Consider the following 104,278-nt stretch of genomic DNA (forward strand, 5'->3'; position numbering starts at 1 on the left):
AAGAACCCTTCTGAGTAAAATGTCAGTAGATTTTCTAGTGGTGACTGTAAAGGTGTTATCCTGTGGGTTTTGGGGACACGTACCTTTTATTCCCATAAAGTCTTCCACAGTCAGTCCCAAATCCAAATCTTGTGTTTCGGTCTTTACTTTGGCATCAACAGTCCAAAGCAGCACAGTTCTCATTAAAGCTCATCAATGATTTGGAAACTTTGCTTCTCTTTGTTTCCCATTAGAGTTATGAAACAAAAGATGATGGGAAATTGCTGAAATTTGTCAGAATACTTTGTTCTTTTGCAAAATAATACAGACATATTTGTTTAAATGTTCATGAAAACTTCCTGGCAGGTATTCCCAAATGCTAATTGAAACTTCATGTGCCCCAAAAGTGGTTTTTAGGAAAAAGGGTCGTTTACAATCTGTTAAAAATGTTGTGAGAAAATTACCAGAACTTTAAAGAAGGTTGCCAAAGGGGAAAACCACATTAGCTTTGATGTTTTGAATGTACAACATTGCTGTATGTTTGTGTGGCCAAAGTAGAATTTTTACCCTATATCTTGAGTTTTTCAAAGTACCTGAAGATAGGCAAAGGCTAAAAAAAAAAAAAAGAACAACCAGGCAAGAGCACATTTCTCTTACAGTTCTTCAAACTGTAACTTTCCTGTACCTGGGTGAAAAATCAGTTGTCAAAGGTGGCTTTAAGGAAGAGAACATTACAATAAAGCTGTAGCATTAGTGGGTTGCCAAGCACCCTAGTCTGAAAGAGGAAAGTAAACCCCGAAGCACACAAGATCCCAAATCTCCTGAAGGAGCATTCCACAACATTGTACTTCACCTTATTACCACAAAACAGCTAATAAAATCCTGTGCTTTAATAAGGCTGGCTGTAAAAAGACTCTTCCACTGTTCAAACAGTAGAGAGCCAGACTTTGCTGGTCTTTGAACAGCAAGTTAAACAGCTGCCCAGGTCAGATTCTTTTCTGGTCAAGCATGGAAAAGCAGTGATTTAGTAGGAGTGCAAAGATGTGGCTCACTTTTAGATAAAAAAAAAAAAAAAAGCAATTTAATCCTACAAATTAAAATCCTTCTTGCATTAACATCTTAGTTACTTGCATGAGTAACTAAGTAACTCTGGCCCTTCTGGAAAGTGTCAGGGAACATTTCTTGTTCTCCATGCAAAAGCTTTTGCTCATCCTGAAGCTGGTTCTCTCCAAAATACTCTGGTCATGCAATATTTATAGACCAGGAATTTTGGGGGAAATTGATGTACTTTTGGCTTTTCCATGTATCCTCTAGCAGTGCCTGGGAAGCAGCTCCCTCAGCACTGCAGGAAGAGCAGGCAAAGGAGCCTGAGAGGGTGTGCTGGAACTCCTTCCTGAGCTGTGGTGCCAGCCTGGGTGAGCTGGGCCAGGGAGCAGAGCTGGCCTGGGAGCCCATCCGCCTTCCCCCGCTGCCTGAGGGAAGCAGGGCAGGCACGAGGCTGCAGGGGGCCCAGGTGGATATGAGGTGTGGGAAAAGGTGGTGGTTGACTACTTGCAGCAAAGCTGAGTGTTTTTCAGGTCTCCTCCTCTCACCACAGCAAGGCAGGTGAGTCCTGTTAATCCTCTGCTTTTCCCTGCGGCTCGGCCTCGTGGAAGGCTGTGCCAGCCTCAGGTTATTGCCCTCGGCTCGGAGGGTCGGTCACACTGTGGCTGCTGCAGGTCAGTCCCTTACATGGGAGCTGCACTGTCCTGCTGTGCCCTGCTGTCCTCCTTGAGAGCAAGCCCCTCTTCCTTGCTCTGGATGAGTGAGGAGGAGGAGGGAGTCCCACAAGAAGAGACCAAACTAATTTCTTGGGAAGGAGGTAGGAGCAGCCCTGTCTCCTCTCTACGCAACGCTGGAGTCGCTTTCAATTCCGCCATGAGACAGCTCCGAGGGCCAGGCTGACCTGCAGCTACTCCCACCTCAGCAGTCTCTAGCCAGGCTCAAGGACAGCAGATGCGGTCTGTGAGGCAGGGAAAAAACCCCAGACCCCAAATCTGCTCATTGCCACAAGCCATCCTACAGCATCATCTCACAGCATGTGGGTCAGCTCAGTTCTCTGTCCTGGCTGGGAGCTACAGGGTCCACCAGGACCAGGTAAGTTCCTCGAGCTTTCTTTCTCCAGAGCAGGCGGGAGCACAGATCACTGAGCTGCTGGCGTGCCTGGGAATCGATCCCTCCGACAGCATGCCAATCTCGGTGGGGTACCTAGGCATGCTTTCAGAGGCTGGTGGGGAGGGAATTATTCAGACCACCCATCTTAGCTGGCTAAATTACCCTGGTAGTCTCTTCTAACTCCTTTTCCAGTCACGGATGAAAGGGAGGACAATTCAGAGTAAGGCTAATTTGGGTGCACTGAATGACCCTCTGCAGGAGCTTTGCTTTCCCTCCCTCGACTGCACAGGGAACCTGGGGAGACCAGCTGGTTACATTTAACTGCTAAATTGGTTGCCAAAAGATGGGTGGTGAGAATTCCTTGCAGTTTTCCCCTTTGCTGTGGACCACACTCTTCCCACCGCAGGATGCTCACTTGCTCTCTCCTGCAGATTTGGAGACGGCTCAGTGCAGTGGGATACAGGCCCCCAGGAGCCACCCCAAGACAAAAGCTGCATCACACCCCTTGGCAGGTACTGTATAACGCTGTGTGCAGGATTTCGTGGACTTCCTGCTTAAACAGGTTCTTTAAAGCAGCTTTGCTTATGGGAGCCTGTTTAACATCTTGCCTTGGTATAAGCCAAGTTTTACATATGTTCTGAAATTTGAAAAACAAAGTGAAATCTCCAGCAAAAATTGTAACTAGAGAGGGACAGATAAGAGAAAGAGACTTTTAAGTTCGCTCTGAATGTTACAAATGGAGAGGAAGGTAAGGCCATTCAAAATAAACCCTGCTGAGATTGCCCCTTCCTCTTTGCCTGATAAACCCATTAGAAATTAAAAGAAAAGCAGCCAAGATCATCAGGCTTCAGGATATCCATTAGCCCTCTTTTACATTTTAGAGCTTGTAACAGATGCAGACTGTGGGCTTTAGTCCCTTGTCTAATCAAAAAGCCCAGTTCTTATTCTAGAAGCTTAAAATACAAGTTTCTTCTGTATAAAAGCCAACAAGTGTAAGAATTCAAACCTGAAGCTAAACTACCAGGATTCTCAGGCTTCAGGATTATTTTATGCTCAAGAAGTGATCTTGCCTGGTAAATCACAGCGCTGTGGCACATCACACTTCCAAAGGCATTCGAAAAAACCAGTAGTTTATTAGTGTTTTTTCCCTTTTTGAGAAGACACTAGTGACTGTCTGGATTCCCTCCTGTTTTCTCAGTCCCCAAATGTTCATAACACCCTGTTGGGGAGGAATAATTCCCATCCAAGTTGTAAAACACACTTATAAGTAGATGGGAAAAGCATGAACAGAGCTGTAAAGAAAACAAAACCGCCAGGAACAAGATCTTATTTTGCATGCTTCTCACTGTTGTATTTTTGCCCCAATTAGCATATTTTAAAGACAAGCCTTTTTTAAAAAAAAATTCTGCTATCTGCCTGAACTGTTCTCAAGCTTTGAACTTTTTCATCCTTTCTATTGATTATGGCCAAGTGACCCATATTTAAAAAGCATTTACAATAAAATTATAGCACTTTCTTTTGTGCTGCCGGCTTTCCCAGTGAAAAGCTAAAATGTTTTAAAATTGCCACTTTTTGACAGAGGTAATGGCTGTAATATATTTAGTCTCTTCCCCCTTGTTGTGCTTAAAATGGCTATGCTAATAAAGGGCACAGCTGTCGATACTTTATGGCCTGCTGGGGGAAAGAGGGGGAACGAAGGCAAAAAACAGATTGACTGTGTGTCAACAAATGCAGCTGGGAAAGAAAAAAAGAAGCCCCTTGAAGGCCCCTGCAACTTAAAGTCCAAGATAAATGATGTCCCTATGCTTAAAAAAAAAAAAATGGAGGTTGGAATTCAATAAAGGGGAACTGAAAAGGAAACTGCTTAAAACTGAAAGCCTTTTCTCTGCCTCTAGACAGCTTACAAGAGAAATGAGCAAAACTGACCACAGAAAGAGGGTGAGCGGCCAAGAAAGAAAACAAAAGCCTATCCTGGAAAATATATTGCATCAAGGAATTATCTGAAGTGCACTGCGGCCGGCGGGCGGAGCGCGTACAGTTTAATGGAGATGCAGCAGCTTTTACTCGCCGCCGCCTTTGGGGAGCGGGCAGCTTTGTGCCCAGGGAGGGAACAGGGCAGCTGGAATTATTCATATCAAAGCAGTAAGAGTGGGACACAAGGGCAGTGGGGTGATGGTGGCTGTCCCTCCCTGGGGAGCCGGGCTGGGCTGTCCCCATGGCTCCTGCCCTGCCACTGAGACTGACGGCTTGGGGCTGCTCCCGAGGCACGGAGAGAGCAACAGCAGGGCTGGGAGGGGTGCAGGGATGGGCAGCTGGAATTAATGCAGTGAGGAAATGGCAATATTGGGTGCAAACCTGCAAGAATCAGGCAGTATTCATTCCCCAGGTCATAAGGCAGCTGGTTTGCATGGAGGCAAGCTCCTAACAAAATAACAAGTGGCAGGGAGCCATTTGTTCATTGTCATTTCTTGGACAATTATGGAAGATGAGGGCAGATTTTCCCAGCCTAAGGCAAAACGCCTCTGTAAGTGTGGCTTGTGTTTCCCAGAGGTATCCTGAGAGTATGGGCTGGCTGCACCAGTGCCACCAGAGCTGCTGTATCGACCTGCTGAGAACCAGGGCCCAGGCACTCCCACTGCCTGTTCTGGGCCTGGAAAGAGGCTTCCTGGAAAATAAACCCTTGGCAGCAGGCAGGGCCAGGAGAGCTGGTGAGCTTGCAAATAGCCTCTGCCTCTGCAGTGGGAGGGGATGCGGTCTGGGGTGGGATGTCCTGCTCTGAGGAGCTGTCTGCTCTTCTCTTTTACTTTCCCACTTCTGTCATTCTTTACTCCCACCACTTTTTTATTTATTTTTCATTCAAAGCCTTTTTTTCCTGATGTGTTGTTGCCATTCAAGAACATCTGGAAAAGGTAGTCAAATGGAAAAAAGAGTTCTCTGTTTTCTCAGTTTCTCAGTTTTTGTGTGTGTGTATGTATTCCCTTTAACCTCTGCAAATTCCGTAAAAATGGGAGGAAGGAAAAAATAAGTAACTGACGACAAGGTAAAATCAAGAAATTGAAAAAAATCCTGAAATGAAATGAAACAGTCATGTCAAATTTTTACTAAAGCAGCAGGACATTAAAATGGCATAGTGAGTTCTCATTTCCTTCTGTAATTGTTTGAAAGAGTTTTAAAAGGCCATAATTTTTACTATCCTTGCTAGATTTCACTTGGTAAAGCTCTTGCACCATTAGAGGTCAATACCTCCCAGTGATTTTGTGTTTGTGGGATGAACAGTTTGGCTTTGCTTTTCTCCAGAGAGGAATGGAATTTGGTATGGCTGATGTGCAAGAGGAAAAACTGGAAGGTAGCTGTGCCCAAGGACAGAAGAGTTAAGAGATTCCCCTACCCACAACTGGGACTTAGGGAAGCAAACCTCCTTGCCTGTGACAGTGACTCACTCTGTGGGTCCCACTGCTGCTTTGCAGTTGACAGCTGGGAAAAAACTGAGAAAAAGAGAAGAAAAATACCTGAACTCTGAGTGTGTGATACAACTGATGTGTCCACTGGTGTGGTTTGGGGTGGTTCCACAGGCAAAGGTTCCCCTGCAGCTGGTCTGAAGGTGGGAACACATGAGCCCTGCTGGACAAAGAGGTCATGTTATGCGAAGAAGTAATGCTAAAGTTGGTGTGGCACATGTAGCACGGCTGTAAAGTAACTCAGCAGTACCTGACCTGGAGCTGCTGTTGGAGAACATTCTCCAAAGGAAAACTTCCAACAGGTTTCTGGAAGACCCGTGGCCCTGGGGGACTCGATGTCCCACATAACCATGATTGGGAAACAGCCTGAAGGGGCTGGAGATATCCCAGAGCTGGTGTGTGCTGGTCAAAGCCAACGAGTTACACAGAGGCTGCATAGTCCCTGCACAGGGCGTGTGTGAAAGTGCCACTGGCCACAGGGAGCTGATCCCTGTGTACAGTGCTGCAGAGACCATGGCTGTGACCAGCTCCCTGCCCACAACCCACGGACCTGCAGAGGCCTGGAAAACCCAGGGCAGTGATTTACGATGGTGCTGCTCAGCACGCCCAGGGGAAGGCTGAGAGGAGGCTGTGTGAGAGCAGATGGTTTTGGCAACTTTTCCTTTGCAGACCAGCACAATTTTCCAGGGCAGATACAAGCCCGGGATAGTGGCTGTTGAGCTCACAGAGTTGCTTTGTTTAATTATCAATTGCAGTCTGTTTGATAGGGGCCTGGATACCCCAAGAGCCACCAAGAGCCAGAGGCTGACAATCACCAAGTATCTCTGTAGGAACAAGGTATGTAAAACTTTCATTTATCTAATGGAGCTGAAAAATACTCAAAATAGTATTTCATTGCATAATTGGGCATTGAAGTGACAGACTCTGAGCTTTGGTGAGCTTTGCTGTCATCTGAAGCTCTTTGGTTGGTCAACTTGCTTTGGTTGGTCAACCTGTGCAGCCCTGCCTGCTGGTGCCATGGGTGTTCCATGTGCTGTGAGGGGTCTGGAGACCCTCAAAATGTCTGTGTTTTGGAGCAGTTACTTCTAATGCACATTTTCATGTTAAAACCTTTCAGGTACCGTGTCTCCCATAGTCTTTCTAAACAAAAAAATCTCAGCCAGCAGTAGGTGAAACTTTACCTTTTGTTTTTAATATATATTTATAAATTCAGGCACCTTTGGATGTTGTCCTCATTTCTGGGTCTGTCAGTTTTAGGGGTGAAGGTTGTCAATACATTGTGTCTCAGCCAGGGCCTGACCTTTGGGGCTGGTGTTCTCTTATTTCCAACCCACGTGGTGTGTGGGTGCCTCTGCTTCCCTCCAGGCTCTGCTGCTCTCTGCTGGTCTCCTTCCACTGCACTTGGGTTTCTCAGAGGAGTCAAGTCACCTAAAATTTAAATAGAGGAGGCAGGGACAGGGGAGGAAAGGGTTCAAATGTGCCCTTTGCCTTTATAAAATGGGAAAAAGTGTTTGGGGTCAAGCTGGTACCTTCTTATATCAGGACCTGGGCACGGATTTGTAGGAAATGGGTTTTGCTGGGTCTTGTGTGCAGGAACAGAGGGTCTTTTTCAACAGTTTCTTCAGTAATTGTTTCATCCTTCTAACAACACCAGCACTGTGTGGAGGCACTTGTGTGCTTCCATGCTTTCCCTGTGTGCCTTCTGGTGGTTTTAAACCTGCTGGCCCGCTTGAAATGCGTCTGTCAGCACAGTGAGGGTGTCAGAGATACATCAATGCCACGTTTAATGGAAGTCTGTGCCCTAGAAGAAAAGAGAGGTGCAAAATAGGCCCTCTCTAAGGGAAGGGCTCCAGTGCATGCTTGCAGTTTGCTGCAGAATTTCCCATGCAAATACCCCAGCTCAGCCAGTCCCTGGGTCCCCATCAGACAAACATCTGCAGGAGGCCAGATGTTAACCCTTCCAACACACCACAGCAGTTTTTCTCTACTTCCTCCCTGCTCCTTCTCTTCTCCCTCTCCCTTCTCTCCCACAGAGACAGCCTCTGGCTTTACCTTGCCAGATGATGCTTAGAGGTGAGTTTAGGGATGCTCAGAGGACATCTGGGGGATGTGCTAGAGCTCAGGGCTGCACCTAAGGCAGGCATCTCCTGGCTTTTTTGCTCTAGAAAGCAGGTCAGCCCACCTGGGAGACCTGTTTTGGGAGGCATCACTCATCCTCCAGGGCTTCCCATCTCTACACTGACTCCAGAACAACCTGCAGCAGATCACAAACCTGTTTTTCAATCAAATCCTAGAGTTTAGTTTTAATACTGCCTCTAACTCTGGTAGTTAGATCCCGAGACCTGCTCCCAGCAGATGTTTCCCAGGTGAACGAGGAGGGGCTGATCTGCCCCACTGCAACCCCTGAGCTGCCTGGTGAGGTGTGAGATGCTGCAGCCAAGGAGCCCAGAGTGACTGTGCCACCCTTGCCCACACTGTGACCATGGCCACCCCGTGTTTCCAGCTGGGAAAGGAGCTCCCACACACAGCAACCTGAGAAACACACACACACACATGTGGGTGCCCGGGTGTATTTTTAGCTCTCCTGCCAACCCGTCAGAGTGAGTTATGAGATGGCTGAGAGGGATTTGGTCCAGATTTGTGTCTCTGCCACCAAGCCAGGCTGTGGACCAGCATCAGGCAGGCTTTTCCACCCTCAGCTTGCCCTTAGATGGGGACAAAGCAGCTGCAGGAGCAATTTGTGGTGTGAGTAACTGCAGCATGCAGCTCTGAAATACCTTCTGCTTGCAGACCCTTGTACTGCCCCAAAGGAATCTGAGCAGATTGTCAAGGGAGGATGTTACAGTGCAGGATCCCAGAGCTGTGAAAGGATTTAATCCAAACATTTGAAGGAGTCAGCCAGTTGGATCCTGACAGGAGGGACATTGGTGCAAAGCCCTTGCTGGGTCTCTGACGCCCAGAAATCTTCCTAACAATCCGTGTCATGAATGCTTTGGTGAGGAACCATATAAAAATTCCATAAGTATGTTATGCAATAAGATGTTTGGGGTCACAGGGGAGACCTTGCAAATCTAGCCACGAGGCATTTGCATGCAAAAAATAACAACATCTTTTTTAAAAAATTGTAGCTTCTTTCAGCTGCAACCTAAACTTTGCGCTAAGTTAAATCTCCCCAGCCCTGGTCTGATCCCTGTAGCCCCTCCAGGGTTTTCAATGCATCCAACAATGAAAGTGAAATCCAATCCCATCCAATTAGGGGAAAATGAATGGCTCATCTACAATAAATGGGCTCTGAATAACAATAAGCCAACAAGAGAGCAATGAACTGGAGACAGAGTACAATCTTCCTGAATGTTAATCGACAACTAACTCCACAAGCTTCTTAGAGGTGGAAAGAATTGGAGGAAAATAGATTAGGGAAGCTTTAGAGCACATTGCCTTTTAACTGCTTAGGCCTCACATTTTTACCTAAATACAAGAATGTTTCTAATGCTGCCTTTTGCAGGGTGAAGGGTGTGTGTGTGTGATGGGGGTGTTTGTTCTCAGAGTTAAATGTTTTCAATTTATTTATAATTTCACATGGTAAGTCCTACTGTATGGCCTCTAGTATTATTTCATTGTTTCATTTATCCAGAAGGCCGTTTTTAAAATTGCAAAGTAAAATGGCAAAAGCCTTGGAAAATGCTTTCTGTAGATCTGAGGAATGGGGCTGAATGAATCCAGGAGTTAGCCTGAGACTGAAGAGAAGCTGGAGAGGTGAAAGAGAAAGGATAAGGAAAACTCTGCAGTTCAGTGGTTAAGTGCTGTCTGTACTCACAGCTCCCCCAGTGCTGCTCGTTGGTCCCCCCTAGACACCTTTTCACCCTGTCAAGGCCTGAAACTCCTGCAGAGCAGCTCAGCTGCTGCTTTCCACTGCCCTCAGCCCCACAGGTAATTCTTGTAAAGACAGGGAAGATGCAAGGTGTCCTGACCTATCACTAAGAAGCTCCCACAGCCATGCAGTCTCCATACCCAAGGCAACAAGGTCTCACCCAGCTGAGCTGGGCTGCCCATCCTTTCTATTCAGCCTATTAATTCCCTAATAACCTCCAGACAGGCAGAGAGCTTATTCAGCTGGCCCAGCACAGCCATCCCCTCCTGCCTGCCCTCATCCTCAGGAGCCAACTCAAAGGCCATGGAAGCCAGGTGAGAGCAGGCTCACCTCACTGCAGGCTGGGCTCCCACCTTGGCTGTGGGGGTGGAGGGTTGACCCTTTGGAAAGCAAAGTTCCCCAGTGCTGGTGCTGCCACAAAAGATGGCATGGAGAGGTCCAAGCAGAAAACAGAATGGAGTAACTTTTAAGGTAAATGACACTTTAGGTTGTATCTTTATAATTGATTCCATTAGCAGGGTTTTCATGTGTTGCATTCTTTATCACAGAGGTCTTCCCAGAAGCAGCTCCTAATTTGCTGTCTCGTGGCCTAAAAAGCTGGCAAACAGGTCAGTAGGAAACCAAAGTCTGTCCTTTCTCTGCAAGATGGGAATGAAGAGAGGAGCCATATCTACCTTTCCCTCTCCTGATCTGCTGTACAAGAAAAGGGTCAGTTCTTGTATTCTTTCAGAGGAGCAAGAATTTGATAGGCATATAGATAAGCTATTAAGTAATATACATGCAGAGCTAAAGGGGATTTGGAAGGGAGAAATATTAATTTGTAAATTAAATAACAATTTTGTCTCAGCGGCATTAAAATACATTTCCAAAGACCATTGTTTGCTTGAACAAAGAAAGGAAAGGAACTGTTAGAAGCAGTTTACACAGCTCAGATATGAGGGCTTGTGTGTCTAAATAAGACCAGTGTTGGCGCTCAGCATGCAGCACAGAGAACACTTTTGCTGCAGTGTGCTGGGCATGCTCTGGCCAGCACTTGGGAATAGCATCACACCCTGCCAAAACTTAGCATGGAGAGCAAGAGATAGAGAGCATAGAGAGCCAAGGGGAATTTCAAATTTCACAAATGCATTTTCACTATAAACTGACTTTAACTGTGGGACAGGACAAGGCAGTGGCCAATAGAAACCTCTGGGTATGGCCTTTTGGGGACAAAATACTGTTCCTTTCCCTTTCAGCATCCTCAAATCACCATCATCCTTCCCCCATCTTGCCTCACACCCTCAGCAGTAAACACAGAGCTTTTGCTGGAGTCTCCCATCTTGTTTTGTTTCTCAGCTTTGGCTGCCAGTAACTGCAAAAGTGATTCTTTGGTTAGTTGGGGATTTTCAATGCAAGAAGGTTCTTCTGCAAGTCCTGGGAAAAGTTAGGAGTGCTTTTCTCCCCAGATAAAAGGCAGTATAACATTTAGCCCAGGCCCAGGCACCTTAGGAAGCACTAAAAATCTTAGCACTCTAGCCTTATTGTGCAAAACTGCATGGCTTTATGCTCATTGTATGACAAAAAGGGAATGGCACCAACAGGTTAAATTGTTGGTCTATAAAACCAGGTTCTGGTAACTCAGTTTACCCCAAAGAGCAGCATCTGTTCCTCAAGGTTGTGCCTGTGGAGACAGGGGTACTGCTTACGTAACAAGTGCTTCTCATTGTGGGGAGTCATACTGAAGGTATGAGGTAGGGTAAGGACATATCTGATGACAAAAACAATATTCTGTGAGAGTTTCAGAGCAGTCATTACCATTTAGAAGAGCAATATCCTGTGTAAACAAATTCCCTTTTCATAGGTGCTCATCACATTTTCATTTTTTGGCAGAACCAGTTCCACTTGCTCCTGTGACTATAATACCTCCAAAGCACTGTGGTCCAAGGGCTGATGTCCATTTTCTTTTGGCACTGGACCTCCTCTCCCATGAGGACCTGCACCAGGAGCTCCTAGGAGGCTCCTGCCCCTGCTTCACACAGTGGGCAGCTGAGATGCCAAAAGGATGGATACCTTCTCTCAGCCAGGAGTGCTTCCCCACTGTAGACTCCAACATCAGCCCTGGGGTAAGGTCGGCTGTGGTTTGGAGGCTTAGGGCTGTCCCCATATCCCCGTCTCCCTGTGACCTCTGAGTGGCAGCCTGGCCTGCAGCAAGCTGGCTGTGACATTGGCAAAGAAGCACTTTGAAGTCACTAGCAGCACAAAGGTTAGCCTTGCTGGGCAACAGAGAGGGCTCTCTGCTGAGATCTGTGCTCGTGGGATGGATGTTCCCTGTCATATTTTGTATTCCCAGCCTGCTGAAGCGGCTGATGCCCAGAGCAGAGAGCAAGGCCAGTGCTGCCCTGGCACTCTCACAGGGCTGCTCCCCCTGGAACAAAGCACTGTTTGAGACCAGCTTGGGCAGCCCATGGCTCCCTATGGGGATCTCTTCCATTGCAGAGAAGTATCTGGCAAATTTTTGTCTTTTCTATCCTGACATTTGTGGCTGTTCCCACGTCAGGAGGGGTAAGTCAGGGACAGAACAAGTCGGCTCCTGCAGCTCCCAGCACAGCGCTAAGACCAGACACCTTTCCCTTGACAAGCTTTATGGATGTTGCATAATTTGTAGGTTGATAATTAATAGCTAACTCCACCTATGGGAATCTGCTTTTGCTTTCCTCTCTGTTGTAAATTGTCTGGGAAACCAAGATGGGTGAAACAGCATTTTAAAGAGGATAAAAATTGTGCCCAGGTAGTTCTTGGAGGAAATGGATGTCCAGATGATTTTTCTATATACTGACGTGAACGTTTTACTGACCCCAGGAATATCAGTAGTCTGAAAGGGAATGCTTACTGAGAAGCATATTGTTTATTAATACTTTGAAAGAAAAGGATCTGTTTTAGAAGAACACTGGTCTGGGTGAAGGCTTCCTGTGCTGAACTGCGTTGTACACGTGGGAACAAAAGTGGCCTTATGAGGATGGGAGATACTGCTCTACCATGGGAGCAGTTGTACCTAGTCATGTACCTAGTCATGGCACCTATGCCCAGGAGAGGGCGAGGTTTAACACTTCTCACTTCAGTAATCCCTCTGAAAAAACAGAAGCAGATTTCTGATTTACAACTGGAGCCAAGGCTCAGGCCAGAGGTGGCCCTTAGGGCTGAGGCGTACAACAGTTATTGCAGTACCCATCTCCTTTTTTAAATTCAGGCACTCATCATCTCCCACATTTATCTTACAAACCCATGTTGTTTAGATTCAGATTTATTCCTGATATTGTCTTTCAAAGTCTGTTGGCAAACCTTTCTGCTCCCAGCTCGCTTTTATTTGAGTGACTGACTCTATTGACAGTGGCAGACACTTTGTTCCATTGGATCTTGTAGGGGAGCTCAGCATCTATATCCAGTGTGTCCATGCCCCTCCCAAAATTCAGGAACTACCATAACACTGTAACACTCCTGCAGCACCACCATCAGCAGGAAGCTCAAACTCAGACCCAGCTTTCCTAACATGCAGCTCTCTGCTGCGTCTTTATTAGCTGTAGCACTGCAGGAGGGAACATCTCAGATCTTCATGTGCACCTTTTTTCTGCTCAGCTCACCTGAAAAGAGAGGTTTTAGAATATCTTTGTCCTGGGACAGCCAGGATTTAGTCTGCAAGCTCCTGCTGCCCCCTCCACTTTCTGAGGTGTTACAGGCCTGCCACATCCTTAGAGGCTGCCAGAGCATAGCACAGTTCATTTGAATTTGAATAAAGTACTGAACTTTATTTTGAGCCCTAAAATTCAAATCAGAATGCAATGAGCGCACGCCTGGAGGATGTGCATTTTAAAAAGAGCTGCTGAGGTCTTTTTTAGAGCTGTCCATGTTTCCCATCTCTCTGGTTTTATCATCTGGAGAGCAAACACTGAAAAAAAGGAAAAGCCTCTGCATTAAAACATTTCCCAAAACACAGACCTCACTGAAAGGTTTTTTGCTGTCATTTTTCCATGACAGGGAAAAAGTGACCCCTTAGATAATATATCTTTGTTTCTTTTTCATCAGAATAAAATTTTGGCTAACTCAGAGAGGCTACCCTACATATCTTAAGGAAAAAAAAGAAAAACAAAAAAAGGGAAAAAACCCCTTAAACCAGTAAAGTTTAATCCCAATTAAGATTTTGACAATTTGGGCAGAGCTATGTTTTTTTGGAAACACAGTCAAAACTGAAAATTATCTCAAAGTTTGCTACAGGAAAATGGCCGTCACATTTAGTGGGTGCAGCAAAAAACCCTCAGTAGTTTATAAGAGAGAGAGAAAAATAACCACCCTGTCCCTGGAGTTATCCAGGGCTCAAATTGGCAAGACTCAGCAGGTAATCTTTTTTTCAGCAGAGGTTTGCAGAGAAACTATCAAGCCAATCCAAGAATAATAAAAACATTAATTATAGGCTTTGTCTCCCTGCAGAACACATGGACTTTAATGCCTCTTGTAGGGATTTATGACACGTGAGAATGTGGTGTATTTTCTACTGCTCCTTCTCGCTCTTTTACTCATGAAATTCTGGAGTTTTCCAAACATGATGCTCTCAAAGACTAAATCCTTAGCTGGTAGAAAATGGGATCATGCAGCTAATTCCCTCTGCAGCTATCCTGATTTGCACTGGCTGCAGATCAGTCCTGTTACATTACCTAGGCACAGACTGGAGCTGCTTTAATTCTTTATTCTTGCTTGATTTCAATTTCAAAAATAAAACTGTCTTGCAAAGTACACGTTTACAAGTGAGTCAAAACCCATTACATGGAAACTATTTAATTGTAAGCAGGTTAGATCAGCTTTCCTATGATAACATCTTCTGATATTGGTGACTCTTTCTTGTTCAGGCTTATAACTTTGCTTGCAAAATCTCCTTGTATTCCTTTGAACTCCCCTGGGAGATTAAAGAAAAAAAAACCCCAGTTAACACTCCCTCATTTCATTTTTAAAGGTCATGCTTAGAGCTGGCAGTTGTTATAGGAGCTGTCCTCTGTAAAGAAAAGTCTTAACTAGCCAGGCACAGACTTAACCTCAACGTGGAAAAACTAACATTGTCACTAGGATATGGAGAAACCATGGTGAAGAACTAGCAACAGCCAGACCACGGCAGAATGAGCAGTCGGCATCTGCTCGGTGGGCCTTTATCATGCAGTGTTGTATGTACGATTCAAAACGCACAGGACGATTGTTGAAATGATGTAGACAAATTGACTCAAATTAGTTTAGCATGGGCCATGCAAAGTTTAAGCTTGTTGAGCCCAGACACATAGCAACAGCTCCGCAAGGCCCCGCGCTCGCGGCACAGGCACACAACGGGCACTGCAGCCCACGTCCGTGGCGTTTGCTTTTGTGCCTGCCTGCCTCTTTTCTTTCCATTTTGCCTGGCTCTAGACACTCTTGGCAGAAGCAAACCCTGCTGAAGACTACGCTAGCACTGATAATTTTATAGAAGTACTTGTGAGCTTTAATGTCATTTTATACTTCCTTAATCTTTTGACTGTTACTTAATGACAAACAAATCCCCAAAGAACTGGGGAGGTGGGGGGAAGATTAAAAGGATTTTGAGATTGTATTCTTTGCTTTCAGTCAAACTGTCCCAAATCCTACCAACACAATTCTCCAGTGCCCTATGACACTCCTCCCCAGACCACCAGGAGTGAGTTTCTTATTGTATTTACAGTAATCTAATTACAACAGTTCTTCAATTCACAGCCAGCTTTGGTATACAGACTTTAGCAAGAACTCTCCTCTAGTGCAGATTGCAAACTTTAATCTTTTAAACTAACACAGAACACCCCCCTTCCCCCCAAAAAATTTCTGAAATGCCTGTGTAAGCTACAAAGATGTATTCCCCCTTCCACACCCGCCAACACTTGCTCATCTTTTTGTTAAGTTTCCTTTGTGCCAATTTACTGCCTAAGGTAGTAAGAGAGTTCCTGAGAGGTAATATTCTGCAAGGTTATAAAATGATGGTAAAAACGAGTTGCCTGCCAGAAAATTTCTTCTAAAAAAGATATTTCTCTAAATATGTGTAGTTACCTTAGGGGTTTTTTTCAACTTCTCTCTGTTCTTTGTAGTCAAAGAAGCAGCTATGTAGAAAAAATATAGGCTGAACATTTTACTTAAAAATTAAATAGTTTCTACTTAAAGTTGTCATTACTCAAAGCCACTTGATGCAAATCTTAAAGCTGATTAACTTTATATAGATGGAACAGATGACAAAAGTAGATGGAGTTTGTACATAATAAAAATGTCAAGAAAACGAAGACAGAGAAGATTGTTTTACATGAAGGAAAATACATACAAAAGTACATCCACAATCAGTTAGCAAATCTGGACATTCTTAGTGTGCCATTGCAGCCATCTAGCTCTGGACACAAGTATTGCACTGTTCACTTTCCATCCCAGGTTTTCCACTCAGAGCTTTCACTGTGACGTCGGGTTTACAAAGACACATCTTCAGCAAGTTCTTCAGCTTTTCTCTTCTTCCAGTCTGGCATTTGACTTTGTGAGTTGTGCTCAGTCTAATCTGGAACTCGTTAATGAAATCTTCACTCCCAAAAAGATTAGGAATAATTTAGGTCTCCCTCATTACTGTGTTCTTCTGAAGATACACAGAGAGCAGAAATAACATATGCTCGTATTACATTTGCGAGTGTTTCAAATACTCAGTTTGTCCTTTGGAATCTGGTTGGTTGGTTTCTGTGAGACCCATCAATCATTTTGCTTTCTAGTACGTTATCAGCAGTCCTTGTCACGTCAAAATTGTTTTAATATTTAATTCCTCTTGTTGAGATTCATTGCTATGCAAGTGGAAATGAGCTGGCCAGTCAAACCTCAGCTATTTCCTACTGTTTTCTGTGAATCCTGAAAAACTAGGAACACAATAGTATCTTTTCTGGTCTCACATTCTCTCTTGAAGAACTACTTCTAAAGCACCTTTGTGCTGTTTTCATCCCAAGAACAATGTCCATGGCGATGCTTGATAAATGATGCAATTATTTAGCTTGTAAAATCTCTGTGTTTCTAGATGATCTCTATACTCTGCTTAATCCAAAGAACTGAGAATAATGAAATAGCTTTGAAAAGTTCATAAGAAAGAGCAGCTGCATGAAAACTTCCCAACTTCCATCAAAGTGTCTTGCAAATGACAGATTGTATGTAGTAGTTAATTTCTGTGAGATCTAACTTCAGTTTTAATCTCCGAGATAATAGATCTAATCTTCACAGTCCAGTAACTTATCAGGTTGGGCAATGTACAGGAAATACTCCGACCCTTATAAAAACAAAGTTCTTTACCAGTTTGGGAGATATTCTCATGTGAGGGACTCGGGCTCCTCCAATGAAAGGAAAATGCTGCGTTGCTGCAATGGGAAGTGTGGAGCAGGGATCCCGAAGTGTATGGATGCCATCTGCTGGCACTAAAGAATATGACCCTCTATCCACCTCGAAGATGGATGTGGAGGGTCAGATCTCATTTTTCACATTGGCGTGAGCCACTCACGTTATTCCATGTCTCAACTCGCGTCATTAGAAGAAGAATTAAATTGAGATTATATAAGCCCTCCTTTAATGGGTATCTCTGTGCTTCAGCATTAGGTTTGTTTAATGTTTCATGTCATCAGGGCTTAGTTACTGAGAAATAAAAGGTATCTCTGCTTGCAGTTTTGCTGAATATCATGTTTAGATGTACTAATCCTCACATAAGTTTATATCCATTAGACCACTGTCTTACATGCAATGCTGCATGGAAAGGGTTCTGCCAGGAAAGCCAGGTTTAGCCCAAGGTATTTCATTGCTCTGGGTTTGTGCCCTTTATTGCAGCAGTGCAAGGCACAACCTTTCCAAATTTGACACAGACCTCCAAACTCACAGGACCTGAAAAATACCAAACATCAAATGGGTTTAGCTGGCCCTTGCGTGCCCTCTGGCTCCTGAGCTGTTAAGATTTACAGGCAACTCATTCTCTCTCTCCACAGCATTACTCCAGACACTGTAAGATGTCAGCGTGGATGGAACAGTTGGCACGGGAACCTTCCCAAAGAGGAAGGTGTGTGACCAGGGTGTGTAATTTAATCTGTATAGAAATGAGACTGATTTGGGTGGTTTTGCCTAGAAATGCTAGGGTGAATTTAGAGAGTGTGGTTGTAGTTTATAATCAGAATTATCATATTGTCATTTCATAATCAAAAATAGTCAGAATATTCCTTTCCACATGTTTGATAATTGTCTTGGGACTATGCACAAGAAAGGGCACCACTTCCATCATACTCCCTGTTATGCACAGTGGATATGATACACTATATTTTTTCCAAGGATGATCCATTCTTGTGAGGCTTTCCCCATTTCACAGTTCTTCTTAGAAAGATGTTTTCTCTTTTTCTTTTTTACTCTAGGCACTTCATGTTGTTAGAAATGACCCAGAGCCAAGCAAGCTGAGAAGCCTGTCATTATTTAGTGCCTGAACTCTAAAACAGGGTCAGAGCCAACAGCGTAGCTAATGATGGGAAGAGGTTAATGAGGGATCAACGAAGGGATATGACTAATGAAGGGAAAAGGATTGCAGAACTGCAAAGTCACTGAGTGCACTGCATGGCAGATAAAAACTCTGTAAGTCCTTATAACCCCAAACCCACAGCCATGTTTTGTCCCTCCTACTCCTCGTCCTTGTAGCAAGGCAAGAATTTCCAAATCACCCATGTCAGGACCTGGCAAAGCTGCGGCTCCCACTGCTGGAGATCAGACTGACCACACACCACCTCTGCCACTCAGCCTCTCCCTGCTCCACAGGGAGCTCTACAGAGAGTTGTACTGGGAAGTCCCCTAAGCAAGGACGTCAATCCCATAAATTCTTTCCCCCCCAAAAAAGGTGTTCTGTGTCCTCTACAGACTGTTAACTGCATTACAGGAGTGAGTCAGTGCTTTAAAATGTAAGTAAGGAATTATGCCACCATCATCATCGCTGTTACTATTTTTATCCTTTTCTTGAAGAGAGAAGAGAATTAAAGGAATTATAGGGTTTGATTTGAAAACTTGGGAGAAGGAAGAAAACTGTTCTCCACATAGAGGAGAAGGGTTCTAAACCATTGTGCAGAATTTAGATCTAGCTGTGTATGGGGTTGTATTTGACAAAGTTCAGAGGCTTGAGTCCAGGGTCTATGAAATCCTTTTTTTCCTTTACTTTTCAATGTTCCTTTCATCCTCTCAATATGCCAACTGTCAGTATGGAGTGGTCAGGCAGAGATCAGGCACAGCATTAGAAAGCTCTGTCATCAAGTATTCACTCCTTAGCAGTGTCAATAGGGTCTTACTTTTTATTTGAAGTAGGTGACTTGTAGTTCAAAATAACCATGAAGGTACTTCTTGTGAGTGTTCCTATAACTATTTTACAATTCTCTGTTTCGTATTTGTCTTTTCATTTCCAGGAATAAACACAGCAACAGCAAAAAGAGTCTCTGGTACGTCACTATGGCAATATGCACAACTTGAGAGCCAGTGGCAAGCTGTTGGCTCTCCTGATTAGGAGCTGGCAGTGATCAGACCAATTACTGGACCTTAAGACATCGGGGAATGGTTTACAGTTATGCTGCCACCTCTGAAAGGTACCAAGAGGACCTGAAAGCTTTTGCTCATCTATAACCCAATAATTAAATAGCTGTAACAAAGTCTGGAGGTCCCTCCTGAATTTCCAAATGCTTGTGTGTTTCATCAGTCCACTGGGAAGAACAAGGAAGCAGAGCAGGGAGCTGAATGTCTAATTAAACTGGTGGAAAGCATCCACCAGCTCTGCAGAGACCTCTTGGGAGAGAAAAGCAAGGGAAGAGGTGCTCGGTGCCTTTACATGCCTGGGTTTTATCTTTGCTTTGTTTGTAACCTCAAAAACATGGAAGGACTTCTTGCTGCGTAGATCTGTAAATCCAATCATGTTAATGTTTTATTTCATAACAAAAACGGAGGCATGGTAGAGATAAACCTTAGGAGTGACTTCATGCTAAGCACAGCGTGTTATTTTAAATGTCAACCTCTTGGGGAAGGTTCCCATGCCAACAATTTTCTTTGGAGGTTATGCTGTGAAAGTGGGTGAACACACACCCAACTCATAACTCACTCAACCTTCCACCTGCGTAAAACAGAGCAAAAAAGCTTATGAAATCACACCAGCAACTAGAGCACACAGCTGGGAAACAGCAAGAAGGATATTTTACTTAAAATTGAGAAAAAAGCCAAAATGTCACAAGAGTTGCTGCACTTCTATGCAGCACACCACACCTAGGAGATTAAACAGCAGTATTGTCATTTGTACCTATTTATTCAAGGCAGGGATCTGACCTTTTCAGGCTCATTTGTTTCAGCAAACTTTGCTCATGCTACTCATGGCTGCTCATATTCATAAGGCTTGCAAGATTAGAACACCAAATAATTGCTGATAATATGAAGACAGTGTGATAGAAGGAACAATAGTGTTTCTTATTATGTGATTATCTTTCTTTTTGTTTTAAGGCTCTGAGAAACCAATTATTTTGATCATTTTCCTGTCAAAGGTAAATTTTTTAATTGGCCACTGTGTTTCTACAGATAGGAAACTTTGCTGTGATCTTTGCAAATCTCAGTGAATACATTAAATCAGATATGATAGTTCTACTAAATAATATTATTGTAATTGTTTTGTTCTGGGTTTGCCAATGTCCACCCAATCATTTTCTCAGTCGTATGGAAGAAATGCCACCCTGCAGGTTGAGCAACAGATCCAGCCTGCTTCAGGGGATGGGTGGCTTCAGTCTTGTCCCTTGACCCCAAAATGACACCGTGGCCTGACCTATAAAATGAGGACAATTAAATCTATTCACTTTTGTAAACACTAGTGCAACCCATGGTTGAATAGCACTATGTAAATTTAAAATCTTAATTAAACTGAGGCAGAGTGCCAAGTAATCACAAAGCACACACTACTTGAAACCAGCTCATTAACAGCTCTGCTGCTGGAACCAGTTTCTTAATGGCTCAGTAATGAGCTGACTACAATCTGCAAAACCATGTTTCTTGATAATTTTTTTTAAGCATGTAATTATATTGTGATAATGTCTTGAACTTGTGTGTGCACAGGTAACAAAAAAGATACCTCCAAACACTTAACAGCCCAAGATCTAAAAAATCTGTTATTTTTTATTCATGATTTGTACAACTCTGTAACAAAAAGGAAGAAGGATACTCTGGCTTTTTTGTTGGCACTGCTGTGGTACTTCAGTAGAACATTTGATCTGTTACTGCCTGGCCCCTCAGCCAAAAATATTGTGCAAGCAACTCACTTCTCCAAGTTTCTTCCCTTGCATGCTACAGTCACCCAGGACTAGCAGACAGTCAGTTTCCTTTTCTATGAGACGAGATGCATGTGCAGGTGAGGCATCACGCTTAACCAAGCATGTCCCTTCATATGCAATGAAGACATTATATATGTTTGAGTGGGGTATGCTGTTCTTTCATCCCTGCCTGGTTTTGTCAGTAGTAAATCAGCCAGCAGCCTCACTACCAACAAACGTTGGATATTAACCTCCCTGCCTCCCTCCCTCCTTCCTTCCAGCACACTATTAATCTAGGTTATCTACGCAGGGAACACATTTTAAGCCCCAAGGTAGATTTATATTTGGAATTTGCAAAAGTACAGTCCTTGCCTAATCCCTCTCCATTACACCACAGGCATGGATCTGTGATGGGGAGGTATTCATGGCATTACAAGTCAGGAGATGGCATCCTCTAAAGTCCATCTCTGGCCTTGGCTGCTCCACTTCAGAATTTTTAGAAATGGATCAAATGTAACAGCACATCTCAACAAGCTTTCCTGTTGCCTTCCCTGTTCAGGTCTGCTGTTGAGCACCCAGTTCAGCTGGAGTTTGTTGTCAGTCATACGCCTGTAGACTTCACCAGACACCTACCAGACACAAACCTCACAGCTCTGACTTTTCACAACAGCTACCTACAACAGGAAAATGGAACTGCAAGGCCTAGGAATTCAGGAGACAGTAGTCACATTTTAAATTAAGTTCTGCACTGAGAGAGAAGGACTTCTTTTAGGGCTCTTTCCTCGGTCTACATTGAACCCAACACAGTAAAACTCCAACTCTGGCTGTAGTTCCCCACAGCTACTGCAGCAGAAGCAACCACAATCCTCACAATAGAATACAAAATGTATATATTTTGACCTTACTTCAATTATGTTCTGCATCTATAATCATAGTGCATTCACAGATGAAATGTAAAAGCCTATAATCTAAATGAAGGAACCACTCCTCCACAGGGAAAGAGAGAATGTTGTCTTTTTTCCATTTTAAAATTGTTAAGAAGGTAATTACATGTTATTTCCAGTGAAAGCATGTTATTTATCTCTCAGAAAGATTCAGTAATACTTAAGAAGTCTTTTCTGAATATACCAACAGCAGACCATCTTTGAGCCTATTTATAAAGGAAACGTTCAATGAATGAAAGATTAAATGAGACTAAAAATAGTCATGATGACAACACCTCTGCTACCAAAACCTCTCCCTCAGCTTCAGCGTTAGTTTAGCAAAGTAACAGGGACACTGCTCATTTTTCTGTTGTCTGCAGAGATGTCAGCCTGAAGTTATTTCAGTCATTACACCTGTCAGTGAGACTCTTCTCCTGAGTAAAGCTGTGGCTTTACAAGGAAGTTGGCTCTTTCTGTTGGCTCAGCAAAACACTTAACCGACCGAGGTCCTGTGCTATCCTAAGTCTTTCAGTGTTTGAAAAGAAGAGATGTTAATCTCTGTGAGGCCTTTCATTTTCAGTGACTAGGAGGCAAAACATTCTTCAATGCCTTGTGCTGTAAAGTTTATGAGTGATTACCTCTATTACAGCAAAAATACTCGAGCAGCAACTCTTTCTGCTGCCATGAGAAGCTTCAGGCCTTGCATTTGAAGCATATATAGAAAGCATGTAGAGAAAGCACTGTGTACAGCTGGGCCTTAGAACAAGGGATGAATAGCAGCAGTAAGAAAATATCCTTATCTCAAAGACCAAAAAGATGTCAACAGTCGCAGGTGTCGTCTATTAGAACCAGGCAGGTAAACACTAAATAGTAAACACATTCTGCAAACACTGAGTGTCTGCAGAGTTGCAGCCTTCCAGATGGAATTCAAGATCCCAGAGTAGAACTCCCGTGTGTCTGTGCAGTATTACTTCCAAAGAACATGACTAATTCATGCACTCTATGTGTCTCCCATATCCTGACAGAATCCATGGCGTGCTCCCTACCAGACACCACCCTCAGTGTTTCACTTGGATTCTCCCACATCGATGCTTTCACTCATTCAGATCCAAACAAGAGAATATGGATGTTATTCGTTCAGCAGGTCAGGAACGCCAAGTCCCTGTTATCAGCAAGCTCCTCTGAGCCCATGCAGCATTGCTCTGATAGATTACATTGACACACAAATAAAGGAGGAAGCAGAGGTGGTATTTTGTCTACATAACTTTTCTAAACTTGTGAAGCATTCAATAAAGCATTTAGTATTCCTGTGCTTCTGAGAGCAGTTCTGTTTCTAAACTCAAAGTACCTGCGCCTTTCATCTCTCCCCCGGCCATCCAGCATTTCCTTATCTAACAAACTTGAAAGTCACTGTTCATCCCCAGGGATCCCTAGGGATGTACATGGAGAAGTCCCAAAGAAGGGGGTGAGCATCATAAAACCTGTCTTTCCCCAGCTATCCTCATTGGTGCAGTTACCTATCAAGCCATGCCCTTAAACCATGACTACCACGAATTTATTCTCTACAGGTGCCATGTGAGAAGCTCAGCTCACTCAAATAGCTGGGATAAAGGACGCAATGTAAATATTGCTTAACATAAACGCAGATCCTTGGGATTAGCGTCGTGGCTCCACAAGACGCCGCTGGCACTGGACTGGGTGCAGCTCCTTGTCGGAGTGTGCTGCTCTGTGCTGCAGGGAGTTTCTGCAGCCTCCCCGTTGTGCCAACAGCACGGGCAGGGTGCCCCCCAAGGAACCATGTCTTCTCCAGGACCTCTCGGCCGAGATGCTCCCCAGCCCAACTGAGCGCCACAAGCCCCTCTCCTGCACCCCGAAGCATCCCGGTCAGCTACGGCAACGCCGGCACCCCTCCCCTCCTCTCCTCAACCCTGCCACTACCCGGCATCTTCCTCCACCTCGGTGCCCGGCCCCGCAGGACCCGCGTCGTGCCTGCGAGACGAAGGTGGCCCCGGGCCCGCAGCGTCCACGGGGGTCGGGCCGGGCCTGCGCAGGCCCCCGGGGGCGCGTCCGCTCGGAGGGAGCGGGCACGGGCGGCGGCGGCGCAGGAGGCGGGGGCCGGCGGGTCCCGGCACCCCCGGGGCGGGGAGGGGGCGGGAGCGGCGGCGCCCCCCGGCCGCGGAGGGGCCGCGCCGGGCGCTGGGGCGGGGTCTGCGGGCGCCGGCAGGGCGGGCAGCGGCGGGCGCCACGTCGGCAGCGGGGACGGGCGGAGGAGTAAAGTCTGAGCGGAGCCCGGGCGGGCCGAGTGAGCGGCGAGCGCCGTGCGGTGAGTGAGGGAGCGAGGGAGGGATGAGCGGCCGCTGCTCCCCGGCCCCGCTGCCAGCCGGGCAGCCCCCCGAGCGTCCTCCCCGCCTCCCCTCCCTGCCTCCCCGCGGAGAAAGGGGAACTTCGAGGGGAGGAGGCGGGAGAGCGCCCGGCGCGCCCGGGTGGAGCCTGCGGAGCCGCCGCCACCTGCCCCCGGCGCGGGCACAGCCCGGCCGCCTTTGTGCTTCCTGCCGCGGCTCCGCGGGGAGGGAGGGCCGGGCCGGGAGTAGCGGCTCCGCCGCGGCCTTGGCTGCCACGTCAGTGCCGCCGCCCTGCGCAGAGATGCCGGCGGTGCCCGCGCCGGCCCGGCGGGGAACACGAGCGGGGGTCGCTGCCGGGCCGCCTCCGCAGCTCCGCCGGGCACGCAGGTAGCTGCGACGGGAGGACGGGGAGGGGACTGCGGGGCTTGGGCCGCCCTCGGGCGGTGTGGAGCGGCTCCTCGGGTGCGGGGCCGCGGGCGGGGTGGGCTGCTCTGCCCTGCCACTACCACCCTCCCTGGGCCGGGCGCCCATGGAGGAGCGGACCCCGCCCACCTGGGAGGGAGGGAGGGCAGCGGAGGGAGCCGTGGTCGCCTCGGCCTGGCTCCTGGATGGTCTTGTTCTGCCTCGTGAATTTCTCTGACCTAGGAGAAGCTTTGTTTCGGGTTTTCTTCTTTTTAAACTTTGAAGTGTTCGGATGTTTGCTGTAGTAACATGCTCTTTGTTTCATCCATGTCTTTCGAGTCCAGCTTGACGGAGTAGCATACAAAGAGGGTTTTTTTTGTGAACTGTTTGGGACCAGCTTAGCTTTCCACATTCACCTGGCCCAGGCGTTTATGTGGTGTGGCCTGGGAACAGAGGCAAGTTATTTTAGCCATATGGCTGGTTCTGGTCATTGTGTGAACCTCACAGACAGCCTCTGTGGATGCAATTAAATGCTTTCTTCTGCTCATAATTGGGCTGAAAATGAGAGCTCCGAATCAGGATGTCACTCCATAAGGAAGATAAATACCAAGCATATGTAGCTTGTTTCAGTGTGTCCACTGTGTTGCTTCAGGCAGCATGCCCCTGTATAACTGGAAGGGTACGTACAAGGTTGCTTAATATAGCATGTAAATACTGGTTTGTATGCACATCAGTTTTAAGACTGCTTAGTAAATGTTATCCAGCATATCATGTAAAGCTCTCTTAAACTGTTAAACTGTGGCTAAATATGCAGAAAAGTTAGTGTTGCCTCCTCTGCGTAGAAATGGACAGCACTGCAAAAGCACAAACTGAAAAGTGGTCCTTGTCCAGCAAGTGACCAGGTCTAAATGTCAGGTAGGAGCCAACAAACAGGTGGTGGATGCTAGGAAAAAGATTCTTTATTTTGTTAGCAGAGGTGGCAGGGAAGTTCAGAAGCTGCTTTATCGCTGGCTGTTAGGCACAGTCAGGTTTTGTCTTTGAGGGCCTTCTGGAAAAGGAGGTCTGAGACTGATCTGGAGCTCAGGCATTAAGAAAGTGTAAGAAGAAATGGGGAAGGCTCTTCTGAAAACTGAGCTAGCATGAAGCGGAGGATGACAGAACTGGTAAAATGGAGTTTTCATGGTCTTTCTGAAGCTGTACTGGAATTTACCATGTGCTTCTTAGGAACCAGTTTTGGAGAACTAGAAAAGGGGAATTCCGTTTCATGCCACCTTTGATTTTGTATCTTGTAAATCATTGCATCAAAGAAAACTTGATTGCCAACATCAGGTGTTCCCTAGAGCCTTTTCTGGACCCTATCTATGTTTTAGTTGACAGTGATGGAGAAATAGTGGATTCTCCATCCATGGTAGATATGATATAGTAATGTCCTGGGCAGAGTTAAGGGCTTTTTTTGCAGGAGATATTATACCTCTCTTTTGCTTTTAATCATGGTGTGTGTGTTTGGTTTCTAATACTGATATGTTGCATTACCTTCCCAGCTGTGTTCAGTATCCTGCATGCTGTGAGCTTGTTATGTACATTACTTATGGCAACTTCTTTTGGAGGAAGTTGTCTGCCTGCTGTAGGCTTGGAAGTAAGTCATGGTTCACACCTGGAAGCTTCTGATCAACTTCTTGGGGTCTTTACTTGAATGCAGTCTTTTTTTCATTTGAAGTGGGCATACTTGCTTCCAATCCACTCTTGCTTTGTATATAAATCAGAATTTTGAAACTTGGGTTTTAAACAGAAGGCTTGTTGAAATACTCGCTCTGCTCTTGGTTTTTAGCTACATGCTTTCTACGTGCCTGGATTTGTTTTTTTACTTTAGTGCTGTTAGCACTGACTCTTCTTGCAGAAGCTCAGTCAACTCTCTTCCCTGCAGTAACAAACTGAAGCACACATTTCCATGTTGGCTGCGCTCTGAGGGTTGTGTCTAAGAGCATTGAGCACACTTACCTGTGACATGTTACAAGCCCTAATCCAAGGAGTAAGGCAGTGAAGCTGATAGTGAGGGGTCGCTTGTGCAGCTGAAGCAGTACCCTGAAGAGCAGCCATGGATGGGATTACCTTTTTTGGCTTCATGTTTATTTCCTTGTTTAATTTGGAGAGCACAGCACTGTTGCTCTTCCAAAAATTTATTTCTTTAACTATCATACCTACAAATATTTTTTTTCCGTGTATGTGTAATACATCAGGTTCATTCAGAAATCTGCTGTAGCTGCTGAAAGAGGGGAATGCATGTGGCAAGGGTTGTTTGTTTTCCATCAGCTCTGTAGCCAGGCTTTCTAACTGCATAGCTGGTAGCCAGAAGGAAGATAAATTCTTTTGTGGTGGAACAAGGCAGGGAGATGGGTTTGTTTGCAGCTCTATCAGGTGAGTAGTTCCAGCACTGGCGGCTGCTGTCTGGAGCAGCATTAAGCTGCCGGCTGAAATTGGCCCCATCCTTGGGTCGTTTCATTGCTACCCACAAATATCTGAGTAGTGGCATTGAAACAAGCCAGTTTTCACTGGCTGCTGCTTGGGCCAGGTTTACTGTGCTGAGACAGAAGGGCTTTTTGTCTGTAAAGTCAGAAAGACACCGAGAACATCCGCTAAAACTCGGGAAGTTACACGTCTGCAATGGTTAGAGCCCACTTCTCAATGGAAGGCTAAAACTTTACACAAATTACTGTCCAAGAACTGCAGGCTCATTAAGAAGCATTTGTGTCTTAACATGGATTATTGTGCTTCATAGCAATCCTCATGGCAGCACACAGAGCAAGTAAAATTATCTCCGTTGCCAAGAAGGAATTGGTGCTTTGGTGACATAAATCTCTAAAAATGTGGTATCTTAAGGCCATACCAAGTGTGCTTCCTCCATACTGTGGGGATTTGTATTCCTGATTCCCACTGTACACCCATGGCAGGTGTGTGACAGTTGCTGTTCCATAAAATGTCATTAACCTTCTGCCTTTCTCATAGGTGTACGCAGAATACTTTTGTGGAAACAACTAACTAGAAATCTTCACAAAGGAATATATTTGGTGAGTAAGTTTTATTTTAATCAGCTTTGATGTGAATGTATGTATAGCTCTGCCATTACCTCTAGAGCTTCTTGGTGCTTTCATTCAGGGTCTTATAACACTGTTAATGTTACAAATAGCTCTTGAATTAAAAACCCTCTTCTAAACAATTTCTTTTTTATTTTTTTACAACAGGGTAAAACAGTTCAGCTTTCTATGTCTTTTGTATTCTGTAAATATGGAAGTGTGTTTTCTTTCAAATCAGTTGAGTGACTTCCATTTTTATTTTTTAAATCTTTTTCATGTGAAGGCTATAATTTATTTTAGTGTGTTGTTAAGAAAGATGAGAAGTTATCCCATATCTCTTGAATGAATAGCATCTTCATGAGCATACAGGGGGAAAAAACTCCAAGAGGTAGTTTACATTTATCCCTGTTTGAAATCTCTTTTAAGAGCTGGGTTTGCTTCCACTACTTGACATGAGAAAACACAGATGAAGAAGGAAACTGGAGTGTGCCAGTGATATGATAGGTTTCTGCTTCATGAATGTCCCTATGAGTTTTGCTGGGCCTCATGGAGATCCTGCCTCATTCCATGGCATCATTTAATGAAGATGTTAAATGAAGCTGGAGGCTTTTCTGCAGTGACACAAGTGTCAGTGAATTTGGCATCACAGGATGAAAATGCCGAAGAAAGATCTCTTTGCTTGCTTTATTCTTCCCTTTTTCTTTGGCCAGTCTGACTGTACTTTGAAGAAGATTCTGAAAAACATATCAGAAGAGTTCCAAAGTTGAAGTTTCTGATAAATCTTTGCCTTGTTGCATACACCTGCAGTACTGGTAATCATTGTGACTAATGATTCAGTGCACAGTGGGGACTTTGAATCTGCAACTTCCAAGCTTCCAGAGTTCCTTAACCTATATCATGTCTGAATGACTTAACTCTGTGCAAAAGTCTTACACTTGCATCTCCATGTCACTGCTTTCGATTTTAGCTGAGTTGTAATCTCTGTTGGGTCTCATGAATTTTGCTTTCTTCTTCTTTGTGGGGATGCATCTTCAGGAGAAATCTTGAACAGGATCATCCCTCAGGATACACTGCAGTCTCATGACCAGAGGATTCTGATGCAAAGCAGGGCATACAGGCCTAGATCTTAATAGTCAAAGGAGGCATTGAGTGCTTTCACCTTCATGGTATTATGTAAAATGTGGTGAGTGGCTTCTGTTTTTCTGTCTCCAGTTTTTGAAGATAAAAGTTATATTCCCGCCCTCTTGCTCTGAAGACTGGATGAAGTAATCTGCCACCAAGCAATTATTCCAGGCCTTTGACCTCCAGTCAATAGAAATACTCATCTTAAATCTCTGGAGGGGAGCCAGGTTTAAAACATGCTCCTGTGCATATCCTGTTCACCAGATATACTGCACCTTGTTTAGCACACAGAATTTTTGGATCACTTTTCAGAGTCTTTCAAGTCTCCTGAAGTGTTAAATTGGATACAAGTATGCTTAATGCAGACTGGAACGTAGATATTTGAAAATTTTCTGTAGAAGTCCTTTGTTGTATCTTGGTCTTGATTCTGTGATTCCCTGGAGAGCTTCTACAGAAAAACAAAAGGACCTGAATTGTGCTTTGTGAGGTCTTATGTGCCAAGCTGTGTTTTGGGTCAGGCTGTGAGCCTTTTCTGACAGTGATGTGATTCGGTTTTCACTTGCGCTGATATCATAGAACAGTGAGTAAAACCTAGCACAGGCTGGTTGGGCACATCTCTTGCAGCATCATAGAATCATCAAGGTTGGAAGAGATTTTCAAGATCATCCAGTCCAGCCACCCACCTAGCATCCCTGGAGTGCTTCTAGGATCTGTAGAACCACCCATCATACAGTAGTTTTCAACTTTCTGGTCTGCAAGCCCCTGAAGGCTCCCTTCTGTGTAGAACAAATTCAGTCCTACCAACAGTGACTTACTTGCCTTAGCTGCTGTTCTCAGGCATGTGTAGTTCTCTGTTGAATTCTGGGGTCTGATAGCAGCTGGTTGCCAGTGCCTGCGCTGCACAAGATAAGATAGACCACTGGGGTCTTTGTAGTTGTGAGTGAGTGAAATATTTCTGTTGCAATGGTGTTAAACCATTGCATGTGAATTATATGTATTGTGTAGTATTCCCGTCTGACTTTTAAGGAGAAGCTTGGGGTCAAGAATTATGTAACTTCGAAGTTCTACGGAAGGTAATGGGAAAGAATGCCTAATCTGAACCACTCTTTGTATATAGTGCTGTGATTTGACATGTGCTGCTATTTTTATACTAATATACTTTTTAAGTAGACTAGAAACTCTGCTGTGAAATTCCCCTGCCAATACATTGCTTTGCTCATTTAGCTTTGCAGGAACTGAAACCAAATCTGACAGTCTAAGCTAGACTGTGGAGACTTATGAAAGCTTCCCTTACCTGTCTTGTCTGCCAGTCTTACTCTAACTCTTTCTATTGGACAAGTCTTATCTTAATTAACTACTGATATTATGTCGTGTACAACAGATTCTAGGGGCTTCATCTGGGCTGTATCTGCTGTTAGGGTTGCTGTATCCGGTACCTTCTTAACAGCAGAAAATACTAAACCTTGTGTGAAGTCTTGTGACTCTTTCTAGTGTTATGCCTATGTCCAAAACTGGTAACTTATTCCAACTCCCCTCTAAACTTGTTGGTAATCCCTGACAGTGTTTTCTCTGTCCTCTTAAGATTAGATAACTTCTCTGAATCTCTTATATGGAATTGTTGACAGAAACATTTTGGAAGCTCAAACAAGCAATTTTATCTGGTGTTCTTTTAGGAGTTACATGCTGTCTAGATACAAATAAATTGGTGGAGGTAGTTCTTTATAAAAAAATAATTTACCTCTGTCTTTACTCATTTGTCTCCATTGAGTCTGCTTTAGAACTGTTTTGATCACTTTTTTATTCCTTTGTTTGAATTAAGACTTGCTAGGCTCTGACTTTTATTTTACTCTCTTTAGGACTTTCCCTAAGGAAGTGGTTAAACTCCTTCCACATTCCTAGTAGAGTAATCATCTTCATGACTGAAATGGCCACATGTTAATTAGGAACATAGTTGCTTCATCTTGATACAGATGTTTTGATTGAATAATGTCAGGCCTGTCAGTTTCTTCTGTCTGCTCTTTCTTACAGTGCTTTATATTATTTCAAGTTGGAAAAAAGCAACAAACCTACATGGGACTTCACGCAGTGAGGATGATAACCTTTTATTTCTTCCAGCTTGCATTAGATGAATGCAAAGATGTCACGTAGTATCTGAATCAGGTCCTTTTCCAGAACCTGATTGCCTTCAGTTGCTTCCTGTGATTGGTCAGGTTCTTTTTTTAAATTTTTTTCCCCCTTATTTGTGATTAAATAAAATAACAAGGAGTTCTATAATTGATACTTTTAAAAATTGTCTTTTAGCCCTCATGTGTTTTAGTCTCCCAGTTTGCTGTGTTGCTACTCTACAACTTGCTGACAAGTGGAACCAGAGGGGCGGACACTGATCTCTCTGGTGACCAGTGATAGGGAGTGGCATAAAGCTGTGTCAGGGGAAGTTTAGGGTGGATATTAGGAAGAGGCAGCCCCACAGGGTGGTTGGGCACTGGAAGAGGCTCTCCAGGGAAGTGGTCACAGCACCAGCCTGACAGACCTCAAAAAGTATTTGGACAACACTCACAGGTGCATGGTGTAATTCTTGGGGCTGTCCTGTGCAGGGCTAGGAGTTGTACTTCAGTGATCCTTGTGGTTTCCTCTCAACTTGGGATATCATATGATACTTTCCTGTTTCTTAGCTATCATGTTCACATGTCTGGCTTTTGAGTGGTACTTGTTCAGCATTTCCATCAAATTGGCCATCCTGGTAGTAGGTATTTTTGCTTGCTTTCCTGTTCAGCTTCTTGTGTAAAGGTACTGTGTTTTCTGAGCCCTAAACTGATACCCTTAGTGCTGATTGGGAGGACTCTTTAATGTTCAATTTAGGCTTGCTTCTCATCCAAAGATCTATGATTTAGCATGTGGGTGCCAGTTTTTACTGTGATGTTTTAACTTCATAATAATACTGTGAGGGTTTTAGCTCTTGTTTTCCAGATGAGTCTTCCCACCTGCTTCTGCCTCCGCATTCCTTCTTCAGATCCCAACCACTGCTTTCTCACCCAGAGGAGGTACAGAGAGATCTGAGCACAGCAAGAGAAGTAGGAATTATTTTTGTGGTGCTTGTTGACTCCTGGAAGAAATTAAATTATTTAAAGACTTGTGCAGAGGGAAGAGAACTAAGAGGTCAATGGCAGAAAGAGAGAAGGATGCTGATTGGTGTAATGTGACTTGTTTTTCCTTTTTCTGACCTTGGTTCCTGCTCAGGAGGGAAAGCAAGATTAGCAGGAAGATTCAGGGGAGGAGGCAGGACTTAATATCAAGGCATGCTTTGGTGGGGGAGGAAAGCAGGAAGGAAACCTGGACTGGTTATTACTTTCTTCCCCTCCAGAGGAAAAATTCTGTAAGCAGAGCTGCTGATTTGAGCTTTCTCCTATGCTTCCCCTGTCAGGCACTGCTGCTCTAGAACTGCTCTAGTAAACTGCTTCTGGTGTAAAAAAATCTTTTCTGAAACCTTTTCATTGGAAAGTTTGTGTAGAGTTAAAACAGCCTAGTTCTGCTGCTGTCACTGCACCATTTATGCAGTTCTGTGACAAGATAAATTGTGTGTTTCTGTTGCTGTTCTTCCATCTTGTTTTCATGGCATTTGTTCAAATTACACTACAAGGACTTTTAAACAGCTTTCCAGGTATCAGCAGATCTCACAAGCATGCTGCTGTTGTTTCTCTAGTGGCCACCACCTCTAGGATCACTAGGCTTTACTTTTTCAGTACTTAAACATAAGCTGTTGTATAGCAGTTGCTGTTTTGTTTTCCTGATTGTTGTCTTCCTGATTGGTTTTTTTTTTTGAGATGCACTTGGTGGTGTGGCAGCTCTCACCAAGACTGCTGATGTGGTGGAGAGCACCTTTTTCAAGTACTGAGTCTGGTTTAAGAATGCAAAAGCACAGTCTGATAATAAAAATAGGAGCAGTTTGACAGGACCTGCTAGCTTATCTAATAATGAAAAAGAAGTTCTCTTTGTGGGACTTAAGCTACTTGAATTTTGGATTAATGGATTACATTTATGCTTTGCCGGAAAATATGTATAGCACATGTGAATTTCTTTTTTTAGGCAATAATGAATCAAATGGACAAAAGTCAACAGGAAGTCCCATCATACCTTCATGATGAACCACCAGAAGGTATGTATTAGTTTTCATGATATGAAGTAAATTATTCAGAAGTTCAGTTCTCTCTTAAAGAAATGCATCTGCAAGCTGAACACTTTAACTTTCTTTTATGTAACAGTAAACAAACCATCCCTGGGATGAGATAGGCCTGGATTATTGTTCACTTCTGCATTATCCTGATTACAAAAAGGCCACTGAATATAACTGAGTAAACAACTGTACCTATAAATTATAGAGAAGATGGGCAGTTACTGAAGGACCTAATTTGCAGATTAGTTTCCAGAGATATGAATTGGTCTAATGGGTATTTATTTATTCTATTCATTATGTGAGATGGAAAGAGCCCAGCTTCATTTTTGGACACGTTGCTGTGTTCATAATGCATGTGACTTTTATACAAGATGTGTTTAAAAATATATAGAACTTCATTACTGCTTCTGGAGACTGTTTTCCATCATACAATTAACCGTGGTTCTAACTGTTCACAATCTCACAGTTTCATAAAAACAAGCACGCACTTGACTTCATTAACGAAGTGACGTCATGGTCCCCTGAACCAACTGAATATTAAGCTGATTATTAGATCTGCAGAGGAAATGCAGTTGCAAATGAGCAGAGTTTCTTCCAAGCTGTGGACTGGCAGGATTGAGCAGAGTCCTGTTTGCATAATGTGACTGGAAGCATACTAGATCAAAAACCGTTCTTGGCACATAGGTTGTCTGTGTTCTGTCTGCTTTAAAACCCAAATGTGTTGGATGTAGAGGTCGGTGAGTCATGATTCCTCTTGGTTCATTGCTCTTCAGTTTATAATGGCCCTTTAAAGTTCTGTTTGTTGGTCTGCCTTTTTTTCACCATCTTTTATATGTTGTATAACCAAACAATTTACTTCATTTGAACGACAGAATTATCCATTAACTGTAGCAGAAAGGGTTGAAGTGGAATAACTCACTCTATTCTTGACAACTATTAGGCAGGAAACACTAGCAGAAGAAGATGAGAGGAAAGGGAGAAGTAGATTTTCATGGCACAGTGCTTCTTCAGCTCTGTTATACTTGAACTTGTTATAGTAGCATGGTGTGAGGACAGAAACTCTTGCTCTTTTGGTGTTAAGATCCCAGAAGCATTTCTGCTAGCAAATGCCAGACTGGAAACTATACCTTAATGTGTTACCTTCAAGTCTAATTTTTAAGGCTGTGTTTTGTTTGCTTAGTTCTTAGGGGTTTTTTTGCCTTAAAGATTTAATTGTGTTCTATACATGGTAAACATCATGTGTAGAAAGTCAACAGTGGTCTGAAAACTAGAACAATTTTTTTATTAAGGCAGTGAAACAAGTGGGTATTTTTTATCTTCCTAGAATATTCACTAGGTTTTCCAGATTCAGAGCATAACAGCAGAATTTGATCATCACTGGTTATTCCAAAGTTTTATTTCAAATTTGTGAGCAGCTAAGACATATTTTCTTCTGCACAGTTTTCTTTCAGTATGACAATAACCAGTTTGAATATGAAGTCTAAATTAGATGGAGAAAATTGGTGTAGTTGGAGGGAGTAGAATGAAGCACAGCTCATCTTAATGTAAACTCCATCCTTGAAGAGGCTTTTTCCTTTTGGTTCTGGTTCACATGTACTCTTCAAGCCTTATGAGTTTAGTTAAAATACTGGAATACCATTGAAAAACAACCTCCTTTTGAATGTTGGGCAAGGCCTTATACGTGATACTTACACCATCATAGAAAGATGGCCAAAATGTGGATGGAAGGATACCAGTTCAATGCTGGCAAGATCATCTCTCAGACTAGGCTGCCAAAATACTCCTTAGAGGAAAGGCTCAATTCCAAAACCAATTTGCAGTTTTTCCTAAAGATAGAAACAGTTGTAGTTTGTTCAAATCACACTCAACAAGCTTGGCGCCCAAAGGCTTTAAAGAATGTGTGGAAGAAGCTTTTGTGCTCCTGCTTTTTATGAGTAGTGCTATTGTAATGCTGTATTTTCTGCCTTGCAAGTGGCACCAACCTTTGCAACCTAAGTTCATTCAAATTCTTGTTCGTTCTTGGATTCCTTTCAGCGGGAAGCTGGCTGCAAGATAGCCTGGTAGAGCCAACTCCTGGATAGGGAAGTTGTGTCATTTTCTCAGTGCTCCATAAATCACAGAGTATTCTCAGAGTAAATATTCTGAGTTTCAAAGCACCCACAAGGATCATTGAGCCCAACTCTTTAGTGGAGGGCCCATGTGGGGATCAGCCCACAACCTTGGTGTTATCAGCACCATGTCTAAATGACTGAGACAGTCTCCATAGATTTAGGCATGGTCTGGTACTCTCTGGAAACATACTCTTTAGAAAAAAGGAGACCAGGGATGTGTATCCTAGAACAGAAATCAACTGGCAATAAAACTTTGCAGCTCTGGGCATTTGCTAGACCTCATGGACAATGCAAACAGGACAGAAATGGAATGTGTCAGCCATTACCAGAAGTTAGTTACACGCTGTCACATTCTGTATTTACACTTGTGAAATAGAGTAGATGATGTCAAAGGACTGGCTACCTGAACTAATGTAAAGAAAAACACATAAAGATTACTTTTGTTTGTATCTCTTACTATTTTTAAAGTTAGTTATGATGGATCATTTCTTCCTTACCTCAGTTCTGATTAATTGAAATCAGCTCTTAAAATTCTGTGGTGTGAAACTTTATGCCTATTTCACCCTGATTGTAGTGAACCAGTTAAGTGGAAGTGAAACAGTTTCTGACCAAATTTGTTACAAGTTCTATTAGTCTGGTCACAAGAATCCTCTAGTGAATAATCCGTAGACATTGGATTTTATAGCAGAATCTGCACGCTTCCTTCCGAGTGTGATGCTTTAAAGACCTTCTGTAAGTAAATAGAAATTCTGCTCTCTGTGTGCTTGTGTTGGCAATGCATGTTTGCTGGAGATTTCCATGTTGAAAGCTGCTGGCCTAGAATGAACCAGGAAGGGTATTACATGGCTTAAAGTACAAGGCTGTCATTTATGTTTTCAGTTTCCATTACCCTTTCAATTATCTATATCAATTTCTTAAATAGGAGACTAGTGTAAGCTGGAAGGACTTTCGGTATTTTCTGCTCCTTTGGGCTTCACTATTCTGTATCCTTGTTTTCCTTTTTGTCAGCTTCGTAGGAAATTCTCTCATCTAGGTGGCACCTTTTGTTTTGGAATTATTCCAGGCATGCCCATAGGAACTCTGACCTCTAGAGTTTTTTAATGAATTCTGAGTCCTGGGTCAGTCCTGGCATTATCACAAACACATTGGCAGTGCATGGGAAGTTGGTCACCCTGGTTTTCATCCAGTAGTAGACGAGTGCTGGGATGTGACTCTCGGAATCTGTGCCCTGGATGCAAGTTGTCAGCAGTGAGAGTGCTGGGGACAGACCTGTTCTGCTGCTTCTCCTAAGGCGTGTTGCAGTGGAAAGTCAATGTGTTGGCAGGGCTGAACAGAGGTCTCTGGTATATCCAGAGCTGATTTTTCTTTCCTACTGCCTCCTAGACTCATTGTCCTCCTCCAAGCATGTTACTTCTGCTCCTGACTCCCTCACCTCTTTATTTCATGTTTGTTTCTTCCCTAGCTCTGCCCACTATGGTTCCACTTGCTCTTTTCTTGGTTTCCTTGTTGTTTGTTATTTGGGACTAGGTGGTGTATGAGCATCCAAGAAAAGCAGCCTGCAAGGTAAGTATAGGCTGTGCAATAGCTGTTGGGCTAGAAAAGGAAATACTTATGAGTAACACTTTTTTTGAAAATGCTTAAATCCTAGTGCTGAAATTGATTTGCTTGTTGTTTGTTCCCTTAGGGTCACTCAAAGACCACCCGCAGCAGCAGGCTGGCATGCTTTCTCGTGTGACTGGTGGCCTCTTCAGTGTCACAAAGGGAGCTGTTGGTGCCACAATTGGGGGTGTTGCTTGGATTGGAGGGAAGAGCTTGGAAATTACCAAAACAGCGGTCACATCTGTGCCTTCTGTGGGAGTGGGTCTAGTCAAAGGAAGTGTTTCTGCTGTAGCTGGAGGCGTTACGGCTGTAGGATCTGCTGTTGCAAGTAAAGTGCCTTTAACAGGAAAGAAAAAGGACAAGTCTGACTAAAACCAAAACTGAGACATACTCGATTCTCCAGAATGTTGCGTCAGTGGCATTAAAATCTGCTAGGATTGGGACCATGAGAAGCCATGTGTCTTAGACACTATCTTCTAACAAGTTGTGCAAGTAACTTGATGTCATCTGAAAAGGACAGAAGAAGCTTGGCTAGCACAGCGTATGAGGATTTATTAGAGCCTAGATTGAAGCTTTGTATCTGGTGAAATGTTACATTTGATAACCATAGAAGTGAGTGTATCTGAAGGAGTAATACATATTTGAATATTCATTTACTGTAAGTCTTCTGCAGTTTTGGACTAAAATGTGAATGTAGAGGCTCAGTAGTCTCTGCGATGCCATCGATACAATGAGATGCCAGTTACTGTTCTCAGTGGTTTCCACATCCTCTTTTTAAGGATCCTTCAGCTGTGTAAAAGCATTGTTGGATGTACCCAGTCTTGGTTATGAACCTGTATTTGCAGGCAGCCTGTAAACTATCCCTGACTGCATTCTGCCAGTGAAGACTGGAGCAAAGAGACTGGAGGTGTGCAGAAATTGGAAATGAAAATGGGAGATAGAAGTGAAAACATTTAACAACATGGTAGAAAGGATCATAAAGAGTAAACTAACTTAATGCCTTATTAGAAAAAAATCTTCTTTTACCAGGTGAAGCTGTCTAAAGAACTTCCTGTTGTTTCAGTGCAGTTTACAAAATGAGCTTTAGGCTCTTTATAAATCCTGCTATCTGAAACTTTGTCAATTTTTACTGAAAACATGATCGCTCCATCTCAGGTGTATTTAATAATATGCATCTATCTCCTGCAAGTGAGAACTTGCTTCTAATAAACTTCTTATAGACACTAGAAAAAATGACAGCCTGTGGAAACTGGGCTGATGTTTGTGGTCGTCTAGCACAACTGTCTAACTTGCTAGAAATTCCTTTGTGTAGCTGGAAACCACTGAAGAACTAGCAAAGCTGTTCTCTCAACTCCATGATGCACCAGGTTAGCTTTTTGCTCTTTTAAGCAAATGCAAGGAATTTTTCACTACATCTCTTACACTTTTCATTTTGATTTTTGAGTAGAATGCAATACTTTTATTTAAAGCAAACCAAAAATGGTAGATGAGGCCTTAAAAAAAAAAAAAAAAATTCAAGTAATTTGTATACTGACAGATTCCAAATGTTGACATCTCAAATGGGAGCATGTGTACATCCTCTGCAGTGTGTGAGGCAAAATGCACTTGAAATGGCACAGCGTGAGATTGCCTTAAAATCGAAACGATTTGTGATCTTTTATTTGTGTACTGACTTTGCAAATAAGTAACCTCTTTGGAAGCCCATGGAAGGCATCTGTTCATGTTGTATATGCAGTATTTTCTAAAATCTTGTGTTTCTATGGAGAACTTGTATGCTTACTTTTTCAGTGGCTGTGGTTGTACTAGAAGGATATATGGGGGGGACTTCTTAAAAAGGCAAAAAAATCGAAACATATCACTTGTCAAACCTAGTCCTCTGTTCATGGGTGTTGAAAGTACACCATGTCTGAATTAGGGTACTGTCGTCACCCAGTCTGTCTGAGCCATTGGTACTTCAACTGCACTCTGTAACAACTTTATTTTATATCAGTGATTGTATATGTTGGAAGCATGATACTTGTAAGCATGGGAACTTGGGGTGGTGGGGAGAGAAAAAACCCAAGAAATGGTGTCTGCTCCTTCTATTAGATGCACCAGCTGCTTGGTTCTGATCTGCTGCAAGGGTGTAATGAGGTAAGTTTATGCAACAAATGGAAGCCTTTAACTTTTTTTTATAGTCAAAAGCAAATTGCATAGAATATAGTATGGTTTAGAGGTACCAGTTAGCTCTAGAAACGAGCTAGCCTGGGTATCAGAAGCAATCTAGTTGCAGCATATAATTTAGTATGGTCTGCTCCACTGCAATTTCCAATGTAGCCATGTCCCCCAAGTGCTGCCACTGAACTCTTTAAGAGTCACCTGTTTGGAGCACAGTGATAATTTGTGACACTCAACCAAACCCTTTCTAATAGTTTTTCTGAAAACCCATTTTTTTATTATATTTTTTAATTTTTAAACTATGAAACTTGCAGCAAAACACGTGTGGTCTGAGATAAGCAATGTTAGGTATGTAAAGAGTTGCCAACACTTCATTTTGTTTTGTTCTTAACATATCCTGTAGCTATTATTTTGAGTCTTGTAACTGAAACTTTTACATGGCATATGGTTTTAGTTGTCAAAGAGCTTTGTCCTATATCCTGTGTGTTTTCCATTCACTTATAAAACTTGCTTCATCTTAAAAACTTGTTCCATTTCTGTCCTGGCACCTGTGAAACATTAAATTGTTGCTGTTTCAGACATTTGAAAGCTGTCTAACTTTCATACTTAGTTATACTTAGCTGTCTAACTAAGCATACTTAGTTACACATCCTCCCACAGTACCATGCTCCAGAGTGTCTTTTATTTGTATCTACTTAGCACCAACCAGCTCTTAACAAAAGGTGTAACTTCAGTGTGTAAGCTGTGCACAGACACAGCACAAAATCCTTTGCACTAATCTTCTTTTCCCCTGATCAATGATGCTTGGGAATACCCACTTTTAAGATCATAGTGAGCTGAATGGAATATGGAACTGAAATTTTCAGGGGGAGTAGTGAGGTTGTTCTTACATCTTGGGATTGTTTTTGTGGTAGCTTTATGTCACTTTCCTTTTCCCAGTCCCCGTTTCAAAAGGGGAAATATTTATGAAGGCAACTTGTATGCCTGACTGCTTGCTATGTAATGAAAGGCTTACTCACAGGCTGGTCCACAGTCACTGTGAGTAACAAGAGATGAGGATTTCAGCAATACAGTGTTTTGGTGACTGGGAGCTTTCCTGAGGTTTTATTGTAAATGAATCCTGTGAAGAAGACAGAAACAGGTCCCAGGCATAGAGTTATGAATGAAGGATTGACTGAATTTTTATCTGGTAGTAGAGAAAAAGCATTTCTGCTCAAGCTTTTATTTTGAAAGGGGAAGAGAAATTGAAACATTCAGAATGCAAAATGAGTTTGTGATAATTCAGGCTGTGACTCAGTTAAGGAAGTACATCCTTGTCCTGTTCTGTTGCCACTGGAGATAATGTGATGGGAATAAGCTGTTCCAAGAACTTTGTAAAAACAGGTAACTGTAGAAATGCTAGAACTAAATATTCAGGGAAAGCACTGTTCTATGTCTTGGTTTCCTTTTCCTCCTAAGCCACCAATCAGGTCTCTGGCTCAGTTACACATTGTGTTATGAAGAGCTTTGGAGAGCTGAAATGCCCCCTTGTGTCTGAGGGGAAGGAGGCTTTTGAATTGAGACAGTATTGTGGTCTGTTTAACAGCTGAGCAGGGAAGGACAGTCAGAAAGTGACAAAGGCAAGTTCCTATGAATTTTTAATACGGCTGTCTTACCAGTTTCCTCTTAAAACACAGTAACCTGTTTTGAAAGAGTCAGCATAGACACGGCCTAGTACCACAGCCTGAGTTTCTTCATGCTGGTGATACGTCCCCTTCTTAAATTCCTGCCAGTGTTGCACGCGCTCCTGTACGAGTGGCATTTACCCCCAGGAGCTCCTGTCACATCCACAGTCGCCTGCAGAGTGCTGAGTGTAAGACCTTCACCTGTTGAGATCTTGGCACTGCTCCTACCAGGTGTTTGCTGCCCTTCCCCAGTGCGCAGCCTGGGGAAGGGCAGGTGGCAGACTACATAAAATCATCATCTTGCAGCCCACCCTCTGTACCAGTAATTCAATACCAGCTTTCTTTAGCAATTCAAAACTGCATTTTAAGAAATGGAGGCCTGGACTTGCTGCCAAAATGGGTGTTAAAAATGACCTTGAATAATGCCTGGAGTGAGGGTGGTGTATAGCTGGTTTTTATTCTGCTGTCAAGAGGGGGAATGTGTGTGGAATAGCTAGGTAGGAAAGTGAGAAATAAAATCACTGATGATCCTAATTCTATTGAGATGATTGTCAGTGATACTACTATTTTATATTATCATTCACAGCCCATAAATGAGAAGAAATCAAATCCCCTGAGAACTTAAAAGCTGTCTGATAGTTACTATTTTGAAAGCCAGCACTTGTCGCCAATTGTCATATGGTGTTATCTGAGATGCAGTGCCACCCATATATTTAGAAACTGTTGCAGCTGTGTGCAAATCTGGTAGTCATTTTTAATCCCCAGTGGTTTACAGACTAGAGTTTTGTTGCACCTAATATAAAGCATGACTTTCTCTTTTCTCCTACTGTCACTTGAGACTTGAGTCTCTCCCTAATTTTTCTTATCCCCAAACCTTGCTAGAAGAGATTAAGAACTATACAATAGCAATAAATGTATTTCCTCGTATCCCAAGCCTTTTGAAAATTTTGAAGTCTCAGAAAAGTGAAGGTTGTCATCTTGTAGTTTCTTTGCATTATGGTTTGTACACAAACATACTAGGGCCTCACCATAGCAGTCACTGAATTTAGAAAAAAATGTCCCGCTCCCCTCTCAGGACAGGGCTTTCCTATCCAAGAAATCAAGTCTGTTGCAGGTCAGGATCCAGGAGCTAGAGCTACTTCAGCAATAAGGAATAGAACTCCAAGAGAGTTTCCTGAAGATACTGAACCAGCAGACTGATGAACGCTGCTGGAAAAATAATCCTCCTCCTATCTTCCTCAGATAAAAATTGTGCTAATCACTACCACAGGCTGGACTGTGCAGTGACAGAGCTGAAAACCTAAGGCAGCTAATGCCCCATCAGGTAAGAAAATGTCGCATCTGAGGTACCCTTAGAAAAAAGCAACCTTTATCATAATTATTACTTGTATGATATTATTTGAAAGCATTGGAGTATTACCACTGTATAATGAAGCTGTGCCTAAGACCCCTCCTGTACAAAGTACAGTATAAAACTACAGTCTGGTTAAGACTGCTTTTGTTCCATCTCTTCTCAAAGAACCAACTTCCCTTTTAATTTGTTTTTGCATAACTTGAAGTACAGTATTCAAATTAATCTTCAATGTGTAGAGGAGCAACAGGATTAAAAATAGGTCTCTCCTTCTTTGATTGTATCTTACCATAAGTGACTTCAAAATCTTTTTTAGTACCATTCAAGCTTTCTAGATTTCCACTCTTTATATCATATCCTAATGCAGAGAGCTTTTTAATTCGGTACTGAACTATTTGTGTTGTCAACTCCAGCACCATTGGTGTCTCTCTAATCTGTGCTATAGAAATTCCTTCCTTCAGTAGTCCTTCAAGTCTTTCTTCCAAAACTGGAACAGAATAGTAGAGAAGGGCTGGGCATTTCAGCACTAGTTGTTTTAGTTCTTGATCACTGCACTTAAAGACGTTTTTGGAGAAAAGCATACTCTTCTGCATAGTGGTAGAATTAAGTTGAAAAATGAAGCCTTTAAGTTTAGAGAGCAGCTGTAGAACTTCCTGGTCAGTGAAATCATTCTTCTGGAGAAATTCCAAGTTCTCCTGGATTGCAGTGGAGGTATTTAATAAAATAAATGGATTTTGGCTCAATAGCTTCAGTATCCAGATCTTCATATTTGCTTCAGACCCCCCTAAATTTAAATAATTTCTTTGTAATGTCTCTATCACGTTTTTGTTTTTCTCAACAGGATTACAGAAAATATTGGGTGCACTTGTCAAGAACCTGGTGATTATATTATTCTTAAGTCCCAGCTCTTGAAAGAACAGTATATTTGCCTTCTGGTTCTGCTGACAGTCAGTAGTAAAAAAAGACTCTGGAAATTGCTCTATTAATTTAATCAGCTGTTTTTCATTCTGGCATACTAATTGCCATAAAGCTCTTTGAGAGTTTATCTCTGCTGGGGTGTGGAGAATTGCCTCGGGGCAGCGTTCTATAATGTTGGCTACAGTGGTCTCATCTGCTCCCATTTCCTGTAATATACCAGCAATTTCTTTAACATAGGCCACATCCTGGAGAAGGACCCATTCCTTCAGTCTGCGTATCTTCGTGACGTCAACTGACAAACTGTAGAGACTCTCAAGGGTTTTTTTATTTTCCTCTCTTGACTTGGTATCAGTTGTGTAACTGGAATGTATTAGGAAGCTTCTGTTTGCTACGTCAGGCCATACTGAGGAAAACTTCAGTCCCGGGTTACAGCTCTGAGATCTTGTCAACAGAAGAGTGAACGTGTCTTTTGCACAGTGAGCGACTCCTCTCAACATCATGGAAGTCAGTCCTATGGAGACACAACAACTGTAAGAAAACACATTTAAGGAATGATTTAATGGTCAGAATCATTGATGTTTAGACAGAGCTGGCGTAAGAAATTACTCTCAAGAGTGGTTTTTGTTACTGGTGCAAAATCCAGGTTTCACATGAAAGCAGGGGGAAAAGACTATTTTTGAAAGGTTAATGTTCTGATGGATATGTCACTGGAACAGTAACATGGATGCAACAGACCTGACGTGGGGCAGTGCTCTGTTCATATAAATGCCTGCAGTCATACAAGCTCCAAACTGTCAGCCATTTCTTGCAGCTAACATTGTCATTGCATTACAGATCACTCATGCTGCATGAGAAAAATGATTCATGTGATTTCATTTGACAGCAATCCCACTAAATTAACAAAAATGGCAGCTTAAATCTTTCTTAGTTCTTATGAATGTATTTGCTTTAACTTCTCAAGCATTATTTGGAGTGTGAATTGTTCTTTCATGTGTCAGAGACCCATCACGCAGTGCTGCTTCAGCAGCAGTTTGTAGCATAACTTCATTTTAAAATCATTCTTTATATAATTAAGGGAGAAAAAAACTCACATGAGCCCTTATGTAAGCGTTTTTCACCAGCTGAGTGTGTTAGTTGATGTTGAATAAGCACCCTGGTATTTTGGGGGAGGAAGCAAGTACACAGTAGCATTTCCATGCCTTCACCTGCCTCTTCTAGCACCTATTTTGCTACAGCTGCCTCTTGCACCAATGCCTTTTTTCTGCCTCCAGGTCTCTTCTATAGGCAGAGTCCTTGTGGAATAGGTGTGTGGCTGTGCTGGAGTCCACAGGGCCAACCCCACACCTCACCTTTGCTCAAACTGGCTGCCCAGTTATCACCAATAGCACATGTGCTGTCACCTGCTCTGCAGGGGCAAAGGAGCCGCAGCAGTCAAACAAAGATATCATCAAGTGTATCTTTAACTTCCCGGGGGGGTTTTCGTAACAACCCTTTGGAAGTACTGAGTGAGAAAGGGAGAACTGCTGATCTCTGCAGTACTCCTGCAAATGGCTACTGCTGGTAACATGCTTAAAACTGCTCAAACTGAAAGTGAGAACATTTGGACAGTTGCTTTCACCTCTCCCTAAGTATAGCACGCTTCAAAAGGTACCTGCATGAGCACCGTTACATTACTTTTGTTGGGTTTTTTGTTGTTGTTCTTTTTTTTTTGTTTGTTTTGTTAGGAGAGAAAATACTGTTATCATCATGCAGTCTAATCTCCTACATAACAGACCAACATACCTATTGCCCAGCTGTACAAGAGCCCTAGAATTTTCCTTATAGCCCATCTTGTAAGAAAGTACATAGTTTGTTTAAAGAACTTTAGTGATAGATCCTCTTTCTAGTTGCCAGGTAAGGTTAAATATTTTCTAGAGGTAAATCCTTTATCTCAAGAAAGTGTACCTTTGCTTTTAGGTTGCTTTTTTTCTGCTTCTAAGCTGGACTATTGTTATGTTACTACATCATAAACTAACAGAGTAAGACAATTTCCTATATGCACAATTATGTTATTAACAGAAGCTGTTTATTGATAACTTGTTCTTTAGTATTATATCACACCTCTAAGGCAAAACCAATTTCCTAATGAGCTGCTTGTGTCAGAACCTCAAGGCTGATGGTTTTGTCTTCATACAGCTTGTGACTTCAGAAGTGCTGTCCCAAGCCCCAGCACAGAACAAGTGATTTTTTCCAGTAACCCTGAAAGCACTGGAAGTGTACGTAAGTCACAGATGTTTTGTGTGCTGACTTTTTCCATGTCCTGAAAAAGTGACTGCAAACTAAACCTCTCCTCTACAGGAGTGACACAACTGCCTGTGTCTGAGCACTCTGAGCAGTCCTACTGAGTTTAGTGGGTCCAGTCAGAATAAGCAAATCTCTGAAGAATCAGGGCTTTCTTCATTAATGCTTCAGCTCAGCTAGAAGCTGCCAGCAAAGCGAAGTGTTGTAAAATTGTTTGGGATGTCAAATAATACTTCCAAAGTACAATCTGGAAAAATAACCATTACTTACTTTTACTTCAACGTGTAATCCTGCTGTTAAACAAAATTGCCTTGTGAGTAATGCAGTCCCTTAAAATACTGTAATTTTTACTATACAGAGCTTTTAAAAAATTCTGATATAGTAAATTGTGCTCTTCTAAAATCTGACATGGGAATGGTTGTTATATTCACTTAAAAGGGGCTTTACATTTCCTAGAAATGTCTGGCATCATAGTCGATTTTTCCCTGTTGTTAGTAAGGATCATCAGAAACACAGAATACTGTAAAAGACAGGAAAACTTTATTTGCCAGAACTCATTTGACTGGGGTACTCAGGAGCCCTTGTAAAAAAGCCCTATGCAAAATACAACATATAAAATAACATTAATGAATTGGAATGTCATGGTGTTCTATAGAAACCAAGAATATCGGAGTTACTTGACATATTTCCAAGTCCACAGATAACAGTATCACATTTCCAGGGTATGTAACTGCTTTCATGAATTCAGAGTTCTCTTAAAGCTCTTGTTGGATCTAATGCATGTTCTAATGTGCAGGACCCCACTGTAACTTTTTACATACTTAGATTGCTGTTGAGGCTGTAAACCAATTGAGAGATTTAGAAAAAAACCCAACCAGCTCAGATAAGATATTTGCTCTCACTGCCAGTAGCACCCTCTCACCACCAAGTGTAAGAACAGCAATAAGGAAGTGAGCTAATGTCGAAGTTACTTGTAATCCTGCTTGCTAGCACACTTGCAGAGACTTGTATATACAGAGCAAAGGGGTGCTATAAGGTTCGTTATTTAAGGAGCCTTCTACGTAGATCTTCTATAGCAAGTGGATACAATGATCAACTGGTTGATTTATCCCTCATTTGAATTTCTGAATGTGTGCTTTGAGACTTAACATCTCACTTTTTGAAAATGAGCAAACCCAAACTTTTACTCATGTTGGATTTTTCAAAAACTCTTAGTAAAGAGGGCAACAGTATGACTGCCTGACCACTACCATTCTCATTACAGGAAACTTAGTACGCTATAAAGAATTAAATGAAACTACTGAATGCCTAGATTGAACTTTAACCAGGAAGAGTAAGTATCTACCTAGAAGAGCGCAGTGTAGAAAGGGTTTGAATAGTTTGTGAAGGAAACTGGGTAGCGATAGGTAGCAGTTTTGTACATTAATGCACAGTAAATATTCACACTTCTGCACTTACAAAAAAAATGAATCCCTGCTTTGCATTGATGGTGGAAATGAGGTAAAGGATTATAAAAGATAAGCTAGACCAACATAAAGCTTTCTAGAAAAAAACATAGAGGATCCTAGGATAAACCAGGTTTGAAGGGATCTCAAGAGCTCGAAGCAGAGTCTGCAGGATCCAGGCTGCTTTGTCCAATCAAGTCTTTAAAGCCTCCATGGATGGAAGCCACCCGGCCTCTCTGTTCTACTGCTCAACTGTCCTTATGGGGAAAAAGCTTTTCCTTACATCCAGGAAAGGAAAGACATTTGAACAGTGCTTAAGGACGCACCGCACTATTTAAACCACTGGTCATCAAGTGGTGGTGCTTTCAGCGCAGAGAAAACAAGGGTCTCCATCACAGCCTGCTCCCACAGCCCGGCCACCTGGACCGTCCCTTCTCACCCTTCGGACTCCGCTTGGGGGCGGAGAGGCTGGGGGCGGATGTTTTCCTGCAGCCAGCACGGGAGCAGAGGCTGCAGGCCCATCCCGCCCCGAAAGCCGTTCCCGCAGCCGCTTCGTGCCGCTCCTGCCGGAGTCACCCGCGGCCGACGCGGGGCCCCGCGCCCGGGGGTCCCTCCCCAGCCGCTTCTCCCCCTGCCCGCCACCCGCCCCATCCTCAGCGCCGCGCCGGCGCTCGGAGCAGGCCAAGCGGAACGCCAGCCGGCCCCTCCGCCCCCAGTGCCCCGGCGCCGGGCCGGCCGAAGAGCGGCCGAGCTCCCGCGGCCGGGCCCGCCGCTGCCCCGCCCGCGCTCACCGGCCTTGCCGCCGCCGCCGGACCGCACCACCGCCGCCGCCGCGCGGGGGGCGCCGGGCACGTACCATGTGCCGGGGAGGGGCGGGGCGGGCAGGAGGACGTGGCTGTCCCGCAGCGTGGGCCGGCACGGGCTCGTCCCGTGCGAAACCGCCCGAGCCTCCGCCACTTGCCAAAGCAGGCTCCACCGGCACTAGGAAAAGTAAAGGCCGTTGCGTTAAAACAGCTTGCAGAGAGAAGTAGTGGGGTAAATAGAAAAAAAAAAAAAAACTTGGAAAAGAAATAATTTCGAAGTAATATAATAGCAAAGAATGAACGTGTTCAAAGTTAGACTACTTGAGTGTGCTCTGGCGGGAAGCAGATAATTCTTTTGATTCGGTAACACCGACATGATGATGGGAGGCTTGTCTTACACCGGTATATTTTCTTCATATGATCACTGCCTTATTACATAATTAATTTCACATATAGCCATTGGGCTTATAGTGTTTTGCTGGTGGCTTTTCAGAAGTTCAGTGAGAACCATCTTCCTCTATCATATTTTTTTCAGCTATATCTACTTCTATTTCTCTTCTAGAGTAACAAATCAGCAGTCACATAAATGATTTCTAGACTAGAAGTATTTTACCAGGGCTGTTTGGATTTCTTAACTAACTCCAAGTTTGCACAATCACATCTTTCAGAGACTGAAAATCACTGCTGTTGTCTCTGTGAACCCTTCTTTTGTCAGCTCCATGTTCAATAGTCTGCACTGGATCTGTGCAAAAGATCTAATGGAGAAGAGCGATGCTACAGAAAGAAACCCTGCTCAAGGAACCTAGTTCGGGATTGGTCTCCTAAATAAAAGCTGTTCCAAGAACAGTTAAGAAAATCTGTGAATATAATGCATACAATGATGTTAAAAACATGCATCCAAAAAAAATAGCTTCTAATTTGTAACACAAAAATGTATTGTATACTTGCTTCTTTATGTTTTTGTCACTTCATGCCTTCATGTTATTTTTTCCCTTCTATCTCCTCCGCATTCTCTTCATTTTTACAATCACAGTCTGGTCTAAATTAGCAATATTGTTTAAAAAAGTTATTCACAAGAGAACACTGCAGTGAGGTTTACTTGTATGAGTTCCTTGATTAACCATCATTCTATTTTCTATTTCAACTAACTTGGAGTGACTCTTCCCTTGAGATCTGACATTTTAATTAATATAGTCTGCATCTATTATATATTAATATATCCTATTACAATATTTATATATTATGTTCTTTCTCACACTTCTTGAGTCAAGAACAAACTGTCTCGCGTAGAAGGCATGGCTAGAGCCAAGTACTGTTTTGACATAATGATATGCTAATGATATACTGCGATTGTTATTTAGCCTGTAGCAACAAACAGCCTACAGACTGATGGTTTTCATGGCTGCCATTTGCTTATGAAGCCATAAGGTCTAGTGAGGAAGGGCTGCTTCCACCTCAGTACTCCCAAGAAGGCAGATTGGTTGATGCTGGACTTTATTCAGGGCTACCTTCAGTGTGGCAGCCTTGTGGGGAGCTAGCAGTACAAATAACGAGTGTGAAAAAGCAATTAAAAAGTTTGAAATAAAAACTGTGTTGTGAAGTGACTTTCCTTGAAAATAAGGAATCTACTTGTTCAATGTGTTCAAAAATTATAGAATTCAAATGAGTTTGATGGACAGTGGTCATTAACTACTGAATTTTCTTTTTCTTTTTTATTTATTTGAAAATTATTTACCAAATATTTGGCATATAATAATAATAATAACCAACCAGGCAAATAAGAATGTACTTTGTATTAATTGAGAAAGCAATGCTCAACTTTACAATGAGCCCACTGCCCCAGCTTTGAGTTGCAGCAAGGGTATATGACAGGATCCCATAAGTTCTTGGATCAGAATGATGAGCTGTGGAATATGTTGTTCTACATACAACAAAGTAGTAATTGAAAAACTCATCATCATCAATTTATGCTGCTGTTAAAGTCAGTGTTCAAGGACTGTTCAGTCTCCACACTCTATACCTTTTATACAAACTTTCTTTCTAAGACCAAACAGAAAGGGATTCTAATCATGGCTGGGTCATTTGCCACTAGCATACCTTGGTCGTCGCTGTCAGGTGGGGCATCTTCTCCCAGGCAAGCTGTGACAGGACAAGAGGACAGAGCCTCAAGCTGCACAAGGGGAGGTTCAGGTTGGACATCAGGAGGAATTTTTTCACAGAAAGGGTTGTTAAACATTGGAATGAGCTGCCCATGGAGGTGATGGAGTCCCCATCCCTGGAGGTGTTCAAGAAGATACTGGATGTGACAGTCAGTGCCATGGTCTAGCTGACATGGTGGTGATCAAAGGTTGGACTCAGAGGTCTTTTCCAACCTAAATGATTCTGTAATTCTGTTATTCTATTTATTACATCATTCAATATGAGGAAAGAAAAGCATGAAGGGAAACATAAGATGCATGCGTCTTCTTGTTGACTTGATGTTTACTTTCCGGATATCTTAGCAGAAAAAATATTTTAGGAGAAAGAAAAATGACAGTTCTTAAAGTACTGTCTAAAATTCTCGAAGTTAAGAAAGGTCAGTACTGCTGATTTGGGTCCTCTGCCTTTTACTTGAGACATTGAGACCACTTTTGCTGTTGCTACCCACTTATTTTCAGATCTGCATCTACAGCTGCCCTGTGAAGACACAGAAGGGTTCTACCGAGTCGTGTCACTGCGATGCCTCGGTCGGTTGTTGGCCGTTCCCAGTGTAACCACGGAGCAGGTCCAGGGAAACCCGCTGTGTTGGCAGCACACAGACGGTGGTTTGAGCTCTGTAATTAACAGGCGTGAGAAATTCACCGTTTAGTAATGACTTTACTAACGGTGCAAGAGGGACCATTTTAACTCGTTCTGCTGCCTGGAAGCGTATTTGGGCGCGGCAGCGCCGCACGGCCGAGCCGCTCTCTCTTGCTCGGGGGTTCTTGTCCAGCTCTTGTGACCAACACCTCCCGGCTGCAGCGGGCGGCTACGAGCCCTGGGCCCGCGTCACAGAATCGTCAGGGTTGGAAGGGACCTCTGGAGCTCCGCTAGTCCGACAGATGCTCCCTACGCACACGCTTACATAAGCGCCCCGCCTGTTTCCCGCGGGATGGGACTGGATGCGGTGGGACCGGCGGGCACAGCCCGGGCTGTGGGGGGGGGGGGGGGGGGGGGGGGGGGGTGACCGGAGCGGCACGGGCACGCGCGGGGCGCGATACATAACAGGCCGGCGGGCGCGCGCGCGCCTGCGCCTCCCGGCGGAACCGGCGCCACCAAGAGCCGCCTCGCGGCCCCGTGCTCATCCGGGTCCCGCCGCACCGAATCGCGGGGGGGGTGGGAGAGAGTCGGGCCCCGCCCCCCGCCGCCCCGGCCTGCCGGCCCCGCGCCGCCTTGGCGGGTGGGATTCCCGCCGAGGTCGCGGGCCCCCCGGCTGCCTCCCGCTGCGCCGCGGGCGCGGGGCCGCCCGGCCAGAGCTCCCTTCCCCCGCGCGCCGCCGGTACCGAACACACCTCAGAAACGTGAGGGGCCGCGGTCACGTGGGGGCGGCGCCGGCCAATGGGCGGCGGGGGGCGGGGCGGCCGGCGCAGCCCCGCGGCCGGCGCAGTCACAGGGCGAGCGGCGAGGAGGCGGCAGCGGGCACGTACGGCGCTTTCCGCGGGCAGGGTGCCCTCACCGCCCCGCAGACATCGCCGGAGCCAGCACTCCCACCTTTCGTCCCTGCTCTCCCCGGCGCGGGGGCTCCGCGGGGTGATGCGTCCCCGCCGGGCGGCCGCTCCCGCCGTGTCCGCCGGGTCCTAGAGCCGTCCGCAGCGAGGCCCCGTGGGCCGGCCCGCCGCCCGTCCGTGCTCGCCCGGCGGCGCCGGGCCATGAGCGGCCCCGCGGGCGGCGGCGGTTCCCGCTGAGCGCCCGCGCCCGGCATGGGGGTGAACGCCGTACACTGGTTCCGCAAGGGGCTGCGGCTCCACGACAACCCGGCGCTGCGGGAATGCATCCAGGGCGCAGACACGGTGCGCTGCGTCTACATCCTGGACCCCTGGTTCGCTGGCTCCTCCAACGTGGGCATCAACAGGTGGCGGTGAGTGCGGGGCGCTGCGGGGGCCCTAATCCCCGCGTTATGTATTCGGTCACGCTGCCTCCCCGCCATCCCCTCCCTCCGCGCCCGATTGGGCCGCTGCCAGCTCCGGCTTCCCTCGGCCGCCCGCCCTCCGCGCGGGCCCGGCCGTGTTACATATCCAGCCCAGCGCCCGCACGTGGGAGGGACGGGAAAGAAGGAGCCGGGAAGCCCCTGGAACAGTGCGGGGCGGGGGGCCGTGGCTTCCCGGGGAGGGAGACCCTTGTTCTCGCCCCCGCGGGCGGCGGTTCAGTGCCCGAGCGCTGGAGCTCAGAGCGGGGCTGCTGTCGGGCGGAAAGCCCTGTGGGGAGTAGCCCAGAGCGATTGCACCATCTCAGGAACTCTGGGCAGTCGGGAACCCCAGGGTGACTCCGTCCTGGAAAAACTGTGAAGCTGCTCGCTTAGCTCAGAAGTACTTTCTCAGAGTAGCGTTCCTGCACGAAAGGTTATCACAGAATATCCTGAGTTAGAAGTGACCCACAAGGATCGTGGAGTCCCAGCTCCTGGCCCTGCACTGAAGAGCCCCAAGAAACCCACATTGTGCCTGAGAGCTTTGTCTAAATACTACTTGAACTCTGGCTGGCTTGGTGTGCAGTGTCCCTTTCTGGAGTGTGGAGATTTGTTCCTACACCTTCAAGCCATTTGTAATTCTCCTCCCCAGTTTAAAAATGAACTTCACTGTGGAGCTGTGACTGATACTTGCATATTAAATGTGTGCCATAATAAGGCAGAGAGGTTAGTAGGACTTCTGTGCATGCTTGTCATGTGAGATTAGTTAAAACATCACTAGGAATCTGAAAATTGTTACCCTTTAAAAGGATTGATAATGCAGTAGAGTTTGTGTATTGTCTGTCCCTCCAATGTCAGGAACTTAAAATGCTCCTGAACTTAGCCTGCCCAGACTACAATGCTGAGAAGTTGCCTAATTATGGAGCAAGCAATGAAACTTAGCTTAACCCTATGTCATAGAAGAATGACAAAGTTTAGATACTTCAGGTTTCAGTTGAGTTCACTTGAAGGATTATTCCTTTTGGATTTAATTTTATCCTAGCTTATTAAATACTTTACCAACCAGGTAACTTACCTTTGCAGTTCTGGGTTTCTATTTTTTTTTCAGATTTTGAGAGGTTTTCCTTACAATCATCTTGTTTTCAAGGGATAGAGATACTAAAGATGCTTTATGTGAACTTTACCTTGATGCTTATTTCATTTGCACTGACAAAAACAACTTAAGAATAATTGTTAGATACTTTCCTTATTTGAGATTCATGATGTACGTTTCATTTATAAGAGATTTTTAATTGTTTTTGTTTTGAATAAATTTTTTTGAATAACATTTTGACTTCATGAAGAAGCTCAGAGATCTTAATTTTGTGGATCATACATGAATAGCTATTTAAGTTTTGAAAGAATGTGGACAATTGGCACAAGTCTAAGTGTTACGGAAATCACATGTCTAAGAGTACATGTCATAGGTTTCTAATGTGCCCTGCAACTGAAATGCTGAGCAGTTTTTGGTTGTATTCTCTGAGCTAGTGAATGATAGACAAGTGTGAACTTTGATTCTAGCAGAAGGAAGTTCATGTCTTCAGTGCTATGGCCCTGGTTCTTCAATGACTGTGTAATATGATCATTAGCTAATAGAATCCTTGAGTACATTTGTGTGTGATATATTTGCTGATTGGTTTGCTTTAACAGTGTTTTCAGTGTTTAGAAGGCATCTAGTCCTTCCACTGCATTTTGCATTTGGAGAAAAATGCCTGGTTTTAGTTGCTGGTCAGAGGGACTGAGTTGGGGTATATTACAGCTCCCCTGTCCAAAGCACTTCAAGCAATCTCCTGGTACTCAAATACCCTCAAAGCACATGCTGCGCATGGATTTGAGTAGGAAATCTTGCTGCCTGCATAGCCTGGTTTTGTGAGATCATCAGGTTTTTTTCAAGTTTAAAAGTACAATAACATTATAGAATAACTGTCTGCTAAAGCTGTATGTTTATTATGGGTCTTCTCAATACATTTTTATTTAAATGGACAGTTACTAGTTTGGTATGAATCCATTTTAGGTCCCAGTGGTTTTAATGAGATGCTTTTAACCAGTGCAAATACATACATTCACAATAAGTATACACAAGATCTGTGATGCAGTTTTTTGGTTTGCCAGTCTCATTTGGGACTTGTAATTAATGATCAAACATTTTATGTTCTTGCTCACTTGATGACCATGAGCAGAATCATTGCTAACATGCCTGTTGAGTAGGGTGTTGAATTAGACAAAACATTTTCTTTGAGACTAGGAGCAGAAGCCCTTCAGCATTAGGAACATGAGTCAAATTTAACTAACCTCCTGGTGTGAATTTACGGGGGTTCGTTCCTAATTTGAGTTGATTGACACCAAGTGTTTGTGTTCTGGTGAGTTTGTGGTTCTAGTGCCCTGGGCAAAACTCTTCTCTATCAAACTATGACTAACACAATCTCTATGAGGAAAAGTGGTGAAAGAATACAAGAAACCAGGAGGTTTAGTTTCTTGTTAGAGTATTGTCACTCTGTTGGGTCACCAGTTACGGTTTATATAAAAAAATGTGTGTTAAATCTGGTAAATAGCAACCTTTAATACATAGATGCTTTCTAATTAACTTTAAACAGTCATGTAACAATCAGGAACTAATATTTTTGTGTAATTGCACTACCGAGCAAGTCTAATTACTAAGCAGTCACATGGTCTTACTGACCTCCTTTCTCCTGGCATTCAGCCTACCTGTTCTAAATTCGTCAATGCTACGTCACAAATGCCAGGACCTCCCTCAGCTCACTTCATTTTTTTCTGGTTCTGTTCTGTTTCTCCTTATTGTTCCTTTTTTTCCAAGCTGTCAAATAAATCAAGATGTGCTTTCATTGAGACATGCTTTTCCTATGGGATGAATTCACAGTGTTGTTCACAGATCAACACTTGAGACGAGAGAAGTTACTTGGTGCAGTAAAAGGTGATAGAGAAATGGTGGAGGGAGATGCTAAATGCTAAAATCACACTAAGGCTCTCCTAAAATTTTGTCAGTTGCCCTTAAACGTTTGGCACCAGCATTAGCTTGCATCTAATTGTGTCAACAAAGCAGACAAGGAATGTAACTTGCATACTCCCAACAAGTAACCATTACCTACTTCTGAAAAAATGTGTTTGTATGTGCTCAGACTTTTCCATATTAAGGAGAATGGGATCTTATGCTTAACACCATCACCTAGGGGAGAGTTTAATTTAGTCCTAGTTTTAGTGCAGTGGCAATTGATCACGATACCTGAAAAGAAATGCAAACATTCTCTTAGTTGCTGCATAAGGATTTACTTTAGGTAATAATTTACTTCTTTTAGTTTATCTTTTTGAGTGTGTATGTCTTGTCTTTAATATGTTACCTAAAACACTGGTGTGCAACAGCTGATTTTATAAAGATGGATAGTCTAATCTTGCCCAATCCTTGTATTTCTTTTTCTTAACCATTTTTGAAGACAACAGATTTCACTTTTAAAATAAGAGTAAGAATTTTTTTGTATATCTCTTAGGTTTTCTGAGAATATTGATGTGTTCAACATCCTTCAAAGTTAGCTGCTGCTATTATGGCAGATAGTGGTACTGATTTTGGAGAAAGAAAAGAGGTGATTTTTTTTCCATACTCAAATTTCAAGCAAATTAAACATTAAAACCTGAGGGGAAAAAAAAGTTTAATTTCCAGGACAATCACTGCAATTCATGGAAATGGGAACTTGTTTTTAAAAATTAATACTTATAGGCATCTTTCTGTAGTATCTTATTAAATTTTGCTATTCTGTGCATGTGGTTTTGAAACTATAGTTTCAGCTTATGTAGGTATGATTTGTCCAATAGAGATGTGTATGTTGGATGTGGGATTGGTGGAAAAAGTTTGTCAATGGAATTAATCTATGAGTGATTTGAGTTTCATATATATAATTCAGGCAGGCACAATTTGTGTATTTGTTAGTTTTGGTGACATGATTAGTATGTAAATAGGAATACACAGAAATATTTATGACTTCCCTGATGAAAACATCCCTCTAAGTTTGTTTTTATTGTGTAGCACTTAGAATGAAAATCTATTTGATGTATGAAATATTTAACATGAAGCCCACCAAAGGCACTCTGTCATTCCCCTCAGTTAGACAGGGAATGGAAAATACAACAAAAAGCTTGTGGGTTAGGATAAGGGCAAGGAGAGGGCATTCAGCCATTACCATCATGGGGAAAATGAATTAATTTATTACTAATCAAATCAGAATAGGGTAACAAATAATAAATTAAATTCTTAAAGCACCTTCCTCCCACCCCTCCCGTCTTTCTGGGCTCAACTTCACTCCTGTTTTCTCTACCTCCTATCCCCGAAGAACACAGAGGGATGGGGAATGGAGATTTTGGTCAGTTCATCAAACATTGTCTCGGCTGCTTTTTCCTCAGGGGAAGGACTCTTCACACTCCTATTTTTGCTGCCATGGTCCTTTATGGGCAGTAGGTGGACAGCCTTCCTCTCAGTGGCTTTTACCACGGTCTGCAGGGGAATCTCTGCTCTGGTGCCTGGAGTGCCCTCCTTCTTCCCTGACTTAGGAGTCTTCAGAGTTGTTTCTCTCACATATTCTCATTCTTCTCTGGCTTCAATGGCTCCCAAGCAGTAGCATTTCCTTCCTGTCAAATACGTTATCCCGGAGGTGCTGCCTTGGCCAGCGGCAGGTCTGTGTTGGAGCCATCTGGTACTGGCCTGGAAAGACATGGGGGAAGCTTCCAGCAGCCTCTCACAGCAGCCACCCTTGTAGCCCCCCAATACCAAAACCTGGCCATGCAAACCCAATGCAACCCATCATGCCCTCTAATGAGTGGCTTCAGCTCTAGGGCAGTGTGTGCCACTTGGAGCACTTCTGTTCACCCAGCCCATTAAATTGAGGGTGATTAATCTGTAAAAAGTCTGTATGTAGCTTGTTTCCAGAAGGTGCATGTTCAGATGGGAGTTCTGTGGTACTAGCAGTTAGATTGGAGAAACCCCTTAGTGCCACACCCCTAGGCTGCTCACCTGTTCTCTTCCATAAAAACCATTTTTTACCCCAAAAGTGCCTGCAGTTCAGCAACTCCCTCTATAATTTGTGTTATATGATCTAGCCCTATGATTTACAAAGTACGTCACTGAAGCACACTGACGTATGTCCTCATGGGTTTAATCCTGCACTGTTGATGAAAGGGTTGGCTCCACCCTTTTATGATAGCACACTGCCCTGTGGTGAGCCAGTTTAGCTCATCAATCTGTCCAAAAGAGATTAATTACCAGTTTTGGTGGGATTAGCTCTGTGGTAGATTGTGCCAGCAAAAAGGTCACGGTAGTAGTAGTGAAGAGGCAAAGAATGGAAAGGGCAGGTACCATTTCTTTCAGTGGCAGTATGGATTTGAGTCAGTTTACAATGGTCACGTAACTCTGGCCTGCATTGCTCAAGTCTGCAGTAACCACCAGGTGCTTTTTGGAAGGGGATTATTGTTTTTTTCAGTGGCTTGCCATTTGTTGACACCCTTTGAAATGATACTGCTGAAAATAAGTATTGGCCTTTTTACTGTGCAGGGAAAAGGTGCAATTTATTTTTTGTCAAACTGTCAAAGTGTGAGAAATAAGCCTGCTAGCTGAGAAATTACACTGTGCTTGTTTCCTTATTTTGGTGAATGATCTTGTATCACCAGATTCTGTAATGTAACTATTATTCAGTTGGACAAGAAGACTGCACTGGTTGGTCTGGAGGGAGCAGGCAGTACTGCAAATTGAATTGTGCTCAGTAAGTTGGTTTTTCCAAATAGCAGTTACTATAGGCCAGAAAAATTATAATGAGCATCTATGCAATTTGGGTTTTGACTCCAAGGTTGACCTTGAAGTAATCTTAGTTCCTCAGGTTAAGAAATTTTGAGGTTTTAGACACCTGGTTTTACATCATTAATCTCCAGGTTTCAGGATGTCCAGAGAAGATCTGGGTCAAGTGTTCTTAATGTGTGAGAATAGTATGTGGGTTTTGAGTATTAAGGAAGAAATGTGGTTTTGAAACAAGTCCATAGGGTTTTTAAGTCTTCCTTCTCTTGGGACCAGTAATCTATTTTTGTTTTATTTTAAATAAGTATCAATAGATCACGTTGTAGGGGAAGGTAATCAGTCTGCACATCATGGTATTTCCTGCTCTGGTCACAAAGGGGGAGGGTGATAACCCCCAACAAACACCATCTGTGATGAATGTGAAAGCAGCTTTTTTTAGGCAGTTGAGAATGCAGCATTCTTTTTTTCTCAACTGATCAGTATGTGGCAGTGTCAATGAATTCTGCATCAGTTCTCCAAGTTATTTTATATATTATCATTCTCTTTTGGCCATTTTAATACAATAAAATATACTCTCCTCCAGTTTGGGAAAATGTCTTTATCCCAACCAATGGAAGCTACTCTTTAAATATATTATGCAAGTGTTGCAGAAAAGCCTGTTTATCGTTGTGCTCTGCCTGAACTTTTTGGTTTCTAACAGTTTATCTACAGCATGGAAGCCTTTATTTCAGAAGTGGTTCTTTTCCATACTCTGTCTCAGTGCCTGGCAGGTTTTCAGGTTAGTTATATAACCTGTGATAGGAGGAAGGTCAAGCTGCCAGCAAAGTCGGCCATTTTTTCAGTGTAGAAGTCACACTAAAGTCTGTGATATTATGAATTTGCATACTGGAAGAAACTCTTTGCTTTACAGAATTTTGTGACCTTCCCATAAGGACCTAAAAGGGCAAAAGTCAGCTTGAGCACGAGTGGGTTGTGTAAGCAGTGTGAGAGTATGTGGCTTTGTGTGCCATGGGCTTAGGAATTTGCATATCACGTTTTAGCAGGTTTAATAGCCATACCTTTGGCTACCCTTAGGAAAGGACTGGATTTGATTACCAGAGTAAGAACTTCATAGTATTTTTGGTGCAATACATTTCACTTAGATTTCTCAGAACTCTTAATTTAACATGGAGCAAGGTTAGTTTGTGTGCTTCTGTGTACTTCTGGCTTTCATGTTCTTTGCAATCTAGGTCAAGAGGTGAGCTATAATTGCAATGTTCTTCTAACCCTGAAGCCTCCATTTGTTTTTCAGGTCACCATAAAGCATTTGCTTTCACTGCTTTGGAGTTTCATGAGTGTAAATGATTTTTTGTAAGGGAATAAAGCTTCAGTGGAGGTGAAGGATAGACTGGAAAGGACAGGTCAATATTTCAGTGTTCAAGTGTGTAAGTGGAGATGGCTGTGGCAAAAGTCTACATGTGCATCTGTATTTTTGGAACAATTACAAATTGGAGTGCATTCCAGTTACCAGTGAAGATAATAAAAACCAACACATGAGCTTTGTTAGCATTAGTTTAGACAGTAGCTGAGCTGCAGTGAACAGAGCTTCCTAAAATACAATTTTTTTTTTTGCAAGTTCTGTACTTTTCTTTTTTTTTAAATTATTATTTATTTTAAAATTGCATTAATATTTGAAAAGTCTAAAATTCAACATTGGTAAACCTGGCCAGGAAATAAGAATTTCATAATACTCAGGGCTTCAGAAGTAAATTCAGGTGTTAAACTGTTGCTTATAATCTCTTTGAAAAGTGCAGCAACTTTCTTGCAATAAGACAAAACCTGTTCAGTTTATCAGAGATGGAAGGGATTTCTTCCAGTTGAACATTGGTTAGGATGTGTCTTGCATATCTAATTTTTGTATTGACAGGTATGTGATGTACACCAGAGCTTTTGTGTTATGCATTGCTTTCTCCTGCAATTAAACTAGAGAAATTTTATGGACCTGCTTCAGAAATGTACTTTATCTCAGTGTTTATTAATTTGTAGGAAATCTTTCCCTTCCTGTTCACTCTCATGCATTTCTTCTCCAACATCTGTATGGTTGAGGCTCTTTCACAGACATGAAAAGTTAAGGCTGTAAAATTCTTGCAATGAAGGTTTGTACCCTTTCATAACACAGACCCTCATCCCTTCAAAATTAAAACCAGAAACGTTGAAAAAATTCTGTTTAAGCTCAAATGGGGAAGTTGTGAAGTATGAACATGTGCTATGAATTCTTCAGTGATGGAGATGAAATATCTATAGTACAGGTTACTTAGGAACAATTCCTGTAAGGAAAACTTGGATTTTTCTATCTGTTATTTATCCAAAGTATGATATCCATGACGTAGGAAATGCTTTATTTTTTATAGTAAGGAACCTGTGGAGTTCAGTGCTTGCAGTATTTTGTTTGCCTGTTTCTCAATGCCAGTGTTCTACTGACCTTGTTGGTGAGGGGTAAACTGTGCTGCAATTGAGAGAGAGAGACAGAAAGTGGTTGAAAAAACAGAAATAGGAGTGTAAAAAACAGAAATAGGAGTGTAATTTGCATCAGCCAGAGAAATAAATAGGTGACTTGTTCATGTAGGCTGCTTGCTACTTCATGCCTTGTATAGTTCATAAAACATGATCGTGGTCTGAATGGTTGCAGTTTTGCTGTGCACTAAAGATACAGAACACCATGGCAAACTTTATCTCAATTTCACAATCTGTGCAGTTCTGAAGTACTGGGAAAGTGTACCAGAGAATTGTGATACTGCATTTTATAGAGCCACTGGCATTGAAAATAGTTAGTGGTTTGATTTCTAATATATTGGATTCATTGAAGAATGGACTAAATGTTGTCTTTGCTATGTTCTCTACAGAGTTTCCTCTGAGTTGAAATTTTCTGTCTGTAAATCCTGTGACATCAAGTGATTTTTTTTTTTCTTTCTCCTTTATATTTTATATTCTAGAGACTAAACAAGCTCATTTTTTTTCTAGAAGTCTTAAAGTTGAAGAAAACATTGTGGCTTTTAGCAGAGATTACCTAATATTTTTTCCCTTTTTTCTGTCTAGTGGGAGAAGCATGACTACATCTGTAAAATTGAGACATGCGTTTAAAAGAAAACATTCTCCACAGTAATTTTTGCCATCCAGGTTTCAGAAGGGCCTTTGGGGGAGGAGGTTGCATTTCAGTTTTGTTCTTTATAAGTCTTGCTGTTAGTGAACTCATCCAAGTCTTAATGAGGGTGATCAAGCCAAGGATGGCATCTGAATTATTTGTTTTATTTGTGTTGCCTAGGGATAATTCCTGTGACTTTCCATCATTACTTTTCAGTAGATGACAGGCCTGGTATGGTCTAGTTTACAGCGCTTTATCCGTGTTTCTTTTTAGGCAGTGTAACTGTTTGCTGTTTACTGCTATTGCACAGTATCTCCCAAACCCTGTGAATGCTTCCTTAAATGACTCTATGAGAGACTTTAATTTTTAATTTTTTTCTCTAGCACACTCTTTCACTTGGATGATCTAGAAACATCTACTAGTATGTAGTTTGTTCAGTTTATGACAAAGGAAAAAAGTTGTAAATTGCTGTGATATTGACAGTTCTGCTTTAATTGTTGTGTATTTCCCCCTTTTATTTCAAGGCTTTTGTAACCTGGGGAGACCTGTGTAAAATTAATTTTCCTCATATAGTCATGGTGCTTTTCAGTGAGTAGGGTTTTTTTACGTGGTTGAAATTTCCTTTCTGGAAGGTAGTTGCCAATAAATTTACTGTTGAGAAGTACTTTATTTCAGCAGTTTTTCTTCTAAACCATGGAGAAAATCATGAGTTTGTGGGGGATAATGTGCATCTTTCTATTTTTACATTTTAGAACTTGGCTTTCTGCATTCTTTTGAATATAATTTCACCAACCCCTCTTTTTCAGTGCCAACACTGAAACAGTATGTTAGTTTGTCAAAGCAAAATTTTTCAATGCTGCATTTGCTGAAAGTTTTACTCCAATTTTTTACTGCTTCCATATGAGACAGCACAATGAAGCTTGCATTTTTGGCACTGGAAGTCACACTTTCAAACTGAAAACTGTTACTAGTAATTGTATGTTCCTCTTTCAGCAGCAGTCTTCCCTATTTTTTTTTTTCATAATTCTGCACTTTTTTCCTCTATTAGTCTGTCTTTATTCCAGAATCTTACCTTAGAGTTGTTGCTCTATGGCTTGTCAAGTGCAGTTGTAAAGTAAAAATAATTTTTAGGCTTTTAGGGTGTTTTTTTACTATTCTATTTGAAGAGTATGTGATTTTCAGGAACAGTTATGTCATTTTAAGTGGCTTGTTCCCAAATGAAAGTGTGGGGGAAATTCCAAAAACTTTTCTACTTGCAGTACCGTGTTGTCACCAGTTGCAGTATTTTTCCTGCTGAACTTAGAAATTTTAAGAATACTTAAGGTAAAGTAAGCTTTGGAGAGCTTTTTTTCTGTGTTCTTTGTTTTTCTGCTTATATCATATGAGCTGTATCTGTCAGAAGCTTTCTGTTGACTGGAGTTTTAATTACGGTGTACCATATGGTAATGCCTAGCTTGCCTTTTCTTGGAATGAATTTTCTTTTGCTTGGAAATGTTTGTCTCTTGTGCTTGTCTGTTTAATTTTACCTTGAAGGAAAGCTTTTGAACTTGGGATTGAATAAATTGATCAAAAAATACCTAAGTACCAGTCACTGTGATTGATGTTTGAAGTCTTGCAGTCTTGTTTCTACAGAGGTAATTATTTCCTTCATTAGTTTAAGAGGTGATACTTTTTTCCGTTGTCATAAGGAAAAATGCTGATTTTAACAGCAACAGTAAACAGGAAATTATGTAATTGTCAGCATTTCTTCCTGGATTTGTGTGGTGCCTTTGTATCTCCCCTGTCCAGCGCATGCAGGGTTAAATAGGGTTTAAAAACATGTGAGCTTTACCTGCCATTCACCAGGGTTTTTCTTTTACGCAGATTTAGTGTTATTTAGACCTGTAATGAAGGATGGTGCCCATGAGCTTGTGCTTGGTTGGTGGTACAGGAACAGCCTGTTTGTGCCGAAGTTTGGTGCCAGCTGTTGAGTCTGGCAGGGGACACGCTGTTCACGAGCGGCTGTTCCTTTTCACACCTTCCCCTTCCATTCTTTATCAGCTCCTCCGGCTCTGAGCGCTGCCGTGGGACTTTTTGAGCTCCGAGCACATATTGGGTTTCACGTAACCTTTAGCCACCAACACTTCTGAATATGACACAGAGGAGCAGAACCGACCCGCTGCTTGTACCTGCTCAAATGAAGCCTTTCTCTGTCCCTGTTGGGAGTAAAGCTCGGCTGTGGTACAGGAATCCTCTCGGAGCGGCTCCATAGGGGAGGAATATTCGGCTCTTACTACAGCGGTTACATATAACTGGAAAAGTAGGTCATTGTGGCAGGGAGTAGTCCAAACAGCCGCCCGGTTGCTGCAGCAACGACCTACTTTACGAAACTATTTTTGTTGATTCATATTGAAACGTTCTTCTTGAAAGCGCTATAAGGAAATGATCAGGTTAGGAGATATGTAACAATGAAAGCTGCAGGCTTTGTGGGCTCCTCCTGCCCTGCTCCTTCCCCTCCACCCCCCGCCCCCTTGGTCTTGCCCCCTGATGTTGGATATAGGAGGATTAAAGCAAATAAGGTTTGTTTCTGTTCAGTTAGACCTCTAGTGGGGAACACCTTTTTTTGCATTATAACAATAATGCCTATCATTGATTATGTTTCCAGAGTTCAGAGCCTACAAGTCTTCCCCTATAAATTTTGTCTATAGAAATAATTTTAGAGTTAAAACGAACAAACAAAAAACCCACCTTGTTCTAGGAAAAGATAAACTCTTTCTTTAGTGCTGGAACAGGCTCCCCAGGGAAGTGATCACAGCATCAAGCCTGACAGAGTTCAAGAAGTGTTTGGACAATGCTCTCAGGCACATGATGCAATTCTTGGGGTTGCTCTGTGCAGGGCCAGGAGCTGGACTCTTTGGTCCTTGTGGGTCCCTTCCAACTCAGGAAGGGACCTTTTCTGGAATGCTAACAATTCCTCTTGATATTCAACTGCTCTTATACTAATCACTTGTCTCCAACAAAGTTTATCCACATTCAGGAAGGTGGGCTTGGTGCCCGCCCCTTTTTTTTTTTTTAATTGGCAGTGTTCTTGTCTGAGTCTTCTCTTTTGTTATTAATTCTAATCCTTACACAAGCAAACTGGAAAAAAGTGCAGTGATTCTGTATAGAAGGATGTTCTCCAGTTGTCTACCTTTATTCTTTCAACAGAGTAATAAAAAATGCTGTCACTGATGTTTAGGAAGTGAATTTTGGAAATCCATTCCTGTCTTCTAAAAGGAATGGATAGATGGGGAAAATGTAAAAGTACAGTTGTTATAGTAAAGGTTTCATTCTTTGTAAAGTAATTCTTTATCTAAACTACTATGACTTGGGCAGAGATGACTGAGTATCACTCCATAGTGATCAGAATCTTCTACTTAACTGTACTATGTAACTTTTTAACATCAATTTAGTTACTTCAAATGATGTACTTCCTGTTGGTCCTGGCCTTCAGTATTGCAGAGAGCTGCTGAAGTTGTGGCAGATGAAGATAGCACGTTTATCTAGAAGTTATTTGGATTTTTTTCGTCTGTTGTGTCTTGAGCTATACTTCAGTTCCAGGACTTATGTTACTGAGCTCTGAGCATCTCCTGCGTCAGCTCTGTAAGGTCTCTGCAGCTAGAAGTGAACAGTTACCTCCATTGGTCTGCCCACGTGCTGAGATAGTTGAGGACAAAAGTGGAGGTTTTTGGGATTTGTGCAGCTTGGTAAACAAATCTGTGTTTCAGTTACTTGTTTGGGGGGGGGGGGGGGTTAAGTGTTTTTTTTTCCTACATGATTATTACTCAAAACCATGAATACATCTTGAGCAAGTTTACCTTGTATTCAGCTATAAATGACTAATTTCATCTTTGAAAGACCAGTTCAGAAAACTTTGGCATTTTGATTCATAAGAGTAGCAGTGGGAAGTTAAGACAGTGCTGAAAGTCTGAGCACCATAAGGTGAGCACCAGTCAATTCTAATTAAGGTTTCCAAGAATAGCTTCAGGGTATTTTTTTTCAATTTTCCAAACTTTCTACCAATTTCTGTGCTTGCTAAAGGATTTCAGCTATATCCTTAATTCTCTTCTATTAGGTAAATAGATTCTTAGGATATGGGAAGCCAGAGATGATGGAATTGTACCTTAAGGACTTATTTAAGGCAATTTCTCCAGTGTAGTTAAGAAAAATACTTATTTAAGCCAATGTTTTATTTCTAGGAAACATAAAACTGCAAAATTTTACTAGCACTAATTGTAACTTTAAAGAGGTCACTTTAATGTAAGGAGAGGAAGAGGGTTTTGTTAAAGTAAATGAAGGGCAGTGTAAAATCTGTCCTTCAGAATCAGATTGCAAGACTGTCTTGTTGGAGTGCTCTTATCATGCTTGCTCTTTTAAAATGAGCCTTAGCTGTTACTTTCTCATGGACAGCTTAGATTGCTGAGAATAACGTGGCTGAAATATTTTATAAAGCAGACCGGCTCTCTGTTAATTATATCAAGCCTTAAGAGCTGCTAATTTAAATAAGAGAGCTTGGATACATGAGAATAAGGTGATTTAAATTTATTTATGTATGAGCATGTCTGTACTCTCAAGTAACTCTAATTTTGTAATTTGCTTCTAGGTAGTATTTCCCCAGTTGTCTCCAGTACAATTTGTTTGCTATTGGGTTTTCCTTTATGGATCCAACCAGTTTCTTTCTGGAGAGAGCAGGCATAAAGAATTAAAGTCAAATAATAAAGATTTTGATTTATCAGATTGGAATTAGAGGATTAGAAAAAAATAACCACAGAATATGTACATTAAAGAATGGAAGACACTGGGAGAGAGAGATTTAGGAAGCTGTGAGCCTCTTAGTCTCCTATCACCAGCAGGCTGACCTTTGTAACATGAACTAATTTGAGATGTTAGCTTCGAGTTACACGGGAATAATTTAGGTGAGTAATGGGTGCCCTTTGAGTATGAAGTTAAGATCCAGACTTCATAGAAGCTAAATACACTATTTGCTGTGATGTATGGCTCACAAAATAGAAACCAACTCCATAATGCTATTTCATGGAATCACAAAATGGTTGGGGTAGGAAGGGACTTTGGAGATCATCAAGTCCAACCCCCTAAGGCAGACTCACCCAGAGGAGGTTGCAGAGGATGTGTCCAGGTGGATTTTGAGTATCTTCAGGGAAGGAGACTGCAACTTCTCTGGGGCCTGTTCCCGTGATCTGTCACTCCCACAGTAATGAAGTTTTTCTTCGTATTCAGATGGAGCTTCCTGTGTTTCGGTTTGTGCCCATTGCCCCTTATCCTGTTACTGGGCACAGCTGAAAAGAGTCTGACCCCGTCCTCTTAACACTGCCCTTAAGATATTTGTATGTATTGGTAAGATTCCCTCTCAGTCCTCTCTTCTCCAGACTACACAGGCCCAGCTCTCTCAGCCTTTTCTCATTAGAGATGGTCCAGTCTCCTCATCAACTTTGTAGTCCTCCCCTGGACCTTCTCCAGTAGTTCCTTGTCTTTCTTGAACTGGGCAGCCCAGCGTACCCGGCCACAACCCTGGACACATCACTCTGGATGTGGCCTCACCAGTGCAGAGTAGAGTGGGAAGATCAACTCTCTTGACATGCTAGCAATACTCTTCCTAATGCATCCAAGGGTACCACTGGTCTTCTTGATGAGAAAGGCACACTGCTGGCTCCTGGTTTAACCTGTTGTCCACCAGGAATCACAGGTCCTTCTCTGCAGAGCTGCTTTGCAGTAGGACAACATTTAACCTGTACTGGTACTTTCATGCACTTCTCCTGTTCTCCATGACCTTTCAGAGATGATAGAGAGTGGATGATGGTTTAGCAATAACATCTGCCAGGTCCCTCAACACTCATGAGTGCATCTCATTGGGGCCTATGGATTTCTGGATGTCAAGCTTGACTAAAGGATAGCTAATCTGATCCTCCTTGACCAAGGGAAGGTCTTCCTTTCCTCAGAATTTCGCTCTTGCCTCCATGCTCAGGGATTCCCATAGTCTGGCTTTAGCAATAAAGACTGAACAGAGAAAGCATTCAGTAACTGCCTTCTCTGTATCCTTTGTCACCAGGGCACCCACTTGATTCAGCAGTGAGCCCATGTTTCCCTAGTCTTCCTTTTGCTACTTGTAGTGAAAGGTAGGAAGGTGTAGAAGAAGCCCTTCTTGTCATGTCATACATGACATCCCTTGCTAGATTCAATTCCAAATGGACCTTAGCATTCCTTATCATAGCCCTGCATATTCTGAAAACCTGCCTTTATCCCTCCCTAGTGGCCTGTCCCATTTTCCATGTTCTGTAAATGTTCTTCTGTTTCAGTTTTGTCAGAAGCTCCTTGCTCATCCACACAGGTCTTCTGATCCTTTTAATTGTTTTCTTACGAATAGGGATGCTCACTGGTCCTTAGCTTGTGAGAAATGATGCTTGAATATTAACCAGCTCTCTTGGACCACTTTACCTTCTTGGGGTCTTAACCCTTGGGATTCCTCCAAGTAGGTCCTTGAAGAGGCCAGAGGTAGCTCTCCAAAAGTCCAGGGTTGTAATCCTACCTATTACCCTGCTTTCTTAATCTTTGGGACATTATTAATGCCTTTTGAATAGGACAAAAAACCAGTGTGTTTCCTTCCTTTGGGAAAGGCTAACCTTGAAAAGATAGTTCAGTTGGAGAGAAATTAATGAGGGATGGTATGTAAGGAAATGCTAGCTTTGTGCGCAGTGTGAGCTAGGTTGGATTCAAATTAGTTTGTTGTTCCTAATAGAGCACTATTGCTTGCTGTAGTTGATATTCTATTCCCACTCCATATCTGAAATGGTCTTTATTCCTTAGTGTCAAAGAAGATGCACCCAAAAGGACTCAGCTTGGAGAGATTAAATTTTAAACATGTTTTTCTCTTGATTATTGTTCAAAGCCCTTTCTTTCATCTGTTTTCAAAGAATGGGTTGGTTTTTTCCCCTGAGAACCTCTTTTACAGCTGTACATGGGCTTGGATGTATCTTGCATTCTTCCTCCATCACAGCTCTGCTTTGGCTTAAAGATTATAACAGTAGTAAATATTAGGGGAAAAAAAGCCAAGTGACGCACTTCATGGTCAGTGTTTGGTTTTGTTTTTGCAAGTGGATCAGCTCTACTAAGTTATGAAAGATGCTGTAGTCCTGAATTGCTCTCTAAAGGAGCTGGTTTTTCTTCACTGAGTGTAGAGCAACCCTGCAGGAGATTAGTTAGCTCCCACAGCTACTTCACTTAAGTATCTAGAGTTGAATAACATGAACTTTTTCCTGCTCTTGTGTATATGCTCAAAGGATAATACCTTTACGAAATGTGTTATTGTATACCATTTTAGGATGTGGAAGTTGGATGTGGGATTCGTTGAAACAATGTGGTACAATAAGGGATGCCTCTGTGTCCTTGATTTGGTAACAGGAAAATACTACTGTGGCTGGCTGCCAAAGGGTGCTGTGGAGTGTACATAACACTTAAATCCTGTCTGAGCTTAATCTTCTTATTGTTTCGTAAGAATATACTGCTTGCAGTAAGACACATTGGTTGGTGGCAATCAAACAGGAAAATACACTGGTAAAATATTAAATATTTGTATAAAGGGACATCAAATTTGAGATACTTCCCAGTGCCTCATACTCTGTTTTGGTATTAGATTTGGTATTCGCATCGTGATTCCTGTTGAAATTAGTATGAGGTGTATGTTTACCTGATACTGAAATCTCCTAATAACCTAATCAAACATATGGCAAAGTATGTGTGAAAGAAAAGTGCGCTCTCTCTCTCTCTCTGAAGAGAAAGAAATGGTGCATGATTTGTGTGACTAATACATTAGGGTCTAATGCTGTAAATTATACTCCCTCTAATAAAATGTAGTTGGTATTATACAGTGTGTAATATTCTTGCTTTTTATTGAATCCAGCTCTACTAAACTCTGAAAGATGAAGGAGGAATATCTGATAACAGTGTTGGAAAAAACAATTGAACAGGGTAATAAAGCTAGGAGATATTAGGCTGCCTAAGATAATTCTGCTAGACAAAGCTGGGTGGCAATCAAATATCCATGAGTCTCATGTTTGACAGAGCTTCTCTATTGATGGAAATCAATGGCTTGGTGTGAGGACTAGTGGATAGATAGAAGGTGTTCAAAAAGACAGGTTAAACACAAGTTTGGATGGATTGCTGGAAGTTGACCAGGCGTGGGTAAAAGGTATTAATCAAATTAGGAGCGGAACAAGTTTTATTACTGTTCTTTTTCACTCAAGTTCTTAAATTTCCTCTCGGAGTGAGGAAGCCTAGCTAAATTCTTATATTTTGTGTGTCTGTGCAGTCTAACACTCCTATTAATGGTTAAATTCAGAATCTGGATTAGTTCAGAAAAATTATTCTTAATGGTTTAGCACTAGCATTTTCAGATGTGAATAGCACCTGCAAGAGAAGTCAATGCATTTTAAGTCCCCTCAATTCCCAGCAACTGCCCTCATTTTGTACTGGCAAGGATGGTTATATGTGATTGCGGTTTCTGGGTGTTCATTACTCCTAAAAATAACCCCAAACAAGACTTAACGGTAGCCTTATATAGTGTGTCTATAAGTATCCTTCTTGCTAGTCTCCTCCCTAAATAAAAGTGTTACCTTTTTAACAGACTGCTCCTGGATAGTCTTTAGTCACGTTAATAGTGCAGAGCCAGGAGCATTGCGTGATGTAGTGCTTGCTTTAGGTCATTTTGTTAATGATTAACTGTGTTAACAATTATTAATTGAAGTTTTTGAATAGCTACTTTGATGGTATCAGTTTATTTCAGTTGCAGGGTAGCTAAAATTATGACCCGTATTATGCAACTATTGCCAGTTTCTGGCAATTAGTTTATATTTTAGACCCCAAATGTACCTTGTATGATTGACAGCAGGGAAGGTTGTGGAGTTTCTAGGAGTCAACTACTAAGATTTCGTGTGCATGTCTTTTAAAGAGTGAAGTCTTCAGCAGCTTTGATGACAGTTCTGAATATCATAATTAGATGTCTCTGGCAAAATGTGTGTAATGCTCTCTAAGAATGTTGCTTGCAGACAGGTATGCTTTGCATCAGCATCTTCCCCATGTTAAAATAAGTAAGTCTTTTCTGCCTCCCTCTATCATGCCAGTGGTGCACGTACCTAACATCGTTTGCTACTGTGAAATTATTAGGGAACATTTCCTTCTGGTTTGCCCAAGGGATCTTTTAGACCAGATACAGGAAACTGGGCTGATGCGTTAATCTGATAAAAAAAAGGGCATCCTTTTTGTGTCTTTTAATGAAGTCCTACAGCTCATGTAATTCATTCAAAGTATAAAAGACAGTGCTTTCCCATTGGCTGTTAGGTTGAGGGAAAAAAGTTAGTTTAGATTGTAGACTCAGAAACATGACCTGGTATTGTAGGGAGAGATTTAAATACCTTCTCATTGCCACAGTCTGGCATAAAGTATAGTAGAGTTCAAGCCTAGTAGCTCTTATTTCATAGCTGCTGTGAAGAAACTTTGCCTCTAGAGCTCATATACTGAAAAGAAATACTTTTTATGAGATGGAAATTTTGTATTCATTTTCAATTCGTAGACTAATTTACCATTCATTTTCGGTTTTGTTCTACTGTGAAAGGAACGTGTTTGTGAGCGTTTTGGTGTATCTTTTCAGAGAGAAAGGTCAAGTAATTTTGCATACAGTTAAAGATGATGTGCTGCTTCTGCAGGTTTTAGGGGTACTCATGAGAAAAATAGGACATGAAAACTTGGGTTATGACAAATAGTTGATTCGATTATTAAGTTTCTTGGTAAGGGATGTATTTAAAAGCGATTATTTAAGAAGGTTCATATTGAACAAGGCTCTTTGTGGGGGAGATTGGACTAGATGACCTTTAAAAGTCCCTTCCAACTCAAAGTATTTTGTGATTCTATAAATCTTTGTAAAGGCTTTTATGTTAGACAACTTTTATTAGCACTTTAATGAGAAAATGCCTTTAGATGTGGTATAGCATAAACACTGTTGATGAAAACAGAATAGATGATTAATTATTTGCATCACATTTTGTTAAAACACATTTGGTTCAACTGAAAGATTCAAGTATGCTTAAAAAATGGAATGCTTGTTCTGAGTAACTACTTGTAAACTGAGTCTGTGTTCTGGAAGCCAAAAGCAGTATTCTTTTGCATTGCTGTTACTCTAGATATTGTAGGGTCACTAGGGCTTGATTTGGTCGATTATTTTTGAACATTGTGCTTTCCGTAAGTATTGCAACACAAGCTGTGGTTTGGCTGTTTTTAATTTCTTCTGGTTTTTGTTGAGGTAAGGGGGGGCGGTGTGTGTGTCCCCTGGCCACCCTCCTGCTCTCTTCCTACATATATTTAACAGTTTGAGTCTATGCTGTTATTTTTGTTAAGTACCTAAAAGAGTTTTATGGAGATTGAAATGCTGGAGTGTGGTGAGAGATAAGAGAGATAATAGAGGGGATTTGGGGGACCAACAAATAGAGATTAAACAGTATTAAGGGCAAGTTTAGGGATCTTGGATGTGAATTGGAGACTGGGTCGGTGCATGTTATCTTCTTGAATAGGATTTTGTGCCAAGTCCAGACTAGAAGTTATGTATTGTGGTCAGTCAGGTAGGAAGAAAAGAGACTGAGAAAATAGAGGGAACTGAAATGTCAATAGGAAAAAAATCAAAAGTTTCCTGAAATACAGGAATAGTTATGAATATTTTATGTCACCAGTTTCTCTTCATAACCTTTCCCTATACTCCATGAGATGAATTTAGACAACAAACAAACCTGTGTAACAACAACAAAACTCCATAAAACCAAGCCACAAAAAAAAACCCCCAAAACCCTCTGGACTATTCCAAAGTTATCCAGGACGGTATTGCAGTTTGTCTTCCTAGTGATTTGTGAAGTGTATGTGAATGCACATGCTCCTTGAAGGTGAGATTCACATGGGTAAGACTAATGAATAACATCTGTCATTCCAGGTTTAAAAAAATGAAGCTGTAATTTTCAGAGGCCAGATGGAATTGACTTTGTCCTGGGAACATGGGGCTCAAGTTCTCTCTGATAGAAGCATATACAACTCTGATCTGATTCTTAAAATGACTCCTGCATGGTTTCTAACTAAAGGAGTATAGAGAAGTTTCTTTTTCTTTTCTGACTAGCCTAGAGTTTTTTCAAAACAAAACCGAGCAAAGTGAGAAAATTAGGCATTTTTGGTTTGTTCTAGTCATTAAACATCTCACATAGTTTGCCAGCCAAGAAGCCATTGTATTCTTTTATGCTGGCTGCCAAGAGTCCTGTTCTTACTCTTTCAGGTCGAGTGAGCCACACATTTTAGGCATTTAATAGCAGCCAGGGGAGGTTCCTCCCAGCCTTTTAGATAGTGTTTTTGGTAAGTTTTTTCCCCATGTAAAGTTGGAAGCAATGTGTGTTAGGTAGGCATCACTTACATACTGCTAAATACTTAGAAAATGGATGTTAGCAGGTTTACAGCAATCATGTATGCTGTATCCCTCCTAGAAGGTGTAGCATTTTCATTGTATCTGGTTAGCTTTTAGGATTCTTCTTAAAAATCTAGGTGTCAATGAGCTCCTGATTTTAGTACACCTGGTTGCTCAGTGTCTTTGTCTTCATAACACTGTGGGCACTTGCAGAGGTGCTCCTGCCCTTCCATGGTAGCTGTGCACCTTCTCACCAGGCACAGGCGCCGTCTCCAGCTGTCGTGGCACTGCTTCCCCGGCCTTGGTCTGGGGCGGTTGCTCCGGAGGTGTTATCGCTGTGGCCTTGCACCTGCACAGTGTCATTACAGCAGCTTTCCTCAGGAGTAATGGACTGCAATGTGGGAATTGCCTCTTTTTCCCTCCCCCCACTTTGGGTGTAGCTTGTGGTTTATGGCAGGGGATCCAATAATGTGTGAGCACAGAAGTTAATGACCACCAGGCATTGACTCAGCAGTTGCCTGGATCACCATGTGCTTTGCTGAGTGCCAACAGCACTATAAGAAGGAATGGCTGAGAGGGCTTGAGCAGCTCCTGGTGAAATATATATTGTTAATACAGAGTCATAGAATGGTTGGGGTAGGAAGTGACCTCTGGAGATCACCTAGTCCAACTGTCCCTGCTAAAGCAGGTTCACCTGGAGCAGGTTGCACAGGATCGTGTCCAGATGGGTTTTGAATATTTCCAGAGAAGGAGAATGCAGCCTCTCTGGGCAGCCTGTTCGAGTCTTCTGTTACCCTCAAAAAAGTTGTTCCTCATATTCAGATGCAGCTTCCTGTTTCAGTTTGTGCCTATTGCCCCTAGTCTTTTTGCTAAGCACCACTGAAAAGAGTGGCCCTGTCATATTGACACTGCATTTAAGATATTTGTATGCATTAATAAGATCCCTCTCAGTCATCTCTTCTCCAGACTACCCAGGTCCAACTCTTAGCCCTTGCTCATAAGAGGGATGCTCCAGTCCCCTCATCATCTTTGTAGCCCTCCACCAGACCCTCCCCAGTAGTTCCTGGTCTTTCTTGGACTGGGGAGCCTAGAAGTGGACTCAGCATTCCAGATGTGGCCTCACCAGGGCAGAGTAAAGGGACAGAATCACCTGCCTCAACCTGCTGACCACATGAGAAAAATATTATGGAGGAGCCACTTGTTAGACTGGAGAGAGTCCAGGGGAAGGGCACTCATCTGGGAAACCCCAGCACTTCTCTTTCCAGCTGGCTGCAAAGTAGAGTTCTTTTTTTCCTCTTTCCTTTTGTTTTTATTTCTTCCCCAAACCACTTTCACCATTGGAGTTATTTTAGTTGTTGTATCTACTAATAAATCTTTGCACATGTGAACCTGTTTCAACATTCTTTGTGCAACTACCTGTTTCCTTTGAACACTTGCAGATTTGCAGCACCCCATTCCCCCCCTTTTTTTTGTCTGATGTGCTAATTTGCTCAATAAATAATTCAGGTGAGGGTACAGTCAAGATGCATATGCTACGTAGAGGGCTGTTTCTATAAATGAAGACCAGAGGGAGAGTCATGACTGTGTACTCCTCTAGTATGCTGTTTTTAGTAACAGTTCAGTTTTGTAAGAAGGACTTGGATTAAGTTCAGTAGCAGTGTGCCAACAGCTGATTATCTGTGTTTGTTTGTTGAGGGTTTTTCTGTCTTTAGAATGGCAAGATACTTCTAGTTTTAGTTAAGACTAGAGTATGTTTTAGTCCATTCCAGACCTGAATAACATTGAGGGGAAAACTGTGAAATGACAGTGTGGTTTGGTTTTATGAATTATGTATTGTGGAAGATATTACATGGTTGTACCACTGTAAGCCAAGTGTAATTAGGATGTGAACATGCATGCATCACCAAAAAATGCACCAAGCACTCAAGGTCTGATAGTTGTTGTTGATTATTCCTCTTAGTTAGCTTTTTCTATTGTAAAATTGTCTGGTTTGGCTCAGAAAATAAATGTTTCTTTACAATTCTTGCAGATTCCTGCTTCAATGTCTTGAGGATCTTGATGCCAATCTACGGAAACTGAATTCACGTTTGTTTGTTATCCGTGGACAGCCAGCAGATGTTTTCCCCAGGCTTTTTAAGGTAAATGCCACCTTGCACTTGTTGTTTCTATCCACAAGTATGACCAACAAATTAATTTCAACTAGGAATCTTTCTTGTACTGATCCATTCTGTGCAAGTTATTCATGCAAATAATGATCTATCCTTGCAGTTTCTCATTAACGTTGTTTGTTTTGAATTTTTCCTCTCTAATGTACATATCACCAGCTGAACTGAGTTGCTTTTGGACTTTACTGTTTTTTGTTTCTTTCCTTCCAGAAACAGAATTGATTTCAAATGGTTTGCTAAGTGTAGGTACTGTATATTACTACATTTTCCTTTACAGGTTCCCTTTGTAATACTGAAATAAAATTTTGTGCATGTGAATCGATGTTCAAACCCTGACCTGTAAAAGCAATGTTTTATTTAGGCCAAACATCTGCTGTGATTGCTTTTTGGCCATTAAAGGTGATTTAATAAGCTTTTTTTCTAGTAGTAGTATTGTTAAAAGCATAGTGTAACTAGAAAGCAATTTCTAGTCAAAGAAATTTAAGGCTTTTTTGGGAAAGGGTCTTACTGAAAATATTAAAGCTGTGAGTGATTGTTACTGATAGTAATACGTTGGCCATGGATAATAGTGTATTTAAGGTAATAATACTATAGTAGTGTAGTAAAAATGAACACTTGGCAAATTGATTTAAAGAGTTTTTTCAGAATGACTGAATTCAGGTGACTGAAACAAGCAAGACTGTGGGGGCAAAAGTAGATACCCATTTTTCCAGACGTCATACATTCAAGATTTTTATTCCCAGGTCTTCAACACCAACCTGAAAACTCAACCAAAACTCATATTTCCATCTTCATTATTGTGGTTTTGTTGTGAAGCACTAACTGGATGATACTTCTACTGGACTTTCCTTGATTTCCCCTCAGTAAAGAATTTCCTGGAGGAGTACTGTGGCATTAGCTGCTGCTTGCAACCTCTCAGATATTCAAGCTTGTTGTATTTATCTGCCAAATTTAGTTTGGTTGCGTTTAAATAGGAGCAAAAGTCTTGCTGTTGTGTGCATTACCTTCTGGATTTGAGCAACCTGTAACAAGTCTTCTTAAATACTTTAATGGCTACTTTGACAGCTCCTGTTGCAGATCTTGCTGCTAGGCTGATCTTTCAATGCCTGGCAGCATTGGATTGCCACTTTTTTAGAATATTAATTTTAGTGGTGAGAAGAAAATGAAAATAACTTGTAATATAGATAGCGTACAGCAATCAAAAACGAACATTCACATCTGTTTATGTCTTGTGGTTCCTCAAATTAAAGTGCCTTTATCATATAGTGGTTCACTGAGGGGCTTTGAGGACATCCTCTATGCTCAAACAAGTTAGTGAAGCTCTTGAGGACTTCTTCACTTTTGGCTGAAGTCTACCTGGAACGTGTATCTATCTCTTAAAATTATATCTCACAATTACTTCTGCCAGAGCAGTAGCTGTACATCAGACACTTGCAGTGCAGTGAAGGGATTGTAACACTGAACAAAGCGTTCCAGATCATCCCTATTAAATGTTTCAAAGGTGAGCAATGATCCTGACCCTGAAGAACGAACAGATGTGGAAAAGATCAGTTAAGTTTGGAAAAATAACTTTAGCTAAGTCATGGTAGGAGACAGTGGAACTTCTGTATGGCCTGGTGTCAGTAGTCCTATCACAGATACCAGCATCTGTGGATTTCCTGGGAATGAATGTACAACAGCTGTTTCTTGGTAAGGCTTTCCTTTTCATAGACTGAAGAACAATTCCTTCAAAAGGCAGAACACTGATCTATCTTTATCCTTGCAAAAGGCCTCAAACACCTTTAGGGTCTTTCATTTCAGTTCAGTTTTGGTTTGTTCTTGCCTCATCCTCTTCAATTTGTCCTGGTCTGCTTTCTGTCTTTAGCTCTTTGGGCTTGTCTCAATAAAGAAAATAAAATTGAAACAATCACTGCTTTTTTTAATGCATCAGTGTTGCTAAAACCATTCTGCAGTATGAGTATGTGCAAAATGATCTGTGTCCATGATTCTTCTAATTGCCTGGCTCACGTTGATGTGATCTGGGTATATTCACATTACACAGCAGAGTTTTCTTGACTCCCTTAGGGACATGGCTCTGGGTCTTGGTCGTGTTTTTTTTATGGTCATCTTTGCTATAAGCCAGAGGAAAAAAGAGTTTAGAAAAGTATCTGCTGCAACTTGTCAGACAGTGGTTTTACATTATGAAATGGGAAGTAAATGTTATGTGATGGTGTAGGAGGTTGCTTGAGGATTCAAGGCCTGCTGGGTTAGTCTTGGCAGACTTAAGGATGGCCGGAGCCCAGCCTTGTTTTGAAGAGCAAGCACTCCTTGGAATCATCTGTCCTCAGGGCTGGGAGAGAGCTGGAGTTCAGAAGTGAAATAGCACCTCAGGTGATTAGCACTGAGTGCCCTTGTCTCTGGTGTAAATCCAATTCTCTGAAATACTATGGTGTATTAAACCAAGTCATTAAGATTCTGAGGTATTAGAAAGGTATTTCTTTGAGTTTGATTGGCATGATGGCTTTCTAGGATCATCTTGTGCATACTTCAGCTTTCCAATTTCCTACTGTTGCAGAAGCCTTAGCCATTATTGATCCCTTTGTTCGCTTCTTTTTCCTCACCTGTGACTGTGGCCTTGGTAACAGAATCTGTGACATAAAGAATATTAGACTTCAAGGCATAAGGTATTCTCTTTGTAGAAGACAGCCTTTTTTTCTTTTTTTTTAAATTAAGAATTTGAAGATTGTCTGAGTGAGGAGTAGGGATTTGGAAAACGTAAAGAAAGTGTTTGGTGTGAGAGAGTGGCAGTATTTCCACCCCTCTTCCCTGAAACTTCAGTTCTGCTGCTAAAGCTCACAGGCATATGTAAAAAGCTTTTCTGCAGAGCAAGGTACTGCTGCTGATCCATGTTCAGAAGACAGTCTTTGTCATCTTTCCTTTTCTGTTGAGTCTCTTAAGGTATGTGGATCCTAAAGCTAGAGATGAGTTTTCAAAATTTGCATGGAAGTTGTTCCATTACAGTGAACACCCACAGTAATAGGACAGATGGAGGCTTTTTTTATGCCTGATAGCTACTTAGATGCCAAAAAGTTGGACTTCATTTTTGTTATTCTGGGTGCCTAATGTATTTTGGATCTTTCTGTATCTTTGATAACTATTCACAGGTAATAGCTGGTGTTCCATTCTGCCCCTGTCCTTCCAGTTCTCCTTTCCCTCACCCTCCATCATGCAGCTGAGTTGCTAAAGGACCACACTTTTGTTTTGTGTTGTAGGAATGGAACATTGCAAAACTTTCTATTGAATATGATTCTGAACCATTTGGGAAGGAAAGAGATGCAGCTATCAAGAAGCTGGCTAGTGAAGCTGGAGTGGAGGTCATTGTTCGGATTTCCCACACATTGTATGACCTAGACAAGTAAGTTACTGTTTACCTTGGATTTTAAAAAAGGAGGAAAAAAGCTCCTTAAAATTTTATGTAGTATTAATTTATATATTGTGTGCTGCTTTCCACACTGAACACTTCATGGTTAGGAAAACTACAAATTTGTTTCATGTTTGCTTTTATCCATCCATCCATCCAAATTTTACTACATACTGAGTAGAACTTTGAAACTCTAAAAACTGATATATAACTGTATCTGAAATGCAGTTTTAATTTGGAGTTCTTTTGAAAATAATGTTCATTTTAATTAGTTGTCCTTTATAATTAAGTTACTCAAACATGCCTGTGACATCTCCCAAGTAACGTTTGTTTAGTTGTTTTGTTAAATTGTTTTGTCTTTATTTTACTTCTTGTCCTTTGTTTTTTTAAGAACTGTTTCCTACCAATTTTCTATTCAATAAGTAATTGGGGATTGTTTGCTATCCCTGTGTTGCCTTACTTAATGTCTTGTTTATATTTTTCCACATATCTATTTAATGGATTAGTGTTAATTCCCTATTACAGAAACATAATGCACAAACTAGTTAGAAGTATGACTTGTCTTCTCTTGAGTGATTTATTGTGGTAGCTGCCCATTGTACTCTGTTACAAGCCAATGTATAAGAGGCAGACACATGGGAGGGCAGCAAACTTGGAAGTACTTACTTTTTGAAACTAATAGCTGACTTTTTTTTTAATCCCAAATTGAAATTTGGGATTAAAATTTTAATCCCAAATTTGAAATTGGAATTCCTTTTTTTTCCCCTCCCACCCAAACACCCCACTAAATAAGCATTTGGTTTCATCTATCACTTTGTAAATTTTTCTTTGAAGTTTTCCCTTTTTCCCAAGACTAGTTTAGATATATACAATACAGAATACGAAACTGTGTTTTTACAGCAGTCATTGTGTATAAGCTACATGTTAATTTCCCCCCGTATTAAGACAGTTTTAATATCAACTACTGTTCTCAGTACCAGAAGGGAAAGATGGGTTTTTTGAATGCAAATACCATAGTCTTGTAAGTGACTTGGATATTTCTGTATGTAGCTAGGATCTCTATCTGCTTTCCTGATCTGTTCTTTTCTTTGCGTTGAACTGTCCATGTTCATTATATTCTTGTTTATGAGGGAATTCCTGTAACCCAGGAATAAAGAAAATTGACTTGCTTATAAACAGTTAATTTATATGTCTCCATAGTGGGGAAAAAAGGATGGCATATTTAAAGTTCTGACTGTCTGGATTACCATGTATATTTGGGATTCTATGTAAGCTGGAGGAAAGTAAGAAGATATTTCTGTGTATGTATAGCTGAGTATATTTTATAAGAAAAACTGTTAAATACTATTGTCTGACATGCTTCTTTTCTTTTTTTTCTTTAATATAGAATAATAGAATTAAATGGAGGACAGCCTCCTCTTACTTACAAGCGATTTCAGACCCTAATTAGTAGAATGGAACCCCTGGAGATGCCTGTGGAGACTATAACTCCAGAAGTAATGAAAAAATGTACTACTCCAGTTTCTGATGACCACGATGAGAAGTACGGTGTGCCATCACTTGAGGAGCTGGGTATGTTCTGAGATGGCTTTCACATTTTGAAACAACTAAGATATAATCTCCCACTAAAAGCACAATACTTAAAACAATGAACGAGGTCCTGCTAGTGGTTAATTGTTAACCTGATGCAATCATGGCATACAAAAGGAACAAAAAAAGATAATCAACTCTGTAAATTCTGGTTGTTTTCTGGTAAATGAGGGGTCAGGTCAAAATATACTAAGTACTGTTTGGCTTCTTGTAATACAGCATTGCCAGGGTGCCAAATAATCATTAGGCTATTTAATTAATAGTCTTTGATGCTTCATTTTGTATTAAATACACTTTGTATCTTTGTGCTTCAGGTCATTAATCTGTCATTTAACAAACTAGTTTTAAAAAAAACCCTCTTTCCTTGATATACCAAAAAAAGATAGTAATAAGACAATTACTTCAGAAGGTTCTGGGGGGAAAAAAGTCTTATGTTTCTGTAAATGTAATTTTAAGGAATAGTGTCAGCTATTGTCCTGTGACTCTCCTAGTCTCTTTCCTGTTTCTCCACACACCTCCCAAAATAGAAGCAAATGCGCTATGACCTCCAAATTGCTAACAAAAGGGTCTGAACAGATTTTGGTTAACCTGTGACTGCCCTGTCAAGTCCATTTGAACTCTCGCAAAACAGACCTTGGTTTTTAAAGCCTTTCTAAGAAGAGATGATCTCACTATGCAGTGGTTAAACTATAGACAGACATGTTCTCTCATGCATCTGATGAACAATCTTGGGGCAGGTGGGAGGGTATGGAAAAAATCTTATTACCTTCTTTTTATCTTTCTTTTGTGGCTCAAGTACATGTTTATCATCAAATTAACAATCCCTGTTATTTAAGTTGAGGTCATTGATATCTAGGAATGTTCTGAAGATGGCACTCACGCTTTTACCTTGGTGGAAAAAGTTTTTAGACATTCTGTAAATTACAATAGGAATTGTTGCTTCTTAGTAGTAATAAAAAAAAAAGTTGTGGTTTTAGGATATAGCCTGCATATTGCAGATTTGGGAAATGATAGAGAGGTCACTTTATGAAAAAAAACCCAAAGAAACCAAAACCAGAAGAAATGGGACTGAAGTAAGACCTTTCAGCATGTAAAATTTGTAATGTATGTAAATGTAAAAGGAAAAACTTGAGTTTTGCTGCATGTTAAAGGTATTGGATGTGCTTTGAGAAGTCTTGGTCACATACTGTTTTAAAACACACTTTTTCATGTATCCTAACTTAGGGGTTTTCTCAGGATGCAGTAGAATGTAGTCAAGTATCAATATGCTATAATTTTGTTGCCCTACAGTATAAACAAACAAGGAATTTCCTTGTTTCAATTTGTCTTTCAGGTTTTGACACAGATGGTCTGCCTTCTGCAGTGTGGCCAGGGGGAGAAACAGAAGCTCTCACGCGACTGGAAAGACATTTAGAACGAAAGGTGTGTTTCAGATCACTGCAAGTCTGACATATCTGGGAAACATAGTTACTCTTTGCCATGAAACCTAAAGGGATTTGGGCAAGTTGTGTTAAAAAAAAACCAAACCCCGCAAACTTGAACTCAAGGCATTAATGATATAAATCAACAGTTTGTTTTTTAATGATGATAGCAGATTATCTTTGCTATGAATTTTAGAGACAGTCTGGTTTACTCTTCTGTATTAAAAAAAATTAAATTTATTTTTGAAGTAATTTTATTCGAAGCATGCATTTTATAACTTTGAAGGGGAGTTCCTCTGACAGCTAATGTGTTGCTAGTTGTATTTCCAATGTATTTAAAAGAAAATCACAGATAGTTCTGGAAGACAGTCCATGCCTTCTGTATTGAGCTGAACTACCTTCTAGAGGTTCTGCTGATGCAAAAGGAACGCCTGGGTATCGTAGGTGACCTGACCATCTGTCCGCTGTTTGCATTCAGTTACAAACAGTGCGTGATTTCTCCCTTTATAAGTTGCTATGTAGCCTCTAGTCTGATTTTGCTGTGTGGGTTTTGTTTTGTTTTTTTTAAGGCTTGGGTAGCAAACTTTGAAAGACCACGAATGAATGCAAATTCCCTTCTGGCAAGCCCTACAGGGCTTAGTCCCTACCTCCGCTTTGGCTGTTTGTCCTGTCGGCTCTTTTATTTCAAGTTAACGGATCTGTACAAAAAGGTAGGATTTCTGTGTAGCCAGCTACATGTTGTTAGATGCCACAGTTTTCCCCTACTTCTCCTAATGAAATGTTTTTCTTTAATGATGATCTTCAGGTAAAAAAGAACAGCTCCCCTCCCCTCTCCCTCTATGGCCAGCTGTTATGGCGTGAATTTTTCTACACAGCGGCGACTAACAATCCACGGTTTGATAAAATGGAGGGGAATCCTATCTGTGTTCAAATTCCATGGGATAAGAATCCTGAGGCTTTGGCCAAATGGGCAGAAGGCAGGACAGGTTTTCCTTGGATTGATGCAATTATGACGCAACTTCGTCAGGAGGGTTGGATTCACCATTTAGCCCGGCATGCTGTAGCATGCTTTTTGACTCGAGGTGACCTCTGGATTAGCTGGGAAGAAGGAATGAAGGTATTGTTTATTATTCTTGAATTTAAGTCTTGGAGTGCCTATTAAAGTCATTCTAGAATTGTTACTGTGTGTTGTAAGTTGAATTTTAAACCTTGAATTGTGGGCAAAACTAAATCGATTCTGAAAAACCAGGTATGCTGAAATTTTGCCTCTTGAATGTTCTCTTTTATTGGAATGTTAGAGTGTTTCTTGCAGTTGGAAGAGGTCTGAAATTCTTTTAAATTTGAGATTTCTTTCTAAATCTGGGCAAATAAACATGCATAACTATTGTAATTGAGATTTTTTTTTTCCCACTCATTCTGTGTCAACAATTTCTGTTCATATCTTGCATCTGCTTCCCTGCAAAGGGGAAGTACTATGGGAATTAAAGAGAGAAAACTAAAAACTGAGAATGTTCTTTCAGCAATTTGTGTCACTTTGCCCAGTGTTAGAAGTGTGAGCACAGGCAATATGATTTGGCTGAAGGCTCAGTGCAGTTAATTTTGTGCAAGTATGAGATGCTGAAGCTCAAATTTAAGATGTCAGGTTTTTGAAGAAAACAATGGAATAATTTAATCTCACTAAATTAAACCTTTGAACAGTTTTGCATTTTTAGAAAGGTAGCATAACTTTTACTGAGCAATAATAATCTATGAAAAATTGAGAATCAGACAATTTTATTTTTGAAATCTGAAAAAATTTACTTGCCATCAGGATTGTGACCCCATATTTCTATATGTATACAATCATAGGAAATTTCATTTCTTAAAAATCAGTTGTAAGCAAACACCTTTCCGTTTAAAAAAATTGGTTACTTTTGCAGTTCATAAATACAAACATTGAAGATCCACATAGGTAACTTAGATATATTACTCTGTATATTACAGAAAAATGGCAGCTTGTTCTTACTTTTGCAATAATACAGAAGGCCCCAGATTTGTGCAAGATGTTCAAGTCACGTGTCCATAGCTAGCAAAAGTTAATCTGGCCTTCCACGTGGTGTTATTTCCAAAGTCTTACTACATGGCAGCATCTAGTGGGACAATTGTATGCTAACACACTTAATGTCTAAAGATCTTGTTGCATTATGAGTCACCATCTGTTTTTTGAAAGTGTTTTAAGATAAACCCTATTTTTTCAAAACAAACTTTTTTCCCAAGTAGCTGCAGATATTTAAACAAAGATACTTTTGTAACACTTATTCAGTGTATACTGTGGAATGAATGCCTTGTTGAATATATGGCGAGAGAGATCAGGAGATTATTGTTTGATGGTATTACCTTATTTAGACCCTGTATAGGAATAATATTAGTTGAAGCTGCATGGCAATACTAAGATGTTGGGGTTTTTGTGCCTTAGCATGAAGAAAGATGGTAGTTGCTTTGGAACATTTGGAAATTATGCAAGTTTGAAAGGAAAATCAGAACGTGCAAAAATATGTATTAAATAAGTATCTGTTCTTAAAACTACTTGTAGGTGCACTCTTTTTATAAAAGGTCCTTGAGCACTGTCCTTCACAGAATGAGGCCTTTGCTCTGTTTTTTGTCAGCCTGCGCTGCTAGTGATCTGACTGAACAGATAAACTTCTTTTTATACAAGTTAGTATTGTCTGTATCGAAGATGAAAAAACAATCAGTGCTGGAAGCTTGAATGTTTCACAACTACTGAGCTCCGGATTTAAAGTGAAACCCTCATAAATCTTCAACTTTCTCTCTTTTTTTTTTTTTTTTTTAATATATATAGTAGGGGTAGCAAATTGGAATTAAAGTTTTTGGGAGTTTTTTGTCTTCACTCCAGACTTTATCTGTCACACCATCCTTCAGTGTTCTTGGTGGTTCAAAATACCTCCAGGAATTTGAGTGTGTTCTCAAAACTGTGACTTGCTAGATTAACTATTAGCCTTCAAGAACACAACTTCTGCATGTTTGTGCTACCCTGAAACTCTTGAGTTCTACTCTTGGGATTCCTCACATAGTGAAAAGTGCTGTGCAAGTTGAGGTATTCAGACCAACAATTTGAGTTCAAAATGCACTTTGTATGTTCCCTGTTTTCTGGAAGTTTGCAAAGCTTACTCAACTGTGATGTGATGAAGCAATTCTTCTGAAAACAGCAATTGCCACTTGGAAGCCATCAGGCTCCAGCCATCCTTTGGGGATTTGTTTTTCAAGGATGTGTTTATGTAAGAATGCTTAGCTTCCTGAGATGTTTACAAGTTTGTTTACAGGATAAAAGCCTGGTTTTGAATTTTTTGTTTTGTTCTTGAGTTTGGTGTTAAGGCATTTCAATTGCTACTGAACATTCTGTGAATGCTGCCAGGTAAGAAAGAGCTTAAATCAGAAACTCAGGATCTAATCCTGAAAAAGTAGGTGCCTTGACAGTGTGCCATGTCCAGACTAACTTGTTGCCCTAATTTCTTAAGGTCTTTGAAGAGCTCTTACTTGATGCAGATTGGAGTGTGAATGCTGGAAGCTGGATGTGGCTATCCTGTAGTTCCTTCTTTCAGCAGTTTTTTCACTGCTACTGCCCAGTGGGTTTTGGCAGAAGAACTGACCCAAATGGGGATTATATCAGGTAACTCACAATCCAGAAATTGCAGTGATTGATTCATGGGTGTTGCTTAAACTATTGAGCAGCTTGATATGTAACGTGACCTTTTTACCTTTTTGTTGTTTTTTTAAAGACGTTATTTGCCAGTACTTAGAGGTTTCCCTGCAAAATACATCTATGATCCTTGGAATGCCCCAGAGAGCATCCAGAAGGCTGCAAAATGTATTATAGGAGTTAATTATCCCAAACCAATGGTAAACCATGCAGAGGCAAGCCGTCTGAATATTGAGAGAATGAAACAGATCTACCAGCAGCTTTCACGATACAGAGGACTGGGTATGATCATCGATTATTTGCTTTATTTATTTTTTTTAAACTTTTCTCATCTTCTAGCAATTAATAGTTTAGTCCCATAGCAGTGGGAGTCAGGTGTAAGCTCAGGGTAGTGACCAGGGTTTGTATCCAAGTAAATGAAAATAATATATGTACTGAGAAAGGAGAGAGTTTGAGGGGAATGCCTCTCCAAATATTGCCTGGATTTTCTTTTCTATGGGTTTTTGGAAGTGTTTTTGTTAAACTGGGCCTTTTGTGCATTCTGATATTGTTGTACAGATAGGTTTGAGTACCAGTGATTAGAAATTTAATGTGGTTCATAACTTTAATGATAGTGTATTTGCATATGCAAATGCTGTTGCAGAAGTAGGCACCAGCCCAGCCCCTGGTAGCATTCTTCCCCTGTGCTCCGAGAGGTAAACCAGGTGCATTGTACTGCTCAGGAAGGTGTGAGCAGTCAGTATGTTCAGGATATGTTGCACTTAAACCCAACATATTGGATACGTGTAACTTAAGGAATTTTGGAAAAGTTACGCAGAATATTAAGTAAATGTGAACTAAAATAGTTTGGCAAGAAACAGAAGTAGGCAAGACAGAGAGATGTTCTGTTGTAAAAGTAAACTACTCAAGCTGCGGGTGGAGAATTGGCTATCACAAGGGAAACAGAATGCTGCACTTAATTTTTTTTTTTCTTGCTATCTTTCTTTATATATTTTATTTTGTTTTTTAGGTCTTCTTGCAACAGTGCCTTCTAATCCAAATGGAAATGGAAATGGTGGCCTAATGGGCTATTCACCAGGAGAAAGCATTTCTGGTTGTGGTAGTACAGGAGGTCAGTCAAATTCTTAACAATGCATAGAATTATTGGAACTGAACTACATGAACTTCTTTCATAGTGCCCTTGCCATTTCATATTATAAGAAAGAACTGCTTTTATAAGACAATTTTTAGTGCAAGTCACAAATATTTTCAAATTTATTCACTGTTTGATAGTATTTGTATAAAGACATATTGAAATTATTAATCTCTAATATGCAAATATTTTTAACCTGTGTTTTTTCCTCCCTCCAAAAATTAGTTACTAACTTGTATTGAACAGTTTGACTTCAAAAGTATTTGAATATGATTTTCTTCTAGAAGTGTATAAGCATCCTGATATTTATAATAAAGAGTGACTTGTGAACTTTCAAGTGAGAATTGTTAACTTGTGAAGTTTTCTAGTGCTGGCATTAGATTGCTAACTGGAATTTATTGCTACTAAGAAAAAATAAGAACAGTATTATGATTGTATTAACCCATGGCGGGTCTTAAATACTTAAATACTATATACACACTATATATACCTTAGACTCTTCAGTGTAAAAGGATTCAGCAGAACTGGAAATCTATTGGTTTTATGTTCTTCATAGGCTTTAGTCAAGGTTAGAAGCAGATTGTGGAGGAAGATGGACCTGATTGTTCTTAGCCAGTACAGTTCTCTTAAGGATTAAAATGCAAACTCCTTAAAGCTGGGTGCTTGAGCTTTTATTTCTTACATTTCTTTATTTCTTAGGACATTTATAAGACAAGAAGGTTTTATTTTTAAAAAATTAACATTATTTGCACTCTTTTCTCATTAAAATGTATTAATATATACATGTACTTACACTTTTCACATCAGAAATGTATTCCTTTTGTCGGAGGTTCAGTGAATTTGGAAAAACAAAAATCATTAGAGCTTTGGACGTGTAATGAGGTGGTTTGAAAAAAAAAAAATTAAAAGCCACAATAAAAAGCTTATCTCTTGAAGAGGGGGTAAACCCCCCACACTTTAAATTCCAAAACTAGAATTGTACCTTCTGTTATGTTTAACTCTTCTCCCTGCCTCTCCAGGAGCTCAGCTGGGAACTGGTGATGGTCATACTGTTGTTCAGTCATGTGCCCTGGGAGACTCTCATACAGGAGCAAGTGGAATTCAGCAGCAAGGTATTATGGCAGTCCCTGTCTGTAGAGGATCTCCAAATCCTTGCAATTATGGAAAACCAGACAAAACATCAAAATAGCATGGATAGATTTTGGGTGACAGCTGCTGTCTACAACATGAGCTGACCTTGTTTCTGTTCTCAAAACATAGAAATTATTTCTTAGAGTGAACTTGTTTGTCTTGTCATTTTTATCTCTAAAATGCTCATCTAGAGCAATATTTGTATGTTTTGAGTGGGAGGGATCACAAGTGTGACTAAACAAAAATTAATAAACATTATCCTAGGCTACTTTAAATGAAACTGAAAACCAGAAGTTCACCTTGTGTGTTGGATAGCAAAATTTGTATGTTATCTTTTCCCTGATTTCACTACCACTCTTTTCATATACAATTAATTTCCATAGTCTTGTGTGGATAGTCTCTTGTTGTGGAAGCAAATTTTTGTTACTTTAACTATACAGAACCTTAAGCTGTGGTTTGTGATAGATCCAAGTTGCCATCAAATTTAACCCAACTGTTTGTTTCTTTGCAGTCTTAACACAGGTGGTGTGTTTACTGATCATGAAGGGCTGTAATCTGTGTTTTGTTTAAGCACCCAGAACATAACCGGAACACCGCAACTGTTCAGAACAAGAAACCTTGCAACTGCTTCTGCTGATTGCACTATTCATGCAGAATACTCAGTTTCAAGGTTGCCAGGAGATAGTTTACATGAATCAGAAGAAAGTTTGCATCTTTCTTTTAAGTTACTTGCTTTATTTGTTTTTCCACAGCTAAGTTGTGCTAGGGATTCATTAGCATTGCTATAAGAATATAATAAAAAGGATGAGGAGACTTGGCAGAAGTAATGTTAAAATTTATAACAACTTATAATTGAAGTGTTTGGCTATATAAACATTCTGCTTGTTGCAAAGATAATGCATAAATATGTAGGCACTTAACGTTGTTCACTCTGCATATATAAGTGCATATATGTTTAACTGCTGTAGACTACCATGAGGCTTATTTTTCTTTTGCATATGAACTCTTCTGCATTCAGGATAGTTTCTGGCAGGATTTTTCTTGATGGAAAATAAATCAATTGGCTCCTTTTTGTTGTTGTAAAGAACATAATTTTACGCTTGCTTGCAGCTCTAAATTTTATGTAGTATAATAAATATCTACTGTATCTGAACAGGTTACTGTCAAGCAAGTAGTATCTTACACTATGCTCATGGAGACAATCAGCAATCACATTTATTGCAAGCAGGTAATTTAAACAACAACAACAACAAACCCCAAACACTTTTCCTGAATATATAAGGGTGCAGTAGAGTCTTAATGTAAATACTGATTTTAAATTATCAGGGAGAACGGCCCTTGGTACTGGCATTAGTACAGGGAAACGCCCAAATCCAGAAGAAGAAACTCAGAGCGTTGGACCAAAAGTCCAGCGACAGAGCACAAATTAAACTGGTAAGATCTGAGGCACCTTAAAGCTATAAAATTTCTGTGCAAATTTTGTGTCTGTGATAACATTCATGTCACTGCAATGCAAAGGATCCTAAGGTATTTCTGTAAATACTTGTTTTCCAGGGACTGTACAGACAGTACAAAATTCTGGCTCTAAGAGTTTGTGAAGTATGAGATAGGAAGTAGTTGCAAAAATAGAGCCAGACTGAAGATTATCAGACACAGATCCAGGTGTTAATGAAAGAGAGATGGATAAACTCTGGTTTTAATACATCAGCAGAGCTGCTTAAGTAGCTTCAGTTACTCTCTGCTCCCACATCTCACCTTAAGTTGTGCCAGTAGCATTGTTTGTGTGAATGTAGGGTGACTTGAATCGGGAGACTTAAGACAACTTAAGAGGAAAAGCTCAGGGCCTGGATTAGTTTAGACATGTAAGTGGACTAAACAGAACATGTTTTAGAGAGATAACTGCCAAAAACCTTCAAAATGCTGATGTAGTTATTGATTGTGAAGATGTAGGGACAAATAAGATTTGAAGACATGAGCTTTTGTCATTGGTCTGTAATTGAAGCAGGTTACTCAGACTGCCCAAGTTTGTCAGGCTGTGGTGAAAAAGACTTGAATTTGGAGAAGGAGGCACTGCAGATAGATCCACACAAACAGGTGTGAAAATGTGTAGAGAAGTGGAAAATTGGAGAAGAAATTTTGTATGTGTAAAATCATCAACAGAGAGATAAGTCGATTTTGATTTTCGGATGAAGTCGGGAACAGCATAGAGGAAGGAGAAGGTCAAAATTGTAACACCTCTTCCCCCAGTAAGCTTGATTTGAGAGGAACAAGGAAGATGGCCTGAAAAGAATCAAGACTAAATTAAGGAGTAATTACTAAGGAGGAAAGCCAAATAATGGAGGACTGTCTGAAATAAGAGGGGACAGAATTTCAAGACTGGGAGTGTGGCTGCAAAGATTAAAGGTGATTGAGATGTTTATAAAAAAACCAAGTGGAGCACTGGTCATTATGGAGTTTGAAGAATAAGTAAGAATAGCACAACAAGCGAGATAATAGCACATAAAGAGATTTTGTTGGAACTGAAAAACAGGGATTCCGTACAGCAAGTGTAGGAGATACATTCATCATCTCTAGAGATAAAAAGGGAAATTCAGTCTACTTCATTTGGATTTGACAGCAAGATCTGATTTTGCTTGTTATGCAGTGGCAGCACTTTGTCAAAGTTACTGCAGTGCATTATGAACAATTGTGTCATAGTGATTTGATTCAGTGCAGAACTGCAGCATTGTTTCCATAATGCTGTCGATTGAGGAAGTGAGCTGAGACCTTAGTGAGTGATCCATCTGCTATTTTCTCACATACTAGAAGCGCTGTAAGCTGCTTCTGTGTTCTCAAACTGCTTTCTGTTACTCGGATGGGCCTGAGTGGAACATAATTCCAAGGGAGTCTGTGTTTCAGTAGCTGTCTAATCCTTAGTATGTGTAGATTCATTCAGCATCCATGTTTTGTATTGCAGAATTCCTTAGGTGCTCGTGTCTGTGTAGAAGAAGTACCTGCAGAGCGAACGTCTGGTTCCTGTCTAAGCTCTTTTTCAATTGAGAGACAGGTTGGAGGGGTTTCTAGTTTGGCAGAGAAGACTGATTTTGTTAGGGGTGTTCAAAGCATGCTGCAAAAGCATTATAGTCAATACAAACATCAGCCAAGATCATACTCAAAAACACTGCTGGCAAAAGGTTGTGCACTTCTGAATAGCACTAAAGTACAGAGTACAGAGGCTTTTGTTGGGTTTCTCTTATTTTTTTTCCTTCCCCATTTAGCCTCTAAGGTGCGAAATAAGAATTCTGAGTATTTGGGCCAGTACAGATGGGGACAGGGCTTCCTGCACTGAGAAGGGGGGAAACAATATTAGTCCCTTGAAGTACTTCTGTCTTCTTCAAAGACTCACATCGAACTGCTTAAGAATATATTTTTTTCTTTTTTTCTTGCAGCTTGATTGGAAGAGAAGTTTGCCACTCAAAGAACACATGGGACAAAATTCCTGCTACTCTGTATTGGAACTAAAGTGTTGTGAGAGTTCATGTTCTAAAATTACATACTTTTTCATAAATTATTTTCAATTGTTCTCAGTTGTTGTAAACAAGTCCAATTTTTGGAATGCATTATTTCTAACTGGCATTTCTATGGTTTTTAACTTTTTAATGACTCTTTCACAAAGGGCAAATTGAGTTTTGTATATAAAGTATTTGGTGAAGAATTTGCTAACTTATTGTAAATATAAATATTCATGATTAGTGATAGACCCATCAATATATTTTTGATAATCTTTCATGTATATGGTAGTAGGAAAAGCTATAGTGCTGTTCTGAAAAACAGATGAACATAGAAAGTTTGGAAGTTTTTAAATTGTTATTTTTAGATTCCATACTTGAGCTCTGTATGATCAACTTCATATTTTCATAACGTAGGTGCTTAGGACAGTGTTTAATCAAATACAGTAGAGCTGTAACCGTAATTAATCACATCTGTATATAAAACATATGCCAATTTTAGTCGAGTTGTAAAATTTTCATGTTTATGTCCAGTCCTTGTATTTCCCAGTTGCCTTGTTCAGTAATGACATACCTTGTTAATAAAAGAAAATTGTATATATAGATACATATCTTTGTCTTTTGTGTACTCTATTGCTCCTGCATAGATTTCCAAACAAAACTGTTTCAGGAAAGAAGAGAAATACTCTTTTTAGACTTAATCCGGAAGGCACCAACAATGTTACCTTTCACTTCAAGTTTCATGATACTGAAGAAAAACAATATTCAAATTATCCAGGCCTTTTTCTTGGAACTGCATGTATGTATTCTGACCATTAAGTGTTTTTCACTGATGGACTTACTAAGTGTTTCTTCACAATCTAGGTGTTTGAGTTGGTTTTTTTTTTTTCCTGCTATGATTAAAATTTGCTTGACAGCTGGGAAGTCTTTCCTGCAATGCATTTAATTTGCTGCTTTTTGAAGATGTTGATTTCAGACTTGCTGAATGCTCAGTCAAATACTGTCTCAAATGTTTATAGAAATTGTATGTAAATGTTTTCTCAGACCATTAAGATCTCTGAAGAAGCAGTATGAATTTGCATATGACTAGGTTAGTTCCCTACTTGAATGGGTACCCAAATTAGAATCCTAGAATATCCTGAGTTGGAAGGGACCCAGAAAGATCACCAAGTCCACCTTCTGGCCCTGCACAGCACCATCCCCAAGAATCTCAGGTACCATGTACCTGGGAGCGTTGTCCAAACACTTCTTGAACGCTGTCAGGTTTGGTGCTGTGAGCACTTCCCTGGGACACTTGTTCCAGTGCCCAACCACCCTCTGGTGAAGAACCTTTTACTCATATCCACCCTAAACCTCCCCTGACACGTCTTTAGGCCATGCCCTGGGGTCCTGTCACTGGGCACCACAGAGAAGAGATCAGTGTCTGCCCCTCCTCTTCCCTTCATGAGGAAGTTACAGACTGCACTGAGGTCTCCCCTCAAGTTTCTTCTTATCCAGGCTGAAAAAACCAAGTGCCCTCAGCCGCTCCTCATACAGCTTCCCCTCCAGACCCTTCACCATCCTTTGGACACTCTGAGAGCTTTAGAGCCCTCCTGTGTTGTGGCACCCAAAACTGCCCCCAGCGCTGAGGTGAGGCTGCCCCAGTGCAGAGCAGAGCAGGACAATCCCCTCCCTTGCCCGGCTGGTGATCCTGTGCCTGATGTCCCCCAGGACACGCCTGGCCCTCCTGGCTGCCAGGGCACTGCTGGCTCATGTTCAGCTTGCCACTGACCAGGACCCCCAGGTCCCTCTCCATGGCACTGCTTTCCAGCATCTCATTCCCCAGTCTGTCTGTACATCCAGGCCTGCCCCATCCCAGGTGCAGAATCCAACACTTGTCTTTGTTAAACTGCATACAGTTGGTATTAATTATTAATTAGTTCTAAAGTGAGAGGAGTTAATTATCTTGTTCTTAGTATTGGTGACTTCGAGACAGGGGGCAGTTTTGTGTGTTGGTTTAAAATTCAGATTAGAATTTTGGGTTAACAACATATGCAGCAGGGCCCTTGGGGCAGAATGAATTGCCATGGTACTAGATTTTAGATTATTATTGTTAATGTAAATATCTCTGCATACTGATTTGTATACAATGGCAAAATCAAAAGCACTACTAAGAAAATAGAGGCATGTCTACCGTCTTGAGGCAGAGAATGTTTGAAATTGAAGAAAAAACTCAATGGTGAGAATAGAGAAGCAGATGCTAAATATTTTCCACAGATGAGTCCAAGTAAAATGGAGGGGTTCCCTGGGGACATACATAATAAGGAGAATAAATAATTATTTTTTCTGTTTAGGTAGTCTGAAAACAGGAAAAAAAAAATAGGACTAGCTTGCCTTAAGACATGTTTTACTCTGTCAAGATCATGCTGAATTTTTCGGCTAACCTTATATTAAAAAAACCATACCATCTAAATTAAATATTCCACCTAGATTTTCTGAATGATTAGGCTATGAAACTCCCACAGAGAAACTTCATCAAGGTAAGAACATCTGTTTAAATATTACCTTCCCCCCAAGCAGTCTGGAAGTTCAGTAGGTGAAAGAAGAAATTTCCCAAGGAGTTTATTTTTATGGTAAGGTAATTCCCCTCTTCTTAAGTGCTGAAAGGCGTATTCCTCTTCTTGGTGGAGGCAGATCCTTGGATTTGCAAAGGAAAATCTGTGGAGATGCTGTTTCACTTGTGAGCTGGCTTGAAGGAGTTCTGGTGTCAGGACTGTTGTGGAAGAAATGGTCTGTGATTAGTTTAGTGTGAGAGAGGGGAGAAGTTGCCTTCAGAGTAGCAACAGCCTCATAGAAGCCCTCTGCCTCATATTTTTCCCCTCCAACCTACTAAGTGCTGTGGCCACAAAAATAACTAAGAAAAGGTGAAGGCTTTGGTTGCGCATTAAAAAATTACTAAAACCATTGTAACATAGGGTTTTTCTCCCCACACCCCCACTAACCCCTTGTGATTTTTCAAGGAGTTGGACATGTGCTATAAATCCTGTATGGAATAAGGGCCAGGATATTGTTGTTTATTAGATGTCTCCTTCAGAAATGGAGCTTAAAATATTCCTTAAAAAAGTTCTGTTCCCACGGGATTTAGCTGGCCCTTCCCTGGGCTGGTAGGAGAAGGGGAGAGGACAGTTGCAAACTTGTGGTCTTTGGAAACCAAAAAATGTACTCTGGAAGCATGCAGGAACAACTTTAGGGGATACCTGGGATGAAAAAAATAGCTTTTAAGTGCCTTCAAGCGTTCAGAACCTGAGTATTTGCAAAGGAACTTTGTATGACCCATCTTGTACTGGTGCTACCTTCTTACAGAGGTTTTTGAAAGGAGGGGAGCAAAAGGAGTTAAAACACAAACCCCTTGACGTCCCTGGTGTGTGTTCGTGCCGGTGCTGGCTGGGGCAGAGTTAATTTATCTTTTTCCAGAGTACCTGGCCCGGAGCTGTGTTGGATTCGTGCTGGAAGCAGTTCAAGTTTATTGTGGCCGAGCGACGCTGGCCCCGCTCCCGGCCTGCAGGGGGCGCTGCGAGCGCGGCCCTGAGGGAGACGCTGGCGTTGGGAGGGAGCGAAACCAGCTCCTCGTCATCCCAAGTATTCGGGTAACAAAGTACTCCGGGGAAGGGGAAATACGGGGAAAGTATAGAATGGCTGCGTAATAGCTACCCTGTGCTTCCCAGTCAGAAACCAAACCTCTCTGTTACTCTGAAAGTTGCTTTTCAGGAACGCTGCCGCGTGTGCTTGCCTGCACAGACATACAGTCTCTTTTTCAAATGCACTTTGCCGAGAGATTGTTTCCAAAAGCCAGTTTTAAAGTACTGTCAAGTTTTTACCTATTTGAGATGTTTACTGGGCTGTTGCTGTCCCCGGGGAACCTTTCGGACCAGATCATGGAGCCAGGACGCCTGAGATCCAGGTTGTTGTCTCTGCTCCATCACAGAGCTGCTGAACAGCCTCAGGTAGAGCTCTCCCCATTCCCAAAGCCTTCCTGCACAGGCTCTTGCTGGCAGCCGTGTTGTTCTGCTTTAGATTGGATTAGATTAGATTAAGCAGGCTACAAAGAGAACCTCCTTTTTCTTCTTTGTGCTCCTTATTTCCAATAGAAAAGTGTTGTTTGGGCAAGAATTCCTGCTCTTAAAGGACTAAGCAATTGAAATTCTCACACTTCACTCGCTACCTCAGCTTTCAACTTGAATGCTTATTGCAATTTTTTTTCCCCAGAAGTTTAGAGTTTCAAAAGTGGGGTAAATTTCTGGGTAGAGGGGAAATTTGCATTGATCCAGAAAGCACAGGGAAATCTAAAGCAGACAAAGAGAAATAATTTTAATGTTGATTTCAAGGGAGCTAAGCTCCTGGTTCTGAACAGTGTGCACCGCAAATGCAAAATTAATTCAATATTAAACTAAAGAATGTAATCTTTGCGATGCTGTTGGTTCGCTTGCTTGCAAGAGGTCTTAGTGCAAATTTCAAAATCCAAAACTCTTAAAGAAAAGCTGCAAAATGCTGAAGTGCAGCCAATGTGCAGGATTGCATTCAAGAATCTGTGGTTAGTGGAAGCTTGTGCACCTAATGCAAGGTAAATTATACTTTTCTCTGCTTTTCTTACCCCTGCTAATTACACAAAACACAAGAAGATAATCTTATTAACTATGATTATTCTGACTGGGAGTAACCAATAAGCACATTAGCTAATAATAAGAGCAGTTTATAAGCAGCAATTACAGAGAGGGAGAATTTTCTTCAGGTCTGTTTGGCTTTCTAGAGCTTGAGACCACGTGGTCATCACAAGGCTTTTAATTATCTGGACCATACATTTTTCTGAAGTGCCTTTTACCTGGACCAAGCTAGGAATATTTTTAAGCAAAGTCATCTTTACTTGATAGTGGCGGAAACACATCCCTGTTCTGAGGAATGGCTTACACCAACAAACATCAATAATGTTGCATTCAGACTTCAGGGTGGCTGCTACACACCCAAAAAACACAGGATTTCAAGAAAGCTTGGCAAAAGGTGGTGGAAGGAAGGATTTTTTGCAGAAGCCTTAGGGAGGGAAGAAGGAAAATTAAAGGGATGGTACAAGGGAAGTAGCCAGCTGAAGGAAAGAAGAAAAAAAGCAGGTAAGAATTGGTAGATAAGGGTTTATGGATACATTTAGCATCCATTATGTCTTGGCTAACTAGATAATTGTTCTGTTATAATATAAGCCTTTTTTAAAGAGGGTGAAGAAAGGGAGGAAATGATCCTTGCAGATATTTTAGGTGCTACACAGTGCTACAATTTTCTGAAATACTTGTGTTGCATAGGGTTTGGTTTCCAAGTGCTTGTGGATTTTGATGGATTTGGTCCCAGTTCTGCTGCCAGCCCCTCCAGGGAAGAGTTCTGGGGTAGCACACCCGGCTTTTCTCCCTCCTGCAGGGCAGCTGCCCCGGGGACTTCAGCATCCCTCTGGTGTGCTCAGCAAAGCATGGCTGGGACTTAAGGGACTGCCTTGCCTCATGTAAAATGTTTGCATGTGTGTATTTTTTTGCAATTAGCGCTGTCAGGCCTTGATTTTATTTGTGACCTCAAATGCTACTAATTACAACACTTACTGATGAGGGGTCCCCTCCTCTGCTGTGGCTCCCGTTGCTAGACTTCTGTCTGAGAAGCTGGAGCTCATCAGAGGCTTTTTCTCCATGTCACATGTGTGTTGAGGGTGAAAAAGCTGGGATTTTAGATGCTTGTAGAGGCTGTGGTGGTGTGTGGTTTTGGCAGAGTTCAATATAAATACATTATCCAGCTCTGCTCCTGGGCAGCAAGAGGAGCACTGAGGTGGCTGTGCAACCACAGCCACTTGCAGGGCAGAAACACCTTGCGATCACTCAGAGTAACCCAGGCTGCCCCACTGTGGCCCAGGTCACCATAGGGAGAATTAAGAACCCTTCCTTTGTTTCTTGGAGCTGCCTGCTCTTGAGCAAACAGCAGCTTGCCGGGAGACACCTTTTATTAACAACATTCTTTATGGGCTCCAGACGAGACCTAGAAGCTGTAAATGGTCCCACTTCAGAAAGCACTGCTTTTATCCTCCGGTTTAATGCCACAAGTATTACATCAACATGCAAAAACCCCAAATCAACTCACAAGTGGTAATGGCAAAATCACCTTGGTGCAAATTTTAAGGTACTACCTGAAATATATATTACGGTTTTATGGTCCATACCATAAAATATCACCCAAAGTAATGAAGCCTGAAGATAGAAGAAAAATTATTGAAATGTTATCTTTATGAATGTGTAGCATTTGTACTGCAAGGCACTTTGTCATGTACTTACAGGCCTAATCAAACCTGTGTTTGTGGATCCAGATAAAGAATAATGCAATTTTGAAACCCCTGAAAAACAGCATTGCTTGATGAGTTCTCCTTTAATTCACAGGTTACAAATGCCAAAGAAATCCTGGGCTGGTTCTCAGGCTACATGTGCGTGTCCCTTGGAATTGGTGGGCTGGGAGAATGTGCACTGCTAAAAGAAGTCACTCTTCTCTTACTGCTGTTGTTATTATATATGGAAAATCCTGACAGAAATGAAGCCATGGGAGATGGGAATAAGCCAAGGCTTTCAAATTTGAATGCCTGACCTCAGGATCTAAATCAGATTTAGATGGTTTCTAAATAATTGATGACAGCCAAATGTAGTCAGAGTTTCGGTTTTGAGCTATTTCTCATCTGACACTGATAGGCATGTAGCCTCTTTCACACAGGTGCCATGGGTGTGTAGCTCCTGCCCAAATTCAATCTAAGTACTCTTTACCTGTGCCTCTGCTGACACACTGGGCGCTAACAATCTCCCCATAAGCAGGATAGCAATAAAATACACAGGAGTGTGAGTTTTCTGTGAAGTCTGTGTCCCAGGTTTGTCTTCCACCCCATGATGTGAGCAGAGCCTGGAGTCTCTCCTCTGGCTGCCCTAGCAAATGCTCCAAGTTTAGACACAGTCTTCTGCACGCAAAGCCAAGCCTCAATCTGTAGCCATTTTGCATTGTTTGGTGGGTGCTGAGTTAGTGTGATTTATGTTTTACTATTGCTCTTGCAAGAGCTGGCATCATTGTATGGAGCATATTTACAATGGAAAGAGATTCCTGTGGCTTCACCGAGGTGGTGGTGGATTCCATTCCCCATGTAGCTATTTTTATCAGATGACCTGGGATGGGTTTCTGTCTCTACAGCTATCATGACATAATGCATTTTAATTTGGTAAATATTATTATCTATAAGTTTCTTTCAGCATCCAGTGCCTCCAAAAGGAAACCTAGGCCCACCCCCACCCAAGGAAATCATTCTTGAATGCAAGAGCACTCATTTTCAAGCCAATCTCTTCTCTTGGGACAAGTATAAATGAATGGGTCCTTTTTTCCCCGATGCTAACTGCAGTCTGACAGTTGTGGCGTCTCCACTGGATGCTTGAGGCAGGCAGGGGTGGGATCTCTTCCCGCTGGAATCCCTGCCATCCTGTGTCTTATGATGAGAACTCACTGGCTGAGTTTCCCTCCAATCTCCCTCTCTAATTTCAGTCTTGTGCCCATCTACACACAGCAGAGTAAACTGTGCTGGTTCTAATTAAGAAGATAATTTCAAAATATCTCTTGAACCCTTGATCTGCACAGTTCCCTCAGATGACATCCCTCTGATCTAGGGAGAGCTCTCTCATGGGTTGCCACTCTTCATGCAAAAATAGGTAGAGTCTAATCTGCAAATATTTATAAAGTTCTGTTCTGGATAATTGAAACTACTGTTACTTGCTCATGCTTTCAATCCAGACAGCTGGTTTGTTTTTCTGCACCGCTCCCACAGGAGAAGTAGCATTTCTCCCTGCCTCAAACCCCCAAAGGCCTGATGGTTTGCATAGCATATTGTCTCTCTACTGTGTTCTCAGTAACACTTGACTGAATAGTAAAGGCGACCACGGCTTGTTCCAGGCATTGAGATGGAGAAGAGACAATATGTAAAGCTTTTTGGCTTTGAAACTTCGGGAGTGACTGCACTGGGAGCTGAGTGAGCATGAAGAGGAGAGAAAGCAGAGCTGTCTGCTGGGGCTCTGAACAACATGGTAGACCTTGTTAGGAGGGTAGATGTTATAAAGCCTCTTAAATGGTAATCTGAGGTTAGTAAGAATTCACCTTTGACTCAGACTAACTCTCCGAAGGTCAGAACGGGTATACTTCATTGCTGCAGAGCACATTTCACCAGAGAATTATGCATGAGTAGATAGATCCCACTGGACAGCTAGCAAGCAGGAATGGCACTGAAGGGGAGTAACAGGAAAGGTGGTTAATACTTTTTGTGAAGGACATGTAAGAGAGAGTGTTAGGGGCAATAAATCAGTAGGATAATCAGAGACCGGGTAATTACAAAAATGCTGCAAACAACTTAAACACAGCAAAGAACAAAAAGACAGAAGAAAAGAAATCTTCTCTATACACACATATATATGAGTGTGTGGTATGGCCTTGTGTATAAAAGGAATAGAGGATCAGTAAAAGCAGCAGTGCTCTTGAAAGGAAAGATTGATGAGCTGGATATTGCTGTGGAACTGAACGTCTCATTACAGATAGTGAATGAAAAATGGTCTCTGAATATGGGAAAAAAATTAGAAGGAACTGAACTAAAATCCAGGCAGCAAGAAAGTCAAAGCACCTACATGTAAGTGAAGAAACTACTCCAGCTGCATCTGTGGAACCACAGCACTCAGCAGTGGCCTCTTCCAGCTCCATGACCTTCCCCAAGGGAGCAGCCTCTCCCACAGAGCTGAGGCTTGGGTCCTGGAGGAATGTCGGGACTGGGCTGCAACACAGGTGAATATGGGCTGTGGCATTCAGCATGCAGGGTCTAGAAACCACAGAGCAGCTGCCTCTATTGCTTTCCAGGGGTTTCACTCCCAGACCTTTGTTTTTTCTTAAGATAGGCAGGCTGCAGCTGGAGGCAGTGTGTGATGGAGTCCTCCAAAGGGTAGTCAGTCACGCCTGGGTGACCTGATGGCTTCTTTATGTTAGCTTCTTTATGCTTGTCATTTTACGAGCAGGGTGAACCAGGAGGGCTCAGTCTCCCCGCTTCACACCAGGGCTTTACCAGCACTGCCTGGCCAGCAAGCCTGGCAGCTCCCAGCTCTCAGCTGTGTCTGGGGAAATGGGGAATAATTGGGGCATGAGAAATAATTCAAACCAAGCAAAAACTAGGTAGTCTACAGCAGGAGCCAGCAGTGTGGTACCTTTTGGTCAATTCGTGAATGAAGGAATGTGCATATGTCAGACCCAAAGTCCCTGCAGCAAGAGGAGATGCCCAGTGGTTTGACCTTTTGGTTACACACTCATGGCTGCACAAACTTCAGTGCATTGTGGTGTCTTAGGCACATGCTAAGTGTGACATGCATGATTTAAGTTACTTTTTGTTTCTAAGAACTGCTCATTTCAATATAGATTTAGGAGAAACACAGTAGGTTAAACTAAAAAAAATAAGTCTGTCCCAGAAAGAGGGCTATGTCTAAAGGAAGCTGGGAAAAAACAGACAGATCAACAGTAATGTTGGTAAGTTTTAATTGTAACACACAGAAAAAAATGGAATTAAAATGCTTTAGATAGAGAGAGAGTTTATTTGGGGAGTTCTTACTAATATTCACCCTATGCCTGTTTATATTTGATATATTATACAGGGTGAAATGTCCTCATTTAATTTTTAAAAAGTGGCTTCATGCGCATGAATTGTACCGTCCACCCATTTTTTTTTTAAATAAAAAAGACTTTTGTGTCTAGTATTAATTAGGGAAAGATGGTGGGAGTCAGGGGAAGAGGTAAATATGTTCATCTGCTACGTATGAAAATCATGGTGTTGTCCATTCTCATTTATTGCCATCTCACTGTCTTTAATGGCAAAAGCTAATGACTGCACAACTACAGAAAATACCAAGGAGAGAGAGTACACCCAGTAAGACCCTCCAGCCAAACTGAAACTCCCCGTAAGATCTCCATTAATTAAAATCTCTACAGATGGGTTCCCTTAATTGTAGGAACTAGAATACAATCCCTATAATTAACTCTCCACTCAAAGGCTTTTCTCCCCCCCCTCAGCATCTGGAAGGAGCAGCAGTGATTGTTTGGCACCTCATTGCTGGAGGGCGCAGCTGACTCTCCAGAGCACCCCACTGCCCAGGGCCCCACACCAAAGCCAGTCTCATCTCTTCTCCCAGACTCCTCCACAACCCACCACACTGCACTGAGAGGTTTTTGCCTTTGCATGGGTCACACCACCAGTATCCACTAGCACAATGCCTATTTCTCCTCACCGTGGAGAGAAATGTTGATACTTCTCCAAAGTCTTTTCCATAGACTGTGTGTATTTTCTACTGTGTGGTTCCAGCAGTACACAAGGAATGTCAGCCAATCCTGTGAGAATTTCTGCCTCTGTTTCCCGAGCTTATTGTTTCTTCCAGTGTAGCTCTTATGTGTTGCGTTTTCTCTCTGCTCTGTAATTAAAAGCCTTCGTCCAAATCTTCAGATCTCTGTCCTGGCTACTATCTCTTTCTCCTCTTCCATCCCACTATCCTCTGGTTATCACCCTCCTTTGCACACTCCATGTCCTATAATCATCTCAGTCTTCTTACTCAGAGAGATGTTTTCCCTCCATTAGCTCATCCACTATCCAGCACTGAATCCCATCTGCTGTTCTGCCTTTCTTCTTCCATCTCCTTGAGTCAGCGTGCCAAAGCAGGGCACAAAATGCCTTTTCCCTGTGGCAGCTGTAAAACTGTGCATCTTGTTTTTGTCTTTTTCTTTCTGCTGCAGTGTGAGGCTTTGAAGAAAACTTCCCAAGAAGTGTAAGCTGGTGCCAGGTGAACTGAAAATCATGTGCTCTGGCTTCAGGCTGCCCAGCACCCCCGATCTTCTGGGATACTTTGTGTGTACTGGTGCTGGTGTCACAAACCAAGGCATTGGGCATGGACAGGCCCTGGTCCCTAAGGGAACAGTAGTACCAGGAGCAGCTGCTGCAGAGAGCACTTGCCCACATGCCTTAGCTAAGGGTTGAATCATCATCGCTGGTGTTAAGCGTCCTTGGGCTCTGCCATAGGTCAACCACATGTGCGGAAGAAGTGGTGGCACCTGGCATGTGGTGGTTTTCAGCACCAAAGAAATATATTTCTGGCCATGAACCAACTCACCTGAGGAAATGTTCCACTTTTGGGGAGAGCCAGGGGACACCAGCTGGAGAGAGGCAACATGGTAAGGAGGGTTCCAGGGGACCTGTGGGCCTGGAAGTAAAGCAAATACATGGGGTCACTCTGCAGATTTCAGCCCTTCCTAGTATCACTATGGAACCTGGGGGATCTACAGCTCTCCTTAATACAGAGCAGTTTTTTAGCGCTACTTTCTGCCTGCTATGACAGCATGGATTCTGGTGCCTTGTCTTGGAGGAGCTGCCACAGAGATCCTTGTTCTTGGGGCTCCCAGGTGTGTCAAAGCTGTTCTCCGTGGAGCCGTGGGAGCGTGGGACCAGTTGCAAAGCTGATGTGCATGGTGGCTGCAAAGGCTTCCCCAGGAAGTTACAGCTCCTGCACGAGAGGAGCGTGGAGTGAAGAGGCCTGCCTTCCTCCCTGCCAAAATTACCAAGAGGAAGGCCTCTGCTGCAAGTTCAGAGCACATCTAGCTCACAACTGTGGCAGACAAACAATCCAAGAGAAGACATGGTCACACATGAAACTGAGGTAGGTGCTGTGAAACGACCTGGTGTCTTGCCCATGGACTTGACATGGGAAATGTATGTCATGTAATATGGGCTCTCCAAGCCAGCCCTGACCAGGAATGGCACATCAAAAGGGAAGAATATGTACACAGAAGAGGGGCAATATGAAAAAAGCCATTGGATTTCCCACTCTGCCACTCAGTATTTATTTTACTGCAGTGTGTGAGTACCCACACAGTACAAATCCCTGGACACTAGTACCGAAGGCATTTCCATGTTATGCATCACAGCATTGTTTTGCTGCTGCTCCCCATGCAAGAAAGCCAGTCACTGAAATACTGATGGTTTAATGCTCATATGCCTTTGCTTTGGTCTGCAACAGTGTTGTCAGAGTTTTCAATCTATAGCACTTGGGTTTTTTCCTGATATTTGGGCTGAGTTACTTTTAGGAACTGAAGTCTGCTTTTAATCAGTGTTTTATAAAACAGGGTTTTTTCCTTGGAAATAAGTCAAGCATTGGTATCCACTGAAGTCGCTTGCTCCCTGAGATGAGCTGTCAGCTGCTGTGAAACGCTAGGGTCTGCTGACTACTCTGCAGACAGTTTCAGGCATTAAAGAATTATACATTTTGCTCTTTGTAGACAAGCTAGACATCCTTCAAACTGCATAGGTTCACCTTCGGGTTGGGCAGCACTTTTCTGAATTAAAGCAGGATCCCTATGCTTGTGCCCACATAAGGCACTAACCTGCATCTCGGGGGCCTGTGTCCAGTTCTCTACATATTCAAGAGCAATTCAGTTCACATAAAATTTTCAAAGATGCTGGAGTCCTCAGACTACATCCCCAAAAATTACATAGCTACTGTAAAAAGCTTTCACTGCAAGTCAATTTTGAAAATACATGCCTGAGAAAATAAGAAAATGTAAGCATATATGTGCCTTGTAAAGCCATAGGACATCATGCAGTGCTGCCATACAGGGCCTTAAGATGTCCCTTTGTCACATTCCTTGAAGATGGTGTACCACCCCTTTTGCTCTTGTGCACAGTATTTACTTTCTGATATACTCTCATCTCCTCTGAGGTGGCTCCACCTGGTCCTCCTCTCTGAGAACCCATAGGAAGAGCAGTCCAGTCTAAACCATTGCTTCTGGATGCACCACTCTTAAAAAAATGAGTTCATTCACCTGGCAGAGGGATTTGTAGAAAAGTGCAGAACAGCATGTGGGGTGCAGCAGAACAGGTGTATGATTTACTAGAGACAAATCTAAGCATGTGTTTAAGGGCACTGCTGGGTTGCTGCTGTAACACCTGAGTCACCAACACACATGCAGCTAGATAATTTAACACCAGTCTTAATTGTATATAATATAGGATAAACAAGACAAAAATCCCTCGTTTTTTGCTCACTAGCACCGAGCTGGCTGTAAGCTGAGTCCCACATTGTTTCCTGCAGTCTGCAGCAGCCCAAGCGTGCCACAGCCTCCTCTACCCTGCATTGAGCCAGAAGTGGTGTAGAGGCACAGGTTACCTGTCTCCAGAGGGCAAGCCCTGCTGTCACTGGAGGGCCTGTTCTCTGAAAGGCTTGAACAGCTCAAAGGGCAGACTTGTTTCTCACTCACCTAAACAGTGCTTCTGCACATGCCTAAAGTTGGGGATGTGGCATGGGAGGACTTTTCTTCATTCACTACTTGCAAGAAGACTGATTCGAATTTTTTAAATGCTTCTCCTTCTACCAAGGGTATTTAATCTGCAGGGATATACCTAGCAAGTGATTTTTCTTTATAGAGTTTTGCTAGCCATTTCAAGAGACTGGTTCATGAAAATTGCTATCTCAGAGAATGTAGCTTGTAAACCTTTCTGATTAATTTTGCTAAAGTCTCTTTAGTAGAAGTATTTCCTACATAAAGGCAAGGCACCCACTGTCACTCAATGAATTTTTAAATGCCTCTGGGTTTTTTTCCATTTTTCTTTAATGGTCTTTGTTGTTGAGCCATCAGATATCACGACTGGAATATAAACTTTTCTATCCACTGCATGTGTAAGAGTGTAAAACTGAAAGTACTGATTCAATTGTGCACTCAGCTTGTGAGAAGCTGTCTAGTTGCTGCTGCTTTTCTACTGCTTACTGAGTGAAAAGCAATTCTGCTTAGCTTTTGCTGCAGAAGGTATCCTGCTGGCTTTTCACACCACGGGCTTGTTCCCAAGCCTCCAGAGTCATAGGGGTTTAATCACTGATTTAATTAACTTTTTTAAACTCTTTATTTTGTAAGGTAGGTTATAGGCAGTAAGGTGATATAGAGTCTGATCCTGTCTGTACTAAAGTCAGTATGAAATTCTAATGGATTTCGATGTCACTGGATTAAGTCATTTATTGTAACTGTATTTGCAGGGTGGTGAGGACTGTGAAACACACCTGTCATACCTGCCCTGGCATAGGCATAGACACAGATTCTAGTCTGAAATCCTTATCCATAATCACGTGGGAAATCAGTAGATTTAATAGATTTACCAGCTCCACAAAACCAAAGCACAGACTGGCAGTTCTCCTATCAGTCTTTTGAGGAGTGACCGGTACACGCCCAGGCATCTCCACCCAGAATAATTTCTTAGGTGTAAAATGACAGGCTGAAATCATCCAACATAAAAAAACCCCATGGTGTGTCAAGATACAATAATCTCTGGACAGTTAACTTATCAGTTATTGGGATGGATGCCCGTCCTTTCCACTGATCCCTCCAGCAAATGGAAACTACTGCTTTTTTCCTCAGCTTTGTCCCATGCAATGCCATAGTCAAAGGTAAATATAAGTGAAATGTATT

The 104,278-nt window shown here is 41.9% G+C and overlaps 3 protein-coding genes and 2 long non-coding RNA genes across 9 annotated transcripts; 3 read left to right on the forward strand and 2 right to left on the reverse strand.

Moving 5' to 3' along the window:
* The first annotated feature begins 23,938 nt into the window (after positions 1 to 23,938).
* Positions 23,939 to 39,268, forward strand: TMEM263 (transmembrane protein 263). 3 transcript variants are annotated; one of them, XM_048301869.1, is made up of 4 exons: positions 23,939 to 24,035; positions 27,460 to 27,521; positions 32,733 to 32,802; positions 36,616 to 39,268. In XM_048301869.1, exons 3-4 carry the CDS (start codon positions 32,739 to 32,741, stop codon positions 36,900 to 36,902), a joined length of 351 nt encoding a protein of 116 aa, XP_048157826.1. In that variant the 5' UTR covers positions 23,939 to 24,035; positions 27,460 to 27,521; positions 32,733 to 32,738; the 3' UTR covers positions 36,903 to 39,268. The 3 variants fall into 3 exon arrangements, with proteins under 3 accessions (XP_048157826.1, XP_048157825.1, XP_048157824.1); XM_048301868.1 differs by lacking the exon at positions 23,939 to 24,035 and adding an exon at positions 24,344 to 24,441; XM_048301867.1 differs by lacking the exon at positions 23,939 to 24,035 and adding an exon at positions 31,603 to 31,690 and having other exon boundaries at positions 27,478 to 27,521.
* A 71-nt stretch (positions 39,269 to 39,339) lies between these two features.
* Positions 39,340 to 49,472, reverse strand: MTERF2 (mitochondrial transcription termination factor 2). Of its 2 annotated transcripts, none has more exons than XM_048300264.1 (2): positions 49,246 to 49,472; positions 39,340 to 43,131 (listed from the first exon to the last, which is right to left on the reverse strand). In XM_048300264.1, the coding sequence occupies exons 1-2, from the start codon at positions 49,382 to 49,384 to the stop codon at positions 41,924 to 41,926; spliced, it is 1,347 nt and encodes a 448-aa protein (XP_048156221.1). In that variant the 5' UTR covers positions 49,385 to 49,472; the 3' UTR covers positions 39,340 to 41,923. The 2 variants fall into 2 exon arrangements, with proteins under 2 accessions (XP_048156221.1, XP_048156222.1); XM_048300265.1 differs by having other exon boundaries at positions 39,340 to 43,148; positions 49,246 to 49,313.
* On the forward strand, positions 43,143 to 48,730 carry LOC125324428. The gene is made up of 2 exons (XR_007202967.1): positions 43,143 to 44,879; positions 47,817 to 48,730. It is a non-coding gene; the product is annotated as an uncharacterized LOC125324428 (long non-coding RNA).
* A 139-nt stretch (positions 49,473 to 49,611) lies between the features above and the next one.
* On the reverse strand, positions 49,612 to 50,711 carry LOC125324429. The gene is made up of 2 exons (XR_007202968.1): positions 50,679 to 50,711; positions 49,612 to 49,961 (listed from the first exon to the last, which is right to left on the reverse strand). It is a non-coding gene; the product is annotated as an uncharacterized LOC125324429 (long non-coding RNA).
* A 49-nt stretch (positions 50,712 to 50,760) lies between these two features.
* Positions 50,761 to 90,337, forward strand: CRY1 (cryptochrome circadian regulator 1). Of its 2 annotated transcripts, XM_048300261.1 has the most exons (14): positions 50,761 to 51,244; positions 73,734 to 73,842; positions 77,121 to 77,263; positions 78,657 to 78,841; positions 80,193 to 80,281; positions 80,850 to 80,990; positions 81,086 to 81,397; positions 83,796 to 83,947; positions 84,057 to 84,259; positions 84,987 to 85,088; positions 86,129 to 86,221; positions 87,397 to 87,468; positions 87,567 to 87,674; positions 89,669 to 90,337. In XM_048300261.1, exons 1-13 carry the CDS (start codon positions 51,087 to 51,089, stop codon positions 87,668 to 87,670), a joined length of 1,863 nt encoding a protein of 620 aa, XP_048156218.1. In that variant the 5' UTR covers positions 50,761 to 51,086; the 3' UTR covers positions 87,671 to 87,674; positions 89,669 to 90,337. The 2 variants fall into 2 exon arrangements, with proteins under 2 accessions (XP_048156218.1, XP_048156219.1); XM_048300262.1 differs by lacking the exons at positions 87,397 to 87,468; positions 87,567 to 87,674.
* The last annotated feature ends 13,941 nt before the right edge of the window (positions 90,338 to 104,278 follow it).

The sequence above is a fragment of the Corvus hawaiiensis genome, chromosome 4, assembly GCF_020740725.1.
Source record: "Corvus hawaiiensis isolate bCorHaw1 chromosome 4, bCorHaw1.pri.cur, whole genome shotgun sequence".
Lineage (NCBI taxonomy): Eukaryota > Metazoa > Chordata > Aves > Passeriformes > Corvidae > Corvus > Corvus hawaiiensis.

Bases quoted from the DNA above. Each gene is read 5' to 3' on its own strand.
- TMEM263 (XM_048301869.1), top strand. From the start codon at position 32,739: ATGAATCAAATGGACAAAAGTCAACAGGAAGTCCCATCATACCTTCAT. The intron at 32,803-36,615 runs GTATGTATTAGT...TTGTTCCCTTAG, and splicing joins TCATGATGAACCACCAGAAG to GGTCACTCAAAGACCACCCG.
- MTERF2 (XM_048300264.1), bottom strand. From the start codon at position 49,384: ATGTTTAACAACCCTTTCTGTGAAAAAATTCCTCCTGATGTCCAACCT. The intron at 43,132-49,245 runs GTATGCTAGTGG...GTGTCTCCATAG, and splicing joins ACCTGACAGCGACGACCAAG to GACTGACTTCCATGATGTTG.
- CRY1 (XM_048300261.1), top strand. From the start codon at position 51,087: ATGGGGGTGAACGCCGTACACTGGTTCCGCAAGGGGCTGCGGCTCCAC. The intron at 77,264-78,656 runs GTAAGTTACTGT...TCTTTAATATAG, and splicing joins ACATTGTATGACCTAGACAA to AATAATAGAATTAAATGGAG. The intron at 81,398-83,795 runs GTATTGTTTATT...TAATTTCTTAAG, and splicing joins GCTGGGAAGAAGGAATGAAG to GTCTTTGAAGAGCTCTTACT.